The sequence below is a fragment of the Hemitrygon akajei genome, chromosome 15 (genome assembly GCF_048418815.1).
Source record: "Hemitrygon akajei chromosome 15, sHemAka1.3, whole genome shotgun sequence".
In the NCBI taxonomy this organism is placed as follows: Eukaryota; Metazoa; Chordata; class Chondrichthyes; order Myliobatiformes; family Dasyatidae; genus Hemitrygon; species Hemitrygon akajei.
Window position 1 is genome coordinate 7,552,972 of NC_133138.1, and position 144,179 is coordinate 7,697,150.

General features: G+C 40.3%; 2 protein-coding genes and 1 long non-coding RNA gene across 5 annotated transcripts in view; 1 reads left to right on the forward strand and 2 right to left on the reverse strand.

The window, feature by feature from the left end:
- Positions 1 to 7,747: 7,747 nt before the first annotated feature.
- LOC140739145 (protein transport protein Sec24A-like) lies at positions 7,748 to 77,257 on the reverse strand. Its single transcript, XM_073067125.1, has 23 exons — positions 76,969 to 77,257; positions 67,410 to 68,003; positions 45,882 to 46,052; positions 41,243 to 41,320; positions 40,738 to 40,883; positions 39,310 to 39,491; positions 39,098 to 39,200; positions 38,668 to 38,794; positions 36,841 to 36,950; positions 35,556 to 35,668; positions 33,089 to 33,207; positions 30,270 to 30,325; positions 24,995 to 25,201; positions 24,628 to 24,751; positions 21,902 to 22,060; positions 21,542 to 21,715; positions 19,482 to 19,592; positions 18,448 to 18,632; positions 17,314 to 17,451; positions 17,132 to 17,236; positions 13,965 to 14,057; positions 13,604 to 13,707; positions 7,748 to 9,256 (listed from the first exon to the last, which is right to left on the reverse strand). Exons 1-23 carry the CDS (start codon positions 77,033 to 77,035, stop codon positions 9,142 to 9,144), a joined length of 3,381 nt encoding a protein of 1,126 aa, XP_072923226.1. The 5' UTR covers positions 77,036 to 77,257; the 3' UTR covers positions 7,748 to 9,141.
- Positions 76,569 to 103,551, forward strand: sar1b (secretion associated, Ras related GTPase 1B). Of its 3 annotated transcripts, none has more exons than XM_073067127.1 (7): positions 76,569 to 76,723; positions 88,853 to 88,940; positions 95,624 to 95,743; positions 97,141 to 97,206; positions 97,299 to 97,402; positions 100,171 to 100,302; positions 102,973 to 103,551. In XM_073067127.1, the coding sequence occupies exons 2-7, from the start codon at positions 88,871 to 88,873 to the stop codon at positions 103,087 to 103,089; spliced, it is 609 nt and encodes a 202-aa protein (XP_072923228.1). In that variant the 5' UTR covers positions 76,569 to 76,723; positions 88,853 to 88,870; the 3' UTR covers positions 103,090 to 103,551. The 3 variants fall into 3 exon arrangements, with proteins under 3 accessions (XP_072923228.1, XP_072923227.1, XP_072923229.1); XM_073067126.1 differs by lacking the exon at positions 76,569 to 76,723 and adding an exon at positions 78,865 to 79,020; XM_073067128.1 differs by lacking the exon at positions 76,569 to 76,723 and adding an exon at positions 79,271 to 79,290.
- A 35,752-nt stretch (positions 103,552 to 139,303) lies between these two features.
- LOC140739147 (uncharacterized) overlaps positions 139,304 to 144,179 on the reverse strand; it is a 7,078-nt gene continuing 2,202 nt past the window's right edge. The window contains exon 3 of the long non-coding RNA XR_012101571.1: positions 139,304 to 140,400. This is a non-coding gene — a long non-coding RNA (uncharacterized lncRNA). The remainder of the gene's footprint in view (positions 140,401 to 144,179) is intronic.

Below are 144,179 nucleotides of genomic sequence, written 5' to 3' on the forward strand. Positions count from 1 at the left end.
CTCAGATCTCACCCGAGGCTCCAAGTAGCCACTTGCGTGTGACGGGGGTCGCACCCCAGTACCCCACTTCGACAGGTGGGCTAAACCTGGTGAGGGTAGCCTGTGGGCCTCTTACCCTGATGAGATAGCGACATGCCTGTCCTAGCTTGTGAAGTCAGCTTGGGTGGACTGGGCGGATGAGATCTACAGTGAGATTCAATGGGCAAGATAGCGGCTCTGCAACGCTCCCTGGAGAGCAAAGGGCATGATGAAGCACAGATGTAGACCAGGTCATCCACTGCAACCACAGAAGACTCCAACTGAGATGACCCCCGGGGCCGAGAGAGTGGAATTGTCCCAGTGCAGTGGGTTTTCCACTTTAAAAACTCTCCTGCACAGCTTTCCTGTTATTGTCAGATACGATGGACAAGCACCAATACATTGAGTTACTAATTTATGCATTAATATTGTACAATATACTCATGTATTCCATTAGCATTCATTACCCAGAGGTAGATAATTGAAAAGTAGAACTACCATGTTGAACTTGGACAGAATCAACTGCCAAAGCAATTCTAAATATAATCCCCATATAATACCTTAAAATTGGAAGTTTGTGATTGCCAGTGAGTTCACAATACTCAATATAAACTGCAGCTTTAATATAGGGGCAGAAGTTAACTGGTTGTCAAGACCGTTCTATGAGCATCGCCTGCCATCTATGCTGAGCCTCTCTAATCGGCTGTGCCGCTGACTGAACACAGAGGTGACTGCTAAACGAAGCATACCACACCCCAAAGAGAGGTGACCAGTGTGATCAGGCAGCTGGCAGAGCAGTACTACTACTCCCCATTAAACGTTTCTCTCTCTGGGAAAAGGTTTCTCTTCTAAAGGTGTGGGAACATCCTTCAAGTATCACTAAGTATTTAAACAGGTAAAGGCCTGTTTAACACGTTTACATTTCTACTAGTGTTCCCACGAGTGCTGCGTAACTTCAGCACCATTTTCTTCCATTTCTTTCTCATTGCCACAAGCAATTTTCTGAATGAACTCAGCACATTCAGCAGTATCTGTAGGAGGAAAGAAACTGAGAACACTTTGTGTTAAAACCTTGCATCAGAGTTGAGAGAGCAGAGTTGAGATGGCAAGCACAGAGAGAAGGGAGTGAAAAGAAGGGGTTCTGGGATGACTGGTTGGCTGAGTAGCATATGTTAACAGGTAGGTACTGCCCTCATTTTCACAGTTCCCTCCCTCCAATTTTATCCGTTTGTTTCCCTAACCCTTCACTCCTACCTCTTACTATCTGCTCTAGCCCAAATGGGTAGTCTTACCATCTGTGCTCTCATCACATGGTCCCATAACTCCACTCAATCTTACAAAAAAAAATCAAATACTCTCAAATATTGAACTAACAGCAAATCAATGGATAATTTAAATGAAATGTAACAGGAGTAGTCCAAGGTAAAATCTGATATAAGACTGTAAGACCATAAGACATAGGAGCAGAATTAGGCTGTTTGGGCCATCGAGTCTACTCCACCATTTCATCACAGCTGATTTATTATCTCTCTCTCCATTCTCCTGCCTTCTCCCTATAACCTTCGATGCCCCTAATAAACAAGAACCTATCAACCTCCACTTTAAATATACCCAATGACTTGGCTGCAGCTGTCTGTGGCAATGAATACCACAGCTTCACTAGCATCTGACTAAAAACATTCCTCCTCATCTCTGTTTTAAATGGACATCCCTTTCTGAGGCTGTGCCTAGACTTACTCACTATAGGAAACATCCTCTCCATATAGGCTTTTCAACATTTGATAGGTTTCAATGAGATCCCTCCTCATTCTTCTAACCTCCAGCGGGTACAGGCCCAGAGTCATTAAACACTCTTCATATGTTAAGCATTCTCGTGAACCTCCTCTGGACACTCTCCAACACTAGCACATCTTTTCTCAGCTAAGGAGGCCAAAACTGCACCCAATACTCCGGTGTGGTTTGACCAATACCTTATAAAGCTTCTGCATCACATCTTTGCTCTTATACTCCAGTCCTATCAAAATGAATATGAACATTGCATTTGCCTTCCTTACCACCAACTCAAATTGGCCATAAAGCCATCAAATCCATCATCCAAATAATTGACATATAACGTGAAAAGAAGTGGTCCCAACACCAACCTCTGCGGAAGACAACTATTCATTAGCAGCCAGCCAGAAAAGGCTCCCTTCATTCCCACACTTTGCTTCCTGCCAGTCAGCCAATCCTCTATACATGCTAGTATCTTTTCTACAACTCTATTGACTTATTTTGTTAAACAGCCTTATGTGTGGCACCTTGTCAAAGGCCTTCTGAAAGTTCAGGTAAACCACATCCACTGACTTTCCTTCGTCTATCCTGTCTGTTACTTCCTCAAAGAATTCCAAATAAGTTTAACACGAGGAAATCTGCAGATGCTGGAAATTCGAACTACACACACAAAATGCTGGTGGAACACAGCAGGCCAGGCAGCACCTATAGGGAGAAGTGCTGTCGACGTCTTGGCCTGAAACGTCGACAGCGCTTCTCCCTATAGATGCTGTCTGGCCTGCTGTGTTCCACCAGCATTTTGTGTGTGTTGTCCAAATAGATTTGTCTGGCAAGATTTCCTCTTAATGAAACGATGCTGACTTTGGCCTGTTTTATCATGTGCCTTCAAGTACCCCGAAACCTCATCCTTAATTACTGAATCCAACATCTTCTCAACCACTGCAGTCAACCCAATTGGCCTATAATTTCCTTTCTCTGCCTATCTCCTTACTTAAAGAGTGAAGTGACATTGCAAATTTCCAGTCCTCCAGAACCAAACCAAAATCTAGTGACTCTTGAAAGATCATTACTAATGCCCCCACAAACCCTTCAGTTACCTCTTCCAGAATCCTGGAGTGTAGTCCATCTGGCCCAAGTGACTTATCTACCTTCAGACCTTTCAGTTTTCCAAGTACCTTCTCTCTAGTAATGGTAACTTCACACACTTCATGACCCCTGACACCTGGAACTTCCACCATACTGCTAGTGTCTTCCACAGTAAAGATTGATGCAAAATACCTATTCAGTTCATCCACCATTTCATTGTCCCCCATTACCACCTCTCCAGCATCATTTATCAGTAGTCCGATATCCACTCTCACTTCTCTGTACACTTTATGTATCTGAGGAATTTAAAAAAAATGTTTTTGTTTTCAAATGATTACAGAAAGAAAGAAAAAAATTATCAACCCTTCCCCTCTCCCCCCTAACATATCCCTATAGAAAGAAAGAAAAAGAGAAGAAAGAAAGAAAGAATGCCTGGATATCGGAAGATCCCCATATGCTCCACGGAGTTCATAATAGCTTTAGTATATATATTTCTTTCTTTCCCCAAATAACCAATAATTTTATCTTCGGAGCACCTATATACTTAATCCTGTCTTTTGTAAGTAAGGGCGCCAAATTTTCAGAAATGTTTCATATTTATTTCTTAAATTATAAGTAATTTTTTCAAGTGGAATACAGGTATCTGAAGAAATTTTTGATATCATCTTGAATATTATTGGCTAACTTACTTTCGTATTCCATCCTTATCTTCTTAATGACTTTTTAATTGCCTTCTGTTGATTTTTGAAAGCTTCCCAATCTTCTAACTTCCTACTAATTTTTGCTCTATTATATGCCCTCTGTTTGGCTTTTACATTGGCTTTGACTTCTCTTGTTAGCCACAGTTGTGTCATCTTTACAATAGCTCTTCCTCTTTGAGATATATATCTGTGCTTTCCAAATTGCTTTCAGAAATTCCAGCCATTGCTGCACTGTCATTATCATTATAGACAGGATGAAGAGGTCAATACTCCCCAATGCCATTAGGCTTTACAATTCTACCGCCAGGACTTAAGAACTTTTTAAAAGCTATTATTAATGCTTTTTGAGATAGTGATTTAGATGCATATCATATTTTTTACTGAGTTAAGTATTGTATGTAATTAGTTTTGCTACAACAAGTGTATGGGACATTGGAAAAAAAGTTGAATTTCCCCATGGGGATGAATAAAGTATCTATCTATCTATCCCTTCCAGTGTTGTTTTCTATTCAATTCTGGCCAACTCCTCTCCCATGCCTCTGCAATTCCCTTTACTCCACTGTAAAACTGATACATCTAACTTTAATTTCTCCTCAAATTTCAGGGTGAATTTGATTATATTATGATCACTTTCCCCTAAAGCTCTCTAATCAATTCTGGTTCATTGCACAACACCCAATCCAGAATAGTTTATTCCCTAGTCAGCTCAACAATGAGCTGCTCTAAACAGCTATTAAGTAGGCATTTTAGAAATTCCTTCTCTTGGGATCCAGCACCAACCTGATTTTTCCAGTCCACCATGACTATTGTAATATTGCCCATTTAGCATACATTTTCTACCTCCCGTTGTAATTTGTAAGCCACATCCTTACAACTGTTTGGGGGTCTTTTTACCCGTGCAGTTCTTTAGCTCTATCCACAATGATTCAACATTTTCTGATCCTACATCACCTTTTTGAATGATTTGATTTCATTTATTAACAATGGAGCAACACTGCCTGCCTCCTCTGCCTTCCTGCCTGCCCTTTTGATACAAAGAGTATCCTTGGACATTAAGCTTCCAGCTATAAACTTATTTCAGCCATGACTCATTGATTTCTGTATTATTTAAATACTTCTTGTGCACTTGATACATGCCTAACATACTTTTGTACATTGTAATGCACATGCAAATACATGAAAACTGATACTGAGGTATGAGACCGCAAGATAAAGCAGCAGAATTAGGCCATTTGGCCCATCCAGTCAGCTTTGCCATTTCATCATGGCTGATCCATTTCCAGAACAACTCTAGCAAAACTGCCCAGTCACCCTATTTTTACCTTCACTGGTGCATGGCAGAGACTACTATCCTAGAGATTGTTTTTCAGTTTTTAATCTACCTCCCTAAAATCTCTCTTCAGACCTCTTCACCTTTCCTGTCATTGGCGCCACAATGTACCAAGACTTCGGGCTGTTCACCCTCTCCCTTTAGAATGCTGTGGACCTAATCCAAGACATCCCTGACCCTGGCATCTGGGAGGCAACATACCATCCAGATGTCTCTATTGTCAAAATCTCATCTCTATTCCTCTATGGATTCTCCTATCACTACTGCAGTCCTCTTCTCCTCTCTGCTTTTCTGAACCACAGTGCCAGAAACCTGGTTGCCATGGCTCCCCGCTAGGTCATCCCCCTCAACGGTATCCAAAGTGGTATACTTATTATTGAGGGGTATGCTGTACTAGCTACCCATTTCCCATCAGTCACCCAGTTACCTGCCTCCTGCAACCTCGGGTTGACTACTTGTAGCTCATATCTATCACTTCTTCAGTCTCCCTGTGAGCTGAAGGTCACCTGATGTCGATGTGGTTACCTGGGAGAATAGAGGTCTCCCAGAATGCTCACACCCCACACAGAAACACAACCTCTGGAGCTATTCTCACTGCTCTAACTGTGCCTCAACAGACAAGGAATGAAAAAATGAGGAAGAAACTTACAATATACTCCTTCCAAGCCTGATCGTGCCGAAGCCACACTAACACTGGCCCACTCGCACAATGACCACTCTGCTCTCCCCTGCCTGATTTTTATTTGTCCCAATAAATCCCGTTCATTGATTTTAAACGTCAGCCGCAGACCTACATGAAATCACTGCTTCTTCTTGTGTTTCCACTCACTGACTGGGCACAACCCAACTCCATAGTAACTAAAGTTCCAGGGCACTTGACATAGATGGAAAAGAAGGGGCTTACCCTAATATGAAAAAGGATACAAAGGTTGGAAATAGTGTATTTTGCTCAGGAGATAGTAAAATAAGACTTTAGGACTCAAGAGTCATTCAGCCCATCCAGACTGCTCCACCATGGCTGATTATCCCTCAACAACCCCATTCTCCAGCCTCCAACCTTTGACAAACTTACTAAACAAGAACCAATCAACCTCCGCTTTAAATATATGCAATGACTTGGCCTCCACAGCCATCTATGGCAATGAATTCCATAGATTCACCACCCTCTGGTTAAAGAAATCCCTCCTCATCTCTGTTCTAAAGGGATATCTTGAGGCTGTGCCCTCTAGCCCAGACTCTCCCACTATAGGAAACATCCTCTCCACATCCACACTAAGCCTTTCAACATTCAATATGTTGCAATGAGATCTGTCCTCATTCTTCTAAACTCCAGTGAATACAGGCCCAGAGTAGTCAGACACTCACGTGTTAACCCTTTCATTCCCAGAATAATACTCATGAACTTCCTCTGGATCCTCTCTAATGCCAGCACATTCTTTCTTGGCCAAGGGGTCCATAATTGCTCACAATATTTCAAGTGGTCTGACTAATGTCTTATAAAGCCTCAGCATTACATCCTTGCTTTTATATTCTAGTCTGCTTCCAATGAATGTTTCCTTTGCTTTCCTTACCACCAACTCAACCTGCAAGTTAACCTTTAGGGATTCCTGCACGAGGACTCCCGAATCCCTTTGCATCTCTGAATTCTGAATTTTCTCAGTTTAGAAAATAGTCTATTCTGTTATTCCTACTACCAAAGCACACGACCATTAACTTCCCTATATTCCGTCTGCCACTTTTTTGCCTATTTTTTCCTACTCTGTCTAAGTCCTTCTGCATTGGTTTTTCAATGTTATCTGCCCCTCCACCTTTCTTCGTAATGTCCACATACTTACCACAAAGCAACAACTGATAAATCTGTCATCAGGTGCAATGAAACCTGCAACCTGCAAAGTTCTTTAAAATGCATCAACAGCTAACAGAAATTATATCTTTAATTGATGAAAGTAACATTTCCCCACCAAAAAATCCTGTAACCTAACCATTTCTCTCGAATGTGTAAAATATAGTACTAATATATTGCCATCACATCAATTAAACTAGATGCTAAAGTAAAATATCTCAAGGGTGGACATGGTTAAGTATTAACAGCAAATACATGGATACTTCCCAAAGAAATGGACTACTTTACTATCGTTCAGTTCTCAGGAGTTGCCCAAGTCTGTTGAGCAATTCTTACTCAAATAGATCCTAGATCTCTTTTAGTTTACTCAAAATTTCAGATCTATTATTCATAATTAAATGTGGACTTTGTGTATTGCTGTCAAATGAAATTTCCACAAAAGCTTCACAAGTCAAATAAATAGCAAATTTAGAGTCTGAGGCATGACTTCATATATGAGAATAATTAGTTCTTGAACAATTCTCTGTTGCAGAAATGCTACAATGAAGTGGAGTTTTACATTTTGGTTCAAATCCTAAACTATGGTAATCCAACATTCCCAGTAAAATGTACCTAATGGGTTTTGCTGCTGTCAATTATCAGGGTTAAATTTGTGACACATCTTGCTTAAATATTTGCTTACAGTGTTATGTCAATCCACTCAACATATAAAAGTGTTCATAAAGACAAAAGATTCCTGGTGGCATTTTACTCCAATCTGATACAAGTGTTTATTTGGAGATCAGCTGGTCAGAAAATTATTAATTAGGCATGTCTGAATGTAGTTACAATCTTGTGAGCCATTTCGATATCATGTTTTTTTACATTTTCTTATACCACTTTTGTCACCTGGTGCTCTCCAGTTACCAGCAAATTAGGCAGTGCACTGAATGGATCTCGTGACTTTTCACTGCAATTTCTCCCCACATTCGCCTCCACAACAAAAATCCTTCAAACCCATTACAAATGCACTTTTTGTTTAATAATTATGATTTTAAGAGTAAATGCAAACTGCTGAATGCAAGGTTATGTTCTCCTCTCCATTCAATTTCACTCATTCAAGAAACATCTAAATTGCTGAACACATCAACAATGAAATTCTCAATATTAGACACTTTAGAGAATTAGGATTTAATTTGTTACAATTTTATACACTACTTTACAAAATGCAATTTACTATTTACAGATTACATTTCATAGTGTATGGACTTTCAAATTGACATTTGTGGTCCCAGATACTGTTACAGGAGGTTTTGCAGCATTCATTTTTTTCACTATTTAAACAATTCTGTAATAAAAATCCTGTCTGCAAAATACACACGTTCCAATGATTTCAAAAGTGTTTGTTCTATTCAAGTAGAAATATCAGACATGGCAGGTAATGTTACAATCTCTGCCTAGTAGCATTAGAATCATTCAAACTTAAGTATCAAGACAAAATTTAAAAAGGTGACACACATGATACTCCAAGCACAAAAGATGCAATATTAGCAATACAGCAACCTTAATATAAATCACACTTTACCATATGTTGTGAATTACATAAATAAGTCACTTTCGCATAAATCTGTATTTTCCTAGTAAAAAAAGCAGGAGAAACTAGAAAAATATACCAAATTTAGGATAAGGTTACACTGAATGTAATCATACCTCATGGTTTCAAGACTAGATGTAATAAAACAGGAGAAGCAAATGTTATAATGTTAAGCCCAACGTCTAAAACCTGCTTTACCAGCACATATGATTACAAACAGCAACTTCAAGTGTGCCCGATCTTTAACCTGCTAGTTGTGAAGAACTCATACAGTTAAATGACAACAATCCACTGTTACACGTTCAAATTTTTTTTTTACAAGCATCTCCTGTAATAATGTGTCTCATCTGAGGGAGGAACAGACATTCAACCATAGATTGATTTGAACTTACCAGAAATTTACACCAAACTCTACACCGTGATGACTTCCTCTAGTTTCCACAGCTCTTACAAATAGAATATTTAAACCCTGCTATCACTCCTGTGTGATATTCAAAAATAGTTCCATACACCCAACAGAAGAAACCCAAATCATGAACAGTACCTAGGTCTTCACAACTGTATGTAGCTAAGTTTTACTAGGTAAATCTTCAAAATGCTATTAACATAAAAATGGCTTAGTTCTATTTATATTTTGTGATACCATTTATTAAATGTTTCCACACTGTGCAGAAAATGTAGACTGCCTCAATGAAAGCTAGAATGTGATTTACACAAGGATCCCAATATTTAATTATTTTATTAAGCAGAAATAAATACTGGTTCTCCTTGTGCCAGCAAGAGCCATTTCCACACAACTGAAACACATTTCTTCTGTGGATCATTTATTCACTTGTTGTTGCACATGAAGTAGGAATTCATAATAAGACAATGCTGATTCTGTTCTATCTTCAATCATATTCTGTAAGAAGCTAGTCTTTACAGGAGTCTCATCCCTACAACATGGAAAGAGCAAAATAAACACAAGTTATGAAAATTGTAAAAATTTGTGAAAATTAAATTCAATTTTGGTCACCAATCTGAATAAATGTTTATTGCTTTTAAACTACTGGGAAAAGTGCCAAGAAAGTCTAACACATTAATATCCATAGAAGAATAAGAGTCTTTTCTCATCCGTTTGTTGTTGACTTGGTGTTGTTCTGGTAGTAACACAATGGATAATTTCTTGATATTTGTGCATAAAAATGAAAAATTATCTTCGTATGTTGATAATAAATCCTCCATAAAAATCAGAATTTGAACATTCAGTTTTGCTGTCTTTGATATTTTAGGAATTCCAAATATAAGTTCAGTAGAAATGTAAAGGATGCATATGGTGCTTAGAATTGAAATGCACCCTCAGATTATTATTCAGAACATTTTTTCCTTTTAAAAATTTAAATCTGTTGTAAGTTGTATAAATAATGCTTTTTCAGTTGTTTTTAAGTGGGAAATGCGAACAAATACAACAAAAAGATGCTGGAATGTAAAACAAACGATTCAGGGCACAGAGCTATTTTATTCTCTTCTTGTGAGTAGGTTAAATTATATAAATGCAAAGAAAATACCTTTCCTCATAGCATTCTCTGCCAAAGTGAACTTGCTTCCTCCATAGTACTAATTATTCTTCCTAATATTTCAAAACTCTGCTTTTAACAAATATCCATCTTAGGCATAATAATGAAGTATTAACCAGACTCTCTGGCACAACCAGTCCATGCTGAATTATTATTCTGCCTAGTCCCATCAATCTGTATCCAAACCATACAGTGGCAGGCAAAAGTTTGGGCACCCCTGGTCAAAATTTCTGTTACTGTGAATAGCTAAGCGAGTAAAAGGTGACCTGATTTCCAAAAGGCATAAAGTTAAAGATGACACATTTCTTTCATATTTTAAGCAAGATTACTTTTTTAAAAAATTTCCACCTTTTACAGTTTCAAAATAACAAAAAACGAAAAGGGCCCGAAGCAAAAGTTTGGGCACCCTGCATGGTCAGTACTTAGTAACACCCCCTTTGGCAAGTATCACAGCTTATAAATGCTTTCCGTAGCCAGCTAAGAGTCTTTCAATTCTTGTTTGGGGGATTTTCGCCCATTCTTCCTAACAAAAGGTTTCTAGTTCTGTGAGATTCTTGGGCTGTCTTGCATGCACTGCTCTTTTGAGGTCTATCCATAGATGTTCAATGATGGTTAGGTTGGGGGACAGTGAGGGCCATGGCAAAACTTTCAGCTTGTGCCTCTTGAGGTAGTCCATTGTGGATTCTGAGGTGTGTTTAGGACCATTATCCTGTTGTAGAAGTCATCCTCTTTTCAACTTTAGCTGTTTTACAGACGGTGTGATGTTTGCTTCCAGAATTTGCTGGTATTTAATTGAATTCCTTCTTCCCTCTACCAGTGAAATGTTCCCCGTGCCACTGGCTGCAACACAAGCCCAAAAAGCATGATCGATCCACCCCCGTGCTTAACAGTTGGAGAGGTGTTCTTTTCATGAAATTCTGCACCCTTTTTTCTCCAAACATACCTTTGCTCACTGCGGCCAAAAAGTTCTATTTTAACTTGATCAGTCCACAGGACTTGTTTCCAAAATGCATCAGGCTTGTTTAGATGTTCCTTTACAAGCTTCTGATGCTGAATTTTGTGGTGAGGATGCAGGAAAGGTTTTTTTCTGATGACTCTTCCATGAAGGTCATATTTGGGTAGGTGTCGCTGCACAGTAGAACAGTCCACCACCACTCCAGAGTCTGCTAAATCTTCCTGAAGGTCTTTTCCGTTCAAATGGGGGTTTTGATTTGCCTTTCTAGCAATCCTACGAGCAGTTCTCTCAGAAAGTTTTCTTGGTCTTCCAGACCTCAACTTGACCTCCACCATTCCTGTTAACTGCCATTTCTTAATTACATTACGAACTGAGAAATCACTTTGCTATCTTCTTATAGCCTTCTCCTGCTTTGTGGGCATCATTTATTTTAATTTTCAGAGTGCTAGGCAGCTGCTTAGAGGAGCCCATGGCTGCTGATTGTTGGGACAAGGTTTGAGGAGTCAGGGTATTCATAAAGCTTTAAAATTTGCATCACCTGGCCTTTCCTAATGATGATTGTGAACAAGCCATAGCCCTAACAAGCTAATTAAGTTCTGAGTCCTTGGTAAAAGTTAGATGAGAGCTCAAAAGTTTGCATGGTGCTCCTTTCCTTTTTTCCACTCTAAAATTGTACAAAACAAAAATAATACACTAATCTTGCTTGAAAAAAATGTTTCATCTTTAACTTTATGACTTTTGGAGATCAGATCATCTTCACTTCTGCTGGCAACTCCTTCAACCCTCTCACCACCCTCTGAGTGAAGTAGCTTCCTTTCATGTTGTCCTTAAACATTTCACCTTTCACCCTTAACCCATGACCTCTAGTGCTAGTCTCCCCCAAACTTAGTGGGAAAAGCCACCATGCATTTACCCTATCTACACCCCCACCATGGAAATTTTTCCAGTTCTCTTGAATGTTATCAATAAAAAATCCAAATGAGTCAATGCCAACACTTTAAATTTAATTTCAAACTCAAGACGCAAGTCCTCTTCCCAATAGGACTCCAAAGCCTTCCCAATGGGAGAAGAAATCCAGAGCATGTACAAAAAAATGAAGGTGACAAGTCTCAAGTCTATTATAATTGTAGTGACTGGTGCAGACATCTCAGAAATGAGATAAACAGCCAGCAGAGTTCTGACACAGATCACCATCCAGGCAATCCATGGTGGAAACCCATACAATCATGGTTGGATGCTCATCCAATCTTCCTCTTTACTACAGCTATCCACCGCCTCTCTCATATCCCCCAGAAATGCTGTTTTGTTATTGAAATTGTTATTGTTATTGACAGAAAATAGTTTGGAAAAGCACCATTACAGATGTCAAAAATGTGGTAGAGGATTATTGAAAATGGATAAAAGAAATGGTATTAAAAATTATTTTAAATCAAAACAAATCTCACAATTACATTACATATGCTATTCTGTGAGATTACAACTTCGGGTAAAGGGCCTCCAATACCTTGAATTAGCAAAATAACTTAAAACTAATTAAAGCAAATTTACAATTTGATTTACAAACACTAAATGACAATTAAAAATAATCCTGAAAAGAATATAAACAATGTATCTCAAATATTTCATATGAACAATATTCTATTTGTACTAGTGTCAGCCAGTTGCTGTTAGTGGATAGGGGTGAGGTGAGAGGGGGCAGAAGGAAGATTATCAGCCTGGGACATTAGATGAATGTTTTTTTCCCCCACAGATGCTACCTTTCCAGCATTCTCCTTTATAGATCCCCCCTCTGTATCTAGTATTCTACATGCCCCTGAGAAAGGCATGTTACTGTTAACAAACCTACATCACCAACTCCTTGTCATGACTAATATACGATGTGTTCTTCTGATCTCCATTCTACAGACAATCTTTGTTCTGAACCTTCCCCTTCATCGGAGTTTAAGCACACAAGTTTTCTAAATTCAAGGTTCTGACTGACCTGAAGTGTTTCTTTGACCAGAAATATTTTCTCACCTGTTCTACACTTTCAGCATTTTCTATCTTTAATCATGGAAAACATTTCTGCTAGAGTGAAACACAAGAGCTAGGGGTTGTAAATTAAAGTCACTAACAAACTCAAAAGGGAATACAAGAAAAACTTTACTTGTAGTGTTAAGAATATGGAAAACAATACAGGTGTTTTCTGGTTTCCAAACGTTCACTTTATGACATTTCGCTTTTACAAAAGACCTACATTAGTACAATTTTCGCTAACCGAAAGAGGATTTTTGCTTTTACGAAAAAAGATGCCCGCTTTAAACTTGTGTTTACCCCGAGAAAGACTACCATGACCATGAAACCTTGCACGGGCAGGTGTGCGCGCATGCGTGTACGTGCCGATTTTCCCCTTACAAATTGGTTTTGGCTCAATCTTCCCGTTTCTGGTAAGTGAAACTACACTGTGCATACATTATTTCTATTTTATATTGGCTGTGTATTTATCATATAATTCCTGCTTTTACTATATGTTAGTGTTATTTTAGGTTTTATGTGCTATTTGGTATGATTTGGTAGGTTATTTTTTTGGGTCTGGGAATGCTCAAAAAATTTCCCATATAAATTAATGGTAATTGCTTCTTTGCTTTACGCCATTTTGGCTTATGAACAGTTTCACAGGAACACTCTACCTTTGGATAGCAGGGGAAACCTGTGCTGGCATTGGCCTGGTTAGCAAAATAGTCTTTTTCTGTGCTGCAGTATGAACATGTATGGAAAATTACATCACTTACTTAACTACTTGAAGTGCAGGATAAAATGGTCTTTGATCCCGCAACCAGGAAATGAAGGCTCTGGTACGTTCCGATTCAGCTGTATCCAGTTCAGGAAGCTGTGTCTTTTTAAATGGATTATGAACATTATTAGTATGGAAAAATGTCAAAGTCAATGACATAAATTCTCAAATAATCAAAAGCCAGCAGAAAAAGATCGGTTGTTTTGACATTCTCACAAAAACTCTTATTTAGGAAATTAGAGCCACAAATCAGTGTTAACTGTCTACATAAACAGGAGTAGCTATTTATTTAGATTTCCACTGCTGAAAATCAAAGGCAAATTCCAGAGGCATGAGAAAAATTGATGCACTTGACCTACCATGTATTGTGGTATCGAAGCATAACTAGAAGCACCAAGAACTTGACTGATGAAGTGCGTGCAACAATTTTTTCCGACCCAAAGAAAGAAAGCCTGAAAGAAAGGAGATTAATAACTTTAAGTCACTTTCCTCCCCATGTTAAAAATAAAAATTAGTATTACTCAAATCATCAAATAATTAAGTTTGGAGCAATTTTAAGTTAACAAAAATCAAGCTATATATTCAAAATAAATACAAGCTATTTGCCAAAGACTACATAGCAAATTCAAATAATCCTATCTGTCCAGCAAAGTGCCAGATTTGAGTTGAGACGTCTTATCCAAAGAAACTGCAAACAAAATTGCATAGCACATCTGAGAAAATACTTAACTATGGTAATCACATTGAAAAATATTGCTTAATGTAAGTGCATCCCTCAACATGACTGGCAATTAATCTATCTGAAATCCCAGCCAGAACTTCAAACCGCAGTTGTAAGTGAAAATCCTACAAACTAAAACCTACATAGAATCACAGGAATGGCTCTAGAAATAAATTACATTCACTTTAACTATTTTCTGCAAACTAACAGCAATTCCCTTTATTCAAAAGCCAAGAGTACATCAATGATTTTTCCCAGGAATCACTGCTGGGGACTTAGCCTTTCACCATTAAAATATTGGGATGTAATTATTTGCTCTTTGGACCCGAGATGGATTTGATCTGCCTCAGCACTCTTTACTGCATTATTCTCAAGATGATATTTGTTCCCTTAATATTCAGAAATTTACCCATCTTCTGTTTTGAATGAACTCAATATTGTCCACAGCAATGAGCTGTAAAGAATTCCAAACATTCATCATTCTAAGTGCAAAAGAAATTTCACCTCACTCCAGTCCTGAATGACTTATCCCATACTGTTACAATCTAATCACTGGTGCTACAAATAGGGTAAGCAATCTCCTTCCTTTGCCCTTAAAACTATTGTACATTTTATCAGATCACCTCTGGACGAAGCCTGAACAGAAGGCTAGTTGATAAGTTGAAATTTTCTCATCGACGGAGTGGAGTGAGATCCTCACTGCTCCCCCTCTCTCATCATTTCCTCCTCCTTCAGCCCTTTTCCACCTTTCACTATATCCCTCTCTCCCACACCCACCTGGCTTCACCCATCACCTTCTAGCTTGTATTCCTTTCCCTCCCCCCCCCAACCTTATTTTGGCTTCTTAGCCCTTCCTTTCCAGTTCCGATGAAGGGACTTGCCCTAATTTGTCAACTGTTTATTCCTTTCCGTGAATGCTGCCTGACCTGCTGGGTTCCTCCAGCATTTTGCATGAATTACTTATAGTCTACTTAATCACTCCTCATTAAGTAACCAACATCACAAGAACCTGTTTAATGATTTTTTACTGCAGTCCCTCCTTGGCAACTGTCTACTACTGCGTAAACTACACACATTAAAGTTGTAGATAAAAGGCAGTTGTATGTCCAGATATAAAACTAGCATTAAGCAAGGAAACGCAGTAAGTTATATACATCGTAGTGGGAAGCTGAAAAGATGCATGGGCAGGCTAAGTGAGAAGGGAAAAGACCAATGGTCTTCAGTGTGACAATGCACAGTAGGTTAATAATTTTTACTCATGTGTCAAAAGAATGAATTGTGAGAACAAAAGCAATTCTAGTAATGAGATGCTAAATATGAAAAAAATAAAAGGTCAAATGGGCTACAAGGAAAATGGAGTTGTCATGGGTATGCCACAAGTTGCATCACAACCTGGTACTCCAGCTGCAGTGCTGCCGACAAGCCTTGCAGAGGGTGGTTAGGGGAGCAGAGAAGGTTATTGGGGTCTCCCTACCTTCTGTCCAAGACCTCTTTCAGAGTCAATGCCTCCCAAAGACACGATACATCATTAAAGACCCCTCACACCCTCTCCACAAACTGTTTGTTCTTCTGCCATCAGGTAAACGTTACAGGAGCATCAAAACTAAAACCACAAGGCTACTAAACAGCTTCCTCTCACAGGCAGTCAGACTGCTAAATAGCTGCTCTACCTGACTCTGCTTTGGACACTTTTAACTTGCACTGGACACTTATAACTTGATTTTAACCGACCTCTGGCTGTTGTGTTTTACTATTTACTGTTGTTTTTACTACTTATTGTTGCGTTTGTTATGACTGCACTTGCCCCTGGGAAATGCTGTCTCATTCTGCCCTGCAGAGCTGATGTATGGTTGGAATGACAATAAAGTTTTTGAATCTTGAAGTTCACTACAATTATATCAGAATTTAAGTGATTAAATTATTAGATCATGCGACACAGAACACCTTGTATTTCCCTGAAACTACACAACTGTGAAATAATTGATGTGTTTAAAAAAGTCAAGGTCATCACAGATCAATTATCTTTTCTGATAGGTGCAATGTGGAACACAGGGCATGAAAAACATTTAAGCTAGAGCATTTAGAATTGAAGCATCCTTTCTACAATATTACTAAATCTTGAACTCTTTCCAAAGAGCTACAGGAACTTTGCTAATCAAAATGCTAAGACTTAAATCAGTAGAATTTAAGGCAGGCAAGAGCATAAATGATCGAGAACAAAAATGAGTATATGCAACAGCAAAGAATTAAATATTTACTGACAGGCTGGGTAATTTAGATCAGGTGAACATCAGAAACTAACAGGAAAAAAAAGCAATCTGAGAATCTATTAATACTTTCATTCAAATAAAAAAGCTGTATTAATACAACATTAACACTTTAATTTGCCAGAACAGCATCGGGAAGTTATGCATCAACTCAGGAAACGCTACATAAATGGCCAATTTTTTTTTACACAAATAAAATTTGGCTATTTCCAGAAATCCCCAAGTTATAAGCTTATTATACATACAAACACACGTTATAATCCACTTAACGTTCCAACTAAATATTTGTCATGTTAAAAATTCATCCAGGAAATCCTTATTATCTCCTGCAAACAAGAGATTTGGTTTTCAGAATGAAACTACAATGAAGTATATTTACAGTAACATTTTTTCACATAGTGCCTGGCCTCTAAATTAGGTCCTATAAAGTCTGCACTTTTCCAAGAAATGGTACACCAAAATCTAAAAAATCAGCCACTAGAAATAGAAATTATAAATACAAGCCAACCCAAATGGATTTGTATAACAAGTCACTCACAGAGCCAGCATCCATTAAGAAGGCGCCATCCCGATTTAGTTTCTCTACAGACAGTTGAAGAATTGGTGGCTGAGGTATAGTTTTATCATTAACATTAATGGATCCCTGTAAAATAAAAATGTATTAAAAATGGCTTGTTACTAATATCTGCTCCAAAAGAAACAGAACAAAATGAAGCCTACCTCATCTGACAGATTATCAATCCTGTACAGATGTGGATGAATCATGAGGATGAGGTAAGACACAGGCTGGTATTTCACTTCGCACATGGAAAACACACGGTCATCCAGCCTTGTGCTAGTTCCAGTTCTGAAAGCTTTCTGCAATAAAGGTAGAGACGTCATTAGCCACCACGTCATTAGCAGTACCACATGTACTGCTTGAGGATAAAACCAGAAGTGAAAGTACATTTTAATAGGCAACATTTCAACATTAACTTAGTAAAATTAGCTTCAATTTCCTAAAATCAAGTTCCAATTATGCTAGTATTTCTACATGAAGAGTTGAAATTTAGACAGGCAGAAGTAAAACTAGCATCTCTCTGCAGTGGTTAATCCATTTCCAAGTCACATAAGAAACACACATAGAAAATAGGAGATGATGGTTAAAAGAGTAGCTTGTAAGAAACTCCATGAGTATTTGCACTAATAATATTCCCATTGTCTGTTTTGGTAAAGTTTGAATGTGCATTCAATCATTTAAAGTCATCAAAAAAAACTGGAATACCAAGACTGAACAGCGCCCATTGCAAAATATTCTTTAAGATATGACAGAAGCAAATGATAATTGCCTTTATTTACTGATGGTCAGTAAAACAAAAAAATCTACTATTTGGTCACTTCATACCAAGTGCGGGATGCACTACTAAGTGTTTCGTAACTGTCTGGTGTCAAAACACCAGAATAATAGAATTAAGATTTGTTACGAACCAAGCTGAGCTGAAGAGTGAAGGAAAGGATGAAAGAAGTAAACAAAATAATTTTGGACGCTTCAGAAGAGGGATGACTCTTTAAATGAACACCAGTGCAAACCTCAGCCCCACCAGAAGACATTCTTCAGTACATAAGGCCTAAAGAACTTGTAAAACTTCCGTATCTTTTCTCTATAAACTATGCTAAACTATAGTGTACATGGAAGGAAGTCTGTGTCTATGCATCAAATGCATGGAGACTCACAAAGTATCCCATCAAGTTTTAGAGAAAAATTACTCGGACACCACATGAAAATGTTTAAGTATGTTGTGTTTAAAAATAATGTTTGACATCTAAATTCCATGCAAGAGATATAGGTATTTGGAAGAGAAAAATATTCCATACCTGTTTCAGTAGAGCTAAGACATAGAGAGGAAACAACCGTAATGAGAAGGGAGCAATTACACCCGGCTGTTGTTGCTGCTGTTGGCTTAAAACTGCTGTACGATAAGTAGCAAGTGAATCTATAACAGCATTAACCAAAGCATCTCTGGCATCACTCAAGCTCGATGAAATAGATCGGTCAACAGCTAAATTTAAAAAAAAGAGGCAAAGCACGATCAAATTCAAAACTGAAATCTTGCATCACACTGCAAAGATTAAATTGCACTGCTCGGCTTTCTTGAATTCTTCTACACAATTATACTCTTTTCTATAGCAGTTCTTTACTTAACAGGTTAGCTTAGCAGATAGATTCAACAAGTAGACCTCAATTATTAATTTTTAAATAATGTCCACACAATGAGAAAAATTCAATAGGTTTCAATAAGCTATTAAATGACATTAAATGTCAGAAAAATGTATACAATATACATCCTGAAATTCTTATATTTCAGAAAGTGATTGTGCTATTTCCTTGTACTAGTCTATTTCCAGTCTACACCACGCTCATAGATGGAGAACTCCAGAAGACTTACGGCCCTCTGACTGAAAAAAATCTTATCTCAGTCCTGAATGCCTTATTTGAGACTCAGCCAAGGGCTTCCCACATCAGGCCTAGCCCGTCAGGCCACATTGCAAGTACTCTGGAATTCACTGCATTATCATTATGATAATCTGCTTTGAGATTTGAAAGACCAGCACATATTGGCACAGTAGTGCCAGAGGGTGACGTCATTGACAAAACATATATCTGCATACGCATCACAGAAATGGTCTGTAGAGGCATGACTACCGAAAGTAAGACGCCAGGACAACATTTAACAAAAGTAAAACCACAGTCTGGGTATGTGGATATACATTGATCTCATACACTGAAATATTCTACAAGATCTAACGGGCCTGTCCAAAAAGGGAGAACCTCCATTTATGTGCTCAGAGAAAACCAAAACGTGCAATTTCTCAAACAAAACTCTGACAGGCTGAGTTTAGGCACTTACCCATGCTGGCCAGCAAACAAGTAATAGACTGAACATCAGCTCCTGCATAGACATCTGCGAGTGAACTCACAACTGGCAGACACATCGTATGAACCCGAATGCGACGTTCACCTGCAGTGTTTCAAGACACAGTTTTCAATTTTTTAAATATTTGAATTGGTTACAAAATGGCAGTATGTAAACACTAAACAAGTGCAACACAACTTTCTGTGGTATTTTCTCCCATCAAGCTTCAACACCTGTTATTCTTTGAATCTTGCCTCAGCAAGGAACTTCAGGGAAGTGTGGCGAGGAGATGGAGGCAGTACATTCAAAGGGAGAGGAAAACTGTTTAAGTTAGACCTTGAAATTGTGCATTAAACCTTCAAACCCCAAGAAAGTATTACAAGCAGAGGTATGGAAAATAGCAAAGAATGCAAAAACACAAATAGGATAGGGAAGCGTATAAACATTGGATTGAATACTAATCAATAATGAATGAAGTCGGAACACAGAGCAACTCTTCAGTAGACTTAAGTGGCTAGCAATATTACATCTGCTTTTGGTGTAGGACCATTTCTATTCAATGGGAGAAAAGACTTGGAATAAGCACATTGCCACACCAAAAATCAAATTTACTTGTGCACTCATTCAGAGATATTAGTTGTCTTGTACGTACAGAGGAAGCTGCATTTGTAAGAGAGCCAATATATCTAACTGCTGTTGCGCCCAGACCCGACCCCAACCACAACCACCTGCTTATGGAACAACTTCAATCAACCACCTGAAAGATAATGCTGCTTGACAACTGAGGTAAACAAACAGAATGAGATAGAAATATACATAAAACAGCTGTTGAAAGTAATAAGACTTTTTAGAAATGAAATGGGTTCAATTACAAAAAAAATGGAGAAATGGTAAATCAGAAATCATGCTAAGCCTATATTAAGCTTGAAAAATATACTCAAGTTATGGCTATGGGTAACCCTAGGTAATTTCTAAGGTAAGGACAAGTTTGGCACAGCTTTGTGGGCCGAAGGTCCTGTATTGTGCTGTAGGTTTTCTGTTTCTAAGTTCAATATACAGTACCAGATTTGAAATTTGGAGGCAGTGGAGAAGTAGTAGACATGCCCATCAGTAACAATTACACTCACTGGAGATGTATGGAAAAAATAAGCTCGAAGGGAGATTCAAATCTTTTATTTGATTAGCACTACAGGCTAACAAATCTTGATCATAACTCCAAAGGATGCCCAGATTGCTCAGCATTTTTTGTATATCTAGCCTACAGGATTTCACTTTTATCATAGCATAGATAGTTCTACACATGTGGAGGTGCCAAAGACCAAAAGCAAAACAATTCCCAATAAATCCGATAGAGCAAATATTGCTAAATGATTACAAATATCATATTCACTTACACTAACTACACCCATTTAGTTTCCAAATATAACGGGAGGAGTGCAAGAACACATTAACAAAGGAAATTAAGAGCAGAAATAGGCCACTGGGCAATTGGAAGTCAGGATTGCCTTTCAATACGATAATAGCTGATAAGCATAACTTTCTCTTCCATGCTAGTCCCCCACAAACCTCAAATATCTAATCTTTCAAAAGTATATCTTACTCTGTATTTGAAAACACCAATGATTTAATCCCACGAGCCTCAAGGTAAGGAATTTACAACTCCCCTGGAAAAGAACTCTACATCAGGAGGAGCAGATGAAGCAAATAATACAGGCTGGTTTAAAGGGGTGGGCAAGTGATCAGTAAATCCAGATGTGAGGGGACAGTTTGGTAAGTGGGGGTGAAAGAGAATGGAAATGATCTCAAAAAGCTGGGAAGTATTGCGTGGAAGAGACAAAGGACTGAAGAAGATGGATTCCGATAGGAGATGACAGTGGAGCATGGAAGAAAGGGAAGGAGATATGGAGGGGAACTGGAGGGAGGAATGTGGAATGGGAAGATCAAAAGGGGAAATAGAAGGGGTAATGGGTCTGCTGGGATAAGGGCCAACAAAGCCAAGGAGAGGGGAGTGATTGCTAAAACTTATAGAAATCAATGTTTTTGTTTGTCCACACCTTTACTTGAAGTATACAATAGGGCAGCTTGAAATGAGACAAGCTGCACATCCACCAGATTCTCCTCTATTGACATCTGTACTGCAAACCCAGCATCAGGATTAATGTTGGGCAGTGACAACAAGTCTGTAGAACGCACAAAGAAGTTTCCATGGAAAGTATGGATGGCAAGGCCTGATGAGAGAAGAACAAATTTTATTACTTCATTTTCAAAATGGCAACATTTCTGAAATTAAACTGTCTTTCAAGCTATGCCTCATAGTAAAATCTAGTTACAAGAGCTCCTAAACACTGCAGAAGTAGAGGTAATTTATAACCGTTTTGATTTCCTGCACCTGAATGTTCTAATTGGTGACTTGCCTTTTGTACAACGTATCCTCATGACTGCTTCGAAGCCAATCTTTCTTGTCAAGTAACGCTTAAAGTCCTTTTGAAATTTCTCCACCTGGACGAGATTGTGTTTGTGATGATAGGACGGGTAGCAGTAAATGCAACCAGCCGAAAACTTTGAAATACAAGCTGAAAAATATTAGCAAATTGTCAAATTTAGATAGAACTACAAAAACAAAAGCACACAAATTATTTATATTTCCCTCTTAAATAACTTGCACAAATGTAATATTTTCTATTAAAAACTGCAGCAAAACATTCCAGAGTATTTCACTGAATATTTTATTAGCAAATGCCATATGGTCAAATACAGCGCCTATCAAAAGTATTCACCACCCTTGAAGATTCCATGTTTTATTGTTTTACAACATTGAACCACAGTGGATTTAATTTGGCCTTTTTGACACTAATCAACAGAAAAAGACTCTTTTGTGCCAAAGTGGAAACAGATTTCTACAAAGTGAACTAAATTAATTTCAAATATAAATATAATAAAATTGATTGCTTAAGTATTCACCACCCTTTAATATGACACACCAAATCATTACTAGTGCAGCCAATTGGTTTTAAGTCACATAATTAGTTAAATGAAGATCTGTTTTTAGAGACCAGTGTACAGTAAGGTGTTTCAATTGATTATAGTAAAAATACACCTGTATCTGCAAGGTTCAACTGCTGATGACTCCGTATCCTGGCAAAAACTACACCATGAAGACAAAAGAACAGTCTGAGCAACTCCACAGAAAGGTTACTGAAAAGCACAAATCAGGAGATGGATACAAGAAAATTTCCAAGTCACTCAAATATCCCTTGGAGTACAGTTAATTATCAAGAAATGGAAAGAATATGGCACAGCTGTAAATCTGCCTAGAGCAGGCCGTCCTCAAAATCTGAGTGACCGTGCAAGAAGGAGACTAGTGAGGAAGGCCATCAAGAGATCTACGAAAATTCTGGAGGAGTTACAAGCCTTCAGTGGCTGAGATGGGAGAAACTGCGCACACAATAACTGTTGCCCAGGTGTTTCACTAGTCACAGCTTTATGTAACAGTGGCAAAAAAAGTCATTGTTGAAATAAACTAACATGAAATCTCAGCTAGAGTTTGCCAGAAGGCATGTGGGAGACACTGATGGCAGCTGGAAGGAAGTAGGCTCTATGGTCTGATGAGATCAAAATTGAGCCTGTTTGGTCTGATGGCCAAAGCTATGTTTGGTGTGAGCCAAACACTGCATATCCAGCCCTACAGTGAAGCATGGTGGTGGCTGCATCATGCTGTGGGGATGTTTCACTGCAGCAGGCCCTGGAAGGCTTGTGAAGGTAGAGGGTAAAATGACTGCAGCAAAATACCGAGAAATCCTAGAGGAAAACCTGATGCAGTTTGCAAGAGAACTGCGGCTTGTGAGATTTATTTTCCAGCAAGACAATGACCCCAAGCATAAAGCCAAAGCTACACAGGAATGGCTTAAAAACAACGAAGTTAACATCTTGGAGTGGCCAAGTCATCCAATTGAGAATTTGTGACTAGTCTTGAAAAGGACTTTTTACTCACAATCCCCATGCAATATGACACAAGCTTGAGAAGTTTTGTAAAGAAGAATGAGGAAAAATTGCAGTGTCCAGATGTGCAAAGCTGATAGCGACAGATTCAAGGCTGTATTTGCTGCCAAAAGTGCATCCAAGTTCTGACTTGAAGGGGGTGATTACTTATGCATCAATTATTTTGTTTTATATTTGTAATTAATTTAGATCACTTTGTAGAGATCTGCTTTTATTTTGACATGAAAATCTTTTTCTGTTGATCGGTGTCAAAAAAGCCAAATTAAATCCACTGTGATTCAATGTTGTAAAACAATAAAACGTGAAATCTTCCAAGGGGGGTGAACACTTTTGATAAACACTAAAAGTTTAGAAAAACATGTAGTAGGCCTCCGTTAGTCTTGATAGACCATGAATTTGTGCCTTGGAAATTTTCCAGAGTGCAAGCCTGGGTAAGGTTTTTTTTTTAAATGGAAGACCCGCAGTTGCCCAAGCTGCAAGTCTCCCCTCTCCACGCCACCGATGTTGTCCAAGGGAAGGGCATTAGAGAAAAACATGTAGATTTTAAAAGAATACTTTAAGAAAGAGACAAATTTTAAAAGAGAATTCTATAGCCTGTATTTTGGCCCCAGATGTCATACTGTAGCTGACACTGCAATGGCAAAGTGAGTAATTCATGCACAAGAGGCTGAGGTGAAAGAATGGACAGGTCTTGCAGGGTGATGGGAACAGATAGAAGAAAGGGAACTTGAACTTGAGGAAGACAACATTAAAATTGACAGGGCCTAATGCTGGTCAATTAGGCCAAGTGGTGAACATGGTAGGAGAAAACAGTCAGAAATGTTAGATATCATAAGAATGGGGGTATATGAAATGAATGGTCAGGCAACAGCATTGGAATAGTTCAATCTAAAAGTAACAAAAACGCTGCTATAATCACGAAAAGCAAACAACCAAAGGCAGTGGCCAAAATAGGAGTTATTGTATAATATGAAATAAGCAATTTTTGTAATTACACTGCAATTAAATGCCAGGTTTCAAAATGTTGTAGTGGATGAGAAGGCATTTAGAATTAAACACGTTGATAAAATACTTACCCCATTAACTCAAGTACAGCAATTAGAGTTTAACTTTCCGCATCACGAACACTAGACTTACTTACCCAGAGATGCCAGGTCAGAATACTGGCCATTCAGCATAAAGAGGTCTACTGCAATCTGTTGCCCTGAACAATCCAGGGCAAGTTTCTTGTAGAAATCAATCGCTGGTGAAAGATGCTGGACATCCTTAAAATATTTTAAAAAGACATTTTAGAAAGAAAAATTCAAAAGATATTTAGTATTTGCACATGCAATCAGATTAAGCCCAGATTAAGTATCCTATGTTTTTCATTTACAAAATATTCATGCATCTTTTTATGAATAACTATGAAGAACCAATTGCAACAAATGTAATTCATACTTTAGCTTTAACAGTAGTTAAGAATATCACAAGCTGATGAAATATTGAGAAAACAACCAGCAACCTACCTTTATGCTAGATCTCTGATTGGGATCTTCTCTAGATTTTAGAGCACCTACACCTAATGAAGGTAACTGCGTTTGGAAGACAGAGGCACGTCCGCCAGTTGGGGACAACAATTTATACGCAGCCTGTAGGGCAGGACCTAGAGCACTCTGAGTCTCCAATGTATTGGTGAACATTTGTGGCAAGTTTCTTAACAAGTCTTGGATCAGCTGAAATAAAACAAAAAGATGTATAATTACTTTAGGTCCAAGTTCACATGTTTTTATTTATTTATTAAATTTTTAGAAAATTACAAAGAATAAATGTAATGATAAAATAGAGGAAAAAAAATTGACCCTCCCCCTCCCCCCCTTAACCCTTATCTAAAGAAAGAAAAAAGAAGAGAAAGATTGCCTGGATATCGGAGGATCCCCACATGCTCCATGGAGTTCAAAATGATTTTAATTTTTATTTTTGCTTTCCCCAATTACCTTATAATTTTATCTTCAAAGGACCTATGTACTTAATCCTATCTTTTGTAGGTATCGGAGCCAAATTTTCAAAAATATATCATATTCATTTCTTAGATTATATGTAATTTTTTCAAGTGGAATACAACTATATATTTCATTATTCCAACGATCCATAGTTAAATATAAGTCAGATTTCCAAGTAACTGTGATAACTTTTTTGGCTACTGCCAATGCAATTTTTATAAATTTTTCTGATACTTATTCAATTTAAGTTTCAGTATTGTCCCTTCAATGTCTCCTAATAAAAATAATTTTGGACTATGTGGGAGTTGTATTCCAGTAATTTGTTCCAATAAAAGTCTTAGATTTATCCAAAATGATTGAATTTTAAAACAAGACCAAGTAGAATGTAAAAAAGTACCAATTTCTTGAATACAATCGAAAACATTTGTCAGACATATTTGAATTTAATCTATTTATTTTCTGTGGTGTTATATATAATTGATGTAAAAAATTATACTGTACTAATCTAAGTCGAACATTTATTGTATTTATCATACTATCAGAACATAATCTTGACCAGCTTTTCCCATCAATTTTAATATTCAAATCAGATTCCCATTTTTGTCTTGATTTATGAATTCCTGATTTAATTGTCTGATTTTGAATCAAATTGTACATCCAGGATGTAATTTTTAAAAATTTTTCCTTTTTGAATTAATATTTCTATTTCACTAGGTTTTGGCATCAACATTGTTTGACCCAGCTTTTCTCGTAAATAAGCCTTTAATTGAAAATAACAGAAAAGAGTGTTGTTTGATATTTTATATTTATTTTTTAATTGATCAAACGACATCAATATACCTCCTTCAAAACAATCACCTATATATTTAATCTCCTTTTGGAACCAATTATGCAAAAGTTTATTATCCATTGTAAAAGGTATAAGCCTATTTTGAATTAAAGTTCTTTTTGCTAATAAAGATTTCTTTATCTCATCGTCCATATTTACCTTATTCCATAAATCAATCAAGTGTCTTAATATAGGAGATTCTTTTTTTTCCCGTATCCATTTGGATTCCCATTTATATATAAAATCTTCCGGTATATTTTCTCCTATCTTATCTAATTCTATTCTATTCTATTATACCGGTTTTTCTTCATCAAAAAAAGACGCAATAAATCTAAGTTGATTTGCTTTATAATAATTCTTAAAATTTGGAAGTTGTAACCCTCCTAAATCAAATTTACATGTCAATTTTTCCAATGATATTCTTGACATCTTTCCTTTCCAAAGAAATTTCCTTACATATTTATTCAGTTCTTGAAAGAACTTCTGAGGCAATTGTATTGGTAAAGTTTGGAATAAATATTGCAATCTAGGAAATATATTCATTTTTACAGCATTAACTCTACCTATTAATGTTATTGGTAACATCATCCATTTATCAAGATCCTCTTATTTTTTTTAATAATGGCAAATAATTTTGTTTATATAAATTTTTTACATTATTATCGACTCTTATGCCTAAATATTTTATCCCATTTATTGACCATCGAAATTGAGTTACTAATCGACATTGATTATAATTTCCTTTGGTAAGGGGTAAAATTTCACTTTTATCCCAATTTACTTTATACCCTTATATTTTCCCATATTCTTCCAATCTAAAAGATAGTCTTTGCAGAGATTGCAATGGGTTTGTTAAATAAATCAAAACATCATCAGCAAATAAATTAATCTTATATTCTTCTTGATTAACTCTAAAGCCCCCAATGTCTGAATCTGTTCTAATTAATTCAGCTAATGGTTCTATTGCCAATACAAATAAAGTAGGTGATAATGGGCAGCCTTGTCCAGTTGACCTCGTTAAGCAAAATAGTGTTGAAATCTGACCATTTGTAACTACTTTAGCTTGAGGATTAGTATTTAAGGTTTTAATCCATTTTATAAAAGATTTCCTAACTCATATTTTTCCAATACCTTAAATAAAAAAATCCCATTCCAATCTATCAAATGCTTTTTCTGCATCCAAAGCAACTGCCACACTCATTTCCTCTCTTTTTTGTGCCAAATGAATTATACTAAGTAACCGGGTTATATTATCTGTTGATTGTCTGTTTTTAATAAAACCTGTTTGATCCACATGTATTAATTTTGGTAAATATTTAGATATTCTATTAGATAAAATTTTAGCTATTATTTTATAATCTGTATTCAACAAAGAAATAGGCCTATATGATGTTGGTTTTAAAGGATCTCTATCTTTTTTTGGCAATACAGTTATGATCGCTGTTAAAAAAGATTGTGGGAGTTTATGCATTCTTTCCACTTGGTATATTAATTCCATAAAAGGAGGAATTAATAAATTTTTAAATTTTTTATAAAATTCAGGAGGAAAACCATCTTCTCCTGGGGATTTATTACTCTGAAGTGGTCCTAAAGCTTCTTCAACCTCTTTTAATGTAAAGGGCATATCTAATCCTTTCTGTTCTTCCAAATTTAATTTTGGAAGGGTTATTTGTGATAAAAATTTATCTATCTCAGCAATCTTATTTTGTGATTCTGATTGATATAGTTCAGTATAAAATTTTTTAAAAGTTTCATTAATTTCTAAAGGTTTATAAGTAATCTTATTTACACTTGTTCTAATTGCATTTATTGTTTTAGAAGCCTGTTCTGTTTACAGCTGCCAAGCAAGAATCTTATGTGATCTTTCACCTAATTCATAATATTTCTGTTTAGTTCTCATAATTACTTTTTCTGTACGATACGTCTGGAGTGTATTATATTGTAATTTTTTATTAACAAGTTGTCTTTGTTTTTCTTCTATCATATATCTTTGAGATTCTTTTTCTAACTTTGTGATATCTTTTTACAATTGATCTATTTCTGCCATGTATTCCTTCTTAATTTTAGATGTATAACTTATAATCTGACCCCTTAAATATGCTTTCATTGCTTCCCATAATACAATTTTATCCTCAACTGAATGTGAATTTGTATCCAAAAAAAATTGAATTTGTTTTTTCATAAAATCACAAAAATCTTGACGTTTTAATAAAATTGAATTAAATCTCCATCTATAGATCGATTCCTCCTTATCCATCAGTATCATGGGGGAATGATCTGACAGTATTCTTGCTTTATATTCCACACTTTTCACTCTATCCTGAATATTTTTTGATAATAAAAAAAATCAATCCTTGAGTAAGTTTTATGTCTATTTGAATAAAATGAATAGTCTCTTTCTCTTGGATTAATTTTTCTCCATATATCAATCAGGTTTAAATCTTTCATTAATGATAAAGTTAGCTTTATTATTTTTGATTTTGTAGCAACTTTAGTTGACCTATCCAAAACTGGATCTAAACAAAAATTAAAATCTCCACCTATTAATATTTTATCATGTGCATCAGCCAAGTTCAAAAAAACTTCTTGTATGAATTTTGCATCATTTTCATTTGGTGCATAAACGTTCATAAGAGTCCATAATTCTGAAAAAATTTGACAATGTATAATCACATATCTCCCCACAGAATCAATTACTACATTTTGTATTTTAATTGGTAAAGTTTTATTAACCAAAATTGCAACTCCTCTCGATTTTGAATTAAATGAAGCTGCAATGACATTTCCAACCCAATCTCTCTTTAATTTCTTATGTTCTGTTTCTGTTAAATGTGTTTCTTGTAGGAAAGCTATATCTCCTTTCATTTTCTTAATATATGTTAAAACTTTTTTCTTTTCACAGGTCCATTAAGTCCATTGACATTAGTTCACATGTTAAACAAACTGAGGCAATCCTGACCACTTTTGATCGTGTGGATAGTCAGAGGCTTTTTCCCAGGGCTGAATTGGCTAGCACGAGGGGGCACTGTTTTAAGGTGCTTGGAAGCAGGTACAGAGCTGTCGGGTAAAGTTCTTTTACGCAGAGAGTGGTGAGTGCATGGAATGAGCTGCTGGCGACGGTGGTGGAAGCAGATACGATAGTGTCTGTTAAGAGACTCCTAGATAGTTACACGGAGCTTAGAGAAAAAGAGGGCTATGGGTAACCCTAGGTAATTTCTAAGGTAAGGATATGTTCCGCACAGTTTTGTGGGCTGAAGGGCCTGTATTGTGCTGTAGGTTTTCTATGTTTCTAAACTTGCATGTACTAAACATTCTGGTATCAGTGAAATTTGACAAAAATTAGCTCATATCTGTATTGGCAACTACTATTTATATCCTAGATATGAATGGAAAAAAATAAGATACCCCCCCCCCCCCAGCAAAAGAGAAGGCAAAAAAAAACCTTGTAGTTTGGTCAACTGGGTATCAAAATATTGAAATAATCTGAATTAATAAAAGTGTGTTTTAATTTATCCAATTATAGAGTTCACAATTGCTTTCCACAAGGGAACTTAATGACGCCAGGTACGAGTCAGAGTTAACTTTACAAACGACAGCTCCACAATTTAACAGCTGAGGGAAATTTTACATCACCGAGTAAGATTTATCTTTTCAATGGTATAGGTACTTCATGTTATCTCCCGCATGTCAGATTTTACTATCTGAATCGATTATGACTGTGGTGAACATGAACCAAACAAGTCCAATAATCAATAATATTATGGTTCCAGGTGTAATAATCAACTAGTTCAGCAACCAAATTCTTATGAGTGTAGTTGCAGTTGTATCAAGTCCAATACTCAATAGTTTCATGACGCATTGCAAAATACCTGAGATTATCAATCTTCCAAATTTGTATTGTTGTTTTATATTTTTAAAAAAACCTCATGGAACCTCTGTTCAATACAAATATATCACATTTACAACATTTACCTCTTTGCTTTCATTCAAATTCACCAACAAGTTGTCTGGTGTTGGTATAAAGACATCTGCAAAAGGCAAACAATATTTCTGCATTATCAATCAAGAAATTTAGTTTGGAATATTTTTTTCATTAACATCACATTCTTTTGAGTAGGTGAATTCTTCTATTCACTAATGTAATGCAAACTCAATGGAAACCTCTGCTGGCTTGCTGACCTTCTACATCACGCATCACAAGAACAGAAGATGTTGCAACACTAGACATCAGGATTTCCACAGAAACATGGAAATTCTAGTATTAGCATTGGTATGCATTTCATTAACCAGATTGGTAGAGCTCCACATGCAGCTGATCAAGATATCCAACAACAAACCCCAAACAACTGTCCAAGTATTCTCAGTCAGCTTCAGACAATACGCAAATCCAGATTGGTTATTAATACATTGCTTCTCTGGGGCTAAGCTGTGTGCAGCAAGATTCACAACAATGCTCACATGCCAAAAGGATGGAAAGACAGGAAATCTGTAGATTTCAGAACTTGAGATAAGATAGCTGAAAAGTCTTAACGAAGGACCACAAGATATAGGAGCCAAGCTAGGTTATTTGGCCCATCAATTCTGCCCTGCCATTTCATCCTATTTTCCTCTCAGCCCCAATCTCATCTTCTCCCCTATCCCTTCATGCCCTGACCAATCATGAATCTTGAATTGACTTTACTTCTGACATCCTTCATATATATGAGGTCTAAAAATCTTTGTTACATCTTCATCTAAATGTGCAATGTGCAAATTATAGTAATTTATAATAAACAGCATGCACAACAGGACAGTGAATATAACATAGAAATACAATTATTATTGCATGAATTAATCAGTCTGATGGCCTGGTGGAAGAAGCTGTCCCGGAGCTTGCTGGTCCTGGCTTTTATGCTGCGGTACCATTTCCCAGATTGTAGCAGCTGGAACAGTTTGTAGTTGGGATGACTTGGGTCCCCAATGATCCTTCGGGCCCTTTTTACACACCTGCCTTTGTAAATGTACTGTATAGTAAGGAAGTTCACATCTACAGATGCACTGGGCGATCCGTAACACTCTCTGTAGAGTCCTACAAATGAGGGAAGTAGAGTTCCCATAGCAGGCAGTGATACAGTCAGTCAGGATGCTCTCAATTGTGCCCCTTAGGATTTGGGGGCCCATACCAAACTTCTTCAACCGTCTGAGGTGAAAGAGGCACTGTTGTGCCTTTTTCACAACACAGCTGGTATGTACAGACCATGTGAGATCCTTGGTGATGTGCATGCCCAGGAACTTAAAGCTGTTCACCCCCTCAACCCCAGCCCCATTGATGTCAATAGGGGTTAGCCTGTCTTCATTCCTCCTGTAATCCACGACCGGCTCGTTTATTTTTGCGACATTGAGGGAGAGATTGCTTTCTTGACACTACTGTGTCAGGGTGATGACTTCTTCTCTGTAGGCTGCCTCATTATTATTTGAGATTAGGGCAACCTCTGCCTTAAATATACATAAACACTTAGCCTCCACAGCTGCCTGTGACAAAGAATTCTGAGATTCACCACTCTCTAGCTAAAGAAATTCCGCTTCATCTCTATTCTAAAAGGATGACCCTCTAATCCGAGTTGTGTCCTCTGATCTTAAACTCTCCCACCATAGGCAACATCCTCTCCATAGCCACTCTATCAAGGCCTTTCACCATTCAACTGGTTTCAATGAGGTCACTCCTCATTCTTCTGAATTCTAATGAATACAGGCCCAGAGCCATCAAATGCTCCTCAAGCCATTTCATCCTGGAATCATTTTCGTGTACCTTATTTAAGCCTTCTCTAGTTTCAGCACATCCTTTCTAAGAATAGGGGTCTAAAAGAACTCACAACATTCCAAGTGAGGCCTCACCAGTGCTTTATAAAGTCTCAACATTATATCCTTGCTTTTATATTCTAGTCCTCTTGAAATGAATGCTAACATTGCATTTACCTTCCTCACCACAAACTCAACCAGCAAATTAACCTTTAGGGCATCCTGCACAAGGACTCCCAAGTCCCTTTGCATCACAATTTTTTGTATTTTCTCTCCATTTAGAAAATAATCCACATTTTCAATATATTCTACCGAAGTGCACGACAATACACACATCCCAACACTGTATTCCATCTGCTATTTCTTTGCCCATTCTCCTAACCCAAGTCCTTCTGTAGCCTCTCTACAGTACAGAGGAAATGCACTGAAGCGTTGAAGAATACAATGAGGTTTGTTGAGATATTTTCTTTTAAAAATTAGACTATGCAGCTAATGTATCACAGAAGTTAACAAGGGGAACTTTACTGGCAGATGGAATCTGTCGCAAGAGATAGTTTTTAAAGTAGCATGGAGATGGGAAACCTGGCCACAGAAAGCAATGTTTGGTGGTGACCAGTGATAAGGGTGATCAAAGTGCATCAACTTGAGTTCAAACAGATGCAGAACTGGAAACAATCCAGTTCAGTCAGAGGCAATGACATAGATGGAACAAGAGGAGGGGAAACAGTTTATTAGATGTACACAGTGGTTCTGTTTTTCCAAAAATTTGGTAGATTATGATGGCTTAATCAAGAATGAAACACTTGATAACATTCCAATTTTCAAATGAATTATTCATTCAGGATTTGAGGGACCTTGCAGAGGTAAAATTACTACCTGCAATTCAGATGTTGCAGTTACTATGCTAGTTGTGATGTTTATTTCACAAGCAAATACATTTTATACAAATTATATATCTGCTTACACCAAATGTTGTTACAGGCCATAATTTAAGCTAGTTATTAAAAACATACCTTCTATATCAGAAACAACCATCATTTGAGGTTGCGACAGGCCTTCTTGAAGATTGTAGAAATGAATGGTGCTATCAAATGTAATAAAACCAATCCTTGTACGAGAATCACCAGGTAACCTGAAATTCCAAACAAAGCCAAGTCACTAAGTATCTATTCTTACTGGCACTGCAGTTTCCTTGTGCAGAAACTAATCCATTTAAAGATCAAATTAAGCATTTTTCTATTTTTATAACCCTGCCCTCACCTTTTGTACAATCAAAAGGAAACCTAAATGTTTTGCAAACAATGTGAATTTATAAAGGAATTTTATATAATGTACTTGAACAAAGTCTACAAAAACAACTGCAGAGAATCAAGTTATTTTGAAACTTAAAATATAAAAAGGTAGAGGCTTTCAGTGACATAGGACAAATTATTCTAACCATTTCCTAATGATTTTTATTGGAATTGCCAGCCTTTCATTGTTAGATGTGAAATTATGTCTCCAACTTTCACATGCAAGTTCAATAAAAAAGACTCCCAAATCATCTCAGAGATGGTGCAGGACTAGAGACTGGCATATATTATTGGGCACTGTGGAACAAAGATTTATAGGAAAGAAGGAAATGCAAGTAATGTGTGCAGAAGAGATTCACCTGCATATTACCTGGAATGGAGGGCTGTACTTTCAAGGAGAGTTAAGAGTTTACTCCTAAGGGAACATAGTATGTGGAGGCTACCAGGTGCAGGTTTATAAAATTAAGAGGGGCAGAAGGAATAGATAGTCAGGAGTCTTTTTTCCCTGGGGCAAGGGAAAATAGAACAATTTAGAACTAGTGGGTGTTATAAGGAAAGAACTTCCGGAAGAGGTTGCAAAGGTGGATACAATTACAACATTTAATCTGCATTTTGACAAGTAGTTAGATAGGAAAACCATAAAAGGATAGGGGATTAATGCAGGCCAATAAGATTGGTGCAAATACATACCTTGATCAGTAAGGACAAGGTGGGCCAAATGGTTTATCTTCAGATTTTAAATCTTTAATTCTATACAATATTGCATCTTCTTATACAAATTGATGCTTTTATTAAAAAATGTTTCTGAATGACGCAAGTTATCTAAGTAGTATACAAAGTGATGACCTTTGAGCTGGTAAAACCTAACCCCTCTCTGTATCTGGTCCAGAGAAGGTCAGGTGAAAGCAGTCCAAAGGAAATTAACCATGTCAGTATGATGCAGCCCAATATTATATTTACAGGGTGACTAACAAAATAGGCAATAATAGTCTACCACATATTCTCATCATCTCAATTCTAAATGATCTATATATGTGGTTGCATTCATAGCAGAACACAATCCAAAAAAAAATTTGTGCCATCATCCCACTTGAATTTCAATACTTTCTCCAGTGGGATGCAGCTATAATTGCTACAGAATTTTAAAAGTAGGTGAATAGAGAGAAACACTTCCACGCAAGCATTAAACAACAAATGCTTGAGTGGAAGTATTCCTCCCTATTAGTCTACTTTCTACATATTCTTGGGTGTCGAACCTATCTGACATTTGGATGAACCCAAGTGGGATTTACCTCCGAAAATAAAACCACCAACTCCACAGTGTACAATCTGGAATGATTTCTACAGTTCCAAGGCTTGGAAATCATGAATAAAAACCTATTATAAAACTCAACTTATGTGACAGAAATCCAACAAGGAGTGTCTGTAAAATGTCCTTTGCTAATCACCCAAAGCATTCACCATCAAATAAGTTTGCATAACGTACAATACCTCGAGTTATTTCCATACTTGTTAAAAATTCATTCAGGGATTAATAGTCAGAATGGAGTTAACTGTGCCAAGTCCTTTACCAATCAAGTTTAGTAACATCACTGCTGTTTGTGACTGCGAATCATTTTATTACATAATTTGTTTGCAACCACCCTTCACTAACTATTTTTTCTAGATAATTTCCAAGGTCTTATTTAGAGAAGCTAGCTTTTTTCCCCCTTAACTCATGAAAGATTCAGTTTTCTTGTGCATTGACTTTACTATTAAGCAGACTGTTTGCTGCATGTCATGTTCTCCCATCTTCAATTAATAATTGGCACTTCTGCAAACATGGCTACATTTCTCTCGAGAAGAGGTATTAAAAAATACCCAGAACAACATTTTACCAATTGTGTTATGATTGGATCAAACTTGGTAGCCTGATGAATTTAACTTGGGAGTCTTTGGCAAAAGACTGAAACTTGGAAATAATGCATAACTTTGCATCTATTAAATATGCTAAAAGAACCTTTTGCTACTCACTAAAAACTCCTAGTTTCTGTGCCATGAAATCTGAAACAAGTATCATTCCCAATCCTTTAGTTCATAACACATCCATATATACATTTTTAAACAGACAAATTACAAATCTGCACATCAAGTATTCCAAATATAAACCATTTCTAATAAAAGGTGAAGGAAAGGATATTAATCTTACATGTCAAGATTATCCAACAACAACTGGCAGACAGTATGTAAATATCCAGACTCTATTGCATTATGAGACACATCCAAGATATAAAGGTACACTGCAGGTTGCGGTGGTCGCAGCTAAGGTAGAGAGAAATATATTCATAAGTGAGAAAAATTAATTTTGTAACGAAACAAGCACACAAGTAAATGAAAATTGTGAGTTTCATAAACTAATAAACAACACTATTGTAACCAAACACAAGCACTGGCCCATTTTCCTTAAAATAACATTGCTAGTGTATCAAATTATATAATCAAAATGTTAAAAAAAATCAACATTTACTTCTCAGCCAACATTACTAAAATAAAATATCAATGCCTTTGTCACAACTGAGCAGAATATTGGCACATAAGTACATGTAGGGTACCCATTAAAATGAACTGGATTTGATGCTCTGACTTATCAGTAGAATTATTCTCAGAGATGTTATCAAGTATGCAGAAAATTGACACTTCTTTTGTTTTATTTCAGAATTCCCATTTGCCAGTATATTTTGCTTTTGTACGGTGGGGCTGGGGGGGGGGGGCGGAGAATATACAGAAAACATTGAACTATTAATAGATCACATGCAATTTAACGTTGCTTCCTTATGAACAATTTCCTCTCAAGCTGGACTTGAAAGTTTCAAAGTTGTCAGTGAGGTGGGGTAGAAGGGAGGAGAATGATAATTTGAGAAACAGGCATAAGGCCAGGAAGTGGAAAATCAGTGTGGGCCTTCACATAAAACAATGGGGATGTCAAAGACTGGCCTTAGACCAGTAGACATTCATGGAATAATGGAAGGGAGATGTACTAAGATTTTATTAAAATCAATATGTCTCCTATGTTGGCATTGTAAGATTACAAAAATTTTAGGCAAGCTTTTCCTAAAATACACCCAGAACAATGCAATCCAAGTTCTTCTAAAACACTCCAAAAAAAGAGCCTTGTAAGGAGAATGACATCATACAGGTCTCTGTGTAGAAATTATGCTGGAATTATAACTGTTAGCCTCAACAGGAATTGTTCAGCCAAAATTTCCAGTTGGCCTGATATGATCCATAAAACTACAAACTCCATTAATCAGAAAATAAATTAAGTTTCAGCCAAGGTATACCAGCATTTTGGAATACAATTTCATACCCCACATGCTTCACCAACAAAATAGGTTCAACCAGAAAATATATGCAGAGGTGATAGTAACATAATTTATTATCCCTAACATGACAGTACTACAGTACCTTAAAAAATACAAAAGGTGTACACTCACCATATATTCTGAAGGAGCAATGAACTCTATAGTCGCACTTTGAACTTCAGGTCGCTTATGTGGTTCTCCGTATGATCGTGTCACAGGGTTATACATGAATTCTTCAGGAACTAAGCATCAGTGGAACATTAATAGAAATTTTCAAATTGCAAGAAAGTAGAAAATATCATACAAACTTCCACAACATGGGCAAATTCAGCTGATACCTCATCTGCCATTGGAATTTGCTATTCCAATACAACTAAAGGAAATTTTAATCTCAAGTCAAGTCAAGTCAACTTTTATTCGACCATAACTGCTGGTACAGTGCATAGTAAAAATGAGACAACGTTTTTCAGGACCATGGTTCACATGACACAGTACAAAAAACTAGACTGAACTACTTAATAAAAAAAACACAGAGAAAGCTATACTAGACTACAGACCTACACTGGACTGCATAAAGTGCACAAAAACAGTGCAGGCATTACAATAAATAATAAACAGGACAGTAGGGCAAGGTGTCAGTCCAGGCTTCGGGTATTGAGGAGTCTGATAGCTTGGGGGAAGAAACTGTTATATAGTCTGGTCGTGAGAGCCTGAATGCTTCCGAGCCTTTTCCCAGACGGCAGGAGGGAGAAGAGATTGTATGAGGGGTGCATGGGGTCCTTCATAATGCTGTTTCCTTTGCTGTTTCCCCTCTTCTATGAACTTCAGCCCATTCAAATTTCTGCTGCTATACCCTAAACCAGATCAAGCCCCATTACACAGGACTCTCAATGATTTTTATTAACTCAATGCTTTTAATTTTTAAAATCCTCATCTTAGTGTCCGAATCTCTCCATGGCTCATACCTCCTCATTTCTATATTCCTTTAGTTAAACAGCCATATAAGATTCTTTTCCAACTCTGGACTCCTCAGAATCAAATCACTCCCAGTAAATCAAATTCAAAAGGACCCAAACCAGTATTCTCTTTTTAATAATTAAGACATTCCTTAGAACAAGGCTTAGTTATGTTTGACAACATTTCCATGACATGCTCAAGGACATGTTAAATGTAATACAAACGCAACCTGGAGTGGCAAAAAAATATTGGTGTGACAGCATTCACCATGTTGCTCACTGGCCATATCTAACTCCAAGTACAATAACCTTTCTTATGTATGTGATTTTTTAATGTGGCTCAGTTTCAGGTGTTTACAGAGACCACCTAACTGAACCTAGGTTGCTAAGGATCATTGGTGAGTCTTTAAATGCTCCAGCCCTCGAACCCGAGATGGTTACTGGAACTTGCTTTCAAATATTGAAAAGAAACTGACCTGCAGGTGAAAAAGGGAGCAAAAGAATAGGACCCAGGATTCATTAAACCAAGACTGTATCAACTTTTAGAAATGACAAGAAATTTCACAACTATTTGAAGGGGAGAAAATGAACTTCAGCAATACGTGTTTTTCAGCTACTGCCAAAGACAATCAACTTCCTGCACAGATCCTTCAATGCTAAATTGAAAGTGATATGCTCAGACTTAAGAGTCCACTTTTAATATAAACCATTCTGAGCTGAAGCAGTGTGTAAATACAAACTCTCCTTTTTCCCCACAAATGTTATTTTCATTGTCCATACACCCTCCTGGTACACTTTTGCACCTGAAGCAGACTCAATGCTACAAGTCCAAAATTTCTCTAAATATTTGACTAAATCTCCTTTCAGTTAGCCAGCTATATCTTAGAAGTACATATAATAGCTGGTTTACACTGTTCCTCTTCTTTGTAAATTAACATTAAGTTTCTTTTGAAAGGATTTTATTTAAAATTAACTTAAGAGCGTGAAACTTTGCTGAACCTACCATCATTTACTCGATAGCACAAGTTACATTTCCATCTTCTTTGGTCCAAAAAGTTAACAAAAGGATTTATGTAGGTTCTGCAAGAGCGACATCTCACAATGGTACTCGATGTAACCACAGGCAATTGCTGCAACAAAAACCACAACACTAAATAACCAAAGATGTGGGCACAAGTTCAAAGGAAATTGTACAAATGAATGCTTCCTGTAAAAAATTATAATTATGAAAATTAAAACTTTAGACCGGTCCAGCATACTCAATTATAAACGCTGGCACGAGTCCTTCATTTCATCTCCTTTATGTGCTCCCGATCTGAACCACATTGCTGTGGGAAGAGGATCAAGGGTATCTTACAACACAAGCAATTTGATAAAAATAACATTAGAAGTTTCCATTTTCCAAAACAGACTAGGCATTAGATTCCTCTTACCGATAGATCTCTAAATGGATGCAGCTGTAATCCTAAAGGAAGCTTAGCTTTGCTCAGTAAAGACTGAGTTTGAGGGATGTTGGTCAATGTGCACCTGAACACTCTTTAAAAAAAAGAAAAAAATTCATCTGAGCAGAAATAAATATGGAGAGATTTTGAATTCTCAATTACATTAACTGGACCTGAGAATATATTGAGAAGCCCATACTTACTCAGGATTACAGTTCAATTTCTGTAGGTCTTTGTGCAGGTTTGGATGAGGGGCTTTGACAGGAATTGAAGGCAGAATATTTCTTTCTTGCAGGAGATTCACAGGTCGTACTCCTTCTGACTGGTGGCCCTGCTGAAGATTAAGTCCACCTATCCCAGTCATAATTTGATTAAAATGCGGAGCCTAGAGGGAACAAGTTCTGATTTAAGGACTGGCAGAGATAACAAACACAGATTCAGTATTCTAAAAGAGACTTTTCCACCAACCTGGTGGAACCTGAAATTTTACTTAATTTTGTCTCTCATCTACTCTAAAGCATCAACCCAACTTAGTGTTGACCATGGATATTGCAACCTAGCTGTGTATGTGATGCGAAAGCCAGGGCGATACAAAATGGAGAGCAAGCTGTTGTCCCTGCAGCAGGCTTACTCCCTACACACAAATGATGAATCCTAAGGAACACAGAGACCAATACAGTTTGGCACCAGTGGCATCACAGGGAGTGTCAGTCAGCATTGAACTCAATGTAGGACTAGCTTAGGAACTCCAGCTCTGGAATTTTCCTCAGGGTTTACTCCTGGAAACCTTCCTGTTGAGTGGTTACAGCCACAAGGCAGCATAGGCTTGAATTCAAAATTTTCCTTTGCCAAGATGAGTTGCCAATCACGTCTGTTTAGCCCTATCTGCCCAAAAGTTTCTTAATGATACACTGCAGTATGCAATTCATTTGGCTGAGTTACCAGCACTGAGTAAATTTTCCCAAAAAAGTGACATTCTCCAATCTGATCACAAACTAGCTGTGAAGAGATCAAGAACCACAATTTAATAAAATTATTTAAATTCAGACAATCTTAAGGCAAAGGTAATTCTTAGATTGCAAGAGCTCAAAAGATTGTTGTGCATTTTAATATTAACTTTGAAAATACTACTATATAGATTTCAATGAGTATTGTGTGCAGGTAACCTTCAGTAAGGAAAATGTGCAGCATTTTTTAAAAAACTGAATAAACATCTTTTCCATATCCCACAAGGCAAGATCACAAGCATCTTACTCCCATGATTTTATTGTTACTCAAAATGAAGGGATGAATGGAATAAAGACGTTTCCATTTACTCTCCCTCTTCAGCTTGGTTGCACCACAACTTGGATCTTCTATTACTTCTGTGGCATTCTGTATTCTATGGCTATCTGGAGAAGACAAATTTCAGAGTTGTATTCTGATTACATACTTTTGACAATAACATGAACCTTCGAACCTTTTTTTCTACCACGATCAAGACAGTGGCAGCAGGAACCCATGTTCCAAAAGCCCACAAAAAGAAAGTTCTAGTTTCGCCAAGTATCCAGAGCAGAACAACTACTCAGATGGACTTTTAACTCATTTCTCACCAAATGGAACAGTGAAAATAGAATCTGCACCTTAAGTACCTGAGAGAATTGTTGTGATCCTGCTGCATCTGGCAACTTACTGCCCGGAATTCCAGGGCCTGCTAAGTTTTGGTATCCAGGAGGCATGGAGGGGTAAGAGTGACCAAGTGCTCCTCTGGTCTTGAGGCCTTGCTGAAGTGGCTGCACTGTAAGGAAATAAAAACAGGCATCAAATTGTACCTCAAGAAATAACAGGGCAGAATTAATATGCAACTTAGAGAAAAGACAAGCGCTACAGCATTTCATGCTATATGAAGTACGGTCACTTTTGTGGTAAAGGAAACAAATAACCCCTGCATCGGGCAATCCTCAGGTTAAAATCAATGTACAATAACGTATTCTTTACAGTAAGGTATCTTTCGTAATTGCAAGTAGGCTCTTGTATATAAAAAGTAGTTGACAGAGTAGAGCCTTGAGTTTACTAATTATACAATAAACAGGCTTTATCAGCTCCTGCACGCTTTCCAAACAACTGCGCAAACATACAGTGACTAAATTCACTTACTAATTTTACCACCACCTTCCAAAGTATCATAGTTATCAGGAGCTTCTGATTGATCACCCGATGATCCAGAGTTAAAATCTAGAAGACAGAAAAAAAAGCATCAAAATTAAATTCACGCTTTACACATTTTAAAACTATTATTACACTGCAATCACTACTTAAAATATTTCCGTAGTTTTCATAATGCTTCAGTCGTCTTGATCCTGGTCTTCTACAGCTCTGCAACCACCAAGATATCTGTTTTCTTTTCCACTTCTTGCCTCATGAGCATTCCAGTTTTATCACTCCCACTAACAGCAGCCAAGTCTTCAAGCACGGAATCCTGATACTCTTGGACTTAAAGTACAGCAGTCTAGTCCATGCTGAGCCATTTAAGCTGCCTTCTGCTATCAAACTGCACCAGAACCATAGTCCTCCATACCCCTACCATCCACACACCCATCCAAATTTCTCTTAAACGTTGAAATTGAGCTTGCATGCACCAATTGTACTGTCAGTTTGTTCCACACTCTCACAAACTCGAGAAGTTTTCCCTCATATTCCCCCTTAAACTTTTCACCTTTAATCCACGACCTCTAGTTGTAGTTCCATCCAACCTCAGTGGAAAGAGCCTACTTGCCTTTACCCTATCTACACCCCTCATAACTTTGTATACTTCTATCAAATCTCCTCTCAATCTTCAACATTTTAAGGAATTAAGTCCTAACTTATTCAATCTTTCCATATAACTCGGGTTCTCTAGATCCAGCAACATTCTTGCAAGCATTCTGTACACTTTCAATCTTGTTTACATCTTTCCTCTAAGTAGGTTACCAAAACAGAACACAATACTCCAAATTAGGCCTCACCAATGTCTTATGCAACTTCAATATAACATCCCATCTCCTGTACTCAATACACTGACTTATGAGGGTCATTGTGTCAAAAGATTTCTTTATGACCCTATTAACCTGTGACGCCACTTTCAATACATTATGGACCCACATTCCCAGATCCCTATGTTCTACCTAATTCTTCAGTGCCTTACCATTGTGTAGGACCTACTCTAATTGGTCCTACCGAGTGCAACACCTCATATTTGACTGAATTAAATTCCAACCGCCATTTTTCAGCCCATTTTCCCAGTTGGTCTAGATCCCACTACAAGTCATGATAATCCTCCACGCTGTCCACTACACCCCCATTCTTGATGTCATCTGCTAATATGTTGATCCAGTTAACCACATAATCATCCAGGTCATTGATATAGATGACAAACAACAATGGACCCAGCAGCAACCCCTGCGGCACTCCAGTATCCAGTCACAGGCCCCCAGTCAGAGAAGCAGCCATCTACTACCACTCTCTGGCTTCTCCCACAAAGACAATGTCTAATATAATTTACTAGCTCATCTTGAATGCCAAGCGACTGAATCGTCTTCACCAATCTCCAATGTAAGACCTTGTCAAATGCTTTGTTTAAGTCCATGTAGACAAAATCCACTACTTTGCCTTCATCAGTTTTCCTGGTAATTTCCTTGGGCCCGAGGGAACACCTTGTCAGGCCCTTGTCAACACAGCAAACACCTCCAGCTCTGTATACAAATTATGAAGTTCATGCTGTCTGGCCTTACTTCTATAGACTCTGTGTCTGTCTCCTAAGTAAATACAGATGCAAAAAAAAAAATGCATTTAAGATCTCCCTCATCTCTTTTGGCTCCACACATGGATTACCATTCTGATCTGCCAGAGGACCAATTTTGTCCCTTGCAATCCTTTTGCTCAATATATCTATAGAATCTCTTAGGATTCTCCTTCACTTTATCTGCTAAGGCAACCTCATGCCTTCTTTTAGCCCTCATGATTTCTTTCTTAAGTGTTCTCTTGCATTTCTATACTCCATAAGCACCTCATTTGTTCCTGCCTGCCTATCCTGCTATACACCCTTTTTCTCTTAACCAGGACCTTAATATCTCTTGAAAACCAAGGTTCCCTGTTATCTTTACCTTTTATTCTGACAGGTATCTACAAGCTTTATACTCTCAAAATTTCACTTTTGAGGGCTGCTCACTTACCAAGTACACCTTTGCCAGAAAAGAGCCTGTCCCAATCCACTCTTTCCAGATCCTATCTGATACAATCAAAATTGGCCCTTCTCCAATTCTTAATGTCAACCCACAGACAAGACCCATCTTTTTGCGTATTTAATTTGAAACTAATGGCACTGTAATCACTAGATGCAAAGTGTTCACCCATACAAACTTATGTCACCTGCCCCATCTCATTCCCCAATTGTTGGAACTTCTATATATCAATTAAGAAAACCTTCCTGAACAGATTTGACAAACTCTATCCCAATAGGCCTTTAACAGTATGAGAGTCCCAGTCAATACGTGGAAATTTAACATTACCTACGATTGCACTACAACCACTAGACCTATCTTTTTGCATATTTAATTTGAAGCTAATGGCATTGCAAATTCTCCACTCTATCCTGACTGAGCACTGCTGTGACATTTTCCTTGACTAGTGACGGCACTCCTCTCCTTTTCATCTAAAACAATGGAACCCTGGAACACTGAGCTGACAGTTCTGCCCCCTCCTGCAACCGTGTCTCAGTAATGGCTATCTCATAATTCCAGATATTGATCCACGCCCCAAGCTCATCTGCCTTTCCTGCAATACTTCTTGTACTGAAATACATGGGATTCTGAAGATTAGTTCCATCGTGCTTAACCTTTTGATTCCTGACTTTGCCTGAGGTCTTAAGGACATCTGTCTCCACTGTCTGGTTCCTATCCCTCTGCAAATCTAGTTTACTCCTTTTGCTAAATCTCAACACCTTTTTATTTTCTTACAATGCTCCATAAAGTCTACATCAATTATCAATCCCATGGACACTAAATCTAAATTAACCTATTAGACTGACACAATGTAACTTTGATTTTTTTTAATATGCCTTAATGCTGCAAAATAAAGTTGTGTGGTGTATGAAAGCAAACAGGATACATCTAATCCAGCAAACCACTATACAATCAGACTACTAAATAGTTCTACCAAGTACTCTTTTAAAAAGCTGCCCAGGTTGGGTTTTGCTATAATCATATAGCTTCTGACCTCTTCACAGCTTTGGTTAAAATGTGAATCAAAGGGTAAAATTACAAAGTCAAGGCAGCATTTGACCATCTGGAAGCCACAATATAGCTGAAGTCAGAAAATAGACTGATGATTGATCACATATGGCACAAAGGAATAAAGCTGTGGATACTGGAGATCAATAATTCCAGGCCCAGGATATTGCTGCAAGGCTTTAAGGCAGCCCATGCCAAAGTATCTTCAATTGCATCATCAGTGACAACATCATTAAATGGAATTGCATCTTTTAATTGTTCAATTCTATACTCAATTCCTCCTTAAATAAAACCATCTATAACTGGGTGTAGCAAGACCTAGACCTGCTCCAGATTCACACATGGGTAAAGAAGTGGTCTGAATATTACTTAGCACAAGACTGCAAGAATGCAGAATTTGCCCTTGAAATCAGATCACATTACCATCATTGGCATTCTGAGCAACACCATTCACCAGAAAATCAACTCAACCAGTCACATGTAGCGTGACTAGAAGAGCAGGTCTTAAAGCCTTTCCACCATCCACAAAACAGTCAAGAGCATGATGGAAGTCTCTTCAATTTGCAAAAATTCACAGCCTCTTTCACTAAAAACACGGGAGGACATATTGAAAACACTACCACCTGCAGGAACGCCTCATTCTGATTTAGAAATATGTTGAAATTTCTTTATTACTAGGTTCATATCCTGGAACTCCTTACCTAACAGCAATGTGGAAGGATCTTTATGAGAAGGACTAAAGCAGTTGTGTAAGATGAACAGCACAGAATATTTTAAACCTGGAAGAAGGAGGAAGCCCTTAACTCCGAGTGGAGTCATCATGACGGCGTTTTGTTAGCAGGCCTTCTTGTTTTTACCAGGCCGAGTTGCTAGCTTGACGCTCAACCCAGCACAGATGGAAAGCGCGCAAGGGAGCCTGCTGGACTTGAACTCAGAAGGCTTCGCTCTGAAGTCCGGCGCTGATGCCACTACACACCACACCACCAGCTGGCTATTTACAACCTAACATGGTTAAATTTATCTAGTTGTACCACAAATACAAAAAAAAATCAAATACATCATGAACAAAAATCTCTCACTTTGCCTTCTATAAGCTTGAAATATACCTCTGGTGTTTAGTTTCAAGAGAAATAAATGTGCTACATGTACTTCTGAAGCATTAGGCTTTTAGCTTGAAATGAATGAAAATTTCAATAGCACCAATTTCTATTTACACTAAAGCTTCAATAATCTGCTATTTAAAAGTCAGTGACCCAATTCCCATTCTCTTTTTAAACTTACCTGGTTCACTGGTACACCATTTAAAAAAAATAACTGACTTAAAACGAGGTTTATGTATTAATAGGAGTAACATTCAACAGTTCACATAATCTGACAATCTAGCACCTCTGAAGTCCTGAACTGACAAATCTACTCTGCTGCACTTGGGGCTGATGCTTATATATAAAATAGCACGTGTTCACTCAAGCTTCTGCACACCATATCCTATAATTAAATGAAAACCAAGCATCATTCCTTGTAAATTTTACCTTCAGAATCTCTTGAAATGTTCTGATCCAGTGGTACATCATGATTAGTGTTCGCCAGAGGTTGAGATGGTCTGACTAAAGGAGGGCCCCCACTTGGAGGGGGTCCCAGAGGTGCCCTGCCTGGCTGATATATGTGTTGTGATGGTTGGTTGACTGGTGGATGAAATGATCCTGCAGAAAATGAAACTACCATTACCTCGTGACCTTTGATTTTATATAGTTATACTCCATTTCACAAACCTAAAATGATATTCCACAAAATGTTGTAGACCTAGAGCAAAATATCAAAGAATACCTGTGAAAAAAATCTTAACACAAGCTTTCATACAGTATATGCTCCCCTATATACCTTTATTCTATGTGGGTTAGCTGAAATTGCAAGGAAACGCATTCAACATTGACCAGAATTTCTGCTCATTCATGCTATGAAAGATCAAGGGACTTTTCAAATTAAACTTATAAAAACAGCTGCAAAGCATAAATGCCCCCTTCCTCAAAACCTTAACGGGTGGAGCTAACCACGTCTTAGAAATGCTGTATTTGCCCCCAAAGCCTTTGGCAATATTAATGTTCAGATTACTGCTAATGATTAGTACTTTAGGATGGGGAAATCGAGGGAACACACACCAGTACTCATCAAGAGATCAGAAGTGGAAAGTCTGGTCCATCATGCGCCCAACATATTGATGCAATTATGAAGAAGGCACAACACTGACTAGACTTCTTTAGTTTGAGGAGAATTTTGCATGCCACAGTTCTCGAGGAGACATTGGATTGTACAGAGCAGGGGTTCACAACTTTTTTATGCCATGGACCCCCACCATTAACTAGGGTGAGGTTTAAACTTGAGTTTAACCAGAGCACCAGAACAGATAAAGGAGTGGTTGTGGAGAAAGATGTTAAGACCACCAAATCAAGAATCAAAATTTGAGTGTGAGAGAGTGTGGTGGGACTAATATTCTGAACTGTGTATATTTCAATGCATGGGAGCATTGTAAGAAAGGCAAATGAGCTTAGGGAATAGATCAGCACATGGAATTATGACACTGAAGCCATTAGTGAGACTTGGTTGCAGGAGGTACAGTACAAGTTCCAAGGCTCTGTTGTGTTAGACGTGATAGAGCAGGAGGGATCATTAAAGGGGGAGGGACAGCATTATTAGTCAAGGAAAATGTCACAGCAGTGTTTATTCAGGACAGACTGGAGAGCTTGTCTAATGAGGCTTTATAGGTAGAACTGAGGAATAAGAAAGGTATGAATACATTAATGGGATTATATTATAGACCACCCAACAGTCTCAACAGTCTGCATGACTTAGAGGAGCAAATTTGTATAGATTGTAGCAAGAAACATAAAGCTGTTATAGTAGGTGATTTTAACTTTACCATATAATGACTGGGACTCCCATACTGTAAAAGGGCTGGATGGGGAAAGAGTTTGTCAAATGTGTTCAGCAAAGTTTCCTTAATCGATACATGAGATCCTAACTAGAGAGTGTATGAGATTGGATCTCCTATTACAGAATGAGACAGGGCAGGTGACAGAGGTTTGTTTATTTACTTAGCAGCACTGTGCAGAGTAGGCCCTTCAAGCCCCAGTAACCCCCAACAACCCCGATTTAACCCTAACCTAATCACCGAACAACTTACAATGACCAATTAACCTATCCAGTATGCCTTTGGATTGTGGGAGGAAACCAAAGCACATGGGGAAAACATACTCATTCCACAGAGAGGGTGTACAGAAACTCCTTACAAAGGACACCAGAACTGAACAGCTGTGAGCTGTAACAGCAACACACTAACTGCTATACTACCATGGCACTATTGTATAGGGAGACAAATAGGTCTAGTCCTTGGGTTAAGATTCTAACTTGGAGAAAGGCCAATTATGATGTGCTTTGGGACAGGTCATTTTCTGGCAATGGTGTTCTTGGTAAGTGGGAGGCCTTCAGAAGTGTAATTTTGAGAGTATAGCATTTGTATATTCCTGTCAGAATAAAAGGCAAACATAACTGATTTATAGAACATTGTTTTTTTGAGAGATATTGAGGCCCTGGTTAAGAAAAATATGATGCATAGCAAATATAGGCAAGTAGGAAGAAATTAGGTACTTGAATAGCATAAGAAATGCAAGAGGACACTTGAGGAGGAAACCAGGAGGGCTAAAAGAAGACATGAGGTTGCTCTTGCAAAAGGAAAAGAATTGCAAAGGACAAAATTGGTCCTCCAGAACATCAGAGAGGTAATCTATACATGAAGTCAAAAGAGATCTTAAATGGATTTTTTCATCTGTATTTATTCAGGAGACAGACACAGAATTTACAGAAGTGAGGCCATAGACCATGTACAGATTACAAAGGAGGAGGTGTTTGCAGTCTTGAGGCAAATTAAGGTGGATAAATCCCCAGGGTCTGACATTGCATTCCCTTGGACCCTGTGGGAAGCTCGTTCAGAAATTGCAGGGGCCCTAGCATAGATATTTAAAGCCCCAGGTGAAGTGCTGGAGGATTGGAGGATAGCTAATGTTGTTCCATTGTTTAAGAAAGGCTCTAAGAATAAGCCAGGAAATTAAAGGCCAGTGAACCTGACATCAGAAGTAGGAAAGTTAATGGAAAGTATTCTAAGGGACCGGATTCATAAGTATTTGGAAAGACAGAGACTGATTAGGGATAGTCAACATGGCTTCATGTATGGTCATGTCCAACCAATAAGTTTTTTGAGAAAGTTACCAGCAAAGTTGAAGACAAGGTAGTGGATGTTGTTTACATGGACTTTATCACAACATTTGACTAGGTCCTTCATGGGAGGTTGGTCAAGAAGGATATTATGTTGAAATTGTACAAGACGTTGGTGAGGATTTGAACAATTATGTGCAGTTTTGGCTACTCATCTATCACTAGCATGACAAAGGTGCTAGGTGTTGTTAAGTGTCTAAAGAAATGGCAGATGAGCACAAAAAGTACTTTGCATCAATCTTCACCGTGGAAGACACAAGCAGTGTGCCAGAGGTCTGTGAGTGTCAGGGAGCAGGAGTGAGTGCCATTGCTATGCATAGCAAGAAGTGCTAGGCAAACTCAAAGGTCTTAAGATGGATAAATCACCTGGACAAGACGGACAACATCCTATAGTCTTTAGAGGAGTTACTGAAGAGATAACATATGCATTGGTCATTATCTTTCAAGAATCAATTGTCTCTGGCATGGTCCCAGAGAACTGGAAGATTGCAAATGTCACTCCATTCTTTAAGAAGGGAGGAAGGCAAAAGAAAGGAAATTATAGGCCAGTTAGCCTAACCTCAGTGGTTGGGAAAGTGCTGGAGTCCATTATTAAAGATGAGGCTTTGGGGTACTTGGAGACTAATGATAAATCAAAGTCAGCATGGCTTCTGTAAAGGGGAATCTTGCCTGATAAATCTGTTGAGTTATTTGAGGAAGTAACAAGCAGGGTGGACAAAGGAGAGGCAGTGGATGCCATTTGCTTGGATTTTCAGAAGGCATTTGATAAGGTGCCACATGAGCCTGCTTAACAAGATAAAATCCTATGCCATTATAGGAAAAATACTGGTATGGATAGAGGAATGGCTGACATGCAGGAGGCAGAGAGTGGGTATAAAGTGAGCCTTTTCTGGCTGGCTGCCAGTGACTAGTGGTGTTCCTCAGAGGTCATATTGTTTGTTGATGATTTGGATAATAGAATTGATGGCTTTGTAGCAAAGTTTGCAGATGATACGAAGATAGGTAGTGGGGTTGGTAGTGCGAATTGGAAGAATGGGCAAAAAAAAAGGCAGGTGGGAAATGTACAATAATACATTTTGGTAAAAGAAACAATAGTGCAGACTGTTATCTAAATGGAGAGAAAGTTGAAACATCAGAGGTGCAGAGGGACTTGGGAGTCCTCATGCAAGACTCCCAGAAGGTTAATTTACAGGTTGAGTCTGTGGTAAAGAAGGCAAATTAAATATTGACATATATTTCAAGGGAAATAGAATATAAAAGCAAGGAGATAACGCTGAGGCTTTACAAGACACTAGTCAGGCAGCACGTGGAATATTGTCAACAGTTTTGGGCCCCATATCTCAGAAAGGATGTGTTGTAATTGGAGAGCCCAGAGGAGGTTCACAAGGCTGATTCTGGGAATGAAGGGGATAACATGTGAGGAACACTTGGCAGCTTTCGGTCTGTACTTACTGGAATTTAGAAGAATGCAGGGGGATCTTAGCGAAACCCACCCAAAGGACTAGATAAGGTGGATGTGGAGAGGAAGTTCCCTCTGGTGGGTGTATCCAGAACTATCTTGAATTAGAGGGCACAGCCTCAAAATTGGGGGGCGGTGGGGAGAAAGAGGGTTGCGACCTTTTAGAACAGATGTAAGGAGGAATTTTTTTTAGCTAGAGAGTAGTGAATCCTTGGAATACTGTGCTACAGATCATAGTGGAGGCCAAGTCCTTGGGGATATTAAGATAGAAGTTGATAGTTTCTAGGGCATCAAAGGATATGACAAGAAGGCAGTGTATGGGGTCGAGTGGGATCCAGGATCAGCCGTGATGGAATGGCAGACTAGACTCAATGGGCTGAATGGCCTAATTTTGCTCCTATGTTTTAAGGTCTACATTCACTGAGTACTGGATACCACGGCTCTTGGTGAGGAACTCACCAGTATCTATGGAGGGGAATACATAGTCAATGTTTGGGGCAAAGACTTCATCGGGACATCATCTACAGAGGCAAGGATGCAAGTTGACCAAGTGAAGGAACTAAAGATTCAAGAGCAAATGACATATCCTAGGATAGCAGAAACAAGTGATTATTATACTAATTCCATAAATATGGAATTGGATCAGTAAAAGAAGAAAGTTATCAAATAAATTATTTTGGCTGAGGACAAGAAACTACAACAGAAAAATAAAACTTGTGAGAGTAACCTGTAGAGCTGACATACTGTAGTTCAGGGTAAACCAAGAAGTAACTGGGTTGCAACTAATCATGTACATTGGCAAAGTAGCCTCAAGGTCAGAGAGGATATTTGAATTAGCTTGTACATTGTGGCCCAACTATTTAAGATCAGCTGTGTACAATCAAACTGAATTAATGATTTGAGAGCAAGATTTAGTGAAGGGAGACTGTACCATGTAATTTTGGATTAGGTTTGAGTAAGAACCCTCGGTTTGAAACAAATGACTAAAACTTCTTCTTTAAAAATTATGGCAATTTGGCTAGTGGGTAATAAAATGAATTATAAAGGGCAATAAACAGATATTTGAGGATTTTATGAACTGGAATATAGATGTATTCCACTGAGAATTAAAGAGATAGAAAACTAAGTTAAAAGTGGTAGTAAATTGGAAAAAAAAAGGTATATCATGTTGCAAAGAATAATAATTGGCCAGCTCCTTGCAGAAAGTTTTTTGTTTAAATTTTCGGTTTGCACAAAAAAAACTTTCTGCAATTATTGCAAATACAGAAACCACATATAATTTATCTAGCAGGATATTCAGACAAATCAGAATGAAACCATATTGACCTTTTTGAATTGTAAGAAATGGTGAAAGGGGAAAATCACATTTTAATAAATTTATTACTGTAAAAGATGTAAGAGTAAGGTAAGAAAGAAATGGTAGATGCACTGTGTTCGATTTAAAGTTCAAAGTAAAGTTATTATCAAAGCATATACATGTCACCATATACAACACTGAGATTCATTTTCTTGTGGGCATACTCAATAAATCCATTATAGAATAATAACTACAATAGAATCAATGAAAGATGGCACTAACTTGAATGTTGAAACGGTGCAAAACAAACAAATTGTGCAAACACAGAAAGAAAGAATTAATAATAATGAATCTATGGGTTGCAGGAACATTTCGGTGATGGTGCAAGTGAAGTTGAGTGAAGTTATCCCTTCTGGTTCAAGAGCCTGATGGTTGAGGGGTAATAGCTATTCTTGAACATGATACTATAAGTTCTGAGCTTCTTGTATCTTCTTCCTGATGGCAGCAGCGAGAAATGAACATGACCTTCGTGGTGGGGGTCCGTGATTATGGATGCTGCTTTCCCACGACAGCATTCCGTGTATATGTGCTCAACGGTGAGGAGGGCTTTACCCATGATGACTAGGCTGTATCCACTACTTTTTGTATGATTTTCCATTCAAGGGCATTGGTGTTTCCATAACAGATTGTGATGCAGCTCGTCTATACACGTTTCCCCTGCTATCCAAAGGTAGAGCGTTCCTATGAAACCGTTTGTAAGCCAAAATGTCGTAAAGCGAAGAAGCAATTACCATTAATTTATATGGGAAAATTTTTTGAGCGTTCCCAGACCCAAAAAATAACCTACCAAATCAAACCAAATAACGCATAAAACCTAAAATAACACTAACACAGTAAAAGCAGGAATGATATGACAAATACACAGCCTATATAAAGTAGAAATATTGTATGTACGGTGTAGTTTGACTTATCAAAATCAGGAAGACAGCGAGCCAAAATCGATTTGGAGAAAAAAAAATCCGCACGTACACGCATGTACAAACATCTGCCCGCACAAGGCTTCACGGTCATTGTAGTCTTTCTCGGGGTAAACACATGTATAAAGCGGGCGTCTTTTTTTCGTAAAAGCGAAAATCCTCTTTGGTTAGCGAAAACAGGTACTAATGTAGGTCTTTCGTAACAGTGAGTTGTCGTAAAGCAAGCGTTCGAAAAAAGGGGGATGCCTGTATACTCTTCACCATACATATATGGAAGTTTTAGATGTCATGCTGAATCTTTGCAAAATCCCAAGGAAGTAGAGGTGCTGCCATGTTCTTTGTAATTGTACGTGCATGGTGGGCCCAGAACAGGTCCTTCAAAATGATAACTGAGGAATTTGCTGATCTCTGATCCTCTGATGAGTACTGGCTCACTTACCTGTTTTCCTTCTCCTGTTGCCCATGATCAGCTTCTCGGTCTTGCTGATATTATGAGGTGGTGGTTATGGCACAACTCAAGTAGATTTTCAATCTCCCTCTTACATGCTGACTCATCACCACCCTTGCTTCGGCCTATGACAGTAGTTGAATGACACTGGAGCTGTGCTTAACCATACAGTCCTAAGTATAAAGTGAGCAGGGCAGGAGGCTAATCACACAGCCTTGTGGAGCACCTGTGCTGATGGAGATTGTGTTGCCAATCTCAAATGACTAGGGACTGCAAGTAAGTAAGCTGAGCACCCAATTGCACAGGGAGGTAAAGGCCAAGGTCTTGAAGCTTATTAATTAGTTTTGAGGGGATGATGGACTTGACCGGTATAGGTGAAGCCTGCTTGAAGCAGTGGGTCCCTTAGACTGCCGAAGGGAGAAGTTAAAGATCTCATTGGACCCTCCAGCCAGTTCATCAGCACTGGTCTTTAGTTCTTGGCCAGGTACCTCGCCTGGCCAGATGCCTTTCATCAGTTTACCCTCCTAAAGGCTGCTTGTATGTCAGCCTTAGAGACTAAAATAACGGGATCATAGGGAGCTGTGGAAGTTTGTGATGGTTCCTCCATGTTTTGATGGTCAAAGTGAGCAGAGAAAGCATTGAGCTCATCTGGAGCGAATTGCTTTATAAAAGTTGACAGCATTCAAGCCCTGACCCCACTGTTGAACACCTTCATTGATTCAAATTTAGTCTGGAATTGAAACTTCGCCCTTGAGCTGACTTTCTGGAAATCATTATGACTTTCTTGGTCTTGAATGCCTCTGATCTGGCCCTCAGCTGATTACAGATCTAATGGTTCATCTGGGGCTTCTGCTTGGGGAAGACTCTGAATGATTTTGTGGGGAACACACTCATATCTGACTATTTTTATATAGAGGTTCTGCAGATGCTGGCAATCCAGAGCAACACAAACAAAATGTTGGAGGAATTCAGGTCAAGCAGAAGCAATGGAGAGGAGTAAACAGATGGCGTTTTGGGCTGAGTTCTGATGAAGGGTCTGGGCCCAAAACTTTTGACTGTTTATTTCTGTCCATAGATGCTGCTTGACCTCCAGCATTTTGTGTGGTAATCAAGTAGGAGTCATTGTGTGGTAACTGACTAAGTGGGGTTTTCCCTGAAGAATGGATTCATAGTGTGTATTATGTCAACAGGCTCCGCTGCTTTAATAAAGGGACAAAAACATTAAAAAGAGATCTATCTGACAATGATCTGGAACTGCTTAATCCTACAGTAGTTTGTTATTTACATAGCCAACCTTACCAAATAAGAAAGCTACATTTTCCTGAAAACACAAGGTTAACTGAACACCCAGAGGCAATGTTAACACGGGCAGTATTTTCAACCATCAGCAATTACGTTTCTATGTGAAAAGATGCATAACTAATTATTACTGGTCACAATGTTGCTCATTTTACCACTGTATATTTGCCACACTGTCCATTTCTTCAAGCTCTCTATTTCTACTGCAGCTTTATTAACTGCACGTATAAACCATCAAAACTTGCAAAAAACCACAGAACACCATGTTTGCAAGATGGGTGTTCCCCAAAAGATAACTTGCTTGTTCTCTCACAGTTCCACATCTCTCTAAAGATTACCATTAACCTACTAACTTTCATTAAATAGCTTGAGGAGATAATAGCAAAGCTACTTTATTGTGCAAATGTCAATAGCTCTAGTTTAAACTTATCACCAGATTATTTATCTGCAATATTTAGTAATCACCAAGATAACACAAAGCTCATTATTTTAATTGAAAAAAAAATTCCTAGCAAAAGTAATTTACCTGCAGATTTCCAAGATTTCAAAGCTGACATAACCATAGGACAAATATTCACCTAATTCCAATATTGACTTAACAGTAACTACAAAGGTCCTTTCAGTTGGTGCATGATTGCCCACTCCCAATCTCTTATTAGCAAATACTTCCCAAACAAAAAAAACATGTGAACATTAAAGAAAACTTTGATAGACAAACATAACATTATCTAATCACCACATTCATGTATTGAAGAGTTATTTTTGCTTTTAAATGTATCTATTCTTTGTGGATTTCCCAGAGTTTTCCAGGAGGAGGTGCCAAGCTGCCATATTTCAACTACTCCAATTCTTCCAAATCAAGGTGTTCCCAATGCTGCCTGGAAAGGGTCAGATGTTTAGATGCATCAACATCAAAACAAAGCCACTACATTTCTTATTCGGGATGGTGTGAGAATGGCAGGGAGGCCTGCAGGTGATGCTGTTCCTACACACGCAAGACTCTTCTTCCTTCATAAGGCAGAAGGATGTTCTAGTGTAAGCATTAGGCAAGTTCAGTGTAGCCAGTGTATTCAAGTTAGGAAAGTAAATATAGTACCCTTTCCACATGGTGGTAAAAAAATATACTGAACGGTGCATCAGTGGAGGAAGTAACCGCTCAGGACTGCTTTGTTTTTAGATAATACGGAGCTCAAGCATCACTGGTGCTGCAGTCATTCAGGAGATGTAGTGGAGCATTTCTAACTTGTACATGGCCATCAGTAGAAAAGCTGCAAGATGCAAGTAGAAAAGGGTCAAAAATGTCTTGAGAGTCAAGAGTGGCTGCAGAACATTCTCAACATTCACATTTGCACCAATGACATAGGTGGAACGAGGGAAAAGGTTCAATACAATGACAAATAAGAGAAAGTCTGCAGATGCTGGGAAACCAAGCAACACGCACAAAATGCTGGAGGAACTCAGAAGACCAGGCACCATCTATGGAAAAAATTACAGTCGACTTTTTGGGCTGAGACCCTTCATCAGGAATGCAGACAGGACCTGTTAAAGGGTCTCGGCCTGAAACTTGGACTGTACTCTTTTCCATACTCCAGTAATTTGTATCCAATGCAGTGAATTTAGCAAAGAGTTTGAAAAGCAGGACCTCAAAGGTAATAAAGATTCAAGATGACTTAATATCATTTCCTGTCCACAAGTGTAAGGAGGTTAGGAATAAGAAAAAAGAACAAATGAATGTGTGGCTAAGAAACTGGTACATGGGGTAGGATTTCAGGTTCTTAGATCATTGGAATATTTTCAGAACACAAGAGGGACAGTTAGCACCATAACTGAAGGGAAACAAATAACGACTAGATTTGCTAATGCTAATGGAGGGATTAAATTAGTCTGGTAGGGATAGGAAACAAAGTACCAGGTGAGAAAGTGGAAGGAAGTAGATGTCATAACCAATAAGAACAGTACAGAATGGGATGAACGGGTTGAAGTGTGTGTATTTTAACATTAGAATATCATGGGAGAGGGGGTGGGGAGGAGGAGAGGGAGGGAGGGAGGAGGAGAGAGGTGGACGGACGGACAGACAGACACACACATACGAGACAGGAATGGATGCTTAATGTTCCAAAGCTCAGTGTTTTAGAAAAATATAGAGAAGGCGGTAAGAGATGGCAGGGGTGGGGGTGGAGGGAGTTGTACTTTTAATTAGGGATAATATCACTGCTGCACTCGGGATATAATAGAGGCTTCATCCACTGTGTGTACATGGGTCAAACTCAGAAGTAAGAAAGGTGCGATCACTTCGATGGAATTATATGACAACCCCCACCCCCTACTTTCCCAAGTTAGGGAAGTTAGAGATGCTGAAGATGTTCTATAGGTCAGTTGTGGAGAGCGCCCTCTTCTTTGTGGTGGCGTGTTGGGGAGGAAACATTAAGAAGAGGGACGCCTCACGTCTTAATAAGCTGGTAAGGAAGGCGGGCTCTGTCGTGGGCAAAGTACTGGAGAGTTTAACATCGGTAGCTGAGCGAAGGGCGCTGAGTAGACTACGGTCAATTATGGAAAACTCTGAACATCCTCTACATAGCACCATCCAGAGACAGAGAAGCAGTTTCAGCGACAGGTTACTATCGATGCAATGCTCCTCAGACAGGATGAAGAGGTCAATACTCCCCAATGCCATTAGGCTTTACAATTCAACTGCCAGGACTTAAGAACTTTTTAAAAGCTATTATTAATGCTTTTTGAGATAGTGATTTAGATGCATATCATATTTTTTACTGAGTTAAGTATTGTATGTAATTAGTTTTGCTACAACAAGTGTATGGGACATTGGAAAAAAGTTGAATTTCCCCATGGGGATGAATAAAGTATCTATCTATCTATCTTCACTTTTACGAAAAAAGGCAGCGCGGCTGAGCAGGCTCCTCCCCCGGAAAAGCATTCTAGCCGCCATTGCTTAAACACGTGCCTGTGAGCTCTGTGCTTTATTTCGATTTATTTTGTGCATCCGTTAGCAAGATGAGTTCTAAGGGATCAGAAAAGCCTAAAAGAGCTCATAAGGGTGTTACACAGCGTAAACCTAGACATAATTAAGCTTTTTGATCATGGTGAATGAAGTCAGGACATTGTCCGCGCGTTGAACTTGCCTGCATCCACCATTTACACTATTTACACGCAGAGAGAAAGAATCTTGAAAGCTGCCGATGGTTTGTTCTGCTCATAGCAAAGTGGTCTCTTTTAGCTGGCATCCAATAATGGATAAAATGGAAAGTCTATTGCTTGAGTGGATTGATGGGTGTACAACTTAACTTAACTTAACTTTCCGTTAAGTTATCTTATACTTGAGGAGAAATCAGTCAGTCTTTTTAATAAGCTGGAACAGAAAGCACTGGACGGAGGAGATGAAAGTGTTGCAAAGGAGGAATTTAAAGGTGGTCATGGGTGGTTTGATCGGTTTCTGAGGCGAGGGCAGCTTCATAGCTTAACGTTTACTGGAGAGGGTGTTTCGGCTGATACTAAAGCTGCCGAAAAGTTCCTAGCAGAACTGAAGAAAATAGTTACAGAAGGTGGTTATTTATATAAGCAAGTGTTTAACTGTGACGAAACTGCAATTTATTGGAAAAAATTGCCGAGTAAGACATTTATTGCGATAGAAGAAACTGACGGATAAAGAGCTAATACACTTGCAAGAGGAAAGGATAACAATTGAAACCGAACGCAGTAGCCAACGGCCTGAAAGTGAAGTCATCCAGGAACTGAACATGAAGCAACTGTGTGAGATTTTCACTGCGACTGACAACGCTGCAATGATTGCAGAAAAGTATGACTTTAATTTTGAAAGGGTATGTAGGTTTAGGGCATATTTGCAGGATGGTTTGAGTGTTTACAAAGAACTGTATGATAGAAAAATGCACAAGGCTAAGCAATTAAGCATACTGTTGTTTTTCAAGCCTTCCACATCAGCCACAGCAGACAATGAACCTCGACCTTCGACAACGAGGCAGGCAGACATAGAAGACGTTAGTGACCTGCCTGCCCTGATGGAAACAGATGATGATGAGATGACACCCCAGTCTCCTGTACCTCCAACCACCCCAACCTCCGACGGCTCAGCCTAACACACCATAATCAGTGTGTTCGCTGTCTTCCTGATTCCGGTAAGTGAAACTACACTGTATATAAACACAAGGAAATCTGCAGATGCTGAAAATTCAAGCAACACACACAATATGCCGGTGGAACGCAGCAGGTCAAGCAGCATCTATAGGAAGAAGCACTGTCTTTGTCCTGACAAAGGGTCTCGGCTCAAAACGTCGACAGTGCTTCTTCCTATAGATGCTGCCTGGCCTGCTGCGTTCCACCAGCATTGTGTGTGTGTTGCTACACTGTATGTACATTATTTCTACTTTATATAGGCTGTGTATTTTTATATGTTATTTGGTATGATTTAGCAGCTTCATAGCTTAAAGTAGTGGTCACCAACCTTTTTAAGCCCAAGATCCCCTACCTTGGCCTTAATAAAAGGCGAGATCGACCCCAGATCAATTAGTTACATGCAAGCGCACTAGGACAGAAACGACCGGAAGTAAAACCCCGCAACCCGGAAGTAGAAATAATGCATAAACACCAGGGGTACCCACCATTTTTTTGCACCATGGACCGGTTTAATATTCTTGCGGACCAGCCGACGGGCGGGGGGGGGGGTTGTTAAACACGATGGGAATACAACAATACTCGAAGCAGGTTCCTTATGTCCAGTCTATTCCACAATTTAGTTTTCGTGGCTCTTGGCACTTAGCTGCTGTCCCGCACTGCTCATGTTTTTTTCCGCTGAAAAAACTCAGCGGCTTTGTCTTTAAGTGCAGGGTGCTTGGACACAGGGTACCGAAGCAGTTTTGAGGGCTTCATTGCCTCATTAGACAGCCTCCCGGCCCTAACTCCAGCCTCTGCCCGCCTGCTGCCAGACACCATGGCCAAGTGCGGTAGGTCATGGGTGGGATGAGAGGACAAGGTCAGGGCAGGAGATCCCCGTGCCAGGGCCACGGCAGTCGCAGTCCGGAGAGAGTGACCGACCAAGCGAGGAATGCAACAGGTTGCCCTAATACAATTTAAGGTTGTACATAGAGCTCATATGTCTAAGGATAAACTTGCTCGATTTTACTCTCATGTTAATCCAACCTGTGACAAATGTCATTCTGATGCTGCTTCATTGACCCATGTGTTTTGGTCTTGCCCTTGTTTACAAAATTACTGGAAAGATATTTTCAGTATTATTTCAAGAGTTCTGAATATCAATTTCCAACTGCATCCTTTTACTGCAATTTTTGGTTTACCAATGGTGGATAATAGTCGATTATCCTCTTCATCTCAACGAATGATTGCATTCGTTACATTAATGGCTAGAAGATCTATTTTATTGAATTGGAAAGAAATTAATCCTCCAACTATATTTCAGTGGTTTTCTCAAACTATCTCTTGTTTGAGCTTAGAAAAAATTAGGTGTTGTTTTTGATCCTTCAGTTAAATTTGAAGAAACTTGGAGACCATTTATTCAACATTTTCATAGGAGTTAAATTGTCTTTTCCTAAACCTCACTTTGATTATCCTTAATTATTTGGATGGAGGTTCAGAGTTATTGGCACTACTGTATGTACTTAACATTATGCAATGGCCCATGTTGGTTAGTGTTTTTTCCCCCTCTTTTTTTGGTTTTTTTTCCTTTTTGTTTCTTTTGTTCATAAATAACAAACTATGAGTTTGGGAGGCTATATATATTGATTATTATATATTTGAATGTCTACTTAAACTATTAATTATGTACTCTCAAACACTTTGTATTCATATTTCATTTATGTTTGTTTAAAAAATTAATAAAAAGATTTTTAAAAAAAGGAATGCGACAGGCCCGCGCCCGTCCCCCCTTGTAGGATCTATCAGCCGACTAAAGTTTGGCTCAATGGATGACTTTCAGTATATAGCAGCAAGGTAGCTGCTCTGCTACTTACGAAACCTTGAGCCCAAATTAGGTCGTCTGCGAATATTTTAGCACCAGGTTCCCCACGAACATTTGGTGTGGTAAACAGGTTTAGAGGCGGTGCCCATCTGTCTGAACTCCGAGCCAGTAGCATTGGCACTTCCCACTGGCCACGCTCCGGGCCAGTAGCATCAGCGGTTCTCGCTGGCCACACGAGACGAAGACTGGCGCGAGGGTATCACTGCGTTTAGGCGACTGATGACCTCGCGTGGGTTCAAGTTCAACAGTGGCCGTGACAGGGAATGAGGAAAGGTGCAGCTGACTCATATTGTTTCCTCGCGGCCCGGTGGTTGGGGACCACTGAAGTACACTGTGTCGTGCAGGGGAGCTATGCGCATGCGCACTGGGCAAAAAGAACAGAACTAAAACCCCGCAACCCGGAAACAATCTCTCAACAGTATTTGTGTATTTATTTTTCATTTTTTTGTTTCGGGATCTACTGGGAAAGTCTCAAAGATTGACCAGTCCATCGCGATCAGCGGGTTGGCGACCACTGGCTTAAAGGTTACTGCAGAGAGTTCTTCCGCTACACAGTGAGATTATAAACTACGCAGTGAGATTTTCGCTACGCTAGACAGTGCTGCAATAATTGCAGAAAAGTATTTCTACTTTATAGAGGCTGTGTATTTATCAGATCATTCCTGCTTTTACTATATGTTACTGTTATTTTAGGTTTTGTGTGTTATTTGGCATTATTTTGTAGGTTTTTTTTTGGGTCTGGGAATGCTCACAAATCTTTCCCATATAAATAAACATTTCGGCTTATGAACCGTTTCATAGGAACGCTCTACCTTCAGATAGCAGGGGTAACTTGTATACATCAACTCAAGATCAGTAGGGTTATGCTGAATTAGCAACAGCATTATGTGACAGAAGCACTGTCAACATTAAGAATAACACACAAAATGCTGGTCAGGCAGCATCTATGAAAATGAATAAACAGCTGATGATTGGGTCAAGGGGAAGGAGGGTAGATAAAAGGGGATAGGTGAAGCCAGATGGGTAGGAAAGGTAGAAGACAGGAGAGGAAGGAATACAATAGGAGTGTTCCATAGGAGAAAGGGAAGGAGAGGGGAGGGAATGATTTCATATATTGGAAGGACAATTGATGTTCATGCCATCAGGTTGGAGGCTACCCAGATTGACTACAAGGTGTTGCTCCTCCACCTCATCATGCCACAACAGGAGACCATGGACTGAGATCTCAGAACAGGAATGGGGATCAGAATCATAATGTTTGGCCACCCAGAAGTTGTGCTTTAGGCAGATGGAGCAGAGGTGCTCAAAGAAGTGGCCCTCCACTTTATGATGGGTCTTACCAAACTTGAGAAGGGCGCATCAGGAGCACCGTACACAACAGACAATCCCAGCAAATTTGCTAGTGAAGTGTTCCCTCACCTGGAAGGACTGCTTGGGGCCCTAGCGGAGAACATCTCTGATGTTCTGGAAAGGAAAGCTGCATCCTGAGAATAGATGCAGCAGAGATGAAGGAACCGAGAAAAGAGAACAGCATCTTTACAGGAGACAGGGTGGGAAGAGGTATAGTCAATATAACTGTGGGAATCAATAGACTTAATAAAAGATGTCAGTCCATACTTTGTCTCCAGAAATGGAGACAGAGAGAAAGGGGAGGGAGGCCAGGAAAATCCACATTGTGATAGGAGAAATCAAACTCCCAAATACAAATGAAACTAACAAATGTGCAGTTGAAAGCAAACATCTAAAATGCATAATTAAGACAATCTAAACTAATTTCTGTAACTAAAATTCAGCAAATTATAACAAGATAGTAACTTGCTCTTCAGGCAGATATTAAACTACATTAAAAGCCTAACAGAGAGATTCAGTGCAAGTCTCAACCCAACTGATCTTGAACTGCAATGAACAGTTAAGTGTCAAAACTTGCAGTAAAAATTAAATAAGTATTATTAGCCTGTATATAAGATATAAGCAAATCTTAAGCACTATTTTGTATCTTTAGCGGAAACAAATTTCAATCTCTAACAAGCTACCTATCAAAATATGCATGTTCTGAGTATGAACATCCATGAATTGATATTGCTATGCAAGTTATGAAATAAGTGAAGGATCAGGAACTCTTGTCAATATTCACAAATATCTAGATGTGCATTAAAATACTTGTCTGGAGAACCCATATTTACTGCCTTTGCCCCAACTGGCATCTCAATTGAACTGTGTAACTAAGGAACATTGACTTGAATCATAAAAGTAAGACATCTGCATAATCCTGCTCCCCTAAATCAATGTGCCCTAATATAGAAGTGTTTTTGTTGGACTTTTAGATTTGACCACAGAAGATCAATTTACTTCTCTCTCCTTGAGCAACTCTAGTTCCATCCACTGGTAGCCTATCCATTAATTCAATCATCTCTATCAAATACTCTCGTAGGCAGGTGAGCTCTTCCAGATTCCAATTACATGCTGAGTGGAAGTGTTTTTTCCATATTTCACTCTTAATTCTGTTTGTCATGATTTTATACTTTTACTTCAAATTTTTGACACCTCCAATGAAAACAGCTTTCTATTATCCATCTTCTCCAGACCATTCACTATTTTTTTTATATACTACTGAATCTCTGCTCAGCCTTCTCCCCTCAAGAAAACAGTTCCAGCCTCTCCAAACTACCCTTGCAACAGTAGGGCCTCACTCAGGAACCATTCTCTCATATTCTTCCTACAAATGTAATGAGATAAGATTGGACTAGTGTTTTATAAAGATTCAGCATACTTACCTGCATTGTTACGTACCCATGTAAGCTTAATGAACATAGCCCCATCTTTCATTTAGGGACAATACAGTTTTCTGCATTTAACTGAATTCTGTGGCTTTAGGCATTTGATTTCTGACTGTGCGTCAGTGATCCATTAGTAACATTAGCTCAGCTTGTTGTTCCCCTGCCCTTAATTCTCTTAAGTGGAGGTCATACCTGCCCTGACTGCCTGGCATATCTTTCTGTTCTGCGTTTTGCAATTTCAACATCTTTTTATTCATGCTCTCTGTCAAACTGCTCCTATTCATTAATTAACCAGAAAAACTTTGTATATACAGTTGCAAGAAAAAGTTTGCAATTACCTGGTTTTCTGCATTCATTACACATAAAATGTGGTCTGATCTTCAACTAAGTGACAAAAATAGACAATCTGCCTAAACTAGTAACATAAAAACAAAAGTACTCCTTCTCGTCCATACTGAGTACACCATTTAAGCAATCAAAGTCTAGGTTCAAAAATGTTTGTGAACCTCTAGGGTAATGCCTTCTACAAAAGCTATTTGGAGTCAGGTACTCCAATCAATGAGACCAGTTCGGAGGTATGGCTCTGCTCTATTTAAAAAAAAGATACACAAAGTCAGGTTACTGACAGGGCCTGCTCTCAAGAAAGATCTGTTTATATGCACACTTTCAGAGGACCTTAGAAGAATTGCAGGGATGCATGAAGCGAGAAAAGGTTACAAAATCATTTCTAAAGATCGGAGTGTTCATAAGTCACAGTTAGAGAAACTGTCTACAAATGGAGGAAACTCAGTACTGCTGCCACTCTCCCCAAGTATGGACATCCTGAAAAGATCAGACCAAGAGCACAACGTGCAATACCGAAGTGAAAAAGAATTCAAGGGTTACAGCAAAAGACCTGCAGAAATCCCTAGAACTTGCTAAAGTCTCTGTTCATGTGTCCACTATAAGAAAACAGTGTTCATGGAAGGACACCACTGCTGTCCAAAAAAGATATTGCTGCACATCTCAAGTTTGCAAAAGACTACCTGGATGGTCCAACAATGCTTCTGAGACAACATTCTGAGGAAAGATGAGACAAAAGTTGAACTTTTTGTCAGAGATGCACACCACTATTTGGAGGGAAAAAGGGTACTGCACATCAACAACAAAACCTCATCCCCACTGTGAAGCAAGGTGGAAGGAGCATTATGGTTTGGGGCTGCTTTGTCACCTCAGGTTCTGGACAGCTTGAAATCGTTGCGGGGGCAATGAATTCAAAATTGTATCAAGGCATTTTACAGGCAAATACGAGGGCAGCAGTTTGCCATTAGAAGTTGAATGATGCAACACAACAATGATCCACAACACAAGAGTGAATCAACGACAGAATGGTTTAAAAAGAAGAAAATTTGTGTTTTGGAATGGCCAAGTCAGAGTCCAGACCTTAAGCCAATTGAGATGCTGTGGCATGACCTGAAGAGGGCTGCTCAGGCAAGTTACCCCAGAAATGTTGATGAACCAAAACAGTTCTGTGTAGAGGGATTGACTAAAATTGTGCAAGTCTGATCAGCAGCTACAGGAAACGCCTGACAGGGGTTATTTCTGCTAAAGGAGGTTCTACCAGTTATTAAATACAAGGGTTCACATATTTTTTCCAGCCTAGACTGTGAACGATTAACAATAAAGTCATGAAAAGTACAACTGTTCATGTGTTATTAGTTTAGGCAGATTGTGTTTGTCTATTACTGTGACTTAGTTGAAGATTATACCTCATATTATGAGTAAGCAATGCAAAAAAACAGGTAATCGCAAAGTTTTTCTTGCAACTATAGCTCATCACCAATAGACAATAGGAGCAGGAGTAGGTCATTCGGCCCTTTGAGCCAGCACCACCATTCAATGTGACCTTGGCTGATCTTAAAAATAAGTACCCCGTTCCTGCCTTCTCCCCATATCCCCTGACTCTGCTATCTTTAAGAGCTCTATCTGTGTAGTCATCCAGAGTCTTCAGAGTCATCCTGCATTTAAACCCGCAGCCATCCCCTTCCCCAGTCCTAGTTCAGTGTGTCACTTCTCTTCTTCACAGTTCTGATGAGGGGGTCTTCACATTCCCACCTTCCCACAGAGTATTTTCAACATTTCCTGTTTTTAGTTTCACATTTCACACAAAGTTAGAAATTGTGCTTGCACCTCCAAGTCTAGATATTAACTGGGAAGGGGAATGGATACATTCTTAGAAAATGGTGATTTAGTTTTTCTGTCATGTGCGTGACAGAGCCACGTCATCTGCATGTACATCAAGAAATGCAAGTTGCTGAAAAATTTTTTTGGGTTGACTTATCTATCTTTCTCCTTATGCAAACTTCCATGGCAATGAATTTTACTCGGAAGTAATATCTGAAGGTTTTGTGTAGCGATTTGCAAATTCCAAGGGTAAATTTTTTTCACACAAATGGTTGCAACAGGGAATCGAGAAGCACTGACTATACATAAAACAATCCAAATTATTAAACCACAAGGATATTCTTATTCAGTTTACTATTCATTCATTGAAAGAAACATTATGAAAAGTTAAAAAACCTTCCCAGCCCCTTCCATTAGAACACTGGCACGATTGCCTGGTGACAATCACAGGTAGTTGACAATCATCCCCAACATCAGTAAGCTTTCATTCCCATTGGTCATAGGAACACAGATGCCACAATCATTCACTTTCTACTGGTAAGCAAGTCTGTGAGCAATGCAGCACAATACCATTTTGTGACAATGTTACAAGCTACATAGTTCAGGAAATAGCTAGTCAGCACTTTGTACTGTTTCAATTCCTTTACATTTTTGCTTTAAACTGAATACTTCAAAAGGGAAGTTGGTTTCATTACAGTGGATTCCAGTTAATTGGGACACATCAGGACCAGTAGATTTTGGCACAATTAAGCAGCTGCCCCAAATAGCCAAAGTTTCATGGAGATATTTTAAAAGGTATAAAAAAAACCAACTACCGTTTAACTGAGTAACAAATTATGTATTGAAATGAAATACAAAACACATTAGAACAGTGCCAATGCTACTGGTGGTCGCCCATCATATTTGACAATGATAGGTCACCTGTGCAGAGAGTTTTAAAGTGGAAAAGCCGATGCTTTGGGGCAGTTACACTCTCTCAACCTCAGAAGTCTGGGTCCAATGGTATGAGTGGTCCTCATCACTGGGGTCTTCCTTGGTTGCAGTGGACAACCATGACTTATATCCCTTGGTCATGCCCTTCACACTCTGTGCAGCGTTGCAGAGTTGCACTCCCGGTCACTGGATCTCACCGTAGATCTCATCCCAGTCTGCCATGGCTAACTTTGCATGGGAGGACAGGCATGTCCCTATCTCACAGGGGTACGAGACCCACCAGCAACCCTCACCTAGTTTAGCCCGCCTGTCAAAGCGGTGTACCGGGGTATGGCCACTGTTGTATGTAAACAGCTAATTGGAGCCACAGCTGAGAGTTGAGTGCCCAGTGATATACAAAGGTAATATTCAGAATGATTGTCGACACCTTCAAATTCTTCATAGTTCCTAACTTGTTGAAGTAGTGAAATGGTTTCATTTTCACTCCTGTCTATTTCTGGCACGAATGCTTGAAAACACAGTGAGCAAAATAGTTTGGAAATGTTTCACTGCTTATTTCTAACAAACTATCGGTGACAAAAGTAACCGCTTTTTAAAACTCAAAAACACACATCTGACTCTATTTAAAAACGGTTAGCTCTAACGGCCACACAAGCGTATGTGGCTGACGATAGAAACTACTCAGCAATAGTCTGCTGTCCCAATTTAAGTGGCATAGTGTATTAAATCAGCAAAGGGAGTCCCTGCTATTTCCTCAATTTTTGTTCTTTAAGAGTTGTCCCAAATAAGCGGCTGCATCAATTAACCGGAATCTGTCATACATACTCTGAATTTCTTAAGTAATCTTCAAAAGATGAAACAGCCCCATTTCATTAAGTCATGGAAAAAGTTAATTATTTCTTGAATTTGGGAAAGCTTGAGAGTATGACCGTATACCATGTTGAGATCATTTGTAAAGACATCAGTGTTGTTTAAAACCAAAATGATCTGTTCTCTCCAAAAGCAGTGCCAGCAAATTATGTGAAAATCCTCTGATTAGCAACATGTACTGTACTCAGTAAAAACACAGCATTATTGTTATTACATGATTGATCCCCCAACTTCACTTTGGAGAAATTCCATACATCTATCAAATGTTAATGCTTAGATATGCAACACAATCAAAGGAAAATAAGGTGAAACAGGCAGTCAGCCCCACAAGCCTATCCCACCATTCAATTTGGTAATGCTTCATCCAAATCCAGCTTCAACAACTCCTGCCAGGAATAACACTGTACTTTAATTCTAAAGCAAAATTAGAGTTTTTTGGAAGATGAGGGCATCTCCACGACTGAAAGGAAGAACAAAATCCCTCAGCACTCCTTTTTTTTAAAATCCCTAGCCACACCATCGATATTTCACGTGGAAAACAACGCATAAATTTTATCTTACCTTGGTTTGCATAATTCTGAGTTAGAGGCCTTCCAGACATATTACCATACTGATAGGGTATTGCTGGCTTTGGACCTGCCATTCCATAGGAGGCAGAGGTGGCCACTGGAGGCATATGCCCCTGACCAATTCCTTCAGTTGAAACAATGTGATTTTTTTGTATCCCTGCTGGAGGGTGGCTAACAGGGTGGGATTGTTGTGGAGGACCAAACTGCCAGTTTGATTGTGGAAGGGGTGAGGCTCTAGGTGGAACAGCATTGGCAGACGGTGGTGCAAATGAACTTTGAGAAGACAGTGGCATTCTTGAGTAAGATCCTGGATATGCAGCCATAGAAGCACTCTGTACACCAGCAGAGCTCCCCTTCTGTAAGATGTTAGCATTTAGTGAAGGTCTGCTGACAGTCTGTCCCACACTTTGAATATTACCAACAGGCTGAAGATTTTGTTGATATTCATAATTATATTGTTCAACAGGGACCTGTGGAAAGTTCTTTGCTGGCAATTGTTGCATATGTGGTGGTTGAGGAACCACATTATACCCTTGCTCAGAGGGAACGGAAGAATTTTGACTCATCAATTGATTTGGACCAGGACCTGAGGGAAAAAAAAACAAAGAAATATTAGAACACCATTCTTATATTTACAAAACAGACCTAGCTGTACTTAACCTACAAGGGAAATTGCTTCTGGAATCTTGCTTGTCTCAGAAAAATTTGAAATTGTTAAGATACAAGAGGTAAAAGATTTTAGCTTAATTGCAGCTTAGCAGAAAATCACAACTAAATGCTTTTGCAAAGTGGCACAAGTTAAAACAGCAACTTTATAGAAGTTCAATTCACAAAATTATTAGATTTCTTAAATAATGAACACTACATATTGCCAACTACATCTTATAAAATTCAAAGTACGTATTTCTACCAGGGCTATTATTTAAGCATACGCCAATAAAAGTTTACTCTCTGAAATCTGCAGAGAGGACAGCTCTTATCAGAAACACCAAAAAATGTGGTTAATAGCCAATAAGATGAATACAGTTTTTATCTTTTAGTGAAAACACTGACTTTTATGGCAGAAACAAGACTATATCACATCACATTGAAGCCAGAACAACAATAATTCTTTCAAGATTTGGATGTATTTAAATTATAACAAATAGCTTTCATATCCATTTATAATTTTGGTTTTCTAATTAATGAATGACTGTGATACAAGTTCCAGTTTGAAATAAACAGAATATGGTGTGGAGTGAGAAATCAGATGCTAGAACTTGACATGGCTTCCCTTGATTGCCTTTTATTCCAAAACGTGTCTCCAAGTTGAAGATTTTGAATAGCACAAACTGTATTAAAAATTTGTTGAACATCAAGTGATGAAGTACCATCTCTAAAGGTAAGCTGTATGAGACATTTAAAAATCTGATACTTATGACACAAGATGTAAAGCACCAACTTCTTGAAAACTTATTTGGAAAGGTTGATCAAATTAACCCAGTTCAAATGTCTAATCAGTTAACATACTATTCTAATCAACAATCTGCACAGCAAGTGTCATATTTAACCAGGCCGCTAGTAAATCAGTAACTGTCAAAAAGCAATTATCTTAACCTTTCACCAATTTTATCTCTACAAAGAGACAAGTTCCCTTTAATATCATTCAAAAGAACATCAGTTCATCACTTGCCCTCTACAAAGTGCTATTTACTTACTACAAGGACAAACAGTACAACTCATCTCATGCCAGTGTAGTACATTTCTGGGGTATGAGGGGTTAAATAACAAAGGTAACAACTTTTGTCAACTTTCCCTTCCCAATGTCACAGCAAAACCGCACACTATGGGCCAAAGTGTGGGTTTTCCATTGTAGACACAACTAAACCAATGAAGAAATTTATTTACAATAAGTTTATTTACAAAAACTTTTCACCCGAGCAATCAATCGTGCATTTGATTGTAACAAACAGAAAAATAAAACTTCATTATCCCAGGAAAAGATAGGGCTTTTCCACAAGTGAAGCTGAGACAATAATTACCATTTTTTAAACTGTGTTGTGTTCTTATTAACACTAAGAGGTGATGCACTGAAGATTCAATGTTTATTTAAAGCATATTAAAAATACAGATAACTTGATGTCCATAAGCTTAGCCTGGCTTTTCTGCAATATTTATGCAGGAAAGAAACTTACTTTAAAAATTAAATTTTGACATTATGACAAAAGTAAGCAAAATTTCAATCTTATCTCACCCAGGAACTGGAGCTTGCACCTCAATCAACACAGCCAAAGTGGGCAAAAGAACATTCACCAAAAGACAAAAAGGTATGAGTTTTAGAGTGATAGTTTTTTTCTATAATCTGAAAGTACTAAAAAAATACTGAAATGCTTACTGTAATACAGAAGGGCAGTCACTGGCTAGTGGTATGATATCATCAAAACTGTTTGGTCATGGTACAGAAACCCTTGGGTTTTGAAGTTTTCATTTTAGTTTTGAGAGTTCTAATGCTTCCTGTTCACTCTGTAAACAAGGCTACCATTTATTGAAAGCCCAATTCAAAATACCATACAGGGAGAATGTCTGAAGTAAAAACAGATTAATTCTGAAGATACTCAGCAACTCAGGGAGCATCAGTAGAAAGGAGTAAAGTTAATGTTTTAGATCAATGACCTTTCATCTCTAAACTATCCTGTCATTTTCGATGACACATCATCAGATCAAAGTCTGAGAGGTTGATGATGAAACATATCAATTCCTGCCTGAGAAGCAACTTGGATCCACTCCAATTTGCCTACTGGAGCAACAGGTCCACAGCAGATGCTATTTCATTGGCTCTTCACTCAATCCTGGAACATCTGGACAGCAAAGACACATACATAAGGATGCTCTAATTGACTACAGCTCAGCATTCAATACCATCATCCCCTTAAAACTAATCAATAAACTTCAAGACCTTGGCCTCAATACATCCTTCTGCAATTGGATTCTCGATTTCCTCACTTGCAGACCCCTATCATTTTCGACTGGCAACAACATCTCCTCTGCAATTTCCATCAGTGCAGGTACACCACAAGGCTGTGCACTTAGCCCCTTGCTCTACTCACTTTACACTTATGACTGTGTGGCTAACACAGCTCCAAAGCCATATTTAAGTTTGCCAACAATTGTTGGCCGAATCAAAAGTGGTGACAAATCAGCACACAGGAGGCAGACTGAAAATCTGGCAGAGTGGTGCCACAACAACCTCTTACTCAACACCAGCAAGACCAAGGAGCTGATTTTTGACCTCAGGAGGAGGAAACTGGAGATCTGTGAGCGAGTTCTCTTCGAGGAAATCAGGAAGGAGAGGGTCCGCAACGTTAAATTCCTCGGCGTTATCATCTCAGAGGATCTGTCCTGGGCACCTATGGACTCACTTTCAAGGACTCTTTATCTCATGCTCTCGATATGTATTGCTTATTTATTACCTTTAGCATTTGCCCAGTTTGTTGTCTGTAGATACTGGTTGTGTGTCCATCCTGTTGGGCGAGCTGCTTCATTGATTCTATTACGGTTCTTGGATTTACTGAGCATGCCCGCAAGAAAATGAATCTCGGGGATTTATATAGTGGCAGGTATGCACTTTGATAATAAAGTTACTTTGAACTGTTTTCACCTGCACAGATGCATATAATCTGCTGTACAAGGTCAGCAGTTTGTGTTTTAATCTAAGGGAAATATTTTCTTCCAAATTACAATGAGACCAAACGGGACACTAGAAATGGCCTCACTCCCATCACTATTACAAGCAATACACACAAAATACTGGAGGAACTAAGCAGGCCAGATAGCATCTATGGAAGTGTACAGTCAATGCTTCTGGCTGAGGCCCTTTATCTGGATTGAAGCATTTCCTTTCCTTAGATGCTGCCTGGCCTGCTGAGTTCTGCCAGCATTTTGTGTGTGCTGCTTTGATTTTCTTGTTTGTGATTGGATCACTATTACCAAGACTTCTTTTCTTTGGTACAAATGCATTATATAACAGTCAATTTGAACTGAGCACAGTACACAGCTGATAACGTTAAATATAAATCAAATAATCTATTTTTGGCCTAATACCAAAAGTTTTAATTTCCTTCTTTAAATAATTCCATGGGATTTTATCTCAACTTTCCTCAAGCAAGCTAACACTTAAGTAAATTGGAAACAGCTATATAAAGATACTTTACTTTATTGTACACTCTAGTATCAATTGTTTGGTGACAATCATCATAGTGATATTTGATTCTGCGCTTTGTGTTCCCTGGAATACAAATCGAAGTGAATATAATAAAAATTTAAATTATAAATCATAATTAGAAAATAGAAAAGGGAAAGTAAGGTAGTGCAAGTCAGGTCCGGATATTTGGAAGGTACGGCCCAGATCCGTTCAGCAGTCTTATCACAGTTGGAAAGAAGCTGTTCCCAAATTTGGCCATACGAATCTTCAAGCTCCTGAACCTTCTCCTGGAGGGGAGAGGGACAAAAAGTGTGTTGACTGGGTGGGACTTATCCTTGATTATCCTGGCAGCACTGCTCCAACAGCGTGCGGTGTAAAGTGAGTCCAAGGATGGAAGATTGGTTTGTGTGATGTGCTGGGCTATGTTCATGATCTTCTGCAGCTTCTTCCGGTCTTGGACAGGACAACTTCCATACCAGGTTGTGATGCACCCTAGAAGAATGCTTTCTACGGTGCATCTATAAAAATTAGTGAGGGTTTTAGGGGACAGGCCAAATTTCTTCAGCTTTCTCAGGAAGTAAAGGCGCTGGTGGGCCTTCTTGGCAGTGGACTCTGCTTGGTTAGACAAGTCAGGTCATTTGTGATATTCACACCGAGGAACTTAAAGCTTTTGACCTGTTCCACCTGCGCACTACCGATGTAGATGGGGTTGTGCGGTCCACTACTCCTTCTGAAGTCAACAACCAATTCCTTCGTCTTGCTGACGTTGAGGGTTAGGTTATTGTCTTCGCACCATGCCACCAGGTTCTTAATTTCCTCTCTGTACTCAGACTCATCATTACCCAAGATACGGCCTACAATTGTGGTGTCATCAGCAAACTTATATATTGAGTTCGATGGAAACTTGGCTACACAATCATGGGTGTACAGTGAGTACCGCAGGGGGCTGAGTACACAGCCTTGTGTGACACCAGTGCTCAGAGTGATTGTAGAGGAGAACTTGTCCCGTATTTTTACAGCCTGCGTCCTGTCTGTGAGGAAGCTGAAAATCCAACTGCAGATCTGAGTGCTAAGACCCAGGTTCTGGAGCTTAGGAATCAGTTTATTTGGAATGATGGTATTAAAGGCAGAGCTGTAGTCAATGAAAAGGAGCCTTACATATGCGTCTTTATTCCCCAGGTGTTCTAAGGAGGAATGTAGTGCCAGAGAGATGGCATCTGCCGTTGACCTGTTGCGCCGGTAAACGAATTGCAAAGCGTCGAGGTTGACCGGTAGGGCTATGGTTGATGTGTGCCGTAACCAATTGCTCAAAGCACTTCATAGCAATTGATGTCAGAGCCACAGGTCAATAGTCATTCAGGCACGCCACCTTGCTTTTCTTCGGCACCGGGATTATCGTTGCCTTCTTAAAACACGAGGGGATCTTAGACTGAAGCAGGGAGCAGTTGAAGATGTCAGCAAACACTCCAGCTAGCTCGCTTGCACAGGCCTGGAGAACCCGTCCCGGGACACCATCTGGGTCCGTTGCCTTCCTTGGATTTATCTTCAGGTAGGCATCCTTGACTGCTGTGTAGCAGTGGTCAAGTATATTCAGGCCTCTAGTGGAGCAGTGAAACAGGTTGGTATAACTTTGGCAGCACCTTTCTGAGGTTGGCCTGGTTAAAGTCCCCGACTGTAATGAGCAAAGCCTCCGGATACCTGGTCTCAAGTTCACTGATGTTGGCATACAGTGTATTCACAGCACACTCCACGTCCGCCTGGGAGGGAATGTAGACCGCTGTCAGTATGACCAAGGTGAATTCCCGTGGCAGATAATAGGGACGACACTTCACTGACAGATGTTCCAGGTCCGGAGTGCAGGAGCTTGTCAGTGCCACTGTGTCTGAGCACCAAGCAGTGTTGATCAGTAGGCAGACTCCACCTCCCTTCGTCTTGCCTGAAGACGCCGTGTGGTCCATCCGATGGATCGAAAATCCCTCTGGTCGGATGGCACAGTAGGGGGTGGCAAGGGAGAGCCAGGTCTCAGTGAAACAGAATACACAGCAGTTCTGCATCTCTCTGCAGTAGGTGAGTCTCCCTTTAAGATCATCCACCTTGTTCTCTATGGCTTGCACATTAGCTAGTAACCCTAAAGCCCCTCCACTTCAATCTGACCAGCAGCCCAGCTCTTTTCCTATGCTTCCTCGGTAATTTGTGCATCTTTCCAGGTTTCCATCGATGCAGTGTGTTGTTGGCAGCTCTTTGACGTTGGTGAACGCGTCCCGCGGGGATCGATCGGTGGGTCGTGTCGTCGGGCACTCCGTGTCGGGCCGAGTGACGGGGGAGGCTCCGCTGCCACTTCCAACTGTCGGGGCCCGGGCTATTGGTAGTGTCGGGCCCCGAAGCCGGCACTTAATCCTGGAGGGCCGGGCTGCCGGCTGAAACAAGACCGTGAACCGAGTCACAGTTGCGAAGGCCTCACTTCTGGCAGCTGTGGATAGCCACCAAAAGACCTGGCCTCGCTGATCGGGTCCAGGCATGGTCTGGAGTTGACGAAGCAATTCTGGCGCATCGATCTCCAGCTGGGTCAGTAGCTTCACCAGGGTGTTATTGATCTTGCTAGATGTAGCAAATTGGAGGTTTAGAAGGGTTTCTTGGGTATAGGATAGTGTAGAGGGCAGTTTGCTCAGGAGAGGACGTGCAGAGTTGCCAGATACAGGCGCCATCTTAAATTACATTAACATTAAGATATAACGAGATTTTCTGGAAACAAGTGTTGCATATTCTGGGTTGGTAATGTTTGCATGAAAGTCCTTAGGTCATTTTCACAAAGTTACATGGTGATCTACAAATAGAAGTCATGCAAATTCTTCCACCTGGAGATACAGCACAGGAAACTTACTAATCGACCTTATACACTTTGATATTTGCTAGGAACCAACAGGTGAGACTAAAATCAATGGAGAAACAGAGTCATGATCTTCAGACTTTTCACTAAGTTCCAACAGTAATTTCAAAAATCCCTTCTAGAAATGTGAGTGTCTGAGGGACATTCATGTGCTAATCCTAAAGATTAGTGAAACCTGTGATTTCGGATATATAGATTCTAATCCCACTGCACAGTGATGCTCTCATCATCCAAGATGATGATAAGACTGTAACTGAATGCTGTACTCTCAGTTGCTAAGTTTTGAATAACATCTTAACCTAAGGCTACACCCGTGCCCCTTGTGTAAACAGCAAATAAAATGGTAGCAAAGGAAGCCATTTAGACTGAGTGCTCATATCAGGCAAACAAAAGTAAAATATTGTATTCTTAATTCTTTACATTTATTAAAGTGCTGTCAAGCTTAAAGAATATTTTTCAACATTTAGGGAAGTCAGCATCTGATGGATGATCATTTGGACCTGGAATGCTAACTTATCTTTCCACAGTTTTTCCTCCCCCACCCCCATTTTTTTAAATTGCATTCGAACTATCAAAGCAGGAGACAAGAGGCAGAGATGAAAAGCAACATTGATGCAATGCTAATCAGATATTTTGAGATAGAAACAAGCAAGTGTTAGCAATGAAACAGCGCAAAAGGCAACAAGTATCATTATGACGTGAAGGTTCTGAACGTGCTGAAACTGGTCAATATCTTTCAGAAGAGGATTAGGTTGATGACTTTGTTCTTTCCAACGTTTGGCTGACTGTAAAATTTTGTTCACCCAAATGTGAAAGTCAAACAGTTAATTTAGATGTAATGGAGAAAGTAAAAGAGGTTTTAATGACACTGAAAACCACAAAGTGATTTAAACAAAACATTATGATAAATCAACACAAGAGATTTTGGAAATGTAGGAAATATTGAGGAACTCATCAGGTCAGACAGCATCTGTGGAGAGGAATAAACAGTTGTCGTTTCAGGCCGAGAATCTTCAGCAGGATTCTGTACATGATCCATAAATATAAATAAAACAACAGAACATGCTTGAATCTAAAATTAAGGAGAGTATATTTAGAGTTAAATTTATTATATCAAGTGCCCAGTCTGAGAAAATTTTGAAAAGCCAGCATTAACTTTTAAACAGCAGAATCTCATACTTTGGGTGAGAAGAGAGGAACAAAGCAAACGGATTCGATAGAGTCTTTTAAGAGATTTCTGGACAGGTACATGAAGCTTAGAAAAATAGAGAGCTATGGGTAACCCTAGGTAATTACTAAGGTAAGGACATGTTTGGCACAGCCTAGTGGACCAAAGGGTCTGTATTGAGATAGGGATAGTTATATGGACAGGAAAGGAATGGAGGGTTATGGGCTGAGTGCAGGTCGGTGGGACTAGGTGAGAGTAAGCGTTCTGCACGGACTAGAAGGGCTGAGATGGCCTGTTTCCGTGCTGTAATTGTTGTATGGTTATATTGTGCTGTAGGTTTTCTAAGTTTCAAACGCTCCCTTCCCAGAAGTATCCAAAAGAATTGAATATAAAAAAATTGCTGATGCTGGAAACCTTAAAAAAAAATTTAGCCTGTTGAGCTTTTCCAGCATTTTTCGTTTTCTCTGCATCACAAAAATTGTTGTTCAATATAAAAACTTCTAGTCAGTAAGTACTTGCCCTCATGGCAAGTATAATATAGTGAAATAAAGAACTAGAAATAATCAGGCAAAGCAAAATGGAGTAAAGATGAAAGCAATGAGCTTTCATCCTCTCCAAATAGACTTCATGAACCTTCAAAAAATTCTTCTTAGGTTCATGGAAAGTAGTCTTACTCTTCACATCTCTTCTCCAGCGTTCAAAATGGAAGTTGACTGCTTTGGGGAACTGCAGAACTTAAGAAACTGGGGCAGTTTCAAATAATGAGATAGTTTGCGGCAGAGTGCGTTGCAAAACAGCATAAAGCACTTGGGAACACGAACACCAACCAGTGACAGGTATCAATAGCGCAGAAGATGTGTAAAGACTCTTGCCAACAACGGTTTATTTGGCGCAAGAAAAACAAGGGTAATGCTCAACGATTGCGAAAGGCTGCAAACCTACCAGGGGTAGGGTATCGGGACGTCACCGAGCTGTACTGACACGTTGACAGGACCGGGAGAAAGCAGGTGCCGAGATCGCTTGTTGGGGAGGGACGGGCGTCGATCGGGAGACAAGATCGATCAAGAGAAGGTATGGGGAGGGGGAAATAAAACCAACCCAGAGACTGTGGGGAGGGAGAAGGCAAATCGGTCAAAGTGCGGTGCCCGGAAGGAGTCGGCGGAGAGCCGGGCGTAAACAGAGTAACGCAGCGGGCACCGAATATCGATCTCGGGCCAGTAGTCGGAGGGGTGCAGTCCCAGATCGCCATCGAGGACCCGGGATTAGGCCGGCAACTCGATCCACAGGCCCATGCCTTCCGCTGCTCTGCCACTCACCGTTCAGACAAGGCCGCGCGGCCCTGGCGAGATGCGGGCTGTTGTAGCCGGCGCTAGCCCCCGACATGCCTCCACCACGCAGCGCCGGAGCTCCGGTGCGCTCTCAGGGCCCAGGCCGCTGCTCTGCGACGCTGGAGCCGCCGATTCGGACTCGGGTCGGGCACTCGGCGTGACGCTCCTTTCCGAAGGCCCCGCGCGCTCCACCCGATCGTGACGCTGCCCTCGGAAGGCCGCGCGCCGCCCGACTGTGACGCTGTTCCTCCTCTCCCTCTTCTTCCCCCCCCCCAACCAAAAAAAAGACGGAGGCCGCGCACGCGCACCACCCACCAGCTTCCGATCGGATCAACACCGGCTCAGATCGAAACTCCACCGCCTACCGCCCGCGCAAGCGCAGTCAGTACACGTGGCATTTCCGGCGCAACACCCTAAAGTGTGGTGAAGGAAACGAAACACGGCACCAGATCAAATAGAGTGTACCGCTCTTGTTTACCTTGACTACGCACACGTTTAACCGAGCTCTTTCACTGGAATGAATTCACGGATTGCGGAAGATTAGCTTTCCAATCCCAAACTCGCAAGGGAACTGCACATCCAGTTCAGCAGATCCCAGTTGTGACTACCCGATGGCACGTACCATTGCTCCCGCGTGTTACTCAGGACCAAAATGGGCAAATTGAATGAGTCACTTTATTTCATCTTATAGTAAATTGATTCAATTAAATTTTGCTAGCATTCTACTAACTGTGAATCTCACCCTAAATTCTTAGATTTCTTAATTCATATTATTTCTAATAAACTTCCAACGAGGTCCAGGTATCGATTTTAACCGACGTTTCGGTGACAAACTCTGCGATCTTCATCAGATACTATGCTCGGCACGTCTAGTCCGGTGGTCTCCCACCTTAAAATGGAGTTCGTTCACACCGCTATGACTTTTATGACTCTAAATATCCGCAGAGCTTCAAATTGGTCATATTAATGTCATAATACCGTTATAGCCAGTTTACCAAAGCTAGGTTTTGCTATGTCACCATAAAACATAGGGGCGGAAATCGTCCGTTCTGCTCCGCCACGGCACTTATCAGAATTGGTAGACTTACATTATCAAATGTAGGATGGGCAAAGTTCATTTACAAATGCAGCTATCCCGCACAGTGATCTGCTCCCGCTTTTGACATATCTGTGATTTTATTGGTAACAGTCCCGATAAAATGCCATCAAATCCAGTTAAAACTCAGGCCAGTTTGGCATATGAGCTGATATCTACCAATAATTAATTTGATAATATGCATTTTTAAGAACAAATTTTCATTAGTGTCATTACTGTAAGGTAAAAAAACGTTTGGAGGTACGCGGCTATCAGTGGCAATAAGGGTTTCTCTGCCCAACTCTGCTGAAAGAATTCTTTATTGAATGGTTTTCGGAATATGCTAATATCCCTTAACGTAAAGATGCATTTTCGCAATATGCCACGGTTATGTACCTTATGTTGGCATTTGTGCTGATTTCGTATTTTTTCGTTATTCTTGCCATGGATTCCACGCTTAGGTGCTTAATAGATAATGCAATACGCGTTGCCAAAACACAAAAACTGTTTTTCCAAAGTATTCTTTTGTGAAGTTCATGTTTCTAGACACGTTACAGAATGCAACCCGCACAAATTTGTGATTAAGAAGCATTTTTCATTCGAAGAAATCACATAGTTTACTGAAATCTCAGCATTGAAGCCGCCCAATAGTAGTGATTCGGATGTCTGCGGCTTTGAGTTATTGTGCTGGTATATTATCTGTGACAATATACTCTTTTTCGTGGTGGGGTCTCGCCTGGGAGTAATCGCCTTGTCCCTTCCATACTGTGCCGAGCTGAGAGCGACGTGGCATACAGTACCGGGGTGGGAATTGTTACGGGGTTGCACGGAGCGGAAGTGAAGCCGTCGCCATTGTTGTGTCGTGGCTCTGACGGCGCTGGGGTGTTTGTGAGCGGCATTAGGCGAGTTCAGACAGCCGATCATCGGACCCAGAGCCCCGGCTCCCTCCCATTGACACTCTCCAGGTGAGTTCATTCCAGCCTCGCCTTACCCGGCGGAGGCGTGTGCCCTTTCCCTTCACCGCCCTCCCGAGCCGGCTTCTCCGGGCCTCCACCGCTCCGGCATTTCGGGGCCCTTGACCCCCGGCCTTTTGTGTCTGTCCTGTCCTCCCCCCCCCCCCCCCCCCTCCGTTCGCCGGCTTCCGTCTCTGTTCCCTGGGCTTTATACAATCAAATAAGTAGAAGGAGCCGGGAATTTCTTTTGTGAAGAACTCCCGTTCACAATTTAATACAAAGGTTTGTAGTCGCGATTATTTTTACTCATTTCGTGGAAAGTGCAGTCTCATCACAACTCTTTGCGATAATATGTCTTACGTTGTCCTTTCTGTTGTCAAAGATATGAAAAGTAAAATCTAGATTTTTGCCAGATTCTCTGCGTGGCCCCTCGGGGTTTGCTGCCCGGTTTACGTTGCTGCTATTGTGTTCTGGTCCTTCTTTACAAATTGCTTTGAATACTGACAGGGATCCAGTACATATGAAAAACAGGTACTACATTTGATTACTAGAATTTAGTAATGTGCTATCAGCTGTGATGCTTCTTGTGCAGGTGCAGTAAAATCTACAGGAAAATGGTATTTAAATTATAATCTGGTATTCGTTTGCATTGTCGTTGAAGCTGCCAATTTAGCTAATTCAAACAATTGTTTTCAGCTTTTAAGTTTGGTTGTTGATAGAGTTTTCAAGAGTAGGATGCAGTTAAGTCAGTGTCATGACTAATGAATTTTGACTGGTAATGACACACGATTCTGAATTATTAATTATTATTAAACAATAATTAATATTCTGAGGCAGGGCCTTGACGCGAAATGCCATTCACACGTATTGCTTCCACGGATGTTGCTTCAGTGGCTGAGTTTCTTGGGTCTCTTTTGTCTTCAATTAATGACAGTAGTTTACTCTGGGAATGACTGGTGGTGCCAACTGTGGTTTACTGAAAGGTGGATGTAAACGAACAAGAGATCTTCAAGGCTATATGCAGTGGGGTCACTGTATTGTAGAATAAGGGTCGAAAAGAATGCAGATACATACATTCCAGAAAGTTTTTTTTTGCTCTGTCTTTGAAAGACAGTTTGATGAATGAACAGCATTGTATTGTTTCCCCTTTGGCCACACAGGGAAAGGCATCAGTTGACATATTAATGAGGCATAGACAAAAGAGGGTATTTGTACTTTTTCAGAGTTAATGAACCACTATCAAATGGTCAGTATGTCCTGAAAGAAAAGGACGCCCTTTTTCCAAGGGTGTGATTTTGTTCTTGGCTCATCCCAATTTGTTTTAATTCCTAGGCCCTACAGACTTGTTTCCTTCAGTTAACTTCATAGCTTTTTCAATATTAATTGGTTTTTTTTGTAGTTATTCAGTGATTGATGCCAGTCTGTTTAGTGAGGGTAAGTTTGTAGTTGGTTGTGATGCTCTTTGAGTTTGACTGCCTCACCAAGGTACTTTGTAAGGTACCTGTGCATGCAACCATTTGTAATCCCGTGCTTACAGATGAACTGGAGCAGTTTATGGAAGCTTGTTTACCTGGTTTTTCACACAGCTCTACCCCAGAGCATTCATTTATTCTTCGTTTTGCACATTTAATAAGCAAATCTGAGAGTTTGTTTTTGATCAAAGTGAAAGAGGCCAAGAATAAGTTTTGAATCAAATTATGTGAAATAAGATGAGGAATGGATGGGTATACATGTGAAAGCAGGTGAGGAACGGGTGGGTATACATGTGAAAGCAGGTGAGGAACGGGTGGGTATACATGTGAAAGCAGGTGAGGAACGGGTGGGTATACATGTGAAAGCAGGTGAGGAACGGGTGGGTATACATGTGAAAGCAGGTGAGGAACGGGTGGGTATACATGTGAAAGCAGGTGAGGAACGGGTGGGTATACATGTGAAAGCAGGTGAGGAACGGGTGGGTATACATGTGAAAGCAGGTGAGGAACGGGTGGGTATACATGTGAAAGCAGGTGAGGAACGGGTGGGTATACATGTGAAAGCAGGTGAGGAACGGGTGGGTATACATGTGAAAGCAGGTGAGGAACGGGTGGGTATACATGTGAAAGCAGGTGAGGAACGGGTGGGTATACATGTGAAAGCAGGTGAGGAACGGGTGGGTATACATGTGAAAGCAGGTGAGGAACGGGTGGGTATACATCCTCAGAACTACTCTGTGCTCATATATGGCATCTTGTCAGAATATTCTCTGTGCTTGCATCAGAAGCCAATTCTTAGTAACAAAGTAATTGAATCTCCCTTGGGATACATCTCAAGTCACACTAACATCTCAGAACGAGCAGTTGAACAGTAAACTGTTTGGCAAAGATGTGTTTTGCCTGTTCAAGTATATCAGATTAAGTCAGTGTGCACAATCCAGGAATTTACCTGGCATGTGTGATCTGTCATGAGTGCGTGTTGTTGACCTTTGGTTTCTTTAATGCAATAGATATCTTCTCAGTTGTGTAATAAAAATCTCATTGCTCAATCATTTCAATTAGATAGATAGATAGATACTTTATTCATCCCCATGGGGAAATTCAACTTTTTTCCAATGTCCCATACACTTGTTGTAGCAAAACTAATTACATACAATACTTAACTCAGTAAAAAAATATGATATGCATCTAAATCCCTATCTCAAAAAGCATTAATAATAGCTTTTAAAAAGTTCTTAAGTCCTGGCGGTAGAATTGTAAAGCCTAATGGCATTGGGGAGTATTGACCTCTTCATCCTGTCTGAGGAGCATTGCATCGATAGTAACCTGTCGCTGAAACTGCTTCTCTGTCTCTGGATGGTGCTATGTAGAGGATGTTCAGAGTTATCCATAATTGACTGTAGCCTACTCAGCGCCCTTCGCTCAGCTACCGATGTTAACAGTATAGCGGTTAATTTATTTATATAGATAATGCAGTTTTGACACAGTGATGGGTTTTCAGATGGTTAAATTTTGTTTAGTCATGATATTTGAGCCCAGACAGACAGACATATTTTAATGATCCCAAGGGAAATTGGGTTTCATTACAGTTGCACCAACCAAGAATAGGTAGAAATATAGCAATATAAAACCATAAATAAATAATAATAAGTAAATTATGCCAAGTGGAAATAAGTCCAGGACCTGCCTATTGGCTCAGGGTGTCTGACACTCTGAGGGAGGAGTTATAAAGTTTGATGGCCACAGGCAGGAATGACTTCCTATGACGCTCAGTGTTGCATCTCGGTGGAATGAGTCTCTGGCTGAATGTACTCCTGTGCCTAACCAGTACATTATGGAGTGGATGGGAGACATTGTCCAAGATGGCCCAAATGTCAATTGTTCAATAGATTTATTTGAAGTCATAAAATCTTTACAATACAGAAGGAGGCCATTCTGTGCCAACTGCTTAAGGAGCAACCAATTCAGTCCTTCTCCTTCCCCCTCGCCATTTCTCAGCTATGATCCTTCCAGTTCCTATCAAAAATGCCACTTCCAAGTCCTGGTGAAGCAAATTCCACACTGTAGCCACTCATTGGGTATAAAGTGGCAAATGAAATACAATGTTGGAAAATGCATGGTCATGTACTTTGATAGTAGAAATAAATGTGCAGATGGGGAGAATAAACAGGAAGAAAATCCAAAAATCTGAGATGCAAAAGGACTTGGGAGTCCTTGGGCAGAACACCCTAAAACTTCCAGGTAGAGTTGGTGGTAAGGAAGGCAAATACAATGTTAGCTTTCATTTCAAGAGGTCTTGAATTGATGTGATGTTGAGGCTTTGTAAGGCACTGATAAGGCTTCACCTTGAGTATTGTGAACAGTTTTGGGCTCCTCATCTAAGAAAAGGTGTGCTGGTATTGGAAAGGGTTCGGAGGAGGTTCACAAGGATGATTCTGGGAATGAAAGGGTTTTCATAAGAGGAACATTTGATAGCTCTGGGTCTGTACACACTGGGATTTAGAAGAATGAGGGTGAATCTCATTGAAATCTTTCAAATGTTGAATAGCCTAGACAGAGTAGATGTGGAAAGGATGTTTCCTGTGGTGGAAGAGTCAAGAACAAGAGAGCACAGCCTCAGGATAGAGGGGTGTCCATTTAAAATACAGATGCGGAGAAATTCCTTCATCCAGAGGGTGGACTATTTGTGGAATTTATTACCACAGGGAGTTGTGGAGGCCAGGTCGTTGGGTGTATTTAATGCAGAGTTTGATAGGTTTTTGATTGGACACTGCATCAAAGGTTACGAGAAGAAGGCAGGGAGTGGGGCTGAGGAGGGGAAAAAAGGATCAGCCATGATTGAATGGTGGAGCAGACGATGGGCCAAATGGCCTAATTCTGCTCCTATGTCTTATAAACATGATTTTCCCCTGGCTTATTTGCCCAATGCTTTGAATCTCTGTATCTGGACTCTTGGAAAGTTATTTATTTGTATGTATACTGTTTAAACTTATAATTTGAAGACACTTTTATTAAATCTCCCTTCAGTCTACCTTGCTCTGAGCAAAATTACCTAGTCTTTTCTAGTGTAACCTTGCAGCCAAGGTTCCTCATCCCTGCAACAAGTAACTCTTCCACACCCTCTGTGATCTTTGTGTCCTTCAAAAAGTGCGGTGACCAGAAGTGATAACAATACTCCAGTTAAGACCTTACTGTTGTTTCAAGAGACTGAACCTGACCAAATCAAACTATTCTATGTACTATGTGTGATCAATGTGTTGTCCGGAGGACTGTTGTTTCGTCTGTCTGTATATATGTGCAGTCAGGTGAAAATGAACTTGAACTTTACTCTGCATCTTTAACACAAGAAACATCCCAAGGTGTTTCATAGGAGTACAAAATGGATGTTGAGGTGTTGGCAAAAGCTCTGGGAGTGGTGGCTAAAGGAATGATTTAAAAGGTGGATTTTAATGAGAGAGAATTAGAAGAATTGGTGAGGCTGAGGAATGAAATTCTAGTGTAGGATTCAATGAGGAAAGCCACAAGAATGTGTCTGTAAGAAGGTTATGCACCTCATTCTTTGAGGCCTCTTTGCCTCCTTCCAGTGGAATCTGTTCACATATCCGCTTGTGACAATGGTCCAGCTTTACAGTGATTAGTTTTTCACACCGTAAGGTTAAGAGCTTTTTTTTCCTTAGGTAAGGAAGTTGTGCATTGCAGTAGAATTGGATTAAGGTAGTGCTGACTGTTGCGGGTTCTACAAAGTTAACTCTAATTTTGCAGCCCAGCGATTAATAATGAGAAGGTAATGATCAGGTATTAACATAAAAATCATGGGGCAAGATATGAGTTGTGCTTCTACCCAAAACAATTTAGTTACATGCACGCATATTAGTTTTGAGGAGGGAAGTACAGACAGATTCAGTAATTGGTCAAGGAGATCTACAAAGGATATCTCTGAAGTTGCTTGTTTTTATGGTAAAGTTATTTTTTGATTGGTCAACTTGGAGAACTAGCTCACTCTTGAATAATAGCAATTTGGTGAGACACTGATGTTGTGCCTGTGTAACCATCCTTAAACAGGTGAGAAAATTTACAAAGGAAGGAGACTCATCAAGTTTGTACTGTTTTCCAACTTCAACCACAACATTGGTGGATTTGGCTTAGCCCTTTTATAGAAGTAATACCTTTGAAGATGTGACATCTTGCGTGTTCCTCCCAACTGGGTGAATTCTTACCTTGACCACTCTTGTGCCAAGTAAAGTCAAGGTGCTTTCTGAGTGGGAACTGAAAAAGGGAGCATTCATGTGCTTCACAGTGTACTCGACTGGCAGGTATTTGGGTCCAGATTGTTTGCTGGAATTGTAGTTGAAGTTAAAGTTTCGATGCTTTGTTACATTATTCGTTGTGATGAAATAGCAAGTTAATTTTATTGAATATTAGTTGAAGTACTGTATTTTGGCAAATCGCTATGGGGTTGTGACCTCTTTTATTCCATCCTTAGAAGAGCAATTATTTTGCTGAAATAGCAGAAATTACATGAAAATCTTCCACTGGCAGCCATCATTGATTCAGCAAACAAAAAGCAGGAGATGGGGGGAGCTGTAGTTTTAGTATGGTAGCGGATTTCTATGCACAGGGTCAGATCACATTCGAAAGAGCTACTTTTGTTCTAGTTTTTCAAGAATACTTGATGTTATGTATTTTTGATCACATTCCCAATGACATTTACTTTTGGCGTGTGAGGAATAAGTTCAACTTGGCCTGTGCTGAAATTTAAAGCTGAATTGAAAAGTACATCCTCAGTTTGTCTTTATTATGGATTTTCATCACAAGCAAACAGTCACCTACAATTTCTGTGTTGGTCTTTGGTCTTAGTTATTTCGTGTACTGTAGTAGACATCCATGTCATTTGATGCAGTAGTAAATTTGATCCCATTGATCCTGGAAGTTTGAGTGGGTTTCTGAAAATCAGATCAACTAGCGAGCTCTTTCAATGAAAATTGATCATGCATATCCAACTTCCATTCTGGAATTGTATAACTGAGTTGCCTACTGGCATTCATCATTGTCTGTTCTCTGTTCTTTGATTTTCTGCGAATTAGTTGACTTCTCTTCAAAAACTGAAGATGTGAAAGTTGGTTTCCAATGTGTGAGATTTTATCGGGTATCAATCATGTAAGGCCAAAGAGGGAACTTTGGTGTTTTATAGATCAACTGGTTGTTGTAGTCGAGACTACATTTCAAAACTTTTACTTTCTTGATAAGATGTGCTTGATCAGAAGCTAGAGCCACTTTAAATAGCAGCTGTGATTAAGATTGGTTATGTGCTTTGCCCATGATTATGGTTGGCATATGTAATTATCCAAAAGATTGACATCTTTACATTTTACATGACTCAAGATAGCACTACTACACATTTATTAGGAGATGGTGAGCATGTTAATTATATTGGTGGCTGTCACTGTATCAGAGTTTGGCACCCTCCCAGAAAGTCTGTTTATTTAGAAGTCTCACAACATGTGCTGTTTGCTTAATTAAATCGAGAATGCCAGATATAAATACAAAATCAGTTGAGTTACTAATGTAATGCAGGATTTAATTTGTGCAGGAGCTTATCATAATAGAAAAGTTACCAGCTTTACCTGTTATCAATTCTGACCAGCTAAATGATGATGGAATAAAAATATTGTTGTGTAGCTTTCTTCAAAAGTGGAACTAGCAAGATTGGAAGTATCAACAAATTTGCAGTTGTACAGTATTTGTTAATGTTTAAAGTTAATTAGATCCTAATGTACGTGAGGGCTAATTCATAAGTGTTATTTGTCTGTGACTCTGCGAGACCACTGGAGGTGGTCTCCTAGGGTTAGAGGACTGAATGTGCATTGGGAAGGTAGAACAGGGCTTGTTTTACTAATATCACTTTGTCACTTGTTGTGTTTTATGTTGTTCTGCTGAGCATCGTGGGCATTCTGTGCTTACACCAGAATGTGTGGCAACACGTGCAGGCTGCCCCCACATCCTTTGGTGTGTTGGTTGCTAAGGCGAACAGTGCATTTCACTATGTTTCAATATACAGATAAATAAATTTGAATCTGAACTTCCCACACCGATCTTTACCTACATGAACATTTTTCACATTCTATTACAATAATGTGTAGAAGCTGATGCTGTGCAGACATTACAATATTCTGTCTCTCTGGCTGAGTTTATGGCAGCCTTCGCTACTGGATTCAGTGCTATATTTGCCCAACATCTCCACACCCCTTCTGAAGGATCACAAACTAGTATTGGGGAGGAGACGTTAACCTGTTTCACACAGCTTGGGGGCACCTCTTCCCTTGGAGATCAATTCATTGTGATGTTCTTTCTGGTCTAACCAATCCAGGTTCACATGATATTAAGATCTTGCTTATTGAGATACTCGGTAGAAGTTTTTATAAGCCAAAGCATTTTGTCACATTGTTGCTGTGTACGCAAGGGTCTAGTTGTGAATTAACAGTCTGGTGGTATCAAATCTCAAATGGGATAAGCACTAGAGACCAACCCTTGGGCGTTAAATGTAATTTTAATTCATAATCTTTATGTACATTTGGGTACACAGATTTTTATTAGGTGGCTGTTTGGGATTGATTTGGCTTGCTTCCATTCCAGTTCTCTGCATTCTGAGGTGACTGATGCAAAATGTAAAAATACCACCACCTTCTACAGAAAAGGCAGGAGGTTCTTCACAATCATGGCAGGTAGTTTGAGTTGCTGTACTCCTTCCAAACAGTGCTGCTGAGTGTCTCCCTGCACCCAACACATGGCTCAACTCTCTCAGTGCCATCCTTCTCCACCTTGAGTAGACCGATTCATTGGGGATATTGGACTTTTTTGAAGAGGCTTTAAGAGCATCTTTTCATCTTCTTCTGTCAGTGTTCTCAGAACAGAGTTTCAAGAGTGTATGTCAGCGTATCTACTTTTACTTTGCTAAAGGATACAAAGCAATACACATTAGAAGTTCAGATTTATCTACCTATCCCTGTTACCTGAGCTAGAATGGCAGCACAATGCCAAACTCCCATCATGAGGCTAGAAAAAGGCAGTGACATTTTGGAAAAGCAATAAAAAATAACCAGTTGTCATAATTGGACCAAACAAGCCATATTCAGAAATCACCACTGCATTAAGAGTAAGAGAAAGAATATGTGAATGGTGATTCTGATCAATAGTTCTGCCCCTCCCACAGTGCAGCGGAGCTCCCTCAGTACCAAGGTGGGAGAATCAATCCCGTGACTTTTATTGACTGGGATTAGGACAATGTGACTCAAGCATTCCTGTGTCAAAGTAGCTATCAGGATTCCAGATGAGGACTGAAAACCAAACTTGGGTTATAATGGGAATACTAAATCGAGTAGACACAGTTTCTGATGCTTCTCCAGATTCATTTCTGATTCTGCCCCCCTGGGCTTGCTGTATCTTAATATTCTCTTTGAAGTTATCCTAGCTGTAATAGCCTCTTCCTCATGAACCCATGCTTCATGTAGCTGGGTTAGTGGAGAGAGTTTATTATAGACTGAGTGGTTCTCTCTCTTTTGGTACTGATCTGTTCCAGAGTTTCCATTAGCATCTTTAAAAAGCTTTTCCTAACTCTTATTTTCTGAAAACCACTGCCATGTCCAAAATTCCCTTTTTTCTAAAGTCCTTGAACATATTGCCCATTCTCAAATCCCCATTCCCAAGTCCATTTCTGATGTTCCTGATTAATTTCTAGGCAAGTTTTATTCTAATTGTTCCTGGTGGTCCAAACTAAACTGACACACAGTCTGGAACCGTGCATTACCCCGTCTCAGCTGCCTTGTCGAAGTCTCAAACCGTACATCTCCATTGGTTTTGCTCATTGTTAGCTGGAATGTATCTACTGACAGCTGTTCATTCTGAGATTGAACTTAAAGATGAATACATTCAGGTTTTCAGGAATGATTTAAAAGTGTAAATGACAATCAGTACTCTGGTATGTTGGAATAGAGGAGTTTGATTGGCCACATGCCTTTTCCAGTATTTTTAATGAACTAAGCAATATGGAGCTTAATATCTACATGACAACATTAAGGAAATGTTGAAGAAAGTATACAAAATAGAAAACGGGTATTCAGCACACGCGGTCAATGGTTGTAATTAACTAGAAATAGGAATGATTCTAGCATATATACATGGATGAAAACACACATATCTGAGCAAAACATCTCTAAGAAAATGCTTTTTCCTGTTTTAGAACAAACATTTTAAATACTCTAGTTTGAAAACAAACATTTTCAAAATCTGGAATATTGTTTGATTCCCTGCCGCAACGTTCATTATTATACCATTATGCTCTCTAAATCACTATTGCATTTCTTTTTGATTTTCAGATTTCGTAAGACCCGGATATGAGCTCCTTTTTTGAATGGATTTATAGTGGTTTCACTAATAGTTTTTGTAGTGCACTTCAGTTTCTAGGTAAGATTTCCTATGGTTCGTTCACAATTAGGAATATAATCATTGTGTATAATTTACATTTTAAATTGTTATCGTTTGACATGTGGCCATTTATACCTTTTGTTTTTCTCTGTTCTCCCTGCCATTTCAAAGGATATGTTCCCAGAATTGCCAAGTTCACTGTTCTGTTGGTCTTTAAAAGTCTCATTTTGAATGTCACAAAATATGAAATTGCAGCAGACTCAGCAGGTCAAGCTGAACCATCAACACTGTTTTACTCTCCAGAGGAGCTGTCTGATCTGTTAATTACTTACAGCATTTTCATATCCGATTGGATCTGTTTTGTCCAATTATAATGTTCTTAATGTGGAATAATTTTCTTTGGTCATTCAACCAATTCACATGTAGAAATATTGCTAATTGTTATTCCAGGGATCTCTAGACTCTCAGACTAACTGACCTTATTGCGACAGTCAAAAATATCTGAATATATATGGAGATAGAAATATTCCCTGTTGACTTTGCAGTGTCAATTGAATATTTTAAATATTTCTGAAAGCTGAGTATTTTTGCACAATGTTCATTGCTACCCATGAAAGTATCACAGCTAGATCAGTCAACATTTAGAATATTGTATTTATGCAATGTTGGGCATTGATGTGCCTTTACCAACACACTCCAGAAACAAAGAAAACAGAATATGGAGGTAAGAGCTGCTAATTTCTGAACCAATGTAGCTAGAGAAAATAAGGTCCTATTATTCTAGTTCTGTATGTAGGGATATGAAAATATGATTTGTTTCCTAATCAGTCCTAATATTTTTTGTTATTTTAAAAGCTGTTATAAACAGTTGCAAACAGTATCTCATACTGTGGGTGATATAACACCATGGAAGATCAGCTATTTATAAAGCATCATACTACATTATTATAAGTAGTAGCACGTCACATTTTATTAATAAGCATATGGAAGTGCTTGCTTCCCTGGTAGAGTTGCAGTGAACTTTGGGAGCTGGTATATTTTATCTTAGTAGACAAAAAGCTTCCAGTTTTTGTCCTTCCTGCATTTATTATATTTGTTTTCAAATAATGCTGATAATTTAATTGATTTATTAAATGATTTTTTCCCCCAATGTGTTTATTTAGTGCAATGACCCTGATAGGACTATTTTTTATAGGGCATTCCATGGAAGATTAGTATTTGAAACCTGATTCATTTTGAAAGTACTTGAAGAGTTGAAAGCAAATGAAAGTTGTATACATTTTTGAACAATGTCATGCCGTACCAGATATTAATTCCTAAAGCGTAGGGTGTTTACTGTGGAGTGGACATCACTGGTAATACCCTCATTTATTGTGCATCCCTATTTACTCTGAACTGAAGACACGGTTAACATCAGTTACACGGAGTTTGGAGTTGTACATGGATCAAACTGGCTAAAGATGGCAGATTTCACTCTCTGAGGGGGATTAATGAATTAGATGGAATTGTATGACAATCTGACAATGAAGCTGTTCCAAGACTAGCTATTTTTGTGTTCAGTGAGTTGTAAGGGCACTGATTCAAAACTTTACCATACAATACACTCAGGTACTCTACATATAAACCCCTAAAAAACATTGACAAACTATGTCACTTCCTTACCTTGGTCTCTTTAAATAACAGTGCTCTACACTGTAATTCTATTATTTAAGGCTAAACAGTAGTGTAAAAAAACAGCACAAATAAATCAAATGACTGACTGTGCTCACCATTGCATTGTAAAATCTTCCAAGAGGGCTTTGCTGCTAATCGGCCTACTGTGCTCATGTATAAACATAAATAAAGTAACCTGGTGTGCCAAATTCAAAGCTACACTTTTGAAAAAATGTTATGAAATTGCTTTATGTTCAGCTCTTTTATACTGCATGAGAAATCTAGATGTACAGTATAAAGGAGAATCTACTGTGTAAGAGTCTTGGGCACACATATATATAGCTAGGGGGCCCACTGCTTTTGTACGGCACTGTAGTAAATTTATATTTTGCAATGCACTGCTGTTGATGCAAAAAATACAATTTTCATGATGTATGTGATTGATAATCTTTATTCTGATATGGGTCTCTATTGTGGACTGAGAGTGGGAAGGGGGGCAGGGAGTAGGGAATCATGGTTGGGAAATGGGGAAAGGAGCAGGAAGCACCAGAGAGACATTCTGTAATGATCAATAAACCAATTGTTTGGAATCAAGTGACCTTGCCTGGTGTCTCAGGGTTGGGTGTGTGCACCCTTGCCACTTCCCGCCCCGGCTCTCCTTCTCTGCACTGGTCCCATACTCCTCCCTCGGTGCTCCACGTTGACAAATATAGTACTGTGCAAAAGTCTTGGGCATCCTAGCTATATATATATGTGCCTAAAACTTTTGCACAGTATTGTATATTACATATTTATAATTATTTTTCCACTGTTTATGCACCAAGTGTTATCTCTGCTCTCCATTGTTAGGTGATATCCTTAGCTTTAAAGCTCATGGAAAGATTTACTTACAAATTATATTTGAAATTAAAATAGTGCTGCTAAGCATTTCATAATTTCTCTGAAGTCTGCTTATAGAGAAAGCAACAAAATTTTAGGCTTTAAATTTAAACATGAAGATTACGTACTCTTGAGACAGATCTTCAGTGAAACACTGCTTGGAAAATAGATGTACACAATTATTATGGGAAAGCATGTGAAAAATCTGTTTGGCTCATCGTAGCTTGTGCTTCTTAAAGCACCCACATCACAAATCCATGTGTAGTCAGACACAAGACTGCCATTGCTAGAATTTGAACATAGAATATAGTAATCTACAGCACATTACAGGCCCTTCGGCCCATAATCTTGTGCCAACGATATAAACTACTCTAGAAGCTGCCTAGAATTTCTCTACTGCATAGCCCTCTATCTTTCTAAGCTCCATGTACCTATCAAAGAGTCTCTTAAAAGACCCTATGGTATCTGCAGCTACCGTCATCACTGGCAGTGCATTCCACGCACCCGTCATTCTTTCATGAAAAACTTACCTCTGTCTGTCCCTGTACCTACTTACAAACATCTTAAAACTAAGCCCCCTCGTATTAACCATTTCAGCCCTGGGAAAAAGCCTCTGGCTATCTGGAGAATGCATTGGACCTTGTTTATACAAACATCCCCGACGTGTACCAGGTGGAGCCCCGCACCCACCTCGGTTACTCAGACCACATCTCTGTTATGCTAATCTCAGCATACAGACCGCTCGTCAGATGCTCCAGACCAGTTCTGAAGCAGGTGAAAACCTGGCCAGTAGGAACCATCTCTGCTCTTCAAGACTGCTTTGAGCACACTGACTGGCACATGTTCAGGGAGGCTGCAACCAATGGCAACTCTACCAACTAAGAGGAGTACACAGCATCAGTGAATAGCTACATCAGCAAGTGCATCAATGATGTCACTGTGTCCAAGACCATCACTACATGCTCTAACCAGAAGCCATGGATGACAGCGGAGGTGCGTGCGCTGCTGAGGACCCGTGACTCCGCCTTCAGAGCAGGCAACAAGCAGCCCTAAGAACAGCGAGGGCCAAACTGTCCTGGGCCATCAGAGAGGCAAAGCGTGCCCAGCGAATCCACAGCCACTGCGGCAACACGCGGTGTACGTGGAAGGGCATTCAGGACATCACCAACTACAGGACAGCATCACCTGCCTGTGCTGGTGATGCCTCCCTCCCAGATGCGTTGAGCAACTTCTACGCTCGTTTCAAGGCGGAAAATGACATGGCGAGGAAGACCACTCCTCCCAATGACCAGGTGGCTTACCGTGGCTAATGTGAAGAAAACTCTATGCAGGGTCAACCCATGGAAGGCTGCTGGACCAGACAACATTCCTGGCAGAGTGCTCAGAGGATGTGCGGATCAGCTGGCAGATGTTCTCACTGACATTTTCAAGATCTCCCTGAGCAGCGCCGTCGTTCCAACATGCTTCAAGGCCGCCAGCATTGCCTCTGTGCCGAAGAAGTCTTCAGTGTCCTGCCTCAATGACTACCATCCCATCGCTCTCACATCCATCATCATGAAGTGTTTCGGGAGGCTTGTCATGAGGCACATAAAAACCCTGCTGCCCCCCTCACTGGACCCCCTGTAGTTTGTGTATCGTCCCAACTGCTCAACAGACAGCACCATAGCCATCACCCTCACCCACCTGGACAAAAAAGACACATGCATTCGAAAGCTGTTCATAGACTTCAGTTCAGCATTCAACACAATCATTCCTCAGCACCTGATTGGAAAGCTGAAACTGCCGGGCCTGAACACCTCCCTCTGCAACTGGATCCTAGCCTTCCTGACTGGGAGACCTCAGTCAGTCCGGATCGGGAGCAGCATCTCCAACATCATCACACTGAGCATGGGAGCTCCCCAGGGCTGTGTGCTCAGTCCACTGCTGTTCACTCTGCTGACCCCCAACTGCAGCAATACACAGCTCGAACCACATCATCAAGTTGACCGATGACACAACCGTGGTGGGTCTCATCAGTCAGAATGACAAGTCAGCATACAGAGAGGAGGTGCAGCGGCTAACAGACTGGTGCAGAGCCAACAACCTGTCTCTGAATGTGAACAAAACAAAAGATGGTTGTTGACTTCAGGAGAGCACGGAGCAACCACTCTCCGCTGAACATTGACGGCTCCTCCGTTGAGATCATTAAGAGCACCAAATTTCTTGGTGTTCATCTGGAGGAGAATCTCACCTGGTCCCTCAACACCAGCTCCATAGCCAAGAAAGCCCAGCAGCGTCTCTTACTTTCTGTGAAGGCTGAGAAAAGTCCATCTCCCATTCCCCATCCTCATCACATTTTACCGGGATTGTATTGAGAGCATCCTGAGCAGCTGCATCACTGCCTGGTTCGGGAATTGCACCGTCTTGGATCGCAAGACCCCGCAGCGGTTAGTGAGGTCAGCTGAGAAGATCATCGAGGTCTCTCTTCCTGCTATTACAGACATTTATACCACACGCTACACCCGCAAAGCTAACAGTATTGTGAAGGACCCCTCACACAAACTCATCTCCCTCCTGCCAACTGGCAAAAGGTATCGAAGCATTCGGGCTCTCACGACCAGACTATGCAACAGTTTCTTCCCCTAAGCCATCAGACTCATCAATACTCAGTCTAGACTGACATCTACATCATTTATTATTATATTGTAATTTGTCCTCTGCTATGCCTATTGTCTTGTTTATTAATTATTGTACTGCCCTGCACTGTTTTGTACACTTTATGTAATCCTGTGCAGGTCTGTAGTCTAGTGCAGTTTTTATGGTGTTTTATGTAGTCTAGTGTAGCCTTGTGCTGTCTCACATAGTCTAGTATAGTTTTGTGTTGTTTCATGTAACACCAGGGTCCTGGAGGAACGTTGTTTCGTTTTTACTGTGTACTGTACCAGCAGTTTATGGTCGAAATGACAATAAACTTGACTTGGCTTGACTTGACACGATCAATGCCTCTCATCATCTTATACATCTCTTTCAGGTCACCTCTCATCCTTCATCACTCTAGGGAGCAACAGCCAAGTTCATTCAACCTATTCTCAAGGCATATTCTCCAATCTAGGCAACATCCTTGTAAATCTCCTCTGCACTCTCTCTATAGTATCCACATCCTTCCTGTAATGAGGTGACCAGAACTGAACGCAGTACTCCAAATGGGGTCTAACTAAGGTTTTGTATAGCTGTAACATAAATTTGGATTTTAAAAAAACTGCTGGAGGCAATCAGCAGGTCAATAAACGATGGAGGGAAATTGGCTGTCAACGATTAGAATCAAAATCCTTGATCTGGACTGCTTGATGTTTTGAGTTGAGGCCCTTCATCTGGACACAGCATTGCATCAGCTCTCGACTTGAAACATTGATGGTTCATTTCCCTCCACGGAAGCTGTCTGACTCACTGAGTTCCTCCAGCAAACATTTTTCTGCTCTAGTTAGGGTGACATAAGAAAGCTCCCCATTTGTGGAGGACTAGGAATAAAGTCCAATTTACCTAATTACATCCTCTGAACAGTCCAGTCAAAATTAATGAGATTGTAACAAGGAAGAATGATAGGCAATCAGATGTATGATTGTACAAGCAGATGTATAGAGGTAAAGTTGATGGAATCCTGTGTTGTTATGTAACTGTTAGAAACATGTTTTGAGTTTGAGTCTCTACATTTAAAATAAAATGTTCTCAATTAACTTGTTATCTAATGTCATCTATACTATAACTGTAATTTCAAATTTTTTGACACCACCTCAAGTTCAGTGCACTTATAGTTGTTTACCTATTATTCTTGCCAAATCAGAAACCCTGATCTCCAAATTAGTCTCCTGTTCCAAACTCAATGTGTAAGGTTAGCACTATTCACAAAAAAAAGCTAACATGACGAAGTAAAACATGCCACTGGACATTTGTTTTACATTAGGCTGTTTGGTGAAAAGTGTAAAGTATCTGTTGTGGCACATTCTAGAATAACATTTTATATGCTTACGAATAATCAAGTAATTCAGTAATTTGTGCTAAAGGCCCTGTCAAACTGAGTCACTTGGTTCTATATTCATCCAAGATTTTGTTTTACATTAACTTGAAATGAGTGTTTGAAAGAGAGATGTGTTACTGCATTTTTCACTCCCAGCATATATTTTATATGTTGAGGACTTGTGTTCTTCTTGTAGGGCTCTACAAGAAATCAGGGAAATTAGTATTTCTAGGACTGGATAATGCTGGGAAGACTACACTGTTGCACATGCTCAAAGATGATAGATTGGCACAGCATGTGCCAACGCTACATCCAAGTAAGTTGCTTATTCACCAAGATTTCACTTTACTCAGAGGATAATTGTAATAAATTCTTTCATTTATATTACGCCATTTAAGTGCCTTTCTCTCATAGGGGGATGTGCCACACCATTAATAAAAGGGGAGGCAATAGATAATAAGGGGATTCTAGAATAATGTGCCTGTACTTAAGTAAATGTCACTAGTTCGGGTTGGCATGATCCTGACTTCTTTGGGAAGTGGAAGCAAAGATTTAGAAGAATTTTCTTCCAGTCCTGAATATTCTTCCAGTCCTCTTTCGATAAAGGACTAGTGCCAGAGGATGACAAAATAGTAAACATAATCCCTCTGAGCAGAAAGGAGTGTAAAATCATACCAGGAGATGCCTTATGATAAAGGAATGGCATTTACACATAAAAAAAGCTTTATGATTTTGAGTAATCCAATTGTATTGTTTGATGAAGGAATAGAGATAATTGATGAGAGAATTCAAGGAAATAATATGCATTTTATTAAGGATGATTAGCAGAACTGAGAACCATAGAATTAAAGTGTCACTAGCAGCAAGGGTAGAAATTTAACATAAAGTCAAAATGTATAGTGGTGAGTGTTATTTTTCAGTCTGGAGGATGGGCAGTGGTTTTCTCCAGAGCAATATGAGGTGTACATTTTTTTGGGCTATTAATGACTTAGGCATGAGTATTCAGGGTAATGTTTCCAAGTTTGTAGATGACTCATCTTAAAAGTATACTAAACAAGGAGGAGCATAGTAATAGGCAAGTTCAATTTGCAGACGTAGGAGATGAAATTTAATATAGAAAACTGAAAGCACTTTGGTATCAGAGTAAGGAGAGATCATACAGATTGAATGACTTGGTTCTAATAGGTTTGCAAGATCAAGCTGTACACATGTATAATTATTTGAAGGTGAAAGGGCATGTTGAAAGAGTGGTTAATAAAGTATCCTGGGTATGCCGAACTATTCAGAGCATGGTAAGGATCTGGATTTGTGTCTTGAGAAAGAAGTGAACAGGCAATTGAAAGGATAGTTTACTGGGCTGTGGTGAAAGAGCGAAGAATAAACTTGTTGATCTAGAAAGAAGCCAGATGGTCTCCTATGCTATAGCATTGTAATGTGTCCCTATGTATACAACTTAGACATAGAAAATATCAAGAACAAGAAATATGATAGTGTATCTTTTTGCAGCATTTCTGCACAGAATATGGCTCTTTAAAATACTACTAAATGGCATACTCAGTATGTGAAATCATAATTACTTCGATTTTGTACGTCAATGTACAGTTACTCATGTTTTAAGTAGAATGTGCACTATTGCTAAATTTAATTGTGTTCCTTTTCAATCTGCTCTAGAACATTTCCAGAAAAATAATCACTGCTTTGCTTCTACCCTAGCCTCGGAAGAGCTGACAATTGCTGGGATGACTTTTACTACTTTTGATCTGGGTGGCCATGCACAAGGTAGAGATCTATTTGTAATTCTTACTGGCAAAACCAAAAAGCCATTGCAAATTGTATGGTGTACTAATTTTTTTTTCCTTATTGTTTCAAAGCCCGCAGAGTCTGGAAAAACTACCTCCCTGCTATCAATGCCATTGTCTTCCTGGTTGACTGTGCAGACTTCGAACGTCTAGCAGAATCTAAAGCAGAGCTTGATGTAAGCAAATTAGTTTAGAACATCTATCTGTATAAAAAGTTACAGTAGCAACAAGAGAGTAAAATAAGTCAATGCGTATTGCAGGAGCAATAGACAATAGACAGTAGGTGCAGGAGCAGGCCATTCGGCCCTTCTAGCCAGCACCGCCATTCAGTCTGATCATGGCTGATCATCCACAATTAGTACCCCGTTCCTGCCCTCTCCCCATATCCCTTGACCCCGCTATCTATAAGAGCTCTATCTAACTCTCTCTTGAATGTATCCAGAGACTTGGCCTCCACTGCCTTCTGGGGCAGAGCATTCCACATATCCACCACTCTCTGGGTGAAAATGTTTTTCCACATCTCTGTTCTAAATGGCCTACCCCTTATTCTTAAACTGTGGCCTCTAGTTCTGGACTCACCCATCAGCGGGAACATGCTTCCTGCCTCCAGCGTGTCCAATCCCTTAATAATCTTATATGTTTCAATCAGATCCTTTCTCATCCTTCTAAATTCCAGTGTATACAAGCCCAGTTGCTCCAGTCTTTCAACATATGACAGACTCGCCATTCCGGGAATTAACCTTGTGAACCTACGCTGCACTCCCTCAATAGCAAGAATGTCCTTCCTCAAATTTGGAGACCAAAACTGCACACAATACTCCAGGTGGGGTCTCACCAGGGCCTTGTACAGCTGCAGAAGGACCTTGCTTCCTGTCATAACTTCCTTGCTTCCTGCACCAGTTCCTCAGCCACACATTCAGATCCATTATCTCCCTGTTCCTGCCCTCTCCAGCACGAGGAGCTGGAAGCAAATCAGAGATAACCACCCCTGGAAGTCCTGCTTTTCAGCCTTCTTCTGAGTTCTCTGAAGTCCCGCTGCAGAATGTCCTTCCTCTTCTTCCCGATGTCATTTGTGCCGACATGCACTACCACTTCCGGCTGTTCACCCTCACCCTTGAGGATTCCCTGTAATCGGTCCGTGATATCCTGGATCCTAGCACCAGGGAGGCAACACACCATCCTTAAATCTCGCCTGTTGCCGCAGAAACCCCTTTCTGTACCTCTTACTATGGATTCTCAAGCATTAGGTCTGTGTGCATTCCAGGATGATATTAGAGTAGTAGCTCAAGTATCTTGCTGTCATGTTGTAAGAGAAAAAACTAGGGATGGGGAGAAATACAAAAAGCTTTGGAGGAACTCAACGGGTCAGGCAGCATCTATGGCGGGAAATGGACAGTTAGCATTTGGGTCAAGACCCTTCGTGTAGACAGAATGGAAGCAGCTTAAAGAAAAACTTCTACAGTTTGAGCCTTGGTTTTGCAGGCATGGCACCCAGTGGTGGACTAGTTAATTTTCAGAGAGAGGAAGAAATCAGGATCGAAGAACATGAGCATCTCAAAGTACTGTAGGAGACTACAAATGGAAATCAGCCGAGGCATGGAGAGAGAGTTGAAAGTAGTGGTGAAAACTTTAATGTTGAGATTTCTGAACAAGAGCCAATGTACATCAGACATATGGCTACATCCCAGGTATATGGCAGACAATCAAACAGCCGTGGATCTTTAGGCACAATATTATGTTACGACTTACTATATTCTAAAGCTTCCACAGCTGATTTCACCATTCTTGGAGAACACCATTTTACAGATCCTACAGGCTGGTGAGTTAGAGACTTGCACTCGTTGAAGGAGCACCATCAACAAAGAGTGGGCAGAATCCTCAAGTCCACAGTTAAAGGTAGCAATCAGGGTTTCAGCAGCAGATGAACTGAGGCATATTGACTGTGGATGTATGCAGTCATGGAAATGATCATCCAGATATTATATCTTAATTTAAATTGTTCTGGTTCACTTTCATCTTGTCAGAAAGTGGGAGGAGGTCAGAGGCTGGGACGAATATGGAGAGGCTTCAAATGTCCAATATTTACATGGAGGAAGTTTGTAGTTTTTAATCAGAGAAAGTTTCTGGTCATCCATTACTGGGTGTGCAAAATCACAGTTTATAATTGGCAGAGTTCAAAGGGGGATATTGGTGATGTTGCATAATAAAAAGTGTCTAAATTAAGTGTTAACCCTTAACTAGAAATGATCTGATCCTCATCCAGCACATCAGTATTTAAAACCAAGGATCAGTCAAAGCGTGCAGTGAAGACTTAACTAAAATGTATTGAGCATAATATTTTTTAAAGATCAAAAGTAGGTACAGTGGGAATAAGCAACAGGTTAGAATAGAGGAGCAGTTTAGTTTGAATATGTAAATCTTATAGACCAAAATTCATAGTACAGATGGCAGTAGAGAAGGCTCTTCAGATACTGGGCTTTTGAGTTATGGATGATGGTTCCCAATTATTTCCAACTGCTAAGCATCTCCAATTAAATTTACTCTAGCTCACAATCTTGAAGTTTAAAGCAGAATTAAATGCTGATTAGCACATCTAGCAGACAGAAAGGTTTTGATATGGGAGTTTGAGTAGCTTTTAGAGATTTGACCAGAAATCAGTGATAAAGGGTGTTAGATTTGTAACAGATTTGGCACAACATGCTGATGATCTTATTTGACACAACATTCCCACCCTTACTAAAATTATTAAAATATAATCTAGAGCTTTGACATGTTTCTAATGGAAATTTAATGGCCAATCATTTATGAACTTTGAGGTAGAATTTACAAATAAGAGTAAATAATTGTATTAAGAGAAATATATGATTTTATGCACACCTCACTATGTCTGTGTAGGTGATGCAGGATAAATCCTGTTAATAACTTGTCTTTCTGTTCTTTATAGGCACTAATGACAGATGAAACTGTTGGAAATGTGCCTATTCTCATCCTTGGTAACAAGATTGACCGACCTGAGGCAATCAGTGAAGAAAAGTTCAGAGAGCTATTCGGACTGTACGGACAGACAACGGGAAAGGTAAGCTTCATACTTACAAATGGGTAAATAAACTTTTGAATTAATACTATTCTCAATTTTTGAACTAAGTCCACTCAAATCCAATCATGAAAGTACACCCTATTCTCGTTATATGCGGGGGATACATTCCTCACAGCCGGCGCATAATGTGAATAATTATTTAAATGGAGAAGATAGAGATGCATTCCAGAGGGCTTCCTAAGTATGTTTTATCTGTAACTTATTCACATTTTCATATCAATACGACACAAAAGCTGTACCACAAGGCAACATTCGTATTATATTTCATCAACTTAAGGTAATATTCAATGTAATCAATCATAGAAAATTAACATTCTAGGGTGTACAGTACTCACCAACAGTGGCAGGTGTGTTTGCTCCGGGAGGTGAGTGGTGGTTGTGGTGTCGGGCTGCTTTACATGGATAAGGTGCATGGATGGTTGTGGTCGTCAGGATCATATCAAGCACAGCAAGGGGTGAAGGAAGACTCTCAGAACTCTTAGAACTGCTGGCAGCAGGAGATGACACCGGTTTGAAGAAAGTGGTGAGGGTTGTTTGCTTGGCAGCATTTTGTTTTTCAGCATAAATTTGCTTGCAGGGAAGAAGGGTTGACAGCAGAGAGCAACTAAAATGCTGACTCCGTTCTAAACTTCCGACTTCCATCATTCCCTCACCATTGGTAAACTTGCTGGATTTTCAAAATTGTCTGTTGCTTGCTGCATCTGAGAGATAGTTCGCCATATAAAAAAATACGCCTTGAATATGCATCACACTTTGGTCGAGTGGTTGAATCAGCGATGTTGTGTTAGGTGGCAGGAAACGCATTGATATGTTAGGATGAATGCTGTCCAAATGTTTAGGATGGGCTGGCGCATTGTCAAGCAACAAAAGAACTTTAAAGGCAAGATTCTGTTCCCAGCAGTAGCATCCCAGAGCTGTGTTACCTTCTCCTGATGCCGTGCTGTTTATAATTTCCAACTTTTTTTCAAGTGTTAAAATGGTTCTCTGCCACTTGGGTGATGGGCCAGGGCATGACATCGGATGCTTAGGAGGCATAGTTAAATATTTCAAGCACAAAATCACTGCACCATAGGTAAAACCAACAAAAGTTTAAGAGCGCAAGATCGCACATCCACACCATGCCAAAACCAATGCGAGACTGGTGGCAGTGAAACTGTGAGGCGTGCGCACCTGACTTGTATTGGCGGGAAAGCGGTGCTCCTCGCATAACTGTAAGTTTTGAACGCATATAAGGAGACGTTGGTAGAAATAAGATCCTCGCATAACTGTGAATCTGCATTGTCTGAAGATGTATATAACAAGGATAGGGTGAAGGTCTTTCTCTGCTTGTGTTTGCACCTCCAGTGTAAATAATCTGTATTTGCATTGAACCAATAAATGAAAGGTATTCGTTGGATTTTTAAAAAAAAACGCGAAAATGAAAATGGATGTTGAACAAAATTAGGGATGAGTAGATTTTAAGCATCTTGGCATTGGGAAACAGTGGAAGTCAGGTTTGAACTATGGTATAGAGGTGGTTGAAAACACATCTCGTGGGCTGGAGTGACGTGACCAGTACTGCTAAAGAATGTTATGGTAGTGAAAACTCAAATAGGAAAGGCTTTCCTTTTGTATCTTTTGAAGATGTATCCTGTAATTCAATTCAAAGCACCTCATTTGAGGATTCTGCTAGTATTAAAGCTTTGATGCTGTTGTTTATTTTAGTGAATCTCTATGGATAATTACCAATTCTAAACTAAATGGCTTCCTATTATAACATCGAAAATGTGGCAGTCAGATGTGGTATGTGTTTTGTATAACATGTCTTTTGTACTCCCTGTTATAATTTGGCCAATTAATTGGATGGACAAAAAGCATAAAGTTTTCTTTGTTGCTGTCTGATTTCTTGGACCTTCTCTTTTCAGTATTTTGTTTACTATCTTTTTAAAGTTATTTTGACAAATTTTTAATGGATTTTTATACCAGATACTCTCTTGATATTCTGCTTCATCCATCCAATAGTGTTCTTGCTGCCCTGCATGGGCCAGCAACACAATTGATCTCAGTTTTTTTTCCATTTGTTTAAATGCTTGTAATCTCTGTTATATTCTGCAGCCTTATAGGTGCCTGAGAACATTGTACCAATTTAGACATTTTGTTTTTGTCCATCCCTCCATTTGGAATCATCCTTTTAGCTGCCAGAGTTCACTGAATTATTATTTTCATAAGCTATTGAAAGTTTTATCTTTTTTAAGTCCCTTGAAACTTAACATTTTGTCTTGACAGTATCTTTTGTCTCCTAATGATTCCATGAAGTATATTGGTACATTTTTGCTTTGCTATAAATTCAAGTTAGCTGATCAGTGGTGTAATGGCATCCGCACTGGACTTTGGGTGGGTGGGTGTATGTGTATATACGTAGTTTTTTTTAAGACAGTGGATGGACAGATAAAAGAAGCAACATAACTATGTAGAGTTTGTGAGTTTGTTTAGTTTAGGCATTTTCTCGTCAAAGCAACTGGGACTGCATTAGTGGAAATTGGAATCAGAATCAGGTTTAATATTACCGGCACATGTCATGAAATTTATTGCTTTGCCACAGCTACAAAATGTGAATGTTTTCAAAATTAATCAGATGTTTTTCTCTCCTGTGCGTATCTGGTCCAACAGGGAAATATTTCCATGAAGGAGCTTAATGCACGACCACTAGAAGTCTTCATGTGCAGTGTCCTAAAGAGGCAAGGTTATGGAGAAGGTTTCCGTTGGCTAGCCCAGTACATAGACTGAAGCTGATTTTTGAGAAAAACAGTCAAAGACCGAAGACTCATCTACCACCATACAACAACTTGAACCTAATAGACATTTTCTGGGTATATGTTTGGTTATAAAAGTTTGATGTTTTTCTAGAAGAATAACAATAACATTGGCTGTGCTTAAAAAAAATCATCTGTATGTACAAAGCCTCCAAGAAATGTTCTTAAACAATTTGTATGTTTGAAGTTACAATATGGTAACACTCTAATTTCAGTAGATAATATACTTGTTTCCTTATTTGATTTATTACATTAACCAAACCATCTTTCTGTACAGTTTTGGAAAGAGTGTGTACTTACACAAAAATAGCCTCTTGAATGCACTTTTTAACAGGAAAGCAACCTACATGTGAGCGGTATTTAATGATCATGTAAAATTTTTTATGTACTATTTTTGAAATTGTTCGGTTCAATAAATTTAGAACGTGTAACCATCTATCCTTTTAGTATCTGAAGAAGATAAATATTTTTAGAAAAACCTCAATTAAGTGATACCTACTGCATGATGCCTTAACATTTTGGAAAGTGTCCCTGAGCACCATGTATTAAGTTAAACTGTAACCAATATATTCCTTGCTTGAGAAATAGGTGAACCAAATGCTCATTCCAGATCTATTTCTGTTATTCTAATGAGAACTGTGCAGAATGTAAGCACAGCTAATTTTTATTTAAAGCTTTAAATTATATCTTCCTCATAGAATAATATGGAAAGCACCAATAAATTATACATGCATGAAATAATCCCACTAGCATTTTCCTTGAGAAATGTTAGGATTTGTTAAAACAACTAATTTATACTTTGTTAATCTTTTGGCTGTGTAGCAACTTGATTTAGTTTTGGAAGAATTCTTTGAGAGTTAACTGCTCTTAATTATTAATTTCTTGTATGCCAAGACAGACACAACTAGAAATGGAAGCTTTGATTAACTCCATTCTGCTAAATAGTGGTTTGGAGATTAATTTATAAAGGTGACACAGTATCTCATTGTTCCACTGTTAAAGTCATTCAGCATGACACCAAACCTCAGTGCCAGAACAGAAGTGCTTAAGAGTGATGTGAGCAAAACAAAAACAGAATAAACTTCATCTATGCCTAGTGTTATTAAACCTTGTTTCGATGCCCTTTCTAATGCTCTTTGTGGCTAAATAGCCACATAACTCTGGCCATGTAGCAGCTGAATTGCCACTAGCTACAAGCATTGAATCACTTTCTGGAGCAAAGGAGTTGGGTGGATCTGAGAACTGCTAAACACACTCTGGATCACATTGTTTGTGAGTAGAATAATAAACTCCATTCCCAAATATGCAGCTTGCAATTTTTGTTTAAGGAGGTTTCAGTCAAAAGTTGACACCTTGAAACAGTTTTGCAGGTATCATGTTAATTGGCAATGGAGAAAGAAATTAGGGTTTCTTGTAATAAAACCTGCCATTTAAAGATAGTGGATAGAGAAACACATTATGATGAGATTGTATTTGTATCCTGCAGTAGATATTTACAAACTGCAAGATTTGGTAGTAACTGTTACAAAATTGTTCTGATACAGACTTTCTGTTTTTGCTGGGCTTCTGCACACCATCTTCCATTAGTGATTATCACATAATAACCAGAAATTGAGACTTTAACTGTTTTTAATACATCTCTTAATTGAGAAAATTGGAGGCCATTTTTGTAGCTGTGTATTGCTATTCAGGTTGCTCCATGGTTAGTGTTTCTAGACTTCCTCAGTCTTTACGGCTCAATTACATGTTGAGTAAGCATGCACTGTCTCCGACTTCACACAGGATAGTTAAAAAACCTCCACCACGGAAGGAGGAGTAGTAGAGAGGTGGGAGAGAAGGGATACCTTCCTCTATCAATCTCTCTGATCTGTATATTTTTCATAATATTTTGTTTTATGGAAAAATTGCTCCATAAACAATTTTTCCCAAAAAATCCATCAGTACTTGATGTAGGATGCAGATAATAGAATACAAACAATTCATTGTCCAAACGTAAACCAGGTATCTTGGTGTGCAGATAAACAGAAAATGAAATTCAATTTAGTTTGATGTGGGGGGGAATTGAAACGAGTTAGTAAGATAAATTGATTTTGGTAGAAGAGTGAAATCTAGGAATATAGAAAATAGAATACAGAATATAGGAATAAATCAAAGTAACAATGCAGGTTGATGAGGTGTTACATTATGAATAATGTAATTTCTAGAGGAAGAGAATACAAAAATAGTGGTTTGACCACATTTGATAAGCTATCATTCTGATCACAGTAGTAAAGAAAGAACATTAAAGTATGGGAGGAATTGTAAAAGGAAGAACAATTGTATTCTAGGCTTCAAAATGGATGATCAACCTTAAAAACTGTAATAAAAACAATCATTGCAGCTGTGTTCATCTTCTGTAGGGTATGCAAGGCGTCTTTGGGTCTCTGCCTTAACTTGAGTGTCTGTAGGGGGGAGAGTTTTTTTGGAATGTGACTTGGAGCTGCTCTTACTTCAAGTCTCCTTAAAAAAGGAAGAAAGAGACTTGCCTCTAGCCCTTTTTCCTGATATGGCATGCCAGAGAGGGGAGGCAGCCGGGATTTGCAGTAAGGTCACAAAAACGTCCCTGGAGCTTGGTCAGTGTGCTCAAAGCAGACCTTCGGTACTCTCTTTTTAAAAAAAGAGCAAATTAGTACTGGGCCATATATAAAACCAACAGAAGTCACACTGTGTTTGAACTGCCTGAAGGAATGGGGTATTTAAAGGTGTCTCTGAATGTTAGTAGCACTTAAAAAAACAGCGTGCTTGACATTTGAGTTTTAGTATAATAATGAACAATAAAAGTGATGCAATGTGTATGCCATGTCTTGTGATGCGTATGATGGATTAACTATGCACCATGGTGTAAATGTACAATCACTTATGAATACACTGTGTATTGATGATGTAAGAGTATCTCTTGGTGTGCTGGGCATTTGTATGCAGATGAAAGTGGAGTAACGTGACAGAATAAGTCAAGCTCATGATAGCATTCTAAGATTTTATTCAAGGCTTAGATATGTTATTCTGGGTATGAAGGTTTTAAACATCTTAATTATTAATGTGAAATATGTTCCCTTTCATTGTCTTTATGTGTTTTTAAGACCATTAGACATAGGAACAGAAATAGGCTATTCTCCCATTGTGTCCACTCTGCCATTTGATTGTGGCTGATCAATTTCCCTTTCAACCCCATTATCTTGCCTTCTCCCCATAATCTTCCATTACCCGACTTAATCACGAATTTATCAACCTCTGTCTTAAATACTCATCATGATCTGGTCTCCACAGCTGCATGTGGCAATGAATTCCACAGATTCACCACTATCTGGCTAAAGAAATAACTCCTCGTCTCTGTTCTAAATGAACATAACACTATTCTCAAGCTGTGCCCTCTGCTCCTAGACTCCCCCACTATAGGAAATATCCACTCTGTCTAGGCCTTTCAGCATTCAGTGGATTTAAATGAGATCTCTCCCCCCCCCCCCCACCCCCCATTTTTCTACATTCCTGTGAACAGGCCCAGAGCCATCGTACACTCCTCATATGATAAGCTTTTCATTCCAGGAATCATTTTTGAGAACTTCCTTTGAACTATCTCTAATGTCAGCATATCCTTTCTTAGATAAGGGGCCTCAGATTGGTCACAATACCACAAGTGATGCCTCACAAGTGTCTTAAAAAGCTTCAGCATTACATCGTTGTTTTCATATTCTAGTACTCTCAAAATGAGTGCTAATATTGCATTTGCCTTCCTCACCACCAACTCAACCTGCAAGTTAACCTTTAAGGAATCCTCCATTAGGATTAGAAAATAGTTTTGAAAATAATCTGCACTTTCATTCCTTCTCCCAAAGTGCATGGCCATACACTTCCTGGCACTGTATTCCACTTGCCACTTGTCCATTCTCCTAATCTTCTGCAGACTCCCTGCTTCCTCAACCCTACCAGCTGGTGTACATATCTTTGTATCATCTACAAATTTGGCCACAAAACCATCAATTAGGTCATACAACATTAAGAAGTGATCCCAACACTGATCTCTGCGGAATGCCACTCGTCAGCAGCAGCCAATCAAACAAAGCTCCTTTTATTTCTACTCTTTGCCTCCTGCAAATCAGCTAATGCTCTATCCATCTAGTATCTCTCCTGTAATACCATGGGCTAAGCAGCCTTGTGTGGCACCTTGTCAAAGTCCTTCTGAAAACCAAAGTGCACAAACTTCCAAACTTTGTCTATCCTGCTTGTTATTTCCATAGAATTCCAACACATTTATAGGAACATAGAACACCTACAGCACAATACAGACCCTTTATCCCACAAAGTTGTGCCGAACATGACCGTACTTTAGAAATTACTAGGCTTACCTATAGCCCTCTATTTTACTAAGCTCCATGTACCCATCTGAAAGTCTCTTAAAAGACCCTATATATCCGCCTCCACCACCATTGCCGGCAGCCCATTCCATGCACTCACCACTCTGCATAAAAAACTTACCCCTGACATCTCTGTACCCACTCCCCAGCACCTTAAATCTGTGTCCTCTTGTGGCAACCATTTCAGTCCTGGGAAAAAGCCTCTGACTATCCACACGATCAATGCCGCTCATCATCTTATACACCTCTATCAGGTCACCTCTCATCCTCTGTTGCTCCAAGGAGAAAAGGCTGCGTTCACTCAACCTATTCTCATAAGGTATGCTCCCCAATCTAGGCAACATCCTTGCAAATCTCTGCACCCTTTGGCTTCCACATCCTTCCTATAGTGAGGCGACCAGAACTGAGCACAGTACTTCAAGTGGGGTCTGACCAGGGTCCTATATAGCTGCAACATTACCTCTCGGCTCCTAAATTCAATTCCACAATTGAAGGTCAATACACCATACGCCTTCTTAACCACAGAGTCAACTTGCGCAGCTGATTTGAGTGTCCTATGGACTCTGACCCCAAGATCCCTCTGATCCTCCACACTGCCAAGAGTCTTACCATTAACACTATGTTCTGCCATCATATTTGACCTACCAAAATGAACCACTTCACACTTACCTGGGTTGAACTCCATCTGCCACTCCTCAGCCCAGTTTTGCATCCCATCAATGTTCCGCTGTACCTCTGATAGCCCTCCACACTATCCACAACACCTCCAACCTTTGTGTCATTAGCAAATTTGCTCACCCGTTCCTCCACTTCCTCATCCAGATCATTTATAAAAATCACACAGAGTAAGGGTCCCAGAGCAGAACCCTGAAGCACACCACTGGTCACCAACTTCCATGCAGAGTATGATCCACCTACAACCACTCTTTGCCTTCTGTGGGCAAGCCAGTTCTAGATCCACAAAGCAATGTCCCCTTGGATCCCATGCCTCCTTACTTTCTCAGTAAGCCTTGCATGGGGTACCTTGTGAAATGCTGAAATCCATATACACTATACTGCTTTTCCTTCATCAATGTGTTTATTCACATCCTCAAAAAATTCAATCAGGCTCATAAAGCATACCCTGCCTTTCACAAAGCCATGCTTTGCCTTCTTGCCAATCACTCTGCCTTCTGTGGGTAAGCTAGATTTATTAGGCAAGATTTTTGCTTAAAGAAACCATGCTGACTTTGGGCTATTTTACCATGTGTCTCCAAGTAACCCAAAACTTCATCTTTAACAATCGACTCCAAATCTTATCAAACGTTGAGGTCAGACTAACTGGCCTATAATTTCCTTTCTTTGGCCTCCTTACCTTTTTGAATACTGGACTGACATTTGCTATTTTTCAATCCTCCAGAACCATGCCAAACTCTAGTGATTCGTGAAAGACCATTACTAATACCTCCACAATCTCTTCAGCTATCTTTTTCAGAACCCTGGGGTGTAGTTCATCTGGTCCAGATGACCCATCTATCTTAAGACCTTTCAGCTTTCCAAGCACCTTCTCAGTAATAGCCACTGCACTCACTTCTGCCTTCTGACAATCTCGAACTTCTGGCATACTGCTAGTAAACACTGATACAAAATAATTATTCAGGATATCTGCATTTCCTTGTCCCCCATTGCTACCTTTTCAATGTCATTTTCCAGTGCTCTGTTATCTACTCTTGCCTCTCTTATACTGTTTATATATCTGGAAAAAAATACTTTTGGTACCCTCTTTGATATTATTGGCTAGTTTACCTTCATATTTTTATCTTTTCCTTCATGACTTTTTTAGTTATGTTGATTTTTAAAAGCTTCCAAATCTAATTTACCACTAAATTTTGCTCTATTGTATGCCCTTTTTCTTTTATGTAGGCTTTGGCTTCCCTTGTCAGCCACAGTTGTGTCATCCTATTTTTAGAATACATATTCTTCTTTGGATTGTATCTAGAGCCTTCCAAATTGCTCCCAGAAACACCAGCCATTGATGATATGCTGTCATCCCTGCCAGTGTCTCCTTACAATGAACTTCAGCAGCTCCTCTCTCATGCCTCTGTAATCCCCTTTACTCCACTCACTGTAAAACTGATACATTTGACTCGAGCTTCTTCCTCTCAAATTGCAGGGAGAGTTATGTCATGATTACTGTCTCCTAAGGGTTCCTTTACCTTAAGCTCGCTAATCAAATCCAGTTCACTATACAACATCTAATCCAGAATAGCTGATCCTTTTGTGAGTTTGACCACAAGCTGCACTAAAGAGCTATCTCACGGGCACTCATTCTCTGTCTTGGCATCTAAAATCAGCACTTGATTTTCCCAATCTACTTGCATATTGAAAACCCCCATAACTGACATAACATTGCCCTTTTGGCATGCATTTTTCTACCTCCTGTTGTAATTGGTAGTCCACATCCTGGGTACTGTTTGGAGGTCTGTATATAACTCCCATCAGGGTCTTTTTACCTTTGCAGTTTCTTAACTCTACCTACAACAATTCTACATCTTCTGACCCTATGTCACCTCTTTCTAAGGATTTTATTTTATTTTTTTTACCAACAGAGCTACACTGCCTACCTGTCTGTCCTTTTGATACAGCTTTGGATGTTAAGGTCGCAGTATACTCTTTTCAGCCACAACTCAGTGATGTCATACCTGCCAATCTCTAACTGTGCTACAAGATCATCTACCTTATTCCGTATACAGCGTGCATTCAAATATAACACCTTCAGTCCTGTATTCATCACACTTTTTTGATTTCAAGCCCCTGTTATACTGCAACACTGTTTTTCACAGTGTATTCTTTTAAAAAGGCAGATAATTCCAGATTCAAGAAAATTATCTGGTATCTCATTAAAGAAAGATGGTTGTGGGATTTATAGCACAGTTGACAGGTGGTAAATTTGTTTTTGGAAATGCTTCAGTGGACATTCGGAGTCTGTGTTGTAAGCAGGGGACCTAGCATTAATTGAATGTTGATGTTGGATCTCTAAAGGAAGGGTAGTCAGACTAGTGCAGCACCAAAGTGGGAAGGGAGAGTACTGCAGTGTAGAGGGTTCGGGTTTGGAAACACCACAGTAGATGAGTCAAGAGCATCTGGCAGCAAATCTCAGTAATAAATCAAGCTTTAAATTAGCAACAATGAGCCAGGGAGAGGAAACAAAAAATACTTACAAAACATCTTTCACATCCTTACAATGCCCAAATCACTTAACAGCTTATAAAACTCTGGTTTATTGTGTAGGCAGCTTTATAATGCAAAGAAGCATGAAGTCCAACTTGTACGCAGTTAAATTCTGCAAACAGTATGAGCCACATTGCTTGCATTAATTTGCACCTTTCACAATTTCAGGGCACTCCAAAGCACTTTCAAACCAAGAAAATGGCTTTGAATTGTCATATCAAAATCTTTACAGTCAATAAGTGTACTGCAAACTTCCACAAATGAAAATGTTTTAATTTATTGAAAGCCTCATGAGCACAGTCATTCTGATTAGTTGAAGATTTACCCCTTCAAGCTATGTCATAGGACTTTTTGTATTGATCTGTCTGTTTAACACCCCATATTGCATCAGTACTGCACCCAAACTCTAATGTTAAAGACTTTCTGCTTTAGTTAACACTGACAATACTGACATGGAAAAGACAGGAAATACTGTAGGTTATGCTGAGCCATCAATATATTGGGATCTTGGCAAAGCTGGATATTACTTTATTCATGAATAATGATCTGTTGATCTTTATTAGAAGTTTCAGTAAAATTCTGATAATCCACTATCCAACCTATCAGAGATCCTGATACTTCAGCACCTAGCACAACAGCTGCTGATTCCTGAGCAAGTACAGTACTACATACTGGGCTTTTTCCATGATCTTCATCATTCACTGGGGCCCTGTTTTCCATTTTCCCTTCCACTCAGTGGGACCTCAGATCTGTACTTCCTTTCACTCAGACAGGCCTCTGGTTTCTGCGTTGCCTTCCACTCACTGGCTTCCAAATACCTGAGCTCCTTCCACTCCCCGGGCTCCTTCCATTTACTGGGGCCCCAATTTCCATGCTTCCTACCACTTACAGGGGCCTCAGTTCCCTCTCATTTGTAAACTTATGCAATCCCGTTAAACTTACCTAGTGCTGTTTCTTGCACTCCTAGGTGCAGGATTAATATTGGTGGTCCATTTCCCACTATGGATGCTGCCTAACGCACTAAGTTCCTCCAGCAGTCTCGTATTCTAGAATCCAGCATCTGCAGTCTCTTGTGGTTCCCTTTAAGTTTACTAGGTTTACTGGTCCTTATTGAGGGGACCACTTGGAATAATTTACTTATTATTATTTAATTATTTGTGGTTTATATTGCTATATTTCTTCACTATTCTTGGTTGGTGAGACTGTAACTAAACCCGATTTCCCTCGGGATCAATAAAGTCTGTCTGTCTGTCTGACAGCGGTGGAAAGGGTGAGCTACTTCAAGTTTCTGACTGTCAACATCTCAGATGACACTGGATCCAGTCACAAAGAAGGCATGCCAGCGGATGGAGTTCTTCACGAGCTTGAGGAGATTTGGTATGTCAACAAAGACTCGTGCAGAATTCTTCCAATGTACAGTGGTGAGCATTCTGCTGGTTGCATCACAGTCTGGTACAGAGCCTTCAATGAAAAACGTGATAAAACCTGCGGATGCCGGAAATCCGAGCAACGCACATAAAATGCTGGAGGAACTCAGCAGGCCAGGCAGCGTCTACGGAAAAGAGTAGAGTCGACGTTTCGGGCCGAGATCCTTCAGCAGGACAGTGGAGCCTCAGAGCCTTCAATGCATAAGATTGCAAGGGGCTGCAGAGAGTTGTAGACTTAGCCAGGTCAGTCATGGGCACTATCCTCCCTGCCGTTAAGAACATCTTCAAAATGTAGCTTGCCTCAGTAAGGCAGCATCCATCATTACCATCCAGGACATGCCCTCTTCATGTTACTGTCATCAGCCACAATGAACAGGAGCCTGGAGCCTGGAGAGCCAATGTTTAAAGAACTGCTTCTTTCCTCCTGAAATCAGATTTCTGAATGAACCAATGAACACAACCATATTATCAGTCTTTTGCACTAATAGTAATTTTTATGTCTTTCATTCTACTGCTGTTGCAAAACAACAAATTTCACGACATATATCAGTGATAATAAACCTGATTCTGATTCAATAATCTTGGAAAATCTGCTAGTCTAACATCTCAAAAGTCCTGAGCATTCAGGATCAAAAGAGTAAATGAATAGTTATCAAAATTTTAGATATAGGTATTATTTTATTTAGTTACAGCTGCATCATCCAGCAACCCCCAACTACCCTGATTTAACGCTAACCTAATCGGGGACAATTTACAATGACCAATTAACCTACCTGTACCTCTTTGAACTGCGGGGGTGAACCAGAGGTCCTGGAGAAAACAGGGTTGTTACAGAGGACATCGGAATTGAACTCCAAACTCTGACACCCCAAGTTGTAACAGCGTTGCGCTAACTGCTATGCTATTGTTGCACCCTATGTCACAGTTGTCCAATTATGATGAAAGATCATCAGTGTGTAAAGATAGATCAATGTTTCTTTTACCACATCTGCCTGTTGGGAATTTACTGCATTTCAGATTTCCAAATTTTTGGCACCCTTTCTTAATCGGCATCACTGTTATAATTCAGTTCCTCTTGCTCTTCGTCCTACCACATATATTCCCTTTGTTCACTCCACCCCTCCCCCTTCTCTGCAACTGAGACCATGCTTGAGTTCTAACTTTGCTAAGTTGTGAATGAGAGTTTGACTTAGTTTTTCTCTCTCTACAGATGTTGCCTGACCTACTGAGGATTTCCAGTATTTTCTGTTATTTCGGATTTTCAGTATTTGCAGCTTTTCAGCTTTTCAATCTCTCAGACTGGTTCTCTTTTTATCATTGCATCGTTATTTAGGAGGCTAGTGTGCACAATTTGGTTGCCACATTTATTAGATTCAAAATGCAGTTCTACTTTGGACATCGTGTGTTAGGTTTAGATCTCAGATGAAATATAACACAGGGTAGAAGCAGATTGACATTGTTTCGTAATTGTCTGTAAAATGCTCCTAGGCACCACTAGGTGGTGTACTGCTGTATAAACTGGGAAGTCTGCTTCCTTGAAGTATTGAAAGTCAGCTGACCTGGCGATGAAAACAATTTTGCAGTTGTATATGAAATAAGCCAGTGCATCACTCTTCTCTTTCCTGATAAACTGCATGAGATTATTAATTGAGAGCTAGTTAAATCTAAGTTGATGAAAATTGTGATCTATACATTTTCTGTTGGTATTTCTGATTCAGGGGATCACTTATCAGTTGCACACATTATGAAAGCATACACTCAGTGGGAACTTCATTAGGTACAGCCTGCACTAATAAAGTGGCCATCCAGGGTACGTTCATGGTCTTCTGCTGCTGTAGTCGATCCACTTCAAAGTTTGATATGCTGTGCATTCAGCCATGCTTTTCTGGATGGCTATTTGATTTTCTGTCACCTCGCTGTCAGCTTGATCCAGTCTGGCCATTGTCCTCTAACCTCTCTCGTTAGCAAGGCATTTTCACTCACAGAACTATCATTCACTGCACGTTAAGACGTACAAAAAAGCTGGATGAACTCAGTGGGTCAGGCAGCATACGTTGAAAGAAGCAGTCAACTTTCGGGTCGAGACCCTTCGTCAGGCATCTGTAGTGTACTTTGTGTTTACTATTCACTGCACGTTTGTGTGTGTGTGTGAAATCCCAGGAGATCGGCCGTTTCAGAGATACTCAAATCACCCCATTTGGCACCACCAATCGTTCCACGGTCAAAGGCACTTTGATCACATTTCTTCCAAATTCTGATGTTTGGTCTGAACAACAACAAAACCTCTTGACAAGGTGTTCATGCCTTTACGCATTGAGTTACTGCTACATGATTAGCTGTTTAGATATTTGCATTAACGAGCAGGTATACAGGTGTACCTAATAACGTGGTCAATAAGTGTACTTCTATAATCTTTTGACTGAACAATCATATTCTAAGATTTTATCTTAATATAACAAGTTCCTCATGTACATGATTATGAATGTCCACTTTCCATGTCTCTTGTTTTATCAGACTGTGCTAAATCATTCTGTTTGTAGATTGGAAGTGTTATATAATATCTGATTTCAATAGGTTTCAATAGGTCAATAGGTAATGTCAGAAAAATGTATACAATATACATCCTGAAATACTTTTTCTTCACAAACATCCACGAAAACAGAGGAGTGCCCCAAAGAATGAACGACAGTTAAATGTTAGAACCCCAAAGCCCCCCAGCTACCCCCCTCCCAAGCATAAGCAGCAGCAAAGCTGAGGTGTCCCCGTTTCATTGTGTTACTGATTGTATGTTATGTTCATCTATTTAGAAGGCTGATGAAATGCTTGTGACTCAGCTGTTGGCAGTCACACTGTTACCCTGTAGCAATTACTCCATCTGTAAACATTGCCCTCACTGTTTTAAACTTTAAAACCAAGGAAGAGCATATGATCAGTTGAGTTTTGCTGTTACTATTCTTTACGTGATGACATACCACTAGAGGTTTTCTTTACGGACCATAAACAGCCAAAGTGTGATGCACTAGATGGCACTGTGTCTCTTCAATAATTTCTGTAAATTCAGTCGCCTGTCAGGGGCTGACTCCACTTGATGGAGAATTGTAATAGGCGTGTCAATCATGATATTATGGTTCAGTCTCTGCTAAATCTTTTAGCTAACAGTAGGGAATTATGATGGATTAGAATCGATTTGCTCTCACTCAATGTCAGCAAGACCAAGGAGCTGATTATTGAGCAGGAGACAGGAGGTCTATGAGCCAGTCCTCATCAGGGGATTGGAGGTGCAGAGGGTCAGAAACTGAATTCCTCAGTGATGTCATTTCAGAGGGCCTGTCCTGGCCCAGCGTGTAAATGCAATAATGAAGAAAGCACAACACCGCCTCTTCTTCCTTAGAAGTTTGTGAAGATTTGGAATGACGTCTAAAACTCTGACAAACTTCTATAGGTCTGTAGTGGAGAGTATATTGACTGGCTGCATCACGGCCCGGTAAGGAGACTATGGTACCTTTGAACGGAAAATCCTACAAAAGTGGTGGATAATGGTGTCCATCACAACACCATTGAGCACATATACATGGAGCATTGTAGCAGGAACGAAGTATCCATCATCAGGGACCCTCACCACCCAGGCCATGCTCTCGTCTCACTGCTGCTGTCTGGAAGAAGATACAGGAGCCTAAGGACTCATAATATCAGGTTCAGGAACAGTTATTACCCCTCAATCATCAGGTTTTTGAACCAGAGAGGTAACTTCACTGAACTTCACTTGCCTCATCATGAACTGTTCCCAAGACCACTTTCAAGGACTCTTCATCTTATGTTCTGGTGTTAATCATTTATTTATTTGTCGTTACTATTTCTTCTTTTTCTTTTGTATTTGCAATTTGTTGTCTTTTGCACCCTGGTCGTCCACCCTGTTGGGTGCAGTCTTTCACTGATTACATTATGGTTATTGGATTTATTGAGTGTGTCTGCAAGAAAATGAACCGTGGTGGACATTCATGTATGTACTTTGAACGTTGAACTTTTGAACTTTGAATTGCTGTAAAATCAATGTATGTTTCCTGTTGATTGATATGAATACCAAGGGAGATAAGCAATAAAATGACATTAGCCACAAGATATAGAATACTTTTTAAAAATCCAAGAGTATTTTATTTTAAGGAAATTAATCTTTATGTATAAATACTAATAACAAACGTCAGCTTAAATTAAACAAGAAATCCTATATGGCATAAACAGTTCAGACATCCTTATTACTTCTTCCAAACCCACTCAGAGACTGGGTTTGGAAGAAGTAGGTGCATTCTATAATTAAGACACAAATAGGCCTTAATAATAATATTAGTAATAATAATAACTTATTTATAGAGTACTTTTCAAATTAACAGTGTAGTTCAAAGTGCTTTACGATGGGATAAAGTGCAAACTTTGTCTTGAAACGTTGCCTGTGTTGATAACGTTGTTCTGGTGCAACTGGTTTCACAGAGCTTCCATCAACTCAACGTGGTTAACGTTAACCAAACATCGGTCCAGATTTCCCCAATTTGTCACTGGTTTCCTTTGTTGACCTGGTCAAAGCCTCCAATGTCATGTATCCCTGCAAGCCCAGCCCTTCTCCCCAAACTATCAAGCAGTGGAGAGCGGGAAGATCCCATGGATCATAGCATAGACTATCGATCAATACAGCAAAGGAATAGGTCACTCCACCTTCAAAGTTGTGTTAAACTAATTAAACTAATAATTAATTGCCTGGGTAAACGAATCCTTTCCACCTGCATAATGTTCATATCTATCTATACTCTGCGCATCCATGTGCCTAAGAACTTCAGAAATGCCTTTACCGTGGTTGCCTCCTCTACAACCCCTGGCAGCACATTCCATGCACCCACCACTCTCTGTGTAAAATATTTGCCCCACACATCTCCTTTGTGCTTACCCCTTTTCAGCTTAAATGTATGGCCTCTACTACTGGACAGTTTGACCCTAAGAACAAGAATCCAGCTGTCTCCTCTACCTCTGCCTTTCATAATCTTATATACTTCCATTGAGTCTCCCCTTAGACTCCACTGCAGATGAATCAACCCACGTCTCTCCTCAGAGCACATGCCCTCTAATCCAGGTAAACCACTCTGCACCCTCTCCAAAACCTCAGCCTCATGGCTTTAAGGTAAGGGGAGGGAAGTTCAAGGGGGATATTAGAGGATGGTTTTTCACTCAGAGAGTGGTTGGTGCATGGAATGCACTGCCTGAGTCAGTGGTGGAGGCAGATACACTAGTGAAGTTTAAGAGACGACTAGACAGGTATATGGAGGAATTTAAGGTGGGGGGTTATATGGGAGGCAGGGTTTGAGGATCGGCACAACATTGTGGGCCGAAGGGCCTGTAATGTGCTGTACTATTCTATGTTCTATGTTCTCTTATAACAGACTCTCAGATAGGTACATGGAACTTAGAAAAATAGAGGGCTATGCATGGGGGAAATTCTAGGCAGTCTCTAGAGTAGGTTACATAGTCGGCACAACATTGTGGGCCGAAGGGCCTGTAATGTGCTGTAGATTTCTATGTTCTATTCTTCCTATGATGGGGCTAAATACAGTACTCCAGAACCTTCAGATCAGAACATTAGAACATTAGAAAGTTTTTGATGAGAACAGGCAATTCAGCCCAACAAAGCTTGCCAAGTTCCTAGTCACATAATGTGTTGGAATAACTATCGAGTTTAGATTTGAAAGTCTCTGACGTACCACTCTCAACTACACAACTAGTTTGTTCCATGTGTCCACAGATCACTGTGTAAGGAAATGCTTCCTGACGTTAGTTTAAAAACTCCCCTTAACCAGTCTCCACCTATGGCCCCGTGTCCTCGATGTTGGATTCATTTTGAAGTAGCACCTGGCATCCACCTTACTTACACCCTTAATGATTTTGAACACCTCTATCACGTCACCTCTCATTCTATGTCTACTTAGGCTAAAAAGGTTTAACACTTTCAATCTTTCTTCATAGCTCTGGAATGAGTCTTGTCATCCTTCTCTGAACTCTCTCCATTGCCTCACATCCCTCACACATTACCTACTCATCCAAGGAGGTCTTCTACTTGTGCTGCTGGTAGGCAACACACCATACCAGACTCCTTGTCAGTATACACCTGATTCTCAATCCTCCTCATACAATCTAGTCCCTTACTATCAATACTTCCTTTTTACAAGGTTTTTGTCAGATTTCCACATCTTTGGCACCCTCTCTTAATCTGCACCCCTGTTCTATTTTGGTTTCTCTTGCTCTTCATCCTATCACAGACATTCCCTTTGTTCTCTCCACCCCTCCCCTTCTCTGCAACTTAAAACATGCCTCTTTAAACTCTTCTAAGTTGTGATGAAAGTTTAACAGTTTCTCTCTCTACAGATGTTGCCTGACCTACTGAGCATTTCCAATATTTTCTGTTATTTCAGATTTTCAGCATTTGCAGCTTTTTTTGCTTTACTGTCTCTCAGACTGGTTCTCTTTTTATTGTTGCATTGTTATTTAGGAGTATCAGCGTGCTCATTTTGGTTACCATGTTCCCCACATTTATTAGGTTCAAAATGCAGTTCTGCTTTGGGCACCATGTGTTAGGTTTAGTTGCGTAGTGCTTAACGCAATGTTTTACAGTGCCAGCGACCTGGGTTAAATTTTGCCGCTGCCTATAAGGAGTTTGTATGTTCTCCCCGTGACCGCATGGGTTTCCTCCGGATGCTCTGGTTTCCTCCCACAGTGCAAGGACGTTCAGGTTGGGAGGTTAATTGGTCATTGTAAATTGTCCTGTGATTAGACTAGAATTAAATTGGGGGCTTGTTGGGTGGCACAACTCAAAGGGCCAGAAGGGCCTATTCCGCACTGTATCTCAATAAATGAATAAAAAAATACAACAAAGGGTAGAAGCAGAGCGACATTGTTTCTGTAGGTAACTGTCTGCAGTGCTCCAAGGCACCACAAAGCGGTGTACTGCTGTCTCAAGTAGAAAGTTGATCCCTCCTCAAAGAACTGGAAGCCAGCCACCTTGGTGATGAACATAGCTTTGTGACTGTGTGTGAAGTAAACCATCGTCCTACTCTTTCCTGCAACACTGTACGAGACGGCTAATTGAAAGCCAGTCAAATCTAAATTGCTGAAAGTTTTGATCTACATTCCCACTTTGAACTAAACTGTGACTGGCTAAACTCACTTCACACGAAGTAATTAATATAATTACTCCTCTGAAACTTGTTTCATCACTTTTAACGGAATTCAAAATGCTGTCCTGATTTGGACGTGAAGTGTTCAAAGGGAAATGCAATACAAGACCATAAGATCATTAGTCTTAGGAGCAGAATTAGGCCATTCAGCCCATTGAGTCTGCTCCTCCAGTTGATCATAGCCAATTTATTTTCTCTCTCAACCCCATTCCCCTGCCTGCTCCCCATAACATTTAATGTCCTACCAACCTCCGCTTTAAATATACGCCATGGCTTGGCCTCCACAGCCGTTTCTGGCAAAGAATTCCACAGATTTGCCACCATGTGGCTAAAGAAATTCCTCCTCATCTCTGTTTTAAAGTGACATCCTTCTATTATGAGGATATGCCCTCTGGTCCAATAATCTACTGCTGTTGGAATCATCCACTTGCTGCCTAGGCCTTTCACTATTCAATAGATTTTAATGAAAATCTCCTCATTCTTCTAAACTCCAGCAAGCACAGGCTCAGAGCCATCAAACGCTCCTCGTATGTTAACTCTTTCATTCCCAGGATCATTCCTGTAAACCTCCTCTGGACCCTCTCAATATCTTTTCTTCGAAATTCGAAATGAGGCCAAAACTGCTCACAATGCAGATGGCAGAAGTTGAGTGATATCCTTTCTGTGCTGTCATTATCAGGGAACTCCTAGTCAGCTGCGGATGTTTAGGTAAAACAAAATAGAATGTGTTACTAGCTAGATTCTTTCCTCAGAGTTCAATACAAAACATCTTTGCATAACAAATGAATGAAAATGTGGCGAGTTAATGCACAACAAAGTCCGTGGAGATCCTGGGCCCTTGGTGAAGAACAGAAGCAATGGAATTTAAGAATAGAGAACTGTCAGAAGGGAAAACAACCAGATGGTTTACTACAAAAATCCAGCAATGGGAGAGTCCTGATGAAGTGTCTCGGCCTGCAATGTCGACTGTTTATTCCCCTCCATAGATGCTACTGGAGTTGCAGAGTTCCTTCAGCTCTCTGTGTCGTTTGCTCAGTTTCTAGGCCGATGGTGAAGCTGTTTTATCAAGTCAAATTGTGGAAAATTGCAAATTGTCCAGTGATTTCTGGTAATTTGTAATCATTGTAATTACCCTTCTTACCTCGAATTTTGGGGTTAATTACACACGACTAATAACCGCACGTTATAAACAGAAGTGATTCTGCAGATGCTGGAAATCTAGAGCAACACACAAAAAAATGCTGGAGGAACCCTGAAGGTCAAAGAGCATCTATGGAAGCAAATAAGTAGTCGAGCTTTGGGACCAAGACCCTTCATCAGGACTGGGAAGGAAGGGGGAAGATGCCAGAATGTGGGGGGTGGGGGGGGAGGGGAAGGAGGACAAGCTAGAAGGTGATAGGTGGTCAGGTGTTTAGGGGAGGTGGAGAATAAAGCAAGAAGCTGGGAGGTGATAGGTGGAAAAGGTAAAGTGCTGGAGAAGAAGGAATCTGATAGGAGAGAAGGGTGGACCATGGAGAAAGGGAAGGAGGAGGTGATAGGTAGGCCAGGAGAAGAGTTCAGAGGCCAGAGTGGGGAAATGAAGAAGAGGGATGGAGGAGGGAAAAACATTACCAGAAGGAGAAATTGGAGGCTACCTAGACAGAAAGAGAGAAGTACTCTTCCTACCTGACAGTGGCTTCATCATGGCCGGAGGAGACTGTGGACTGACATGGGGGACAGAAAGTACTTATTTATCTTTGGACTGTGGTAGGAAACCGAAGCAACCACGCAGTCACAGGGAGAATGTACAAACTCCTTACAGGCAGCAGCGGGAGTTGAACCCTGATTGCCCGCACTGTGAAGCGTTGTGCTGACCACTACGCTACCGTGCCGCCCCAGCTGAAATGGCTGGCCACCGGAAAGTGCTCAACAAGTGATCCCCCAAACTACGTCAGGTTTTACTAATGTTGGGGAGGCCACACCAGGAGAGCAGATGCAATAGATAACCCCAACAGATTTGCAGCTGAGGAGTTGCCTCACCTGGAAGGGCTGTTTGAGGCTCTGAATGGAGGCAAGAGAGGAGGTGAATGGGTAGGTGTAGCATTTCTGACACTTGCCAGGAGGAAGATTAGTGGGGGAGGGACAAATGGACAAGGGAATCACAGAGAGAAAGCTGAGGGGGGGGGGTATAGGAAGGGGTGTGTTGGGTATTGGGTCCCATTGAAGATGTTGTATATAATGGTGTGATGAATGTGAAGGATCATGGTGTGGTCGGTGAGAACAAGACAAACCCTATCCTTGTTAAGATGGCAAGAAGATGGGGTAAGCGTAAATGTCTGGGAAATGGAGGCGATGCAGGTGAGGGCAACATCAATGGTGGAGGAAGAGAAACCCCGTTCTTTGAAGCAAGAGGACATCTCTGATGAACTGGAAAGGAGAGCCTCATCATGGGAACAGATGCAGTGGAGATGAAGGAACTGAGCAAAGAGAACAGCATTTTTACAGAAGATAGGATGGGGAGAAGTATAGTCAAGATAGCCACGGGAATTGATAGGTTTATAAAAGATGTCAGTAGACAAGTTTGTCTCCAGAGATGGAGACAGAGAGATCGAGAATGAGGAGAGAGGTGTCAGAAATGGACCAAGTGAATTTAAGGGAAGATGGAGGCAAATTTAATGAAATTGACAAGCTCAGCATGGGTGCATGAAGCAGCACCAATGCAGTTATCAATGTAGCGGAGGAAGAGTTGGGGAGCATTACCAGGAAAGGCTTGGGACATGGACTGTTCTACATAACAAATGAAGAGGCAGGCATAGTCAGACCCATGCAGGTGCCTGCCCACGGTTACACCTTCGGTTTACAGAAAGTGAGAGGAGCCAAAGTGGGAGGAGAAATTGTTGAGGGTGAGGACCATATCGAGGAGGGGGAACTGGTCGGATCTGTTGTCAAGAAAGAAGCGGGCAGTTTTAATGCCTTCTTGACAGAGGTTAGTAAACATTGATCTCATTGTATTCCCAGCAATTCTGAGCTAGTCACTTCGTAACCAGCACAATTGTAAATGGAATTAAGAAAGCATATTTGAACATATGAGTTGATCATTCAATTACCATTCTTCTAAAATATGACTGATCTGGAGCTTGATTTGATGTACTACTCTTTGATCTAAATTCTTTGCACACCAGACTATATTTCATTAGGAGTTTGAATGCCACCAAAGACTCCATCAAATTCCTCCAGATGTGTAGTGGAGAGCATTCTAACTGGTGGCATCATATGGATTGGCCATTTCACGGGACTGGGAATAGTTGCAGAGGGTTGTAAACTCAGCTGGCTCCATATGGGTACTAGCCTCCCCAGCAGCAAGAGCATCTTCAAAAGCTGATGCCTCAGGAAGTCGGAATCCATCAATAAGGACGTCCACCACTCATTATGACCACCAGGGAGGAGGTACAGGAGCCTTGAACACACACATCAGTATTTTAGCAACAGCTTCTTTCCCCCACCCTCACCCGCCATCAGATTTCTGAATGGTCGAAGAACCTACGAACACTACCTCACTCTCTTTGATCTGGGAATACAGGTCCATAATTCATTGAAAGAGGTGTTGCAGGTAGATGAGGTTGAAAAGAGAACGTTTGACACATTGGGATAGGCCTTCATAAATCTAAGTACTGAGTACAGGAGATGGGATGTTAGGTTGAAGTTGTATAAGATGTTGGTGAGGCCTAATTTGGAGTAGTATGTGCAGTTTTGGTCACCTACTTACAGGAAAGATGTAAACAAGGTTCAAACAGTGCAGAGACAATTTACAAGGATGCTGCTGGGTCTGGAGGATCTGAGTTATAGGGAAAGATGGAATAGGTTAGGAATGTATTCTTCAGAACATAAAAGATTGAGAGGAGATTTGATAGAGGTACAGATAGGGTAAATGCAAGCAGGCTTTTTCCACTGAGGTTGGGTGGGACAACAACCAGAGGTCATGGGTTAAGGATGAAAGATGAAAAGTTTAAGGGGAACATGGAGGGTTGTGAGTGTGTGAAATGAGCTGCCAGAGCAAGTGATCCATGCAAGCTCGATTTCAACATTTAGGAAAAGTTTGGATATGAACATGGATAGTAGAGTTATGGAGGGCCAGGACGTCGGGAGTAGGCAGTTTAAATGGTTTTGGCATGGACTAGATGGGCCGAAGGAACTTTTTCTGTGCTGTACAATCACTACGGCTATATGAATACCTATTTTCACACATTTTTTATTGTAATTTCTGGTACGTTTTAAGTTTGTGCTGTCCTGCTGCCACAAAACAACAGAATTCACAGCACCTGTCAGTGATGGTAAAACTGATTCTGATTCTAACCTTAAATAACAAAACTAAATTGTAATTGACTCACCTTCAAAAGAGAAAAATTACTTCCTGACTTTGCTAGTTGAGCTCTGCTTTTCTATACCCTTTTGCTGGTTTCCTTACCAGAGGAAATAACCACTCTGCAACAGCTCTTCAAAAATCCCTTTTTCACTTTAAAGCACCTTAATAAGGTCACACTTCGACCTTAAAACCAAGTTAGTGTATTCTTTCCTTATCTTTCACTTTATAGGTCCTGGTGAATCTGCGTTGCAAATTTTCCAAATCCAAGACAGAATTATCAAGCATCTGTACATAAAGTTTCTTAAATTAATTGAATTTAAATTCCCTTCTTATTATACAGCTTGAACATAAGACTTCCAGATTTCCAGGCCATAACCAGTATTGCTCCTACCTGCAGCAATTAGAATATTTCTTTTAACCTATCGCCCTCTTTCTGACCATCCAAAACTGATCAAAAATCGTCGCCTGGCCCCTCAGAGTTTGACCAGCGTCCACAAGTCATGGAAGAAGGTCGGCACTGTAACGTAATGGTCAACAGCCATAAGATTGGGGTTTAATCCCCGACACTGTCTGTAAGAAGTTTGTACGTTCTCCCTGTGACCACGTAGGTTTTCTCCCACATTCCAAAGGTGGACGAGTTAGGGCGACTAAGTCGTGGGCATTAGCTGGTGCCTGAAGGGCGGTGACCTTTGCAAGCTGCCTCCAGCACATCTTGGACCACGCTGGTCGCTGACACTTGCAATACTGAGACGAGAAGGCCTGCAGATGCTGGAAATCCAAAACCACACATACAGAAATGCTGGAGGAACGCAGCAGATCCGGCGCCATCTGTGGAAAAGAGCAAACAGTTTCGGGCTGAGTCCTGAAGAAGGGTCTCAGGCCCAAATGTTGACTATTTACTCTTTACCACAGATGCTGCCTGACCTGTTGAGTTCCTCCAGCGTTTTCTATGCACTGCAACGCATTTCACTGTATATAGGCTCTGATGTTTCAGTGTATATGTAACAAATAAAGCTAATCTTCAGGTAACTTCGAACAGATCAACACCTTTTAGGCCAATCCACCCGACTCCTTATTCACCGTGTTATTGTTTTCACCACCTGCGATAGCTACAGCACATAGATTTGCTTCTGCAGCAGTCCGCCTTAAACCTCGGCAGCTGATGCCTCAAAGTGTAACAGAAGTTGATGCAAAAGAATATCATTACCATTGAGCTATCTTCCATTCATGCACCATCCTGACGTGGAAACATATTGTCACGATTTCATCCAGGTTAGAACATGGAATAGTTCAGGCCCTTCAGCCCATGATGTTGTGATGACCTTTAACCCTACTCCAAGATCAATCTAACCCTTCCCTACACAGAGCCCTGCATTTTTCTTTCATTTAATGTGCCTTTATAACAGTCACTTAAATGTCCCTAATTAATATGCTTCTACCACCACCTCCAGCAGTGTGTTGTACATGCATTTAACCACTTTCTGGGTAAAAACCCTACCTCTGACATCCCCTTATACTTTACTCCAACCATATTAAAAGTCTGTCCTCCCATATCAGTTATTACCGCTCTTGGAAAAAGGTATTGGCTATCTAGTCTCTCTATGCCTCTTATCATTTTATACACTGCTATCAAATCTTCTCTCTGCCAAGCAGAAAAACTCCAGCTTGCTCAACCATTCCTCACAAGACATGCTCTCTAATCCAGGCAGCATCCTGGTAAATCTCCTCTGCACCCTCTCTAATCCAGGCAGCATCCTGGTGAATCTCCTCTGCACCCTCTCTAATCCAGGCAGCATCCTGGTGAATCTCCTCTGCACCCTCTCTAGTCCAGGCAGCATCCTGGTAAATCCCCTCTGCACCCTCTCTAATCCAGGCAGCATCCTGGTAAATCTCCTCTGCACCCTCTCTAATCCAGGCAGCATCCTGGTGATTCTCCTCTGCACCCTCTTTAATCCAGGCAGCATCCTGGTAAATCTCTTCTGCATTCTCTCCAAAGCTTCCGCATTCCTTCCTGTAATGAGGCAACCAGAAATGAACACGTTACTCACAGTGTGGTCTAAACGGAGCTTTACCTCGCGACTCTTCAGCTCAATCCCCTGACTAACGAAGGCCAACCCACCATATGCCTTCTTAACCACTCGATCAACTTGTGCAGCAACATTGCTGGATTAAGATCTCAAAACCCAAAAGCACCAAAGAGCATACACAATGAATGCATCAATTTAAGAGGTGTACTTCCATCTTCGAGCTTCCATTGAGGTTCACAAGGATGATTGCAGGAATGAAGGGCTTAACCTATGAGGAGTGTTTGGCAGCTTTGGGCCTGTACTCACTGGAATTTAGAATGCCGGGTGGGGGAGGGGGGGTTCTCATTGAAACCTACCAAATGTTGGAAGGACTAATTAGGGTGGATGCAGAGAGGATGTTTCCTGTGGTGGGGGTGTCCAGAACTAGAGGGCACAGCCTCAAAATTGAGGGGCAACCCTTTAAAACAGAGGTAAGGAGGAATTTTTTTAGCCAGAGAGTGGTGAATCTGTGGAACACTCTGGCCCAGACTGTAGCGGAACTTGCTGTGGTTGGCAAATTGATAGCTTCCTGATCGATCAGGGCATCACAGGATATGGCAAGAAGGGAGGTGTATGAGGTTGAGAGGGATCCGGGATCAGCCATGACGGACTAGCGCAGCAGACTCGGTGGGTTGAATGGCCTAATTTGGCTCCTATCTCTTATGATCTTGTGGTCTACAAAAGGATCATTAGGAATGGATGTTAAATGTTGGTTTTCCAATCAAAGTGCAAAGTTCAAAGTAAAATTTTTTATCGGACTACATACATGTCACCATATACAATTCTGAGATTCTTTTTCTGCAGACATACTTAGCAAATCTATCGAATAGTAACTGTAAACAGGATCTGTAAACAGTAAACATCAGGAATCTGTAAACTGTAAATAAATTGTGCAAATGCAGATAATAAGTAAACAGCAATAAATAACGAGCATGTAGTAACAAGATAAAAGAGTCCTTAAATAAGTGTAGCTATCCTCATTTGTCCAAGAGCCTGATGGTGGAGGGGTAGTAACTGTTCTCTGACCTGGTGGTGGGAGGCACCTCCACCTTCTATCTGATGGTAGCAGTGAGAAGAGAGCACGGTCGGGGTGGTGAGGGTGTTTGATGATGGATGCTGTTTTGCTGCAGCAACGTTTCATGCAGATGTGCTCAATGGTTGGGAGTTTTTACCCATGAGGTACAGGGCCAAATCCATAACCTTTTGTGGGATTTTCCACTCAAAGGCATTGGTGTTCCCGTACCAGGCCATAATGTAGCCAGTCAGCACACTTTCCACCACACATCTGTAAATGTTTGCCAAGGTTTTTGATGACATGCTGAACCTCTGCAGACTCCTGAGGAAGTAGAGGCACTGCTGTGCTTTCTTCACGATTACATTTGTATAATGGGTCCAGGACAGATCCTCTGAGACAGTGACACCCGGGAATTTAAAGTTACTGACCTCTCCACCTCTGATCCTTCTGGCTCATGGACCTCTGGTTTCCCTCTCCTGAAGTCTACAATCAGTTCATTGGTCTTATTGACATTGAGTGAGAGGTTGTTATTACACCACATTGATCACCCCTCCCCCCCACTCGGCTCCCACCCCCGCGCGCTCAAGTAAGAACAAAGCGACAGCAAAGACACAGAACTGCAGTACTCCAAAGACCACTCGTTCACCCGGTATTCGACATACCGCAGGCTCTCTCTCCCCCTCTCCCTAATAAGGGAGAAAGAGGTGTCTCTGTTTCATGATGAGAGGGGAGACATAACAAACAACTCACTGACTTACGATGTTAAAAGTCCGCTGTGTCACTTTTTCCGAGCTTTGTCCCCAAAGATCTCGGGTCTCTGGGCACAACAGGCTTAGATCTTCCATCTCCCACGATGACACACCAATCTCCTGCCTGGACACTGACCTCTGATCCCCCCCCCACCCCCACCTTCTCCAGAGCCACGAGATCTCAGACCTCGGTAGGCAAGTGAAGCTTTTAGGCAGCGCCCTTGGCGTGCCGAATAACTGTCAGTCAGGAAAGCCCAAGAGCGGGTCCCATTCCCGCAAAGAACCGTAGTCAGCATGTGACTCCAGGTCAGCGCCTCAAAGGAACCCTGAAAGGGAAAAACAGAGATATTAAAGATGGAAATAGAGCTGTTTCTGAAGGTGCAAGCAAAGGAGTCGATGTTAGGCACCATTGATTCTCCTAAGCTCCTCCTGCTCTTGAATAAATAAACTATCTATGATACCAATTTAGCGCCATTAGTTAATGATTCATAGTCTACCAACGAATAAATGAGTCATTAACAAATTAAGTGCCCCAAGTTCCTGGGAGATCACATCACGGATGACCTCATCTGGTCCCCGAGTGTCGCCTCCCTGAACAAGAAAGCGCAGCAGCACCTCCACTTCTTAATAAGACTGAGGCAAGCAAGGCTCCCTCCTCCCGTCTGAACTGCGTTTTACAGGAGCACCACTGACAGCGTCCTGCCAGGTTGCATCTCCGTCTGGAATGGGAGCATCTGAGCCTTGGACTGGAGGTCCCAACAAAGGACTGTAAGAACAGTCGAGAGGATCACAGGGGTCTCCCTACCACCCATCAGGGACATTTATCAGGAGCGCTGCGTACACAGGGCCCTTAGAATTATTTAGGGTCCCACTCACCCATCCAGTATCGTCTTTGAATTTCTACCTTCAGGCAGGAGACTACGATGCATCAAAACAAGTACAGACATAATGGGAAACAGTTTCTTCCCCCAGGCCATTAGGCTTCTGAACTCCCAGCTGCATTGTATTCAAAGTGTCACTGGTTAATCTGTTCATATCTTACAATATTTAAAATTAATGCACTTTTATTTGTTATTTATGTGTGATTTACCTGTAGACTTTATCTATACCTTCATAAGTTATTGTGTGCTATGTTTGGAGAAACATCTTGTTTCTGTATGTATTATATACTTGTATATTGCTAAATGACAATAAACTTGGCTTGACTTGGCTTGATGGATGACTGGAACTTGGTGAAAGTTAGAATACGGGTAGCAGGTGAGCACAAAATTAATCGGCAGAAAGGTGAAAGATGTAAGATTGAACAACAGAATATTAAGCAAGTATAGGAAGAGTACTGTGTATCTGCAATTTGGTTACTAATATCCTTTCAGATATTAGTTGACGTAAAGGGACATAGCTTCAGGTTGACTAGAGAAAAAATGTAGATTTGGTTCTCTTCCAATTCTATGCTGCTGATTGCTCTTTGTTGGCCTACAATGCTTTCATGTGTCTCTCATCATGTGTTCTATTCTTCAGAGAGCAAAGCATGTTATATCTTGTGAGGCTCTGCAATATAATCTGATATACCACAGGGACGTTGTCAGACCACATTCTCCTGTGAGTCTTTTGCAGCATTCCCTTGTAGATCACCACCGTAGATAAATTTCAACTCTCTGTATGATGAACACCTGTGTGACGCTGTACAATTCTCAAGAAATCGCCAGTCGTAATTCAGATCATTAAATCAACTAATCGTGTCGGAGACTGATGTCATCTGCAGTGCTAAATTAGTTTACTGCATGACATCCCATCCAGTAAACTCAAACTGTAAATGTCAGATAGGAAAGCATAAAAACTCAAGAACATGAGAGATAGAAGTAAAAATAGGCCCTTTAGCTCCTTAGGGATGCTTTGCCATTCATTAAGATCATTCTGAATTTTTAATACATTAGCCCCATAATCATCGATTCCCTTAATATTTACAAATCTCTCAATTTCCTTTTTGAATATAGTAAAAAACCAAAGCGCCTGAAGCCCTCGGCTTTGGAAATTCCATAGATTACTGACTTCTGAGAGAAGAAGTTTGTTCTCATCCTGTCCGAAATGGCCCAGCTCTAATTTTGAGACTGCATGTCTAGTTCTAGACATCCCAGTCTGGGAAATATCAATTCTAAGAGTCAATGGTTTGTATGTTTTAATGAAGTCATCTCATACTTCTGAAGGTCAACAGAGTACACAATTAGTCTGCTTAATTAAAGCAGAAATTATAATGAAGAGCTCTGGGAGTAGGGACCTCTGGATTATTCACAGTGTCATGTGTTAGAGAGTCCACAAATAGAAAGAGAGGCCAGATGAATGTGTGGCTCAAGAGATGGTGCAAGGGGCAGGGATTCAGGTTCTTGGATAAACACCAGAGATTCACAGAGCAATACACAAAATGCTGGAGGAGCTCAGCCGGTCGGGTAGCACCAATGGGAATGAATAAGCAGGTGACGTTTCTTGCCGAGACCCTTCAGCAGGGCTCACGATGAAGGGTCTCAGCCCAAAATCTTCCTGATGAAGGGTCTCAGCCCAAAATCTTCCCGATGAAGGGTCTCAGCCCAAAATCTTCCTGATGAAGGGTCTCAGCTCAAAATATCGACTATTTATTGACAGGTTCTTAGATCATTGGAACCTCTTCTGGAGCAGGGGTGACCTGCACAAGAGGGACAGGTTGCACCTTAACTGGAGGGGAACCAATATCTGGCTAGGAGGTTTGCTAGCGTTACTTGGGAGAGTTCAGATAAGAAGCCCTTGTAGATGTACGTGCTTCATCATTAGCAACTTGTCAAGTTCCAGAAGATTGGAGAGCAGCTAAAGCTGTTTCATTGTTCAAGAAGGGTGGAAAGGATAGGCCAGCAGCCTGACTTCAGTTGTAGGAAAGTTGCAGGAGGTACTTCTGAGGCCTGATAGGAATAGAAAGCATGGTTGTGTGTCTGGGAGGTCATATCTGATGGGATATTTTGAAGTTTTTGGAAGAGATAATGAAGGGGATAGATGACGTGGATGTTGTCCATGTGGACTTTAGTATGGCCTTTGACAAGGTTAGGTCACATGAGATTCAGAGAGAGCCATAAGAACATAAGACAAAGGAGCAGAAGTCAGCCATTCGGCCCATCGAGTCTGCTCCACCATTTCATCATGAGCTGATCCAATCTCCCCTTTAGTCCCATTCCCCCGCTTTCTCACCATAACCTTTGATGCCCTGACTACTCAGATACCTATCAATCTCTGCCTTAAATACACCCAATGACTTGGTCTCCACTGCCACCATGGGCAACAAATTCCATAGATTCACCACCCTCTGGCTAAAGAAATTTTTTCGCATCTCTGTTCTGAATGGGCGCCCTGGAATCCTCAGGTCATGTCCTCTCGTACTAGACCTCCCCGCCATGGGAAACAATCTTGCCACATCCACTCTGTCCATGCCTTTCAACATTCAAAATGTTTCTATGAGGTCCCCCCTCATTCTTCTAAACTCCAAGGAGTGCAGTCCAAGAGAGGTCAAACATTCCTCATATGTTAACCCTCTCATTCCCGGAATCATTCTAGTGAATCTTCCCTGAACCCTCTCCAATGTCAGCACATCCTTTCTTAAATAAGGAGCCCAAAACTGCACCCAGTACTCCAAGTGAGGTCTTACCAGTGCCTTATAGAGCCTCAACATCACATCCCTGCTAATATACTCTATTCCTCTAGAAATGAATGCCAACATTGCATTCGCCTTCTTCACCACCAACTCAACCTGGAGGTTAACCTTAAGGTTATCCTGCACGAGGACTCCCAAGTCCCGTTGCATCTCAGAACTTTGAAATCTCTCCCCATTTAAATAATAGTCTGCCCATTTATTTCTTCTACCAAAGTGCATGACCATACACATTCCAACATTGTAATTCATTTGCCACTTCTTTGCCCCTTCCCCCAATCTACCCAAGTCTCTCTGCAGACTCTGTTTCCTCAGCACTACCGGCCCTCCACCTATCTTTGTATCATCAGCAAACTTAGCCAGAAAGCCATCTATTCCATAATCCAAATTGTTGATATACAATGTAAAAAGAAGTGGCCCCAACACGGACCCCTGTGGAACACCACTGGTAACCGGCAGCCAACCAGAATGGGATCCCTTTATTCCCACTCTCTGTTTCCTGCCTCCCAAGGTCCCAGTGTGACCACCTGCCTGTAACTCCTCTCTATCAACTCCTCACTCTCCCTGACCAGATGAAGGTCATCAAGCTGCAGCTCCAGTTCCCTAACACGGTCCCTTAGGAGCTGCAGCTCGGCGCACCTGGTGCAGATGTGGACATCCGGGAGGCTAGGAGACTCCAGGACCTCCCACATCTGACACCGAGAACAACAAACTGCCCTCACACTCATACTTCCCCTTTCCTCAAATAACAGGAAAAACTAAAATCTAAATCCACCTTGCCTCGCCCGCTTCCGCCTAAGCCAGTTGAGCCAAAGCCCTTAAGCCTAGACTCTGCTCCCGGCTCACTCAACTGCCCGCAAACGATGCTGCCCGCTGTTTAAGGCTGTGTCCTTTTTAAATCTTCCCTGCTTCACTGTCCAACGCCACACGCCTGCACAGTCCCGCCTCTCTTAACTCAGATGAGAATAAGAAAAAATCAAAATGGCTCCTGCCGCACTCCTGTTCTTCCTTCCCCAAAAAAAAGAGCTGGATTCAGAAATGGCTCAATGATAAGAAGTAGAGGGTGATGGTTAAGTTCAGTTCTCTGACTGGAGGCCTGTGACTAGTGGGGTGGCCCAAGGGTCAGTGTTAGAACTTCCGTTATCCATTATGTATGTACATGATTTGGATATCAATGTACACGGCATAATTAGCTAGCTTACCGATGGTAGAAGTTTATAAAGTCATGAGGACTATGGAAAGTCTTTTCCCTAGGTTCGGGGAGTCCAAAGCTAAAGGTCACAGATACAGGTAAGTGGGGGGCAGGGAGGGGTGAGACATAAAACAGATCCAAGAAGTAACTTCTTTTCACAGAGGATAGTGAGTACCTGAAATGAGAGGAAGTGGTCAGGACAGGTACAATTGCCACATTTAAGAGGCTTTTTGGATAGGAACACAGAGAGGAGTGGCTCAAAGGGTTATGGGCCTAACATTGGTAACTGAGGCTAGCAGGGAGGGTGCTGCGGCCGGTATGAACAAGGTGGGCCGAAGGGCTTGTTTTCTGTGCTCTGCTAATATCAACCCATATCACAAATATCCAGCTCAGCGATCAATCCAGTGATCGATTGCCGCGTGCTCTCCAACACAACTGTGTTCCAAATGCAGTTCCACAAGTTCTCAGTGTAACTAGAAACAAGGTGTCTCAACCCTTCTACTGGCAATAAAGCTCAAGCTTTCATTAGCCTTCACAGTTTCTAGTGAAATCTGTTTGTGAACTCTGGTATTTCAAAGTTCTAAGTAAAATTTAATATCAGAGTACATACGTCTCACCACATACAACCCTGAGATTCTTTTTCTGTGGGCATACTTAACAAATCTATAGAACAGTAACTGTAAACATCAGAAACTGTAAACTATAAACAAACTGTGCAAATGCAGATATAAATAATTAGCAATAAATAACGAACATGAAACAACAACGTAACCGAGTCCTTAAATGAGTGTAGCTGTCCCCTTTTGCCAAGAGGGGTAGTACTGTTATGAATCTGGTGCTGTGAGTCCTGAGGTATTTGTACCTTCTACCTGATGGCAGCAGTGTGAAAGGAGCACGGCCTGGCTGCTGAGGATCTTTGATGATGGATGCTGCTTTCCATGGCAACGTTTCATGTGGATGTGCTCAATGATTGGGAGGGTTTTAACCGTGATACAGTGGGCCGATTCCATTACCTTTTGCAGGATTATCCACTCAGGTGTTCCAAGACCAGGCCATAATGCAGCCAGTCAGCACTTTCCACCACACATCCTTAAATGTTTGCCAAGCTTCTTGATGACATGCTGAACCTCTGCAGACTCCTGAGGAAGTAGAGCAACTGTTGTGCTTTCGTCACAATTATATTTATATGCTGGATCCAGGACAGGTCCTCTGAGATTGTGACACTCAGGAACTTAAAGCTACTGACAATCTCACCTCTGATCGTCCGATGATTACTGGCTCATATAACCATATAACAATTACAGCACAGAAACAGGCTGTCTCGGCCCTTCTAGTCCGTGCCGAACGCTTACTCTCACTAGTCCCACCTACCTGTACTCAGCCCATAACCCTCCATTCCTTTCCTGTCCATATACCTATCCAATTTTTTTTAAATGACAATATCGAACCTGCCTCTACCACTTCTACTGGAAGCTCGTTCCACACAGCTACCACTCTCTGAGTAAAGAAGTTTCCCCTCGTGTTACCCCTAAAATTTTGCCCCTTAACTCTCAACTCACGTCCTCTTGTTTGAATCTCCCCTACTCTCAATGGAAAAAGCCTATCCACATCAACTCTATCCCCCTCATAATTTTAAATACCTCTATCAAGTCCCCCCTCAACCTTCTACGCTCCAAAGAATAAAGACCTAACTTGTTCAACCTTTCTCTGTAACTTAGGTGCTGAAACCCAGGTAACATTCTAGTAAATCTTCTCTGTACTCTCTCTATTTTGTTGACATCTTTATGGATGCCTTTTTGGCTCGTGGATGTCTAGTTTCCCTCCCCTGAAGCCTACAATCTATTCCTTAGTCTTACTGACATTGAGTGAGGGGTTGTTGTTATCACACCATTTGGGCAAGTTTTCAATCTCCCCCCTGTATGCTTATTCAGCACCCCCTTTGATACAGCCCAGAACGATGGAGTCATCAGCGAACTTGTATTTGGTGTTAGAGCTGTACTTAGCCACACAGTCATAGGTGTAATATAAATAGAGCAGGGGGCTAAGTACACATCCTAGCAGTGCTCCTGTGCTAATGGAGATTTGGAAATTACATTAAAAAAAACTCCACTTATCTATTTACTTACTTATTTATTTATTAGGGTGCATGTGTTGCTGGCAAAACCAGCGTTTGTTAATTACCCCTCACGGTCCCAGAACAACAGCCAGTCAGAGGAATTCATTGAAGAGCTGACCACATTACTGTGGGTGCAGAGTCACAGGCGGGCCTGTTTCTTGATGGTTAAAAATGGCAAGATAAGTTTCCTGACTGGTGCCTGCCTTCGTCAAAATGTTTCTCCCGAGGTGTGGGGAATGGTCCACGCTATCCGCGGTTTTGTCGAGGTAGTATGATGCAGCACGGGCTAATTGATAGAAGACCTTTGCTTTATAGATGTTGAGTTTAAGCTCCTACCTTGTGTATGTTTCAGTGAGCAAGATTTGGGCTTCTGAGCCTGCGCAAATGCAAGTACCGTCTGCGTAGCTGCGTACTACCGCTTGAGTTGTGGTCTGAGCGTCCTGGATCCTGGAGTGCAGTTTCCACTGGGTTGATCAGTCATCCATCAGTTCTTAAGATTAACTTCATTCTGCAGAGAGCATGTTGAAGGATGAACATAGTGACAAGTTGTATTGATGCACCATCAATAACTCACGCTGAGACTTAGGAAGTGAGATATCGGCTTTTATTGACTGAAGAACAACACTACATCCTGGGAAAATGAGGGAGAGCAGCAGACCACAGTCGCCTTTATACAGAGGTCTGTGGGAGGAGCCACAGGGGCAGTCAGCAGGGTCTGTGGGAGGAGCCACAGGAGCAGTCAGACAGGTATATCTAGTTCACCACATGTATTGAGAAAACTGAAGTCAACAATGCAGTCCTGTTTAACACCAGTTGAGATTGGTGCTCTTATGGACATGATAATAGCTTGTGTTGTAATGTGAACAAAGTCACCAGACATGCAGCTGCTAGATATGAAGTAGTCTTATTCGACAAAATGAGGCACAGCAGGCATCATATTGAGACCGTCTCGGATGAAGAGGCCTGTTTGATCCAACATTACATGACATTTTATATGCTAAAGATCAAAGGACAATTCTACATTTACAGTGTATCTGCAATGCTTCCTTCGAATTACATGTAATTTTCACACCTCTTTCTTCGTGCCCACACTAGACACCCAAAATGACTATCAAACAACATTATCTGGCTTTTGAATTGACTGTAGTTTACAGGTCTGGGAACCTATTGTCTAGAGCTGCATTTTAAATTTAATCATTCTACAGTCATGTTCAGTTCTAAGGATGGTTAATATTTTGCTATACACCCTAAGTCCAGAATATGCTTTAATAGCTTGTACAATTAGTATCATGGAGCAAACTTCAGATGGAGATGAACTAGAAGAGGATATTCCTCAGTCACTCTCCATTATAGGAGTCAAAGGCTTAAGTAAGGCTGAACAAGACCATGCTACTCCCTGCACACTCCTCGGAACTGTTGTGCAGTGAAGACTATGTTCACTGCATCTCTGGATTGATGGGATCCTCACTTCAATTCAGGAAGCGGCTCTTCAGCAACTGGGAGGGGGTATCAGAAAGAGACTGGCAGACAGCAGGGACATGAACCCCCTCCCTTTCCAGTCCTGAAGAAGGGTCTTGGCCCAAAACATTGACTACTTATTCATTTCTATAGATACTTTCACATATATTTAAATGAAAACACAATATCAATGTTAGAAATGGATCATGTAGATCTAAGACAGACCAGGTAATGATGTGCCAGATTTGCTCCATTGAAAGACGTTAGTGAATGGCATGGATTTTTATGACAACCTGATAACGATGTGGTCATCATTACCATCCATTTGTTGTATCCCGAGCTCCCAGTGTGGCTTCCTCTCCATCAGAGACTCCCAACACACCCTTGGGCATTGCTCTGTTGAGTACCGTTGCTCCTTCAGCTGTACTGGCAGGGAATTCCTGATGGCCAGTTATTTTAATTCCATTTCCCATTGCCACATCAACATGTCTGCAGCCTCCTCTACTGCCAAATTGATTCTAGAAGCAGATTAGAGAAACAGCATCTCATATTCCGCCATTGTAGTCTCCAACCTAATGACACGAGCATCAATTTCTCTAACTTCTGGTAAACATTCTCCTCTGTCATTCCCCCCCCCCCATCCCATCAATCATTATCACCCCATCTCTTCCCCTCTGCCACTTTCTCCGTTTGTCCATCACTCTCACCTTCCTCCCTGTGGTTCTCCCTCTCTCTAGTTCATGTTCCACTGCCCTCTCTTATGTTACATACTCATAGTTTGAACACAGGTCAGTGGGATGATGAAATGGTCTTGTGAGTGGGATGATGTAATTGTCTCATGACCGTGGGGTGATGTTATGTCACGTGATGGCATGCTCCAGATGGTACTTAAACAACGCCTGCGATCTGTGATGCAGTTCTCATTTTTATTTTTGTGCAATATTGTTGCCGGTCGGAGGTGTGGAGGCTTCACCGGTTTTGTTTATTGCACTTTTATTTTTCCCTCACAGTCCAGTATCGGAGAGTGAAGGCATTACCGGAGTTATCCGAGTTCAAAGGATTGGATAAAATTAATGTTGTTCAGTGTTTTGGGGAATGATAGACCTTTGACTTCGTTCAGGAATTGTGGCATGCACTTTTGAGTTGAACCCCTGCAAAGTCGGGAAGGTTTGTGCAGTGACCACCCTCCAGTCAAAAGGTCAGTTCCTTTTACTTCCTCATGATTTCTTCGAACAAAGCATCTCTTGGTTGTGGGATCGGCAGATGGTCGTTACTTCGAAGAAATCGTTGTTTTGGGGAAGTCTCTCCTTAATGACTGTATAAACCACACGGACTTTTGGATTTACCACTTTAAGTCAGTGCTTGGGTGAGAACTTGTTAAGAACAGTTTCTAAGTTTGACTGCTTGTTAGATATTGCCGCCTTACTGTTAACTTCCGATTAAGTTAGTCGTTTGTTTACTTCTCTAAGTTTTGAGCAGAGGTTAATAAATCTCAGGATTTGTTAATAAACCCTCTCAGTTTCATATTCATTGCTGCTGCATTCATAACACTTAGCAGATTCCATCTTCTCCAGCCCTTTGTTACTTTCACCTGTCCCCTCCCAGCTTCTTGCATTATTCCCACTCTCCCGTTTTCATCTACCTATCACCCATTTGCTCTTATGCCTTCCCCTTACCCCAGCCTTTTATACTAGCTTCTCTTCCTCTTCCTTTCCAGTCCTGATGAAGGGTCTCAACCCAAAATATGAAATATCTATTTCCCTCCATAGATGCTGTCTGACACACTAAATTCCTCCAGCTAACTTGTGTGCACGTGCATGTGTGTGTGTGTGTGCGCGTGCGTGTGTGTGTGAGAGAGAGCGAGAGAGTGAGTGTGTGTGTGTGTGTGTGTTTTGTTTTAATTCCAGATTGTGGTGAAATTAAATTCCACAGCTGTCAAAGGAAAATTTGTGTTCATTTCTCTGGTTTACTAATCCAGTAAGTTAATCTGCTCCACCAGTTTTGTGACAATTTTGTTCACAAAATACGTTTTTTATTTACAATCTGATTCCTGTCGAAGGATTTTGATTCAAAACATCAAGAGATCCTAACTCCGCTCACTCACCCACTCACAGACGTTGCTTGAGCTGCTGAGTTCCTCTAGCTGAGTGTTGGTTGCTCCAGATTCAGCAACTGCTGTCTTTTGTGTTTCCATTTTATTTACTTGTCTTCGTACTAATTAACTAACCATTATTTGAAATGAATTTAAATGGTCACAAATCGTAGACACAAGAAATTCTGCAGATGCTGGAAATCCAAAGCAATGCACAGAAAATGCTAGAGGAATTCAGCAGGTTAGGCAGCATCCATGGAAAGAATAAAAAGGTGGGTCCCCTCCACCTCCCCTTTCTCCTACGGTCCACTCTCCTCTCCTATCAGATTCCTTCCTCTCCAGCCCTTTATCTTTCCAACCTACCTGGCTTCACCTACCACCTGCTAACTATCCTTCCCTTTCCCACCCCCACCTTTCTATTCTGGCATCTTGCCCCTTTCCCGTCCTGAAGAAGGGTCTTGGCCCGAAATGTTTATTCATTTCCACAGATACTCCCTGACCTGCTGAATTCCACCAGCATGTTGTGTGTGTTGTTCTTAATGTTGACAGTGCTTCCGTCACATGATGCCATTGCTAATTCACCATAAATCTACTGATCCTGAATTGATGTATCTTTCATTCCCCATGATTCCTATTTCTAATCAGGCACTTCCTTCCTGTCCTCCCAGCTTTTTTATTCTGACGTCTTACCCCTTCCTTTCCAATCCTGAAGAACGGTCTTGGCCCAAAACATTGACTGTTTATTCACTTCCATCGACATTTTCACATATATTTAAGTGAAACCACAGTGTCAATGTTAGATATAGATCACGTAGATCTAGAAGGCTTGGTTTCATAAGAAAACATCTCTCAGTTGTGACTGAAATTGTAGTAAAACATTTGTGAATTTTTGGTATTCTCTAACCCAGGTTTCTGTGAAGTGAATCATTAAGTATATTGAGGGCTGAGACAAATACACCTTTTGGACATTAGTTAAATCAATGGTTATGGAACAGGGAAGTAGAATTCAGGTCAGGATTTGATCCACCTTGATTTAATTGAAAGGAATGGCCTACTCCAGTTCCTATTTGTTATTAAGTATTGGTCAATAGTAATGCAGAAAGAATAATTTCAATCAGCAAATGCACAGATACCTATATATTCCCATGACTTTTTCTTGGTCTCTTTGAGGTAAATGTTTCTCATATTTCTAGTGCTGTAAGGCTGATTTAAAAGATACATGATGCACCATCAATAACTTTCAAAGACGTGAGGCGAGATATAGGCTTTTATTGGCTGGAAGAAAGAACAAGCAGCAAATGACCACCACACTACATCCTGGAGACTGAGGCCGGGGCTGTGTCTCCAATCGCCTTTCGGGGTCCGTGGGAGGAGCCACAGGAGCAGTCAGCGGGGGGGGACGTGTCCAGACAGGTATATGTAGTTCACCACAATACATTAATGATATTACAATTCAATTTTCATAACAAGAGAAAAATACATTTAATATTGATCTCATTATATATCCATATTGGTTGGAATATTCCAACCCTGCCTATTGCTTTCAGTTGGCTCCAAATATCAATGACTATCATTGATGCAAAAGATCTAAGGAGGATTTCTCAGCTTTTATCAAGCTCACAAGTTGCATTTTTGTATCAATGTGAGGAGGAGAAGTGCATTACGTGGTAGAGAAGTTGTTATATTTACGTATACACTTGAATATTTTATACAAACAATATCCAATCATTATGACTGGTGAGAGAATCAAGAATCCGAAGAAAACAAGGCTATAGACAAATCCTCTACAGCAACGTCTACATTTACCAGACCAGTTCTCTGTGGCAGCCAGTTTATCTCCTTTCTCCTGGTTCTGCATTGGGATTGTGCACTGAGAGCTGTTCACCTTTTCCACTCTTTCAGTGATGGTGCAAGAGGTGCAGTCTTTTTCACCGTTTATCGTGCTGTCGTCGCTTTGGAGGCTGAGGAAGTCCTTTCCACAGTACTCTGAGAATGAGTCAGCTTCGCCTTGGATGCTAGTAACAGCTTCTATTTTCACTTGAGGAGTGGGGTGTGAGGAAACATCGCCATTCTCTTAATCTGTTTTGCTACCTTCAGGATCAGGAATGCTAGCTATGAAATCAGCTCTGCCGCCAGGTGAATCTGCTGAATTTGATTTGACTTGTAAGTTACAAGAAGGTATTTTCCACTCAGTGGATAAGCTCACTTCACTTGAAGGAGTAAACTCAACAGAGTAAAGTTTCATATCCTCCACTTTCAGACTCACTTCAGATACCACTTCCACATTCTTGCAAGATGATATGTTCATGTAATCCTTCATTTCTTTGATGCTTCTGTAGATAATGCCTGAAGAAATAAGAATACATATCAAAAAATTAGTTTAACTCCAAAATATTTGATTGCAGCATCTGTTATGAAAATGTAAGATACTTATTAGAACATAGAACATAAAAATCTACAGAACATTACAGGCCCTTCGGCCCACAATGTTGTGCTGACCATGTAACCTACTCTAGAAACTGCCTAGAATTTCCCTACCACATAGCCCTCTATTTTTCCAAGCTCCATGTACCTGTCTAAGAGACTCTTAAAACACCCTACTGTATCTGCCTCTACCACTGTTGCTGGCAGTGCATTCCATGAACTGACCTCTGTGTGGAAAATCCTACCCGACATCCCCCTTGTACCTACTCCTAGCACACGAGTTAACTTTCCATTGAGAAAACTGTCTTGGAATCCGTTCCTACGTACTGTCCAGATCTACTATTTCCACAGAGCAGGGCGATGTGGAGTATACACGTACAGGAGCAGGATCATGAAATCCTTTTTTCAAAGTTGAACTGGTGAATTTGGTAGCTTTTAGCGTTTCTATTTCTTAATGTAATTTCGTCATTCTCACAGTAAAGTTAGTTCTTGAAAGTCAACCTCTCACACGCTAAAAAATGAACTATATTCTGAATTCCGACTTTTCTTATTAGATAGACCTCAGTATGTGCGGTTGGGAGACTGTAGGTCTGACACGGTGGTCAGCAGCACAGGGGCGCCGCCGGGGACCGTACTCTCTCCGGTCCTGTTCACCCTGTACACATCAGACTTCCAATATAACTCGGAGTCCTGCCATGTGCAGAAGTTCGCTGATGATACGGCCATAGTGGGGTGTGTCAGGAATGGACAGGAGGAGGAGTATAGGAAACTGATACAGGACTTTGTGATATGGTGCAACTCAAACTACCTGTGTCTCAATATCACCAAGACCAAGGAGATGGTGGTGGACTTTAGGAGATCTAGGCCTCATATGGAGCCAGTGATCATTAATGGAGAATGTGTGGAGCAGGTTAAGACCTACAAGTATCTGGGAGTACAGTTAGACGAGAAGCTAGACTGGACTGCCAACACAGATGCCTTGTGCAGGAAGGCACAGAGTCGACTGTACTTCCTAAGAAGGTTGGCGTCATTCAATGTCTGTAGTGAGATGCTGAAGATGTTCTATAGGTCAGTTGTGGAGAGCGCCCTCTTCTTTGTGGTGGCGTGTTGGGGAGGAAGCATTAAGAAGAGGGACGCCTCACGTCTTAATAAGCTGGTAAGGAAGGCGGGCTCTGTCGTGGGCAAAGTACTGGAGAGTTTAACATCGGTAGCTGAGCGAAGGGCGCTGAGTAGGCTACGGTCAATTATGGATAACTCTGAACATCCTCTACATAGCACCATCCAGAGACAGAGAAGCAGTTTCAGCGACAGGTTACTATCGATGCAATGCTCCTCAGACAGGATGAAGAGGTCAATACTCCCCAATGCCATTAGGCTTTACAATTCTACCGCCAGGACTTAAGAACTTTTTAAAAGCTATTATTAATGCTTTTTGAGTTAGTGATTTAGATGCATATCATATTTTTTACTGAGTTAAGTATTGTATGTAATTAGTTTTGCTACAACAAGTGTATGGGACATTGGAAAAAAGTTGAATTTCCCCATGGGGATGAATAAAGTATCTATCTATCTATCTATCTATCTAGCTTGCCGTGTGTATTTGGCATGATTTGTCTGGATGGCACACAAGCAAAAGCTTTCCATTGTATCTCGTGTACTACCAACATGAATCAACAACAGAGCCTGCAGAACCTCACCATTCTGCAACCAGTAGTTGTTGTTCTGTATGAAATTGTAACCTTTTGGTTACTCTGGGTTGATGGGCTAGTAACCCAGGTGACACAGGGAAGAACAGAAGTTAGACACTGGGTAACAGCAGTTACCCAGTTCAATTTGTGGTTATGTGGATCTACTGTTTCCCGGCGTATATGAAAAATAAACTTCTCGGGCTTCAAGCAGGGTACAGGTATTGATTTTAACTGATGTTTCGATGACAAGCTCTGCCATTTTCATCAGGGGTGATGTCTGGGCATGTCTAGTCTGGTGGTATTTATAATCCCATCTTCCATTCCTCCTGATTGGTTAGTCCTCATCCAATCAGGTTTCTGTTCTCCCATCTTGTTTATAATATAATTCCAGCACTTATTACAGTGAGACCTTTGTCTTTGTTAAAGTTCTTTTTCTCTAGTTTTATTTCAATAGCTTCCTTCACCAAGTGGTCCCTAAAGCCACTGGCATAGCACAGTAATTTTGTGCCATCGAAGTCAATCCTATGGCCATTGTGAACGCCCATTACCGCCCATTTCTCCAGGTAACCCAAACAGATACACCTCCTGTGCCCCTTGAGACACATTTCCACCATGCATTCCATCTGGCCGATACACATTGCTCCATGTTCACAGGGAATCCTGTAAACGCCAGCCAACCCGAGTTCCAGGTCATCATAAACTCGCATTAGCTGTGATTTGAGCTTCCTTACAGGTTTGTGGATGGTATTAATCCAGTATTTCTTCAGGATCCTGGCAAATATTCCAGAAAGTGTGGAAATATAGGAAAGACAGCCAGTAGCAATGGGTTCCTCCTCACTGTTAAGCTTCCTGGTTTTTCCATTGGCCCTTTAATGAGCCCGATTGATTTCCTTTATCTTGTAGCCATTCTGTAGAAATGTGGGTAATCGTTTTACTTCCTCGTGGAGACTCTCCGGGTTCCACGGTTTCTGGGAGGATTGCCAGGATCCTGAAGAAATACTGGATTAATACCATCCACAACCTGTAAGGAAGCTCAAGTCACAGCTTATGCGGGTCAAAGGTGACCTGGGACTCAAGTCAGCTGGCGTTTAGAGGATTCCCTGTGAATGCGGAGCAGCGTATATCGGCCAGACACATTGGAAATGCGCATCAGGGAGCACAGGAGGTGTATCTGTTTGGGTTACCCGGAGAAATCGGCGGTAGCAAAACATTGCATTTGTTATGGCCATAGGACTGACTTCGATGGCACAAAACTACTGTACCAGGCCAATGGCTTTTGGGACCACCTGGTGAAAGAAGCCATTGAAATTAAACCAGGGAAACTTTTTTTAACAAAGACAAAAGTAATAACTCTAAGTAATGACTGGAATTCAATTGTAAACAAGGTGGGACAGCAGACACCTGATTGGATGAGGACAAACCAATCAGGAGGGACGGACTACTGGACTAGACATGCCTAGGCATCATCCTTGATGAAGATGTCAAAGTCTGTCACTGAAATGTCGGTTAAAGTCGATACTCCATCCGGCTGGAAGCTCGAGATGGGTTAATTTGTGATAAAATGTTTGGAGGAATAAATCAGAATCTTACTTGTGAATTTGATATCAATTGATTTAAAAGTAGAATGTCCCAACATATTGGCTTCCTCTATCCAATATTGCTCCAAATGGGGGGGGGGGATGAAGGAGAAGATGTAAGGAAAACATGACCCTGATTTATTGCACTATCGTTACTGAAAACTACCATCAAGTCAAACTGACAATTCTCCATATCTCTCTATTGCGTCCATGGCTGGATCTAGATTATAGTAATAATGAACCTTAATCTGATGGATCCTAAAATGAGCCTCAGTAAGTAATTTATTTACATATTTATTGAGATTCAGTGCGGACTAGGTCCTTCCGGTCTTTTGAGCCTCGCTGCCCAGCGATCCCCCAATTCAACCCTAGTCTAATCACGGGGCAATTTACAATGACCAATTAAGCTACTAACCAGTGCATCTTTGGACTGTGG

What these genes read in the sequence shown, in the direction of transcription:
- sar1b (XM_073067127.1), top strand. Translation starts at nt 88,871, where the DNA reads ATGAGCTCCTTTTTTGAATGGATTTATAGTGGTTTCACTAATAGTTTT. An exon ending in TAGTGCACTTCAGTTTCTAG is followed by an intron (nt 88,941 to 95,623) that starts GTAAGATTTCCT and finishes TTCTTCTTGTAG; the next exon opens with GGCTCTACAAGAAATCAGGG. An exon ending in TGTGCCAACGCTACATCCAA is followed by an intron (nt 95,744 to 97,140) that starts GTAAGTTGCTTA and finishes CTTCTACCCTAG; the next exon opens with CCTCGGAAGAGCTGACAATT.
- LOC140739145 (XM_073067125.1), bottom strand. Translation starts at nt 77,035, where the DNA reads ATGTCGGGGGCTAGCGCCGGCTACAACAGCCCGCATCTCGCCAGGGCC. An exon ending in TCAGAATTATGCAAACCAAG is followed by an intron (nt 46,053 to 67,409) that starts GTAAGATAAAAT and finishes CATTTTCTGCAG; the next exon opens with GATCATTTCATCCACCAGTC. An exon ending in ATCAGAGATCTAGCATAAAG is followed by an intron (nt 24,752 to 24,994) that starts GTAGGTTGCTGG and finishes AAATATTTTAAG; the next exon opens with GATGTCCAGCATCTTTCACC.